We start from the raw sequence: 144,179 nt of genomic DNA on the forward strand, positions 1-144,179 counted from the left end.
GCCATTTTCCTCCCTCCATCAAATACATTATCTTGAAATCTGAGTAAAACAAAATTTCAAATTAAATGTAAAGAATTGCAAAGTAAATCTGTGATCAATTATGCAGGAACGATAATGGCAGTCATAATTTCCACAAACAAATTTAAACCTGATCACATTCTATCAAATGAATTTAACAACTCATACAGTTTTAATGTAGAAAATTATATTTACTACCTGGATTAAAAGTTATTTATTATTTATTTATTTGTTTTGTTTTAATCAAATGATTCCATTCTAAATTCTAACAGACTATGAAAAGAATGATGTGATATGTTGCACATTAAATTTGACCTCAGTTGTGAGATGTACGGCAGACACTGGAGGAATCCCCTCACTTCACTCTCTTCATCTGACCAGTCTCTCAGCTCTACTGGTTTCTTCTCTGTTTGGAGTTTCAGCACTTCTAGGAGGATGGAGCTCTTTCTCTCTGAGAGGTTTATGATCCAGACTGCAGGAGCTGACTGATAAATTGGCTGTAATTCTGGAAGGACACTCCTGCCTGTTTGAGTCTCATAGTCCTTCACATGTGAGCACAGATCCAGCAGAAAATCAGATCTCCCATATTCATCAACAGACAGCAGTGTTTCCACACTTGTCTCAAGGGTTTCAGATGTTTCTGTGAGAACAGCTTGCATGGACAGGTTCAGCAGAAATGACCTCTTTTGTTTCTCCCATTCTTCGGAGGATCTACTTTCTGGTTGAGTGAATCTAGACAGAGTCACAAAAAAGCAGCCTTTTACAATTTAGTATGCACAATGGACCTTGCGATTTCTACACATCTACTAAACTCTCACCTCAGTTGTGAGATGTAGGGCAGACACTGAAGGAATCCCCTGACTTCACTCTCTTCATCTGACCAGTCTCTCAGCTCTACTGGTTTTCTCAATCTTTGGAGTTTCAGCACTTCTAGGAGGGTGCAGCTTTTTCTCTCTGTGAGGTCTATGATCCAGACTAAACAGAAAAATTTGAAAACCCAGTAAAAATGTAATCAAATTAAGACAAGAGGATAAGGTTACGACAAAGTGTCGTTTTCATAAGCTTTAAATGTTTCTCACCTTCCACAGGTACAGATGCTTCTTTACTAGGCTTGCTGGTGATGTCCTCATAGACAGCAGAAACTCTGACTGCATAGCAGGTGCTGTGAGGTACATTTAAAGTACATTCACATTGAGGTCCTTGTGTTTGTACTGATGACCAGCCCTCCAGTCCTGCTTCTTTATACTCAACCATATAGTGAAGCACTGGACAATCTTCATCAGCTTCAGCCTTCAACCAGGTAATTTTAAGAGTGTCTCTGTTCAGCTTATTAGCAGAGGGTTTTCCAGGAATGGCTGCAGAAGATGTTTTAAAATAAATAATCCTGCTGAAATTGCTCATACATTGGTTGTCCCACACTGCATACCTGAGCTGGTATTCAGAGTCTGTTTTTAAACCTGATAAAACACATTTCTCAGCAAACAATGTGGTCTGTTTCCAAGAGTTGTTATTTCCACCATCAGCTACATCTCTGTACTCCACCAGATATCTCTCAGTGCTTTTGTTCAGCAAGCGATTTAGCATCAAATACACACTTGTTTGCTTTATTTGAACTATCTGAGGAAGATCTGGTTTCAATGCAAGCTTCACATTTCTGCTTACAATCATTCCAGTATAATACAACTGCACAGTGTATTCATCACAACCATCAGGTACAATTTACAGCAATGAACTTGGTTTGCTCTGTATCTTCATTTGCCTCTTTGACAGCAATAAACAGCTGCATATCTAAAAGCACTTTCTGACTGATACGAACAGGCGTGAATAGGAGTGAATCCCTTCGAATAATGTGATCAGATTTAAATTCTTGCTTCAGAGTAGAAAGAAACAAATCTTCTTCTTCTGGTGATGTCAGAGTTAAACACATCACTCTGTTTATGAATGGATGACTTAGGACTTGCTGTAACTCTGCCTGTGATTTCACAACAGGGATGTCTGCGGCTCTGCAGTCATTCAAAATCTTCAGCTCAGCTTCTTTATTCTCCAGCCATTGGTTTGTGTTCTCTGCACTGAATGGTGATTGGTCATGTACGTCTAGGAGATCTTGTAATCTGTTCTCTCCTTCCTCTTCTTTAACATTAATGGAGTCAGCAATCTCTGTGATTTCTTTCTGAAAATGTGCTTGGTATTTATGCAGAAGCTCTGAAAAAATGTCTAATTTATCTTTCAGACCAGGAAACCAAATAATCACACTTAGATTACCTGGACTTGACATGAAATCCTGACATTTCCTGATCTGTTTTTTCAGATGTTCCAGAACATTCTCAGCTCTCTGCATCAGGCTTTTACTGACTCCCCTGAGAAGAGCACACACAGAGGTCTTGTCCAGGTTCTTCAGAGGGTAGAGCCAGACCTTTATAGGAACTGCATTCTCACCTTTAGATCCAAGCAGCATTGGCAGAGAACCATAGATTTCTACTGCTTTATCAAAAGACACTGGACTCTTCAAATCACCAACATCAATGTAGAGACTACAGTTATAAAACAAACTCAAAGCTTTTTCCTTGTCATTGAGGCTTACATTAATTTGACTTGCACAAAATGAAGAGGTCACCTTCTTGATAACATTTTTCATTTCTGAAGTTTTCTCTGAACCAATTTGCACACGATCAAAAACAAAGAAAGCCTGAGCTCCATAGCACACAGCTATGATCACGTGTGTAGCCGAGGTAGAATTAATGACTGAGAGAGGAATGCCTTCCTGTAGAAATCTTTGGCTGATCATGTCCAGTCTGGTGGTTGTTTTGTAGTGCAGTGTAACTCTGTCCTGATGCGCAGACTGTACTGGGTGATTCAGAAAGGCTGCAGCTCCAATTACTTCAATCTGTCCATGCAAAGCTTTTGTTCTTAACACAGGAGACATTTCAAGGATTCTGAATCTCTCCTGTAGAGAGTCACTTTCTAGAACCTTCACCTCTGTTTGAGGCCGAGGTAGTGACACTCTCATAGAGGAAATGATGCCCTCATTCCACAGGAACGTATCTGAAAAACAATCACATTGTTTGATCAAAATCTTTTATTGCAAGACATTTTTTCACTATAAACTTATGAAATGGAAGGATTTTTGTCTCACTGTTTTTATTAGTCTTAAATAAGATTAGTGTTTTCAAAGCCCCAAAATCTTACCTTCACAATAAGAATCAGTGTTAGTGTCATATAACATTCCAAGGCTCAAGGGGTGACCTAGAGTAACCACTTCAATAGTATCATGGGGGAAATCTGAAAATAACACAAATGAAATAAAATCTTTTTAAAACACCAGTTTGTACAGCAAAATTGGTGCAGCTGACAGAAATATGCACAATATTCACCAACCATGACAATGGACTTCAAATCCTTTACACAAGCGTTTTGCCCGCGTGTCCTTTTCTCTCAAGTTCTGAAAAGGAAAAGAGATTTACACCAATCTCTTGAACAAAATTACAATTTTGTTTATATCTCACGTTCAAAGTGTTACTTTTAAACTCTATATTTACCATTTTCAGTGTAGTCACTGTTGCGGTCAACCCTTTGATCTCTTCTTGCAATTCTTCCTCTGCTCTGGATATTCTAAATGTCTCATTGTCATGGGAAAAACTGCCAGGCTAAACAACACAAAAATTACAGTTATCAGTAATTTAAGTGTCAAGTGATGCACTTGATATTTAGACCAAAGAATTAAATTGTGCATGTGGTAAGTGTGACAACTGAATATGATATTGATATAATTGATTTTGTGACATTTTACAAATGTTATATCTTGTAATATATTTAAACATAGATAAAAAAATAAGGTGTCCCATACTGCTTTCATTCAACATGTAATAATCAGAGCAAAACCATTTCTGAAGTCATTTCCAATCACCTCCACCAGGTTGTGTCTCTGCAGTGCTGGTATTGTGTAGTGTTGTCTGATGTGGGTCTCACAGTAAGACACAGTGCAAGTCAAACAGGATTTAACAGCTTTGAGTTTTCTCTCAGTGCAGATATCACAGGGAACATCTTCAGGTCCAGCATAGCAGTGAACAGGAAGAGCAGGACTAAACCCTGCCAGCTTCAGTTCCTCTATCAGTTTCGCCAAAGCAACATTTACATTTATCACAGGACGATTTCTGAACCTCTTTCTGCACTGAGGACAAGCGTAAGATCCAGCTTGAGTTGGTTTGTTCCAGTAGATCTCAATGCAGTGTTTGCAGTAACTGTGTCCACATGGGATGGACACTGGCTCCTTAAAAACCTCTGTGCACACTGAACACCTGTAGTGATCCTCTGTCAGCAGAGTGGCTGAAAATGTGCTATGGGACATGGTGTGGAAACTGCTCAGTTTAACAATTCACAACAACATCAAATTTTAATTTTGAAAAAGAATAAATGCACCACATAGTACCTGATATCTGGAGACAACACCTCCTCTCGGAGTGCACTGTGTATATTAAATGGCTCTTCAACATTCTTCTTTATAATACTGTACATTTGGGTTCACAAAAATAATAAAACCATTAATATAATCACTTATTATCTAACTTATCTCATTTAATTAAACTAGAGAGTTTATAGTTACTTTCAATCAATTAACTTATAAGATGTCTGATCCTTCACTGAACAAACAAATAACTGAAGTAAATATTACATTTTGAATTAAAATATGGCAACATTTCAATGCCAAAAACATGTTATTGAATTAAAATATTTAAAGAGAGGAATTCAGTCTAATTCAGTAATGATTAGACAGCCTGTTTTAACATTTCAATTCTTGTACCTTTCATTCTTCATGAAATTCTGTGTTCTTTCTTTGAACACTATTGGTCGATCCATTGACTGGTCACTTTGTAGAGATGTGCAAGAAGGTGCAGGAGATATTGTGTCATCTGGTCTCAACCTTTAATAGAAGGAAAAAAGTTTATATTAAAAGCTTATATCACATTATATTATATTAAAAGTTTATATTTAAAAAAACAACCTTTCAGAAAAAGTCTTGATATAAATGTAAACCTCTTTAAAAACTAATTTTACAAAAACTAGTTTTCCTACCTTAAATTCTGTGTTCTTTCTTTGAACTCTATTGGTCGATCCATTGACTGGTCACTTTTTAGAGATGTGCAAGAAGGTGCAGGAGATATTGTGTCATCTGGTCTCAACCTTTAATAGAAGGAAAAAAGTTTATATTAAAAGCTTATATCACATTATATTATATTTGTCATGTTCTCTGTTGTCTTTTGTTTTTGTGCTTTTATGTTGAAGTTTAGTTTAGTTCCTGTTTGGTTTTTGTAGTCCTTTGTAGTTTCTTTTTATGATTGGTTTCCCTCTGATTGTTTCTCCTTCCCTGATTGCTTCACCAGGTGTCCCTCACTCCCTTGTTTGTTCCTGTGTGTATTTAAGCCCTGCCTTTTGTTCACTCCTGGTTGATTGTTGAATGTTGTTTAGCCTGGTATGTTTCCCCTGCCCGTGTATTCAGTTTTATGTTTATTTCCCATTGAGGGTTTTCTTTTGTGTTTATTGGTTTGTCTGTTTAAATAAAGTTTAACTGCAATTGGATCCGCGATCTCCTCGCTCTGCCTCACGCTGCTCAATCGTAACAGAACAATCGACCACCAATGGATCCAGCGGTCCAGCAGGCTAACTACCGGCTGCTCAGCCTGAGGCAAGAAGGCCGACCTATAGAGGACCACATCCGCGACTTCATTGAACTGGCGAGTGTCGCTGACTTCCCTGAATCCTCCCTTGTGGCCTTCTTCAGGGGCAATCTGGACTGGTTCGCTGAAGGAGCGGCTGCCACAGCTGACGCATGGCTGGACTCTCCGCTGACTTCCTGGTGGCTTAACTCTACTGGTGTGCGACTCACCGCTCTCTGTGGGCGTTGCTGTGAAGGACCTACCACACCATCCACAGTGGAGTCTCTTCAGCCACCCCGGCGCCCCTATAACACCAGCCCCACCTGTCAGCTGAACCCACTCCCCATGCCAGTCAGCGCTCCCAGAACCCACACGGTCCACTTCGTCTGCCCGGAGGAGGGACAGAAGACGGGCTTCTGCCTCCCGGCCCTCTTCAGCCACGGTCAACGAGCCTGAGCCCTCTTCAGCCACGGTCAACGAGCCTGAGCCCTCTTCAGCCACGGTCAACGAGCCTGAGCCCTCTTCAGCCACGGTCAACGAGCCTGAGCCCTCTTCAGCCACGGGTCAAGCGAGCCTGAGCCCTCTTCAGCCACGGTCAACGAGCCAGCCTGTAGCCTCGACCGTCCCTGAGCCAGCGCCTGTAGCCTCGACCGTCCCTGAGCCAGCGCCTGTAGCCTCGACCGTCCCTGAGCCAGCGCCAGTAGCCATGACCGTCCAAGAGCCTCCGCCTCTCGAGCCTTCCAGGGCTCCGCCTCTCGAGCCTCCCAGGGCTCTGCCTCTCAAGTCTCTCGAGTCTTCCAGGGCTCCTCCTCCCGAGTCTTCCAGGGCTCCATCTCTCAAGTCTCTCGAGCCTCCTAGGGCTCCGCCTCTCAAGTCTCTCGTCTTACAGGGCTCCTCCTCCCGAGCCTCCTAGGGCTCCGCCTCTCCAGTCTCGAGTCTTCCAGGACTCCTCCTCCAGAGCCTCCCAGGCCTCCATCTCTCGAGTCTTACAGGGCTCCTCCTCTCGAGCCTTCCAGGGCCCCGCCTCTCAAGCCTCTCGAGCCTTCCAGGGCCCCGCCTCTCAAGCCTCTCGAGCCTTCCAGGGCCCCGCCTCTCAAGCCTCCTAGGGCTCCGCCTCTCAAGCCTCTGGAGCCTTCCAGGGCTCCGCCTCTCAAGTCTCGAGTCTTACAGGGCTCCTCCTCCCGAGCCTCCTAGGGCTCCGCCCCTCGAGCCTTCCAGGGCTCCGCCCCTCGAGCCTTCCAGGGCTCCGCCCCTCGAGCCTTCCAGGGATCCGCCCCTCGAGCCTCTCCAGCCTTCCAGGGCTCCGCCCCCCGAGCCTCCTACGGTTCTTCTCCCCGAGCCTCCTACGGTTCTTCTCCCCGAGCCTCCTACGGTTCTTCTCCCCGAGCCTCCTACGGTTCTTCTCCCCGAGCCTCCTTCGGCTCCGCCTCCCGAGCCTCCTACGGCTCTTCTCCCAGAGATTCCAGAGCCTCCTACGGCTCCACCTCCCGAGCCTCCTTCGGCTCTGCTCCCAGAGACTTCAGAGCCTTCTAGGGCTCCGCCTCTGAAACCACCTACGGCGCCATCTCCCTCGGCTCCGTCTCCTGAGCCTTCCACGGCTTCACCCCCCGAGCCTCCAAAGCTTTCCATGGTTCCGCCTCCCTCGGCTCTGCCTCCTGAGCCTCCCACGGCTCCGCCCCCTGAGCCTCCAGAACTTTCCATGGTTCCGCCTCCCTCGGCTCCGCCTCCTGAGCCTCCCGAGCCTTCCTCGGCTCTGCCTTCCTTTGCTCCGCTTCCCTCTGCTCTGCCTCCTGAGCCTCCCTCAGCTCCGCCTCCTGCGTCTTCTACGGCTCCGCCTCCAAGGTCCTCCTTGGCTCTGCCCACCACGGTTCCGGTTCCGCCTCCTGGTCCACCCAAGGCCTTACCACCTGAGTCTGCCACGGCTCAACCTGCCTCTGCTCCGCCCCCAGGGTCTCCTGCGGCCTTGCCTGCACCTCCTTCGGCGCCGCCACCCAAGTCTTCGACTGCTCCGCCTCAGAAGTCCTCCTTGGCTCCGCCAGCCTCCCCAGTGGCCACTCCTCCTCCCAGGCCCCCTGAACCGGCCATTGGCCCACGGCCATCTCCCAGGCTACTAAAACCGGCCTCTATCCTGTGGCCTCCTCCTAGGCCCCCTGAGCCGGCCCTTGCCTTATGGCCAGCCCCCGGGCCATCTAAACCTGCCCCTGCCCGGTCGATACCTCCCAGGCCCCCTGAACCGGTCCCTGCCCGGTCGACGCCTCCTAGACCTCCTAAACCTGTCCCTTTGTGCCCCCCGGGACTGCCTAATTGGTCCCGTGGACTGTCTCATTTCCCTGTGTGCCCCCGTGGACTGTCTCATTGCCCCTTGTGCCCCCGTGGACTGCCTAATTGCCCCCTGTGCCCCCATGGACTGCCTGTCTGCTCCCTGTGCCCCCTTGGACCGCCTTATTGCCCCCTGTACCTCCTTGGACTGCCCGCCTACCCTCTGTGCCCCCTTGGACTTCCTGCCTGCCCCCTGTGCCCCCTTGGACTGTCTGTCTGCCCCTGGTGCCCTCATTTTGTTTTTTGTGGGCTTTTTTGTCTTTTGTTTTTGTGCTTTGGGATCGTCTGGAATCCGATCCTTTTGAGGGGGGGGTTCTGTCATGTTCTCTGTTGTCTTTTGTTTTTGTGCTTTTATGTTGAAGTTTAGTTTAGTTCCTGTTTCCTGTTTGGTTTTTGTAGTCCTTTGTAGTTTCTTTTTATGATTGGTTTCCTCTGATTGTTTCTCCTTCCCTGATTGCTTCACCAGGTGTCCCTCATTCCCTTGTTTGTTCCTGTGTGTATTTAAGCCCTGCCTTTTGTTCACTCCTGGTCGATTGTTGAATGTTGTTTAGCCTGGTATGTTTCCCTGCCCGTGTTTTCAGTTTTATGTTTATTTCCCCATTGAGGGTTTTCTTTTGTGTTTATTGGTTTGTCTGTTTAAATAAAGTTTAACTGCAATTGGATCCGCATCTCCTCGTCTGCCTACGCTGCTCAATCGTAACAATATTAAAAGTTTATATTTAAAAAAAAAAACAACCTTTCAGAAAAAGTCTTGATATAAATGTAAACCTCTTTAAAAACTAATTTTACAAAAACTAGTTTTCCTACCTTAAATTCTGTGTTCTTTCTTTGAACTCTATTGGTCGATCCATTGACTGGTCACTTTTTAGAGATGTGCAGGAGGGTGTTGGAGATGTAACATTATAAGGTCTCAATCTTAGGAAAAAAAATGTGTGAAAAAGGTAAATATCTAGATTTTTACAAAAGAACAAAAAATATGCAAAATATTTAGGGCTATTAATAGATTAGTATAATTATGATTCATTTCAACTGAGTTTTTACAGAGACTGCAAATGACGGTCATATTTCGTGGTATGTGGTATTCATGTGGTATGTGAGTTCCACCTGTATTTTATTTGCAAAACAAATTAGGTTTTAGAATGACATTTCTCCATTTAGCCTTCTAAGTGTTCAGCTGCTAGATTGTTGTGTCTGAGATATGAATAATGGGACCTGTGCTGGTGCTATTGCAAGGTTTTTTTTAAGAATATTTAAAACCGTTTATTAAAAGAGGACAGAATGAGTATGTCAAACCAGGTAAATGTGCTAATCTAAATGTATTGTTTTAGAGTCATTAGACACAGTCAATAATTCATTTTATTCTTCGTTATACTCCGTTTTCTACCTTTACACTAAATCTTTAAACTGTGTTCTGAACTTAGATGAAATTGCAAAACATTACATTTAAGTTGTTAAAATGTTTGTTAATATTGTACCTTTTAATTTTCCTCGTACTCCGTGTTCTTTGTTTAAACTCTATTGGTCTGTCCATTGACTGGTCACTTTGAAAAGATGTGTGTGAAGTTACTGGAGATGTCGCTTGACCAGGTCTCAACCTTTATGGGGAAGAAAGAACTAATACTAATACACTGTTTGAGATAGAGACATGCAAAACATATGTTATAGGCATGACCTTCAAGCTTTGTTCCAAACCCTTGAGAGCAACCTGCTAAGATGGCATATAACCAAAATGGTACTTCATAAGTGATTGATTTGTAATACTCTACAAAGGCATTGAAAATACACTTGATTTCAATAGTTTGGCGTTAGCATATTTTGCAAAACATACGCACAAATATTAAGTGAAATATTCATTTTTAATAATAGACAACATTTTTACAATTTACTTGTGATATCTAGTTTTGATCAACACTTTTCAGTATTGAATCGAATATTTTATACAACTCCAATTCTGAAAATGTTGGAACAATATGGATAATAAAAACAAAAATGACTGGGCATGTAATCACAAAGATTTTTATCTTACCACTAGGAGTTTTTGCTTAAAACCTATTCACAAAACTGCTAAGAGCAAATTTTAGTAAGGAAATCTTAAGATAAGAGAAAGGCAGAGATGACCTTGCTGCTATGGATGACGTCACATTTTATGAGCACACTCATTTAAATCAGCCAAAGTGATTGGTAGACAGGGAAGCACTATTTGTCAGCAAATTCCTCATAGACATATAGCGGGATATATACACATATACATACATACATACATACATACATACACACTGGTTGTATGGTATGTCTTGATGGGAAAGGAGGAATGTCTTGATGGGAGGGCAAGAACTAGTGTTAATTTTGTCAGCATTTTTTTTATTTAGTCTTAGTACTGTGTCAAATGTCCTTGTTAGTTTTTATCATATTTAGTCAAACTCATCCTGTTTTTATTAGTAAAGTTTTAGTTGACTAAAAGTCTGGGCATTTTAGTCTTATCTTAGTCAAAGAAAACCGTCAGTATTTTAGTCTAGTTTTAGTCAATGAAAACTGTTGACATTTTAGTCATATTTTTGTAACGTTTAGACAAGTGAAACATCAAGAAATCCAAGTGTTGCACTATAAGTAAATCATTGCAATGATTTTAAGTTAACACAAACCAGTATCCAGAAAAAGAAAACTCTACACAATCTCCCGATGGCCAGTACCCCACTGATCGGCCCCAAAGGGCGTCGGCCCACCTAGAAAATGCCCGGTATGCCAGATTACCAGTCCATTCCTGCTTGAAAGGTACTGCTTACTGTGCTTGCTTAATCCTGATTTGCAGCGCACAGTACAGGAAAGGAAACAGCTGCTCATGCCATCCAATGAACAGGATATTTGGATTGTAATTCCGAAAAAAAAAAAAACAGACAAATATTTTGTCTTCTCTTTTTTCCCCCAACAGAAATAAAGAGAGATTTTATTTTTACGTCAGTAATATTTTATGTTGATATAGTCACAGTTAGTGTTTAATGACATTGGTGCTGTCTCGTTATCGTCTCATCTTAGTCATGGAAAAAAGGTCCTTGATGAAAATTTTTCATCATAGTTTTCGTTAACAAAATTAACCTGGATGAGTGCAAGAATGAGAGGCAATCGAGAGGATCCGGTGACCAGCTGTGGGGGGGGTGGCATGGAGACGTCCCTGAGCACTGCCACACCACCAGGAGATGTTCCATGATTAATGAGGCGAAACATCTATGATAGGTGGGTCCCAGCCGATGACCCCGTAGCTGGACAACTGAAGGAACTGGCGGAGGTGCTGCAGGCAGTAATTGCCAGCAGGTTTAGACATTTACCTGTGCATATGAATGGATGTTTTTTTGGTTGATGAATATTTCTTCATCAAGTATTGATGCAATGAAACAAGCCTGTGTCCCGTCTACTGTATTAAATACACTGTTTAGCCCTGGGTTGGCCATGAATGCTGCATTTTTTTCTCTGAAGCAAGTGTGCACCCACTGAAAAACATACACTATGTATTGGTGGACGATGTGCGGCCTGGAGAGGGCATATATCGTTTGTTAGGTGATTCTGCTGACAGAATTGTCATATAACGCAGCAGTCCCTCGTCTCTCATTGGAAAGAGATCCGCACTCTCAGCTCGTAGAGCTTGTTGTCCAGAGACTGAACATTTGCAAGTAGAATACTGGGTAGCGGGGGTCGATTTGCACGACATCTTACTCTGATGAGAATGCCGGCTCTTTTTCCCCTTTTCCTTCTGCGTTTCCGCAGCCAGGCAGCCCAGACAAAGGGCTCCGCTGGCGTGTTTGTAAACAGTGGGTCGGCATTGAGGAATTTGAAGTCCGGTTTTCGGTGTGTAATTGCCGAACCAATGTCCAAAAGTGTTTGTCTGTCGTATATTGCTCGCTCTCTTCCCAGATCCAGCTGATCCTTCTCGTAAGCCTGAAGCGCGCCTCGGCGCCTCTTCGTTTCACAAGGGGAGCGCTGAACCTATGTACATTCCACGCATAATAATAAAGCGGCTGAGAAATTACTCGAGGTGGTAACTCGGGCTGTGGCCAGACTACAGCTAGACTGGCCACGCGAACAAGAGACCCCCCCCCAAAAAAAATATAAAAAAGGAAGGGAATGCTATATTAGTCCCTTCCTTTCTTTGATGACCTCCAATGATGCCGCCGGTCGAAGAGACGCTTGCGGGCTATCTCTCGCCGGGCTCGGAGGGCTTATCAAGCAGCAGGTCAGGCTGCTCTGCACACAATGGCTGTATTACAGGCTTACCAGGCTGACCTGCTGGACGACCTGAGTGTGGGTGCTGCGCTCCACGAGCAAGTTTTTTCTGAGCTTCGTCGAGCCACAGATCTTTCTCTCCGCGCGACCAAGCAAACAGCCCGTGGTATTGGCTATGTCTGCCTTGGTCAGCGTGGAGAGGCACCTTTGGCTCAAACTTTCGGGCATCAAGGACAAGGATAAAGTTTTCCTCCTTGATGCCCCGGTTTCGCCTACTGGCCTATTTGGAGACGACATGAGCATGGTTATCTCCAGATTCCAAGAGGCGAAAAGCCACGAGGAGGCCTTCGGGCAGTTCCTCCCTCGCCGCACTCAGGGGGCGGTTCCGTCGGCCACCCAGACCCGCCTCGGTCCTGTTAGAAGGGAGGCTCAAAAGCAAAGCGTGGTGAGTCGTGCTCCCCCTTGCGGTGACTGGGGACAGTCTCGTCGTCCTCAACAGCCCCCAAAGCAAGATCTCAGGGCCCTAATTTCTAAAAGAAAGAAACCCTGATGGTCTTGTGCCTAGTCTTCTGGGGGTAGCTCCCATCGGGACAGGGCGCGTGCACCACTTCGCCCCTCCCGGTACCCCCACGAAACCTCTCCATTCCCATTTCGGGAGGAAAAAAGACTACGCCCTCCGTGTTTCAACGGCATAGTCTCCACTACCATAAACCGGGTCAGGCATGTCTACTGTGGAACGAACTGCAAAATCTCTTTGAGATCGTTTTTGTTGTGGCTCAAAGCCAGGGGGGTTTCTTCCAAGGGGCAAATCCCCTAGGCTAATAAGGGTTACGCGCCGCGGGCTTCGTTCCCTTTCTATGTGGTTCAGACCCCGGTTTCTTACCTTGGGTCCCACTCTAGGTGTGTCTCGTTGTCGCAGGCTAGACGCCTCCCTGATGGGCTGGGTAGTGGCCTTAAATGGTCGTTCAGCTTAAAGGGAATAGGAGGGTCATCAGCTCGGTTGTCACAGTAACTGTCTCGATTTGATGGCTGTATTTCTGGCCCTGAAATACTTCCTCCTGAGGCTGCCATGTCTTGGTGCGGGTAGGCAATACAGCGGTAGTCTCTTACATAAACCATCAGGGAGATCCATGTTCATGTCAGCTGAATTTCTGGCACGTCGGATTCTCCTTGGGGCCCAGGGCAGCTCCTGTCACTCAGGGCAGGATGCCCGTATATGCGAGCAAATTTACGGTCCAGACAGAAAATACAGATGGGGGAGTGGAAACTCCACCCTGAGGTAGTGGGTGAGATTCTTCCCGGGCAGAAGAGGACCTCTTTGCCTCTAAGAACAGCGTAATGTCTCCTCTACTTCTCCCCGAGTCACCCAGTCCCCCCCCTCTGGGGCTGAACACGGTGGCGCATACATGGCCCAGAATGTGCCTGTATGCGTTACCCTTTATTAAAAGTTAATATTGCAGAACCAGTTAACTGCCAGATCACTTCAGTTCTGGACTCTCTGCAGGAAGAACCGTCAGCAGGCTTATGCCCCGCCAATCTCAGGGTCTATGTGGCCGCCAGTTCGGCTTGCCACGCCTTGATGGACGGAGTGCCCTTCAGAGGCACCCTCTACTCGCTCGCTTCATTCGTGGAGCCATGCGACTGTGGCCTCCTGTTAGGACCATGACCTCTTCATAGGACTTGGCAATAGTCCTTGAGGGTCTGGTTGAGACCTCCTTTGAACCTCTAGACTCAGCGTCTGACAGACTTCTGACTCTCAAGATGGTTTTTCTTATGGCGATTATCTCCAGAGAGAATTGGGGACCTACAGGCTCTTTCTGTTTTGCCAGCCTGTTTAGAGTTTGCCCCAGGAATGACCAAAACAATTTTGCACCCTCATCCTGACTACCTGACTAAGGTTCCTTTCGCGACCCTACATCAGGTCACTCTCAAAGCCTTCTGCTCCCCACCGTTTGCAACGCCAGAGCAGCAAGGACTTCACAGACTGTGTCCAGTCAGTGCGGTAGACATAAGTCTAAATGGCACAATCCAGTGGCATAAGTCAGGGCAACTATTCGTTTGCCATGGGAGCCGCAACCAGGGGGCGGCCACCTCAAAGCAGACTGTTGCATTGGGTGAGGGATGTTATTGCCCTGGCCTACGAGGAGTGCGGTCAAGCTTCGCCAGTAGGTATCAGGGCTCACTCCACCAGAGGGGTCGCCTCTAAAGACTTGGCTAGAGGGGTCCCTCTGCAGCAAGTTTGTGATGCGGCAGGCTGGTCCTCTCCGCACACATTCATCAAATTTTATAGTTTGGATGTTCATGCTACTCCGGACTCTTATGTCCTTGAGTCGACATCTCAAGCTCATGTCTGAGACCGCTCGCGTTCTTGTGAGCACACTTCGCAACCGTAGGAGTCCGGACAGCCTCAGTTTGGTGGCGTGGGTATTCTCGTTCCCAAAGCGCTTTTCTCAGTGCAGAATCCTAGTGAATCTTTTTGTAAAGGGAACGTCTCGGGTTACGTAGTGTAACCCTTGTTCCCTGAAAAAAGCGGAACGAGATGCTGCGCTTCTTTGCCGCACTGGGATATCCCAGGATATTTCACATAATATGGTAATTTCATTTCTATATCTGCTTCTATCAGTCTTGGAATTTTCTTAGTCAGTAGATGACCACATAGATCAGCAATTTAATCAAGAACATGACTGATTGGTCTAGAGGTTACATTTTGCATCTAGTTTTTAGAAGTTCTGGTTTGGAATTCACCCAAAAATAACTTTTTATTTTAATAAAACAAGATTGCATCTGTACATCAGTGGATGGGTGTTACACTTTAAAAATAAAATGCAATAAAAGATGTGGGGAGACGAGCAGAACACAGACACAATTCATGAATACTCGTCTCCCTTAGCACAACCCAGCCATGGACCACCTTGTTTATATATAAGGTTATCGGTATACCACAGTATAAAAATATTCGATTATCCACAGCCTAAATTATAACAAAAATAATTAATTGCAAAACTGATTCAAAGGACTGAGCTCTTAAAATGCTTTCCAATGTACCTTTTATTGAGGTTAATCTGTGTTCTTTCTTTGAACTCTATTGGTCGGTCCATTGACTGGTCACTTCGTAGAGATGTGCAGGAGGGTGCTGGAGATGTTGCGTCACCTTGTCTCAACCTTCAAAAAAGAACCAGAAAAATTGTTGATGACAAATGCAGTACAAAATGGACTGTGTCACCCTGGAAACAAATATTGTCCTATCAAAGCAATGAAATATTGTAGCTGTGTGGCTATATGCATAATAAATATAATGAAAATAAGTCTGATCGACCTATTTTCTCTTTCAAAGTATAAGTACACACACACACGAACATCTGCTAGCTGCCTTGAAACATCACACAGGTCACATAAACTACAACATATAGAGACTGTATCACCTAGATATCATATAGAGGCTGTGTCTGTTCCCCGAACTACCAAACACAAACCTCTCACTAAAACCATTTAGACATTTTTTTATATAAAACAAAATTACAATTAGGCAATCAACTGTTTCTCAGAAAACAGGGTCTCATAATTTTCCTCACGTGCAACTTCAATCCTCCACTGCCATAGGTGATGAAGAGCTAATAAAACTTAACAAAACATCAAAATCCCCAACATGTATGTTAGATCCAATACCAACTAAGCTCTTAAGAGGTATTCCCTGTAATCTCAGAACCTCTTCTTAATATTAACTCCTTGCTATCCTTAGGACGTTTCCCAAGAAACTTTAAAATGGCAGTTATCAAACCACTTATCTTATCTTGATCCTGAAGAATTGGCTAATTATAGACCAATTTGAAATCTCCCGTTTATGTAAAAAATACTAGAAAAGGCTGTGTCTTCCCAGTTATGTTCATTTCTACAGAGAAATAGTATATATGAACAGTTTCAATCAGGAATTAGGCTACACCACAGTACAGAGACTTCACTTATCAGAGTTAGTAATGACTTGCTCTTATCATCTGATCGTGGCTGCATTTCTCTTCTAGTGCTTTTAGATCATAGTGCTGCCTTTGACACGATAGATCACGATATTCTCTTGAATAGGCCAGAGAATTGTGTTAGGATTTGTGGACTTGCATTAGCATGGTTTAGGTCATATATAGCAGACTGCTACCACTTTGTCTATGTAAACGAGGAATTGTCAAATCAAACAAAAGTATGGAGTGCCACAGGGATCGGTTTTAGGGCCTCTACTTTTCTCCTTATATATGCATCCCCTTGAAGATATTATCAGGAATCATGGAATAAGTTTCCACTGCTATGCCGACGATACACAATTTTATATTTCTTCGAAACCCGAAAAAATTTCACAATTCTCCAAATTAGCAGTAAATATCAATGACATCAAAGATTGGATGTCCAGAAATGTCCTTCTACTCAATTCCAACAAAACAGGGTTACTAGATATTGGACCAAAAACCTCTAAAAATAAGCAGCTAAAATATCATTTGACTCTTGATGGATGTACTGTTACAAAGAACTTGGGTGAAAATATTTGATACCAATATGTAATTTGAAAATCAAATTTCCAATGTTTGTAGAACAGCATACATCCACATAAGAAATATTGCTTACGACACATGCGCTCTGTTGCCAATGCCGAAAAATGAATGCATTCATGACCTCAATACTAGATTATTGCAATGCATTATTCAGTATATAAACTTCAATTGGTTCAAACTGCAGCAGCCAGAGAGCTAACGAGAACCGAGAAATATGATCATATTAGCCCCATTTTATCATCGTTACATTGGCTACCTGTTCAATTTTGTATTAATTTTAAAATTCTGTTAACTACGTACAAAGCTTTAAATGGTCTAGCTACGCAGTACTTAATGACATTCTACCACGCTATATTCCATCACGTTCATTGCGATCCCAAAACTCTGGCGTGTTACTAGATGCTAGAATATCAAAATCCACAAAAGGAGGACTAGACTAAAGACTCATCTATTTAGCCAGGCATAAACCAAATTTATACTTCACCACACAATTAGGCTGCTTTGGTTAGGTCAGCTGGAACCAGAAACATCCATCACGATCTATAACTCTATTATTAAAATTGAATGGCATCTACGCTAATATTATTCTATTTGTTTCTATCCTGAGGTCACCAGAACTAGCCGATCCAGCTCCATTCCCACATGGTATCGGACTCCACTGAATCTCTGAGTGATGACTGAGCATGTGCAAGCCATACGTCACTTCAGTCTATTATGATGGACCTCAAAGGATGAACTGATGCCAACTCCAACCACAAGACATGGGATACTTCATTTGCCATTGCCTGAACCTTAGACTTAGGATAGACCTCACTGAAATTACCGGCCGGTATAACTGCAAAGCGCCTCACTGATCTCAGTCTGCATCACCTTTGCCCAATGATGGACTCCCATAATTTAAAAAAATTAAATTTGACACACATTTCCCTAATCAGCATAAGAGCTAGGCATAAAAATGGTATGGAACTACCAGCTATCCACAGTTTTCCTGTCCAAACACTGGGTGGCGCCATGATGATTCTAATTGCCTGTTTTGTATTTCTGGTCTCGAGACATCAAGTAAAAACTGCCAAATCGAGCGACCCAGAGGAGAACAACAACCATTACCCTTAAAGTGTTACTTTAAGTAAAAATTAATTTCAGGCTAAACTTGACATAACTCATTGAACAATTAATTATATCAACATAACTAACCTCTGGCCATTGCATTATGTCATCTAGACATGAAAAAGTATTTTTTTCCCATTAATTCAGTGAATGTCATTAAGGTATTTTTAAAAGATGATTCTGAAAAGATGTTTTCTGGCTAATCAGTTAAACAGAGTAATTACATTTATTATACATAAAGATCAAGTGGGGTTTACCTGTGGTCATAGTTCTTCTGATAATAATAGATGTTTTATAAATATTATGTGGTCAGTAGCAAATGATCAGACCCCGATAGCTGCCATCTCACTTGAGGTCGAGAAGGTGTTTGATATGGTGGACTGGGACTATTTTTTTTTAAGAATTTGGAAATTTACAGATTTGAGGACAATCTTATTGGGTAGATGAAGTTACTTTATAAACAACCATTAGCGGCAGTGCAAACTAATGGATTAATTTCAGATTTGTTTTCTCTTGGTAGGGGAACCCGGAAAGGCTGTCCTCTCTTGCCTTTATTTTTCTGTCTTGCCCTGGAACCATTAGCAGCTGCAATAAGAAAAGATAATTTTCATGGTATTTGGTTGCTCCGGGGGGATTTTCCCTGTAATAAATGCACTGTAAGTCGCTTTGGATAAAAGCGTCTGCCAAATGCATAAATGTAAAAGGCGCTCTCTAATTTCAAGAATGGTTCACCAAATAGGGCAGGATGGCAGCATTTGAAAAGATGTCACATAAGCAGATTAGACGTGTATGGTTAAGAAATAATACTGTGACAGGGCGGAGGGCGGGGCCGGGTCGTGATCATACACACCCGGTCCCTTATCAGGCTAATCAAGTTCCCAGAGAATGTGGCAGGGCGTTCCATCCGCCAAGGGCTTTTGACCACAGGGATATCTGTTGAGGTTTAGGGTGGGGTTGGGAATTGGAAGAGGGATAAGGAATTAATGGGGATTAAAAGGATAATGGTTGATTCCAGATATATATATATATATATATATATATATATATATATATATATATATATATATATATATATATATATAGTGCTTTGTTCTGTGTTATGTATAAGAATCAATAAAAATAAAAAAAACTGTTAATCTGAGAATGTGTGGCACAATTATGAAGATCAAAATATGGCAATGAAATCCCTGTACTATTGTGAGACCTGCATCATTTATGAAAATTCTGCTTTGTAAACTTGTGTCTTCAGTGCCCAAAATGCTTAAGTGTTATTTGAAGAAATGGTGCCGTTACATAGTGGTAAACACTCAACTGTCCCGACTTTTTTAGAAGCATAGGTCTCTGCGGAACAATAACGGGCTTTTCCCAATCTGTGGGATGAGCGTTTTCAGCTCCCTGATATAGAAATCAGTGGGTATTTCTAAACCAGGATGGTCATTTCTGAACTATCCAATGAATGTAGGGAATATCAGTGTAGTAGACAAATTGTGTAAAGTGGTTGAAAAATGCCCATCCCGGTTTGAAAATGCCCAGTGTTTGGAAAACGCCCATTTATGTTCTGCAGAGTCACAAGTCTCCTTTTTTAAAGCATGTTGCAATCTTCTGATTTAAAAAAATAATAATAATTTAATTTAGAACTTAAAATCTCAAATATTATGTTGTTGTAGAGCTTTCAATATAGCACACGGTGAAATAATTTACATTTACATTTATGCATTTGGCAGACGCTTTTATCCAAAGTGACTTACGGTGCACTTATTACAGAGACAATCCCCCCGGAGCAACCTGGAGTTAAGTGCCTTGCTCAAGGGCACAATGGTGGTGGCCGTGGGGTTCGAACCAGCGACCTTCTGATTAACAGCCCTGTGCTTTTAGCCACTACGCCACCACCACTCAAATTTACAAATCACTTTAATTTATTTTAATGTTCCATACTGTCCCAACTTTTTCAGAATTGGATTTGTATATGGTTTATTTATAATCAGCATTTCTCTCAACTTGCAGCTTAGCTTTAAGAACAGCCTTTGCATTGGTGCCTATGATGCCTTAAAATGCTGTCTTGGAGGGCAGCTTTCTAGATTTTGGAACAGAGCCATTGTGTTTTTTCTTTATTTGAGAATATTTCTACCTAGTTTGTCAGTATATGCCACAACAGATTTTTTTAGATTCTAAATACTCATACCTTTCGTTCATCTGGATACCATGAGTTACATCTTTGAACTCTATTGGTCGATCCATTGACTGGTCACTTTGTAGAGATGTGCAGGTAGGTGCTGGAGATATTGCTTGTCTCAGCATAAATCTTTGAATGGAAGAAAGAACTGATATTAAAATACTGTGCAAGATTAAAGATATGCAAACCACACATCATAGGGACAATTAACTATTTGCAAGTTATGTGTTCCCTTTATTTAAATATCTAATGTTTGTGTATGTACTGTATATGACAGTCAAATTAGGCTTGCTCACTGGGGGTCTAAATACAAATATTATAATTTTTTTTTTTTTACAATCAAGGCACAATTTACAATCACGTAATTATTCAACTGCAAAATTATGACCAAAATAAGCTATTCTGATAAGCTGAAAAACATGTTTTCAGCTAACAACCCTGCATCAGTGTGGAGTGGCCTGAAACAACTTACTAACTACAGGACTCCTGCCTCCAACAAAGTAGTGGACCAACAACTGGCTGGTGACCTGAATGTGTTCTACTGTTGATTTGAAAGGCCCAATCTCACACCCCACACCCGCTCTGACCTTCACTGACCCCCCTCCTGCTACTCAACCTGCACTTAAGATCTGTGAAGAACAGGTATGCCGTGTTTTCCGAAAACAAAAGACAAGTTAAGCATAGGGACCAGATGGTGTTTCACCCGCTTGTCTAAAATCCTGTGCTAACCAGCTGGCCCCCATCTTCACACTGATCTTAAATAGATCACTGGAGCAGTGTGAAGTCCCATGCTGCTTCAAACACTCAAATCATCATTCCTGTCCCAAAGAAACCCAAAATCACAGGACTTAATGACTACAGACCAGTCACTCATACGTCTGTGGTCATGAAATAATTTGAGAGACTGGTGTTGGCCCACCTGAAGGACATCACTGGACCCTTTCTAGATCCCCTTCAATTTGCTTATCAAGCAAACAGGTCTATGGATGATGCAGTCAATATAGGATTGCATCATATCCTGCAACATCTGGATAGACCAGGGACATATGAAAGGATCCTTTTTGTGGACTTCAGTTCGGCTTTCAACACCATCATCCCAGCTATACTCAAGAACACATTACACCAACTCTCTGTTCCCATGCCTATTTGTCAGTGAATCACCAGCTTTATAACAGACAGGCAGCAGCTAGTGAGACAGGGGAAATTCACTTCCAGCACATGTACAATCAGCACTGGTGTCCCCCCAGGGTTGTGTGCTCTCCCCACTACTCTTCTCCCTCTACAACAATGACTGTACAGCCAAGGAAGTCAAGCTCCTGAAGTTTGCAGATGATACTACTGTCATCGGCCTCATCCAAAATGACGATGAGTCTGTACACAGAAAGGAGGTTGAATGGCTGGCTAACTGGTGTTGTCAAAACAACCTGGAGCTGAACATGCTCAAAACGGTGGAGATGATTGTGGAGTTTAGGAGGAGCACCCCAACATTGACCCCCGTCACCATTCTAACAGCACTGTGGCAGCAGGGGAGACATTCGGGTTCCTGGGCACTACCTTTACTACCTTTACGTGGCAGTGCTGCAAAACTCTTTTAAATACTAATTATTTTATGCACAATAAAAGATTATTTTAAATCACCTATTTTGATGAACAGTCATTTTAATATGTAAAATGCACATAATATGTAATTTCATCTCTTCATCTGCTTCTATCAGTCTTGGGATTTAGTCAGTAGATGACCACATAGATCAGCAATTTAATCAAGAACATGACTGATTGGTCTAGTGGTTACTTTTTGCAACTGGTTTTTAGAGGTTTAGGTTTGGAATTTACCCAAATATATCTTTTCATTTTAATAAAACAAGTTTGCCTCTTTGGGCGGTGGAAGGAACACTTTGAAGAACTCCTAAATCCCAATACGCCCTCTATGCTAGAGGCAGAGCAGGAGGCTGATGGGGGATCAGATTCAATTTCCCTTGGGGAGGTCACAGAGGTAGCCAAACAACTCTGCAGTTGCAAAGTCCCAGGGATTGATGAGATCCGAACAGAAATGCTGAAAGCTCTGGATGTGGAGGGGGTGTCATGGATGACACGCCTCTTCAACACTGCGTGGAAGTCCGGGATAGTGCCCAAGGAGTGGCAGAACGGGGTGGTGGTTCCACTCTTCAAAATGGGGGACCAGAGAGTGTATGCCAACTACAGGGGTACACTACTCAGTCTCCCTGGTAAAGCTTACTCCAAGGTGCTGGAGAGGAGGGTTTGGCTGATTTTCAAACCTCGGATTGAAGAGGAACAATGCGAGTTCCGTCCTGGTCATGGAAAGACGGACAAGATCTTTACACTCGCAAGGATCCTGGAGGGTGCCTGGGAGTATGCCCATCCAGTCTACGTGTGTTTTGTGGATCTGGAGTCCCCAGGAGATACTGAGGGAGGTGCTGCAGGAGTACAAGGTGAGAGGGTCCCTTCTTAGGGCGATCCAATCCCTGTACATCCAAAACGAGAGCTATGTCCGTGTTCTCGGCACAAAGTCGAGTTCGTTCCATGTGGGGATTGGTCTCCGCCAGGGCTGCGCTTTGTCACCAATCCTATTTGTAATATTCATGGACAGGATATCGAGGCGTAGTCGGGGTCGGGAAGGGGTGCGGATTGGTGGGCTGGAGATCTCATCGCTGCTTTTTGCAGATGATGTGGTTTTCATGTCATCATCAGTCGTAACCTTCAGCTCTCACTGGATCGCTTGGCAGTCGAGTGTGAAGCGGATGGGATGAAGTTTAGCACCTCTAAATCTGAGGCCATGGTTCTCAGCAGGAAACTGATCGAGTGCGTATTCTGGGTAGGGAAGGAGGTATTGCCCCAAGTGAAGGAGTTCAAGTACCTCGGGGTCTTGTTCACGAGTGAGGGGACAATGGAGTGGGAGGTTGGCCGGAGAATCAGTGGGGGCGGTATTGCACACGCTCTATTGCACCGTTGTCATGAAAAGAGAGTTGAGCCGGAAGGCAAAGCTCTCAATCTACCGGTCAATTTTCTTTCCTACCCTCACCTATGGTCACGAAGGCTGGGTTATGACCGAAAGAACTAGGTTGCGAGTACAAGTGGCCGAGATGGGTTTCCTCAGAAGGGTGGTGGGCTTCTCCCTTAGAGATAGGGTGAGGAGCTCAGTCATCCATGAGGAGCTCTGAGTAGAGCCGCTGCTCATTTGTGTCGAAAGGAGCCAGTTGAGGTGGTTTGGGCATCTGGTAAGGATGCCCCCGCGGCACCTCCCTAGGGAGGTGTTTCAGGCACGTCCAGCTGAGAGGAGGCCTCGGGGAAGACCCAGGACTAGGTGGAGAGATTACATCTCCACACTGGCCTTGGAATGCCCCGGGGTTCCCCAGTCAGAGCTGGTTAATGTGGCTCGGGATAGGAAAGTTTGGGGCCCCCTGCTGGAGCTGCTGCCCCCGCAAACCTACTTCGGACAAGCGGTTGAAGATGGATGGATGAATGGAAGTTTGCATCTTTATGTCAGTGGATGGGTGTTACACTTTAAAAATAAAATGCAATAAAAGATGCGGGGAGACAAGAGTAGCAGAACACAGACACATTTATTGACCGTTCTGTATTTGATAAAACAGCTAACTCCGAAGTTTAGACAGCGACAACCACAAACTCTCCGCCCCAGCAGTGGGAATATGCATGACAGCATAGGTGACTAAGCTAGCACAGCTCACGAACACCCATCTCCCATCGCAGAACCCAGCCATGGACAACCTTATACATAGCTTATACCTTATACATAACTTTTACATAGGAAGGAAACACACTGTGCCCTGGTACTCCCATTTAACAATCAGCTCACCTGGTTACACCCACACCTGAGAGCGATAAAGAGAGAGGGAGATAAAGACAAAATACACACTCTACTTCCACACAAACAATACGGCCGAGAAGGGCATCACAATGGGGAACATATTTAGATTTTCTATTTCCCGGAAAGGAGCGTGAGCTGCAAAGAAAACTGCGGACACTAAACAACACTGATAACAGCAACAACGAACATTTATCATAAAATTCAAAATAACACATTCCAGCGCTGGATCGCCAATCAAAACATACAAAGATCAGATGAAATAGAAACTCCAACTCAAGAACTGGAGATGTTTCATCAGGATTAAACACATAGCTGACAAAAGCTACTTCAGAATGAGCTGAGGACGTCTCAACTGAAGGCAATATATCGAATAATCATTCAGTGAAGACTTGAATAAAACTGAGAACATTTTCTCTTACCTCTTTTTTCTCCAAGTATTTGTCTATATTGTTGTTGAGGAATTAAGCTAATAAAAACGAAGCCCACAAGTACCCAAAAACTGCATATGTGCAGCAGCAGCAACTACATGATTGGTTTCTGCTGTAACCCCTTCACAATGTCAACATATTACATTTATATTGTATACATTTGTATACTTATAGTGGGGTGGCAGATGGGGTGGCATTTGCCACCGTTTGCCACCTCAGTAGATCCGCCCGAGTGCGCAATATCAACCAATGATGATCATTTAAAAATGCCAAACACTGACATATTAATCAGCCTTCACAAATTACCCAGCTACAAATATGCTAAATAATAAGCACCCAAACTATTAAGCTGAATATCCCACCAGATACTCATACCTTTTGTTAAGCTGGTTACCATCTTTAAACTCTATTGGTCGATCCATTGACTGGTCACTTCGTAGAGATGTGCAGGAGGGTGATGGAGATGTTGCTTGGCTCAGCCTAAACCTTTGAATGGAAGAAAAAACTGATATTAAAATATTATGCAAGATTAAAGACATGCAAACCACATATCATAAGTACAATCAACTACTAACTCTTTGCAAGTACTTTATTCCCTTTATTTAATTATCTAATGTTTGTTTATATATATTACAGTCATGGGTTTGTTTGATTTTTTGGCTAAATGTGGCCAAGTAAATCATAAAAAAAGTACCTCTTCCACATTCTCCATTGATAACGCTGTCTTGGATTTTGGAACTTACACAAGAGGATGCTTTTGGACAAGTGGCCAGTGTCCAGCCAATGCTGATCATTTCAAAATACAAGTGGCCAGTTTCCAGCCAATGCTGATCATTTCAAAATGCCAATCACTGGCATATTAATCAGCAGTCCCAAAATACACAGCCACAAATATGCAAAATAATAAGCACCCAAATTAGTAAACTGTAACCTGAACAACCCACCAGAGACTCTAAATACTCATACCTTTCATTTGTCTGGATACCATGAGTTCCAGCTTTAAACTCTATTGGTCGATCCATTGACTGGTCACTTTGAAGAGATGTGCAGGAAGGTGCTGGAGATGTTGCTTTCCCAGGACTCAACCTTTGATAAATAGAGGGGGAAAATACACATCTCATCAATTTGCATTTTACTGGCAATATATATTATTTATACAGCTGCATATGAAATAATGTTTTATGATATAAGTGGTGCATAACAGAGAACTGGGGGAGGGGTCATCACTTACTGATATTTAAAAAATAAATCAGTGTACACTGCCTAATTTATAATTAACACAATGTCTTAATTGCAAAACTGATTCGAAGGACTGAGCTCTTAAAATGTTTACCAATATACCTTTTATTGATCTGGTTAATCTGTGTTCTTTCTTTGAACTCTATTGGTCGATCCATTGACTGGTCACTTCGTAGAGATGTGCAGGAGGGTGCTGGAGATGTTGTTTCATTTTGTCTCAACCTTCAAAAAACAATCAGAAAAATGGTTGATGTCAAATCCTCTAAAAAGTGGACTGTGTCAGGCTAAATTTGAGACTTTGTTTCTATCATAACAACTCAATAATTAATGATTGCAACGCAACTAACTGCTGGCCATCACATCATGTCATTTAGACACTCAGCTGTGGTAATAAAAAGTATTTTCCCCCCTTTAATTCAGTGAATGTAATTTGAAGATATTTTTAAAAGATGATTTTGACCTCTTCATCGTTAGGAAGCATGTTTAATACAACCTTTTAAGTCAGGGCACAACTTGAATAATCGTTTAAGAGCTAATGATTAATTGTTGCAATAATTGCCAAATAGTTGAATAATCATTTCAATAATTGTTATATTAAAAGATTATCAAAATAATCATTAGTTGCAGCCCTACCACAGAAATGGCTCCAATTATTTAAGAAGTTTACACAGAGTCATTAAAGAAAGGTGAAATACTGCCAACCATTACACAAGCCCTGATCAGTCTCATTCTTAAAAAGATAAATCCCAAATGAATGTAAAAGTTATCGTCCAATTTTGCTAATCCAGTTAAATGTAAAAAATATTGTCTACAATTCTGGCTAATCAATTACACAGAGTAATTACATCTCTAATACACATAGATCAAGTGGGGTTTATTCGTGACCGTAGTTCTTCTGATAATATTAGATTGTAAAGGTATTAATGGAAAGGAGGAGGCAAGAACCGGCTTGACAATATAACTAATAGTTTAATGAAAAACGAAACAAAAAGACAAACACACAAAGGTGTCAGGCAGCTGCCCGTAAACGCACTCTCTCTGTCGCACCACCATCCGCAGTCGGCCTTTATCCCTCTTGGAGGCTTGATTAGCCTGATAAGGGACCGGGTGTGTAGAATCACGACCCGGCCCCACCCTCCGCCCTGTCACATAGATGTTTTAGAAATATAGCAAATGATCAGTCCCTGATAGCTGCCATCTCACTTGAGGCCGAGAAGGTGTTTGATATGGTGGAATGGGACTATTCTTTCAAGTAGGGATGCACCGAAATGAAAATTCTGGGCCGAAACCGAAAATCCAGGATGCACTTGGCCGAAAACCGAAACTTTTACCTATTTAAAAAAAAAAAAATGTTGTGTATAATTGTATTAATTTTATACTTTTCATTAATTTCATGAATTTAATGAATCTGAATTGAAAAACTACAAACCAATAAAATAAATCACACTTTTATTGAAAGTAACACCAAAATTGGACAAAAAATATATTAAAACTATATTAAATATTCTTCTTCTTTCAGTTCTGTAAAAATCTAATTTTACAGATTTTATTAACAATTATCCAAATAATGTAAAGTTTTAGAAAACTATTATATGAAAAACAACAGTCAAGTAATGAACTTAGCTAGCATCTTTCAAAAAGTTTAAATATGCAACAGTAATTTTAATTAAAACAAAAGGCAGAACACAGAATGGCAGAGGGCCTCTATTCCACTGATCTATATATATCTATAATATATAATTATATATATAGATCAGTGCTCTATTCTGTTTATGTAAACATATGTACACTTTAAGTGAAAATTATTGTGCAAAACAACAGTGCAAAACAGCAGTAATTGAACTAAATCCAACCTCACCTGTAAACGACAGATGTATCCTCAAGTGAAGAACAAGTGTAATGTAATTGCTATTCACATCATATTGGACCGCTTTCTATTTAAGTACAAGCGACAGGTTTCTCTTCAAGAACAAAAGTTGCTAAATTTCTGACAGTCTCTCCTGTCAGAAAGCTCATCAAGAACATGAGATGCTGCACTGAACAGTCTCTCACTCTCTGTGCTGGTGCTTGGGCAGATAAATACCTGCGTGCAATCCGCGCAAGCAAAGGAAAGCGGTCTTTGTTTATGCGCCCGTAGTCAAGGGGATTGTCGCTTCTGGCGTAGTTCCGCTAGATACGCCTCAAGTTGTGTTGTAGCTGCGCTAGTTGTGACACTTTCCTGTAGAATCTCTTGCTGTACTCTGTATATATATATATCTTGACATTTCTGCTGAATAAACACTGCAGATCGCAAATTTGATGTCCTTATCAGAAACTTTGAAGAATTTCCACACCGCTGACATGATCGGCCTTTGTTTGGTAGCGCTGTGATAAGGGCTAGATCGATCCAGAGTGAAATCTGAGCACTGAGGGGCGGGGCGAGGAGGTATTTTCGGCTCATATTTTTGGCCTTTTTTCTCTTTCGGCCAAAAACCGAAAGTGCCATTTTCGGCCGAAAATTTTCGGCGGACGAAATTTCGGTGCATCCCTACTTTTAAGGTTTTGGAAATTTACAGATTTTGGAACAATTTTATTGGGTGGATTAAGTTACTATATAAACAACCATTAGCAGCAGTGCAAACTAATGGATTAAATTCAGATTCGTTTTCTCTTGGTAGAGAAACCCGGAAAGGCTGTCCTCTCTTGCCTTTATTGTTCTGTCTTGCCCTGGAACCATTAGCAGCTGCAATAAGAAAAGATAATTTTCCTGGTATAGTAGGAGGTGTGGTGCATAAATTCTACTCTACCCAGATTATATATTATTATTTGTATCTGACCCTATAGGATCTATGCCTAGCCTCCATAGAATTATTCTTTCTTTTTCCAAATTTTCAGGATACAGGGTGAATTGGTCTGACAGCATATTGCCCTACCACAACTTTCCAACCTGGTGCATTTAAATGGCCCAAGTAAGGCATTAGGTATTTATGCATTTTATTTCCAGCAAATTAGATATTTATTTAGAGTTGATTTTGACCCATTAATGAAATACAAACACTTATACGAAATACTGACATTTGTGACAATATTTATGGAAATCTGACCAAACCCTCTAAAACATTAAGAATCTGGGAATCACTTTCGTTTCAGCTCTTACTTTTGAAGCCCACATTAGAACCATCACCAAAACTGCTTTTCCGTTACATTGCACGACTTCGCCCCATTCTCAGTTTGAAGGATGCAGAATCACTAGTTCATGCTTTCATATCATCACATCTCAACTACTGTAACTGCCTCTATACTGGCCTACCAGCTAAACCTATTGCCCAATTACAATACATCCAAATCTCTGCAGCTAGAGTTCTCACTACCACCAAGCATTCTGCACACATTACTCCTGTAACTGCCTCCCATCGGCAGTTGTTTAAATTATAGCTGTTTATCCTGCTATTTTTTTGGTACCTATAGTATTAGTAGTTTGGAGGCGGAACTATTCACCGCGGTGCTAGTGTTCTGCCCAGAACTAATTAAGAAAACACCTGTTGAGCGAAAAGCCAAAAAAGATGACAGAAAAGAAATTAGCGACAGCTATACAAAGTAATAAACATGCAAGCAGACAAGCCTAGAAGAAAGAAGATGAGGAGAAAAATAAAGGAAGATTTAGCCCCTCATAAGCCTACGAGATATGTTTTGACTGAAGTTTATGTTTATATGGTAAAGGTTGCAATGGTAAATTAGTTTAATATCACTGTGGTGATTTCTTATGGCATGTTTAAGTGTAATAATTTTACACACTGTGTGTATGGAATCTTTAGTGCATTAAATGTTTTGTAAGTGAACAATTTTTACATGCTATGTTTCTGTATGTTCTTTCTAAGTACAACACGTTTCTAATTGAATTATTGCTTTAAAAGGCAAGTTATAAGTAATACTGTTGTAAGACTATATATGCAGAAGAATTCCAGCAACATGATTTGGATCTAGGAAAAACCCATCCTTTCAGTTTGGAATGTTTCCATGTAATAAATTAGAGGCCCTCTGCTGGATCCCACACAGAGTAAACCAGGCTGTTCTGTGTAAGGTTACAAGGACCATCAAACTCTAAGACATTTCATCTTAATCTAACTTTACTAGATAATGCTGAAAATCACTTTGAATTGTGGTAACATTTGTACCTGACAAATTAATGTTTATAGACTGATGGACCTCTTTAAAATGTGTGTAGTGATGTGCAATCACCTATAATTGATAAATATAATCTTTAATTTTTTATGATTCATCTCATTCTACTAAGAATGGTAACTATAAGGCTTAACTTGATAAATCCATGCTGTATAACCCATGAATTAACCAGTATTATTTTGTAACCAGGGATTTTCATGTTTTGTTATCTACACATGTAACATCCATGATTTTTTTTTAATGTTTAATATGTAAGCGTATGCAGAGATGACAACGAATGTCCACCCGGGACTTTCTGGTGCCCTCCTAAGGTAAGAAGGCTACCCCCCTAAGGGGTTGGTGACATACGCAGACTGCGTAGTATGCGTATAGGGAGCCTCGGTACTGAAATATTTCCACGCAGCTGACATCGGCCTTTGCTTGGTAACACCATAATAATGGCTAAATCGAACGAGAGTAAAACCTGAGCACTGAGGGGTGGGGAGGCATATATTTTCGGCTCATATTTTCAACCTTTTTCTCTCTTTCGGCAAAAACAAAAAATGCCCTTTTCGGTGGCAGAAATTTCGGTGCATCCCTAGTAAAAATGCATCTTATTATTTCACACTTATATTCAGTGTGGCGTTTCCAGTATGTTCAAATTTTTGATTTTACCTAAATGTTTCCTCAAGTACATGGCTGAACCCCAAATTAAGCATTAACAAGTCCCCCTTTTGCTGGAAAGAATGGATGGAAAGTTGCTACACTTGATGAAAATGGAGCTTTGAGATCATGTGAAAATATAACAGCAATTTGTGATTTCGAGGTCAAAATTTTTCAAGTACTTACATTTGTGCCATTTATTTTGTATTATATTTGGAGGTAGTTCACAGCCCCCTAAGGCTGCAGACACTCTTTGTATAGTGCTCACAGCCTTTGGAAAGAGTCATTAAGAATCAGTTTATTATTCCTCGTTGATTCAGAGTCTTGGCCTTAACAGCCCTTAAGAGGTTATGGGAAAGAATAAAAAAAAAAGTGATGTAAGGGTACACCTTACTCAGTTTAAGATTTTAAGAACTTTAATGGGGGCTAAAAAGGGGATAATGGTTGATTCCATAAACACACACACACACACACACACACACACACACACACACACACACACACACACATATATATACACACTGTTCTTTGTTCTGTGTTATGTATAAAAATCAATAAAAAAATGGTTAATCTTAGAATGTGTGGCACAATTATGAAGCATAAATTAATGCAACGAAGGCCCTGTACTATTGCGCAGCTAAAGACCTGCATAATGGATGAAAATTCTGCTTGCTAAACCTTAAAAACTTGAGTCTTCAGTGCCCAAATGCTTAATAAGTGTTATTTGAAGAAATGGTGCGGTCACATAGTGGTAAACACACAACTGTCCCAACTTTTGTTTTTTAGAAGTATAGGTCTCTGCAGAAATATAATGGACTTTTCCTAATCTGTGGGCCGTTTTCAAACCGGGAAGCATGTTTTTCAGCTATCCAATGAAAGTAGGGAATCTCACTGTAGAAGAAAAATCATGTAAAACAGTTGAAAAATGCTCATCCCAGTTTGAAAACACCCAGTTCCCTTTACAAAAAGCTTCACTATGATGCTGCGCTTTGCTAAGCGCTTTTGGGAACAATCCTGCATTGTGACCAGCTGTGAATATGTGTGTAACGTCAATGAACATTGACCGGAATTTATAGCCTCCGCTGGTGAGATCATTAGATGCACCTGTGGCCAGGCTATAAATAGACGCGTCACCAGCGTGTCGTCAGATCCGTTTTCTTCAGAGCAAACTGTGCTGTGTGTCTCACAAGCCTGTCAGAAACTTTCTTTCCTCTGCTAGGATTTAGAATTTGTTAGGCAGTGCGCAGTGAACCTTTTCTCCTTTCCCTATTTCTATATATATATATATATAAAAAATAGAAAAGTTTGTTTGGGGGAAAAAATGCTGCTCTCGCGTTGGGGCAGGGTGAGTGCGCACATTGCGACCTACTTTCGGGCGAAATGCTTCGCGCTCGCCTCGCTTACTTCCGGAAGTCAGCGCCCACTCTTTCATCGGGGGCTCTCCCAAATATCTGGCTGAGGACCGAGAGACGGGTCCGTCCCTATTGCTCGCTCTCTCCCCAGATCCAGCTGATCCTTCTCGTAAGCTGAAGCGCACCTCGGCACCTCTTCGTTTCACGAGGGGGGCGCTGAACCTCTGTACATTTCACACATAATAAAGCGGCTGAGAAATTACTCGAGGTGGTTACTCGGGCTATGGCCAGACTACAGCTAGACTGGCCATGCGAACAAGAGACCCCCCCCCCCACCCCCCACCCCAAAACGCTCCAAACTATAAGACAGATTTCTGTCTGGTGGCCAAAATATTAATAATAATAAAAAAAAATAAAAAAAGGGAACGCTATATTAGTCCCTTCCTTTCTTTGATGACCTCCATGACGAGCTTTCTCACTCATGGAGGAACCCATATACTTCTGTGTACACGTACCCTCGACGTCTTTATACTCGACTATCGTGGGTGCTGAGACACGGGGGTATTTTGATTTTAGATCTTTGAAGATTTTAGATCTTTGAAGCTTGAACCGCTCGGTCAGGGTGTTCAAGTTGAAGATGCTAACTGTCAAGACGGTCGTGTCTCAGATCCAACATTACGATTGGCTGATCACGATCGAACTCATGGATTCATATTTCCATATTGGAATTCTGCCACAGCACAGGAAGTTCCTGAGGTTCGCTTTCGGAGACGAAGCCTTCTAGTATCGGTTCTTCCATTCGGCCTAGCCCTATCACCCTGTACATTCACGAAATGCATGGATGCAGCACTGGCTCCTTCGCGACTCTGGGGCATCCGCATTCTAAATTACATAGACGACTGGCTGATCTTAGCGCAGCTCCAAGAACTGGCAGTTCAGCGCAGGGATATTGTCTTAGCACATCTGGTTTCTCCGGGTCTGAGACTCAACGTCAAAGAGCGTTCTCTCTCCCACCCGGGGAATCACCTATCTGGGGGTTATATGGACTTCGATCACGATGCGGGCACAGTTGTCTCCTGCTCGTATCACGTCCAATCAGAACACCCTGAGCAAACTCAGGCTAGGTCAAGGTTGCACTGTTCACCAGTATCAACAAATACTAGGTCTCATGGCGTCTGCGTCCACGGTGATCTCTTTGGGCCTGTTCCATATGAGACTGTTTCAGCTGTGGCTAAAAGCCAGGGGATTTCATCCAAGGACCAGTCCCCTAGGGGGGACGTTCCCTTGCTATGTGGTTCAGACCACGGTTTCTTACCTTGGATCCCACTCTAGGTGCTGGCACATCGGATTCTCCTTGGGGCCCAGGGCAAGCACCTGTCACTCAGGGCAGTTTATATCCCTGGATGCCCGTATGTGGGAGCAGATTTACTGTCCAGACAGAAAATACCAACAGGTGAGTGGAAACTCCTAGGTAGTGAAACAAATCTGGGTGAGATTTTAAAGGGTAGAAGAGGACCTCTTCGCCTCTATGAACAGCGCAATGTCTCCTCTACTTCTACTTGAGTCACTCAGCCCCCCCTAGGTCTGGACATGATGGCCCATACAAGGCCCTGAATGTGTCAGTATGCGTTTTTCCCCGGTTTCTCTGCTCCCGGGAGTCTTGGCCAGAGTTCGCCAGCAAGGGTCTTGCCTCTTACTGATAGCGCCGCACTGGCCGAACAGGGTATGGTTCTCGGAGCTAATATCTCTCCTCGACGGCTCGCCTTGGGCGATTCCGGACAGGATGGACCTTCTGTCTCAGGCGCAGGGGAAGATATTTCATCCCCGGCCCGAATTGTGGAAACTTCATGTCTGGCCCCTGAAGGGTACCAACTGAGGGACACAGGGCTGTCACCTGAGGTTATCGAGACCATTCTTAGTGCTAGGGCTCCCTCTACCAAAAGAATCTACACCAATAAATGGGGTGTCTTCGAAAAGTGGTGCAGTTCACATGGTGCAGATCCAGTTAACTGCCAAATTGTTTCAGTTCTGGACTTTCTGCAAGAAAAACTGTCAGCAGGCATATGCCCTGCTACTCTCAAGGTTTATGTGGCCGCCATTTCGGCTTGCCACACCTTGATGGACGGGTGCCTTTGGGGAGGCACCTTCTACTTGCTCGCTTCATTCGTAGAGCCATGCGACTGAGGCCTCCTGTTAGGACCAGAACTCCTTCATGGGACTTAGCAATAGTCCTGGAGGGTGTGGTTTAGACCCCCTTTGAACCTCTAGAGTCAGCGTCTGACAGACTTCTGACTCTCAAGATGGTCTTTCTTATGGCGATTACCTCTCTTAAGAGGATTGGGGATCTACAGGCTCTGTCTGTTTTGCCGGCCTGTTTAGAATTTGCCCCAGGTATGGCCAAAGCTATTCTGCATCCTCATCCTGACTATCTTCCTAAGGTGCCTTTTTCGACACTACATCCTGTCACTCTGGAAGCCTTCTGCTCCCCGCCATTTTTAACACCGGAGCAGGAAAGACTACACAGACTCTGCCCAGTCCGTGCCCTTCAGACTTATGTCCACCGCACTAGCCAGTGGCGTAAGTCAGGGCAATTATTTGTCTGCTATGGGGGCCGCAACAGGGGGGCAGCCGCTACCAAGCAGACTATGTCACATTGGGTGAGGGATGCTATTGCCCTGGCCTATGAGGCGCGCAGTCAAGCTTCGCCAGTAGGTGTCAGGGCTCACTCTACGAGAGGGGTCGCCTCCTCTAAAGCCTTGGCTAAAGGGGTCCCTCTGCAGAAGGTTTGTGATGTGGCAGGCTGGTCCTCTCCACGCACATTCATTAGATTTTATAGTTTGTATGTTCATGCTACTCCGGGCTCTTACGTCCTTGAGTCGACATCTCAAGCTCATGCCTGAACAAGTTTGTGACGCGGCAGGCTGGTCCTCTCCGCTCACATTCATCAGTTTTTATGGCAGGCTCATGCCTTAACAAGTTCGTGATGCAGCAGGCTGGTCCTCTCCGCACACGTTCATCGAACTTTATGGGTTAGATGTTTTTGCTACTCCGGGCTCTTACGTCCTTGAGTCGACATCTCAAGCTCACGTCTGAACAACTTTGTGATGCGGCAGGCTGGTCCTCTCCACACACATTCGTCAAATTTTATGGTTTAGATGTTTATGCTACTTCGGGCTCTTACGTCCTTGAGTCGACATCTCAAGCTCATGTCTGAGACCTCTTGCGTTCTTGTGAGCACACTTCACAACCGTAGGGGTCCGGACAGCCCCAGTGCGGCGGCGTGGGTATTGCGTTCCCAAAAGCGCTTAGCAAAGCGCAGCATCATAGTGAAGCTTTTTGTAAAGGGAACATCTAGGGTTACATATGTAAACCTTGTTCCCTGAAAAAAGCGAAACGAGATGCTGCGCTTCTTTGCCGCACTGGGACGTCCCAGGACTGCTCTTCAGAAAACGATATCTGAGGACACGCTGGTGACGCGTCTATTTATAGCCTGGCCACAGGTGCATCCAATGATCTCACCAGCCACGGCTATAAATTCCGATCAATGTTCATTGACGTGTTACACACATATTCACAGCTGGTCACAATGCAGGATTGTTCCCAAAAGCGCTTAGCAAAGCGCAGCATCTCGTTCCGCTTTTTCCAGGGAACAAGGGTTACACATGTAACCCTAGACATTTTGTTCAGCAGAGTCACAAGTCTCCTTTTTTAAAGCATGTTGCAATCTTCTGATTTAAAATTAGTGTGTATTTTCAAAAAACTATTAAATTCACAATGTAAAACCTCAAATATGATGCTGTTGTAGAACTTTCAATATAGCAAAAGATAGAAGAATTTACAAATCACTCTTTTTGGTTTTTATTAGCATTTTCCAAACTGTCCCAACTTTTTCGGAATTGGGGTTGTGTATGTTTAATTTATAATCAGCATTTCTCTCAACTTATTCTCGACTTTCATTTTGCTGCCTAGCTTTTGGAACAGTCTTTGCATTGGTGCCTATGGTGCCTTAAAATGCTGTCTTGGTGGGCAGCTTTCTAGACTTTGGAACAGAGGCATTGTGTATTTTCTTTATTTGGAGTATATTTCTACCTAGCTTGTCAGCTGTATATGCCACTAGATACTCTAAATACTCATGCGTACCTTTCGTTCATCTGGATACCATGAGTTACAGCTTTGAACTCTATTGGTCGATCCATTGACTGGTCACTTCGTAGAGATGTGCAGGAGGGTGCTGGAGATGTTGCTTGATTCAGCCTAAATCTTTGAATGGAGGAAAGAACTGATTTTAAAATACTGCACAAGATAAAATACATGCAAACCACACATCATAAGCAGTGATGTGTGCACAATCAATTATTTATATATATATATATATATATATATATATATATATATATATATATATATATATACACACACACACACACACACACACATACACACACATTACAGGTGGCCAGGTAAATCATAAAAAAGACACATTCTCCATTGATAACGCTGTCTTGGATTTTGGAACTAACACAAGAGGATACTTTTGTACAAGTGGCCAGTTTCCAGCCAATGCTGATCATTTCAAAATGCCAAACAGTGGCAGATTAATCAGTGGTCACAAAATACACAGCCACAAATATGCCAAATAATAAGTACCCAATTTAGTAAACTGTAACCTGAACAACCCACCAGAGACTCTAAATACTCATACCTTTCATTTGTCTGGATAGCATGAGTTCCATCTTTAAATTCTATTGGTCGATCCATTGACCGGTCACTTTGAAGAGATGTGCAGGAGGATGCTGGAGATGTTGCTTTCCCAGGACTCAACCTCTGATGAATAGAGGAAAAAATAAATCTATTAAATTTGCACCTTACTGGCAATAGTTATGTGGGGGTTGGTTGATGGCAAATGTGTCTCCCTGGAAAAATTATATTGGCCTATCAAAGCAATGTCATATTGGAGTTGCTGTGTGGCTTTATGCATAATAAAGATAGTGTGGTCAAGAAAATAGTCTGAACAACATGTTTTCGCACAGCATATTTCCCTAATCTACATAAGAGCTAGGCATAATGATATTATGGAACTACCAGCTATCCACAGTTTTCCTGTCCAACCACTGGGCAGCATCATGATGATTCTAATTGCCTGTTTTGTATTTCTGGTCTTGAGATACCAAGTAAAAACTGCCAAATTGAGCGACCCAGAAAGGAGAACAACAACCATTTAAGTGTTACTTGGTGTAAAAATGAATTTCAGGCTAAAGCTTGAGCCTTTGTTGGCTATCATAATAATTCAGAATAATTAATGATATCAACGTAATTAACCTCTATCCATCAGATTATGTAATCTACACACTCAGGTGAGGCACTGTCTATAAAAGAAAAATGGCCTTCTGTACTCTGTGAAGTATTTGCATGGTTTTTTTTACAATTTTTACAAATGTAATACCTTAAAGGTGCACTCAGTAACTTTTGTCTTTGTGTCATCTTGGACTTACACTGACACCTACCAGCTTGGATGAAGCATCATTTAAAATCAATAGTTTTCAGTTTCAGATGCCATTGTAGAAATGTAGTATTCACAGTCAGCCATGATTACTTTAATCATTGAGTGAAAGTGTCAAATAACAGGACGGTTACTCAGATTAAGTGAGTAGTATTCAGCTGGTCATGTGATTCTAACATGGCAGCCTCCATGTGTGGACCCTCTCCATGTAGAATAAAATAGCTATTATAAGGTTACTGATATGACTGGAGTCTTCATTTTAATGTGAGTAGTCATGATTTACAACATATATTGCAACATTGCAATTCATGTCTTTTGGAGTTAAACTTTTTCAATGAGGAAAAATGACTGAGTGCACCTTTACTCATTACATTACCCGCTAAGAATATACACTGATGCGAGTGAAAACAATGGAGACCGGAAATTAAAAACAGTTGAATCGTGGAACACTTCTGTGTTCAGGAAAAAGTTGGAAAATAAAGTGAACCCTCTTACCTTTCACATTCCATCCTGCCCAGCTCCTCTTCAGAGTCTTGTTCATCCATATGTTCATTTAGCATGTTACCTGAATCTAAAACTCTTTGAAGGTATATACAAAATATAATAATAACACAAATAAATATTAAATATGTTATGGCAATAAAATAGGTGAGAATGGGTTAGGATGAATAAGTTGGTATGTTGTAAAGAGTGTCTATTACAATATAACTTCCTATGTGCGACTGAGCATAAAGAGCATACGGCTGAAGTGCATGTCTTTTTTCTCCTGAAAAGCCAAAGACAAATTTGCTCTGTGTCCTTAAATTTGAATTATTATCTTTACTTAACTAAAAGGAAAAATTGAATTCACCACTTACAATCATTAAAACAGGATAACAAACATAATGGATCTTGAATATTACCCATCTAATATTAAATATTAAACCCTCTAATTCCCTCAACCCTTGTGCGTCACTTCAAAAAAGATACTCAAAGGTCTTTAGAGGACAAAAATGTCTGCGTCAAAAATCTGCCATAATTATATTAATATTTATTTCCACTTTTCCTCTACCAAATATTCATAAATTTTTAGGATTTTAACTGTTTTATAATGCCACTGTTGTTTTTTTATGAGAAAAAAAAAAAAACACAATGTTAGAGGAATTGTTTCATTATTATTATTATCACAGTATGGGATATGTCAATGATAAGCAACAACATTGATTTTGATGCATTATAATTTTTTGTGCAGTGTCAGATAAAAAAAACAAAAAACACACTCAGTACCTAAGAGGACAAAATCGTCCACGTAAAAAAACCTGCCATAAAATTTTATATATTCATATTATTTTCCATTTTTTTAACCAACATCAGTCTTGATCATAACTACCAAATATTCATTCATTTTCAGGATTTTAACCCTTTAAATGCCAATTTGTTTACATAATTCCATTGTTGTTGTTTTTACACACACACACACACACACACACACACACTCTGACATCAATACCAACTCAACCACGCAATTTTAGGTGCACCATTTTTTCAATTTGCCTGCAGTGCTCTAAAATACAGCAAACAGAAAATAGGAAAAGAGCATGTATTTGCTCGATAGGCTAAACATGAGGAAAAATTACGCCATCTGGTGGAAATATAAAAACATTTAATTTTGAAGCCAAGGCTCTGTAAAGAAAACATAATATCATAAAATTCATGATTTTATGCTTTAATAAGGCACTGGGATCAAATATTGCAGTTTTAATGGTTTCAATAGGGACATTTTTGTCCTTAAGGTCCTGAGTGTAACAATTGTGAACACGTCACGGTGTATTATAGGAACTGAGGTTGAAATTACAAAATTGCCCAAAAAATACACACCTTTGTCAAAAATATATGCCGTTTGGCATTAACACAGCCAAAATGATCGAGAAAACAAAATGAAAGACAAAAATGTTCCGTAGGTCGCACAAGAGTTAAGTAAAAACTTTCGCCTCACCATATTCTCGCCCATCAGTAAAATAAATCCAAACAACTACTAAAACAACTGTGAACATGAAGAGCTATAACTTGATGACAAATATAAACTTTACGTACCGGTTTACGATCCATGTGGCCTCGTGACGGCGCGCCTCAATTTAGCTACTTCCTTCAACTGTCAAAGACGCTTTAAAATCCTGTTTCAATCGACAAAATACAAATATGTTTAACAGGTAAATACGTTTGTTGTGGAAAATAAGTGGTGAACTTGTCCTTTCGTAGAAATATTCATATTATATCCATAGATAGTGCATTTACTTTCGATTTCTTCGTTGTGTTCGTAGACAGAATGATTGTGAATAAACGCGCACTACCTGTGTAACTGCTGATCTCTCACAGTTTTATCTTCGGTGATTGATTGAATTCCAGGTAATTTAATGTGGCAAAAGGTCCAAACAATCTAAATCCGTCCTTTATTCTTTCCTTGTACTTCTTCCCCACAGCAAGCGATTAGGACGATATCTAAAGTGAAAGCAAGTCGGTGCAGTTGAAACCAGTGTTGCCAAATCTTGCAAGAGAACAAGCAGATGATCTCTGGAACAAGAAGAATAAAATAGCGACTTCTCTCACCAAAACAATTTAAAACAAGCAACCCCAATTTTGGGGTGTGAGGGATGGACTTGCTTTTATTTATAAATCATAGAAAGCAGCAAACATATTAGAAACAGTTGGCTACAATGTAGGGGAGAGCGAGGAACAAACTATTTAAAATTAATTTGAGATAGTGAAAAAAGTATATGCTGTATTCATGAAACAAGTGCCACATATTTGTACCAGACATGTGTAAAATTCATTTGAAACCCAAGTGCATTTACACAAATTTAAGAAAAACAAAAAGTGCACTGCTCTTTAAAGTCCTGAATTTATATACTATACTTGAATATTAGAACATTGAATATATTTGACTTAAACAAAATAAAGCACACACTCACTGCTCTTAGGCACTGAGACCGAACATTAAGAATAAAGTTTCAATGAAGTCTAATTAGGTGCATCATACTCAATGTCAATTTACATTATCGCACAAACAAAAGTGGGTAGTCTAAAAAAGCAGCGGACATGGCAACCCAACCATTAGGTGTCACGTGACACGGACGCGAAGACAAGCCAGGACATTCTTCTATGACGCAGAGCTTTAATGACTATGAACGAGGATGATACATCAGTATTTTACTCGCAAAAGTGATACGGCTACTACATTTTTTGGTGGCCTGTCCCCGACTGGAGCTGTCCCCGTAAATGCCCGAGTGTTCAAGACAGCGTTCTTAGTGACATATTAATATGCAAGAAAGCCCGAGAAGCAAAGCCTATGTGTGCTGTTTATTTTGACCAACAGAGGGAGCTATAGCAACCTCAATTCATTAATCTCCCTTTACTTACAGTGCATCCGGAAAGTATTCACAGCGCTTCACTTTGTTACAGCCTTATTCCAAAATGGATTAAATTCATTATTTTCCTCAAGATTCTATAATTAATACCCCATAATGACAACGTGAAAGAAGTTTGTTTGAAATCTTTGCAAATTTATTAAAAATAAAAAACGAAAACAATCACATGTACATAAGTATTCACAGCCTTTTTTTGTTTCTATTGAGCTCAGGTGCTTCCTGTTTCCATTGATCATCCTTGAGATGTTTCTACAACTTGATTGGAGTTCACCTGTGGTAAATTCAGTTGATTGGACATGATTTGGAAAGGCACACACCTGTCTATATAAGGTCCCACTGTTAACAGTGCATATCAGAGCACAAACCAAACCATGAAGTCCAAGGAATTGTCTTTAGACATCCAAGACAGGATTGTATCGAGGCACAGATCTGGGGCATTGAAGGTCCCAATGAGCTCAGTGGCCTCCATCATCCATAAATGGAAGAAGTTTGGAACCACCAGGACTCTTCCTAGAGCTGACCGCCCGGCCAAACTGAGAGATAGGGGGAGAAGGGCCTTAGTCAAGGAGGTGACCAAGAACCCGATGGTCACACTGACAGAGCTCCAGCATTTTTGTGTAGAGAGAGGAGAACCTTCCAGAAGAACAACCATCTCTGCAGCACTCCACCAATCAGGCCTGTATGGTAGAGTGGCCAGACGGAAGCCACTCCTCAGTAAAAGGCACATGACAGCCCACCTGGAGTTTGCCAAAAGGCACCGGAAGGACTCTCAGACCATGAGAAACAAAATTCTCTGGTCTGATGAAACAAAGATTGAACTCTTTGGCCTGAATGGCAAGCGTCATGTCTGGAGGAAACTAGGCACTGCTCATCACCTGGCCAATACCATCCATACAGTGAAGCATGGTGGTGGCAGCCTCATGCTGTGGGGATGTTTTTCAGCAGCAGGAACTGGGAGACTAGTCAGGATCGAGGAAAAGATGAATGCAGCAATGTACAGAGACATCCTTGATGACAACCTGCTCCAGAGCATTCTGGACCTCAGACTGTGGCGAAGGTTCATCTACCAACAGGACAACGACCCTAAGCACACTGCCAAGATAACAAAGGGATGGCTACGGGACAACTCTGTGAATGTCTTTGAGTGGCCCAGCCAGAGCCCAGACTTGAACCCGTTTGAACATCTCTGGAGAGATCTGAAAATCCGACACTCCCCATCCAACCTGATGGAGCTTGAGAGGTCCTGCAAAGAAGAATGGGAGAAACTGCCCAAAAATATGTGTGCCAAGCTTGTAGCATCATACACAAAAAGACTTGAGGCTGTAATTGGTGCCAAAGGTGCTTCAACAAAGTAGTGAGCAAAGGCTGTGAATACTTATATACATTTGATTTCTTTTTTTTTTTTTCATTTATTTCTTTTTTTATAAATTTGCAAAGATTTCAAACAAACTTCTTTCACATTGTCATTATGGGGTATTATTTGAATTTTGAGGAAAATAATGAATTCATTTTGGAATAAGGCTGTAACATAACAAAATTTGGAAAAAGTAAAGCGCTGTGAATACTTTCCAGATGCACTGTATTTCTTGGTCGGTCCAGTTTTGCCATTAAGAACTGGACCAGGCAATTGAAGAGAATTATCATCAATGTTATAAGCTTCTAAGTAAGGCACATACAAGCTATTTATGTTATAAATTTATATTGTTATGTATTTTATAATGGGTTCTGAATTTGGTACGGGAATGTATCGCACAGTGTAAAACATTCCTGAAAATGTGGCCTTCATAATGCAGGAATTCCCGCACAGACCGCACAAACTATAACATGCTGGTGAAAAGCAGTCAAATTAATCCCTGCAGATGAACAAATAAAATCAATAATTTGTATCTTTAATCAGTGTGTGTGTTGTCAGCACTGTCAGCCCACCACCCCCTCTACCTCCCTCTCGCACTAGTGATATTTACACCCTAAAGAAAGCACCTTCTCACATATTTACTAATTTGTTGTATTAACATATACCCAAAATAAATGTAAAGTAAAATATGATATTAATAACATAGAAAAAATTGTATAATTAAATATCTGCAAAGAAACGTAGAGTAAGTCAATACATTACAGCATAGATTTGCACCTTGCAGGGAAACAAATCAGTGAAAAGGAGCTCCATTATACATAAGACTTGATCAAAATAAAAGGTAGTAATTAAGAAAAATAGGTCTATATGAGATAAGCAAACAGATAGGTAAAATAGTATTATAATAACAATTGTTATTATCATTCTTATACAATATTGAATTTTAAATGCAAAATGTTTATTCCATGATTCCATGAAATGATGAAGACGCTCAAAGGGCAGGACCCCTGTGCTGTGGAGTCAGCTGCAATATTTCCTCATTGTTTATACATGTTTGTTTTGTTAACTTTTTTTGCCACAAAGTCATATAGCATAGAAACGAATGAACTCATTGAAGATGAAACAGAAGAGCACTAAAAATTATGAACTTAACCTCCATATTTGAATTTCATTGAGGCATACATGCTACAGTATTCTATAGAGCATGATATACCACACTGTAAAAAAATATATTTCCATGATTTGTTAGCTTTATAATTTGGCCAGATCAACTTATTTGTTCACATAACAAAATAATCTGTTTTTATTGAGTAAACTAATGGCACAAAAAAATAATTCCACTACTTGTTAGTTTACTAGACCTTTATATTCAATGTATTTATTTAATTTTATTATAACATTTTATTTTAAATGAACTCAAGATTTTAAGGCAACCAGTTACTTTTTTAAGTTAAACCAAAATAATTTCTTACAGTGCATAGTTCAGCACATTACCACATTCACCATGGTCAAAATACTTAAAATCCAATTAGTAGAACAAGTAACATGACATTTCAATGACCTATTGAACACTGAACCTGAAATATCCTCATTTTTCATTTCAGAAATCTGGTCACCTTAGTTTATATGTTCAATGTACAGTACACAGTAAAAGTCCAGGGTGAATGTAGAGAAGAGTGCTGTTTAAGCATTATATGACCAGTCTTAAGAAAATCTCATTTGAATCATTTCCTCAAGCCTGCAAAGCAGCTTTGAATGTGTAATATATATATATATATATATATATATATATATATATATATATATATATATATATATATATATTGTGAAAAGGACCATGTACAGCTCCTAATGGAGGAGAGGAGGCTGAAGACCAAACATGCACACTTAGAGGTTGAACTGCTTGACCACCAACTTGGGCTGTTGATGCCTTGTGAAGTATATTATCTTAATACTAAATGATGATAGAGCAATGAAAGCATCTCACAATGCATATTTGTGACAAGAGAGATATCATCTGAAGTTATTTCACATTAAATAATGACAAAGCTGAATATAACATTTATAATGGATTTGTGTAACTTTCGGCAAACTAACCTTTTGGAAAGTATTGAATCAGGGGCAGAGCCAGGAGTTTTTCAAAGGGGTTGCCAGGCAGGGGCAAGCGATCAGTCTGTGGTGGCACAGAAATGTTCGGGCAGCATTTTTATATCGTCGGACTGAGTGTGAGGGGGTGTTTACAATGGATACAATGACACCCGGGACGTAGAGGTTTGGTGACCTTGGTGTGCTCACATGTCAAAAGATGATTTCACCTCTAAAGAACTAAATTGTGCCAAAAAATGACCAAAAAAATGACTAAAAGAGCAATTGTGAGTGGGGTGGCCAATGGGGTGGGCAGGCTTCTGTCCATGGTGGCCACGGCCACCCCGGCTACCCCCTAGCTCCGCCACTGTATTGAATGTTTTGGTGATATAGTGGTGAGTATAGCTGCCATCCAAGCAGCTGACATTTGTTCGAATCTTGGAAATATACTATTTAAACTGGCAACAATCAGTGTGGTATTAACATACGCATACAGAGTCAGAGACATGATAATTTACCCAAGAGGGCATTTTAAATTTCGAAGGGGGCACAGATTTATCACTTTACTCTAAGATGTAATGATGCTGAAAATGAAGTTTTTTTTCCCACCCTAATACATCTGTTGCCTTCTGAAAGGCTGCAGGAGTCACGACTTTCATAGATATGCACATGCATAAGCCCATGCAACTGCAACATCACTAAACGTTTGATATAAAAAAAATCTATTAAAATGAAAAAGCTTTGACAGTTACAATTTCTCATATGCTCATTTTCTCACTTCCCTAATAAATGTTATAAAAATAAGCATGAGGCAAATGTTAATTAAAAAAATTTACAGTAACTAAAATGACTAATTAGAGAAACAAAACATTCCATCGAAAAAAATGGATTGAGGCTTGCAAACCACTAACCTAAAAACAGTATTTGAGCCTTTGAGCTCTGTCTGAATTATGACAAAAATTTTCTAATTTAGAACTGAGCAGTCAATTGGCCAGACAGTGTAACTCCCGTCCCCACTTTCCACCTGAAATGTTCAGTTACTCTCTACAAATAGTTTATGGATTCATTTTCTTTAAAGATCAATTTATCTGGACGCATACAGGTGCTGGTCATATAATTAGAATATCATCAAAAAGTTGATTTATTTCAGTAATTCCATTAAAAAAGTGAAACTTGGATAATGTATACATTCATTCCACACAGACTGATATATTTCAAGTGTTCATTCCTTTTAATTGATGATTATAACTGACAACTAATGAAAAACCCCAAAATCAGTATCTCAGAAAATTAGAACATTGTGAAAAGGTTCAATATTGAAGACACCGGTGCCACACTCTAATCAACTAATTAACTCAAAACACCTGCAAAGGCCTTTAAATGGTCTCTCAGTCTAGTTCTGTGGGCTACACAATCATGGGGAAGACTGCTGACTTGACAGCTGTCCAAAAGACGACCATTGACACCTTGCACAAGGAGGGCAAGACACAAAAGGTCATTGCTAAAGAGGCTGGCTGTTCACAGAGCTCTATGTCCAAGCACATTAATAGAGAGGCGAAGGGAAGGAAAAGATGAGGTAGAAAAAAGTGTACAAGCAATAGGGATAACCGCACCCTGGAGAGGATTGTGAAACAAAACCCATTCAGAAATGTGGGGGAGATTCACAAAGAGTGGACTGCAGCTGGAGTCGGTGCTTAAAGAACCACCACGCACAGACGTATGCAAGACATGAGTTTCAGCTGTCGCATTCCTTGTGTCAAGCCTCTCTTGAACAAGACACAGCGTCAGAAACGTCTCGCCTGGGCTAAAGACAAAAAGGACTGGAATCCGACCAACTTTATGGAGATGCAGATTTCATTTTCCAACAGGACTTGGCACCTGCACACAGTGCCAAAGCTACCATTACCTGGTTTAAGGACCATGGTATCCCTGTTAATTGGCCAGCAAACTCGCCTGACCTTAACCCTATAGAAAATCTATGGGGTATTGTGAAGAGGAAGATGCGATATGCCAGACCCAACAATGCAGAAGAGCTGAAGACCACTATCAGAGCAACCTGGGCTCTCATAACACCCGAGCAGTGCCACAGACTGATCGACTCCATGCCACGCCTCATTGCTGCAATAATTCAGGCAAAAGGAGCCCCAACTAAGTGTTGAGTGCTGTACAAGCTCATACTTTTCATGTTCATACTTTTCAGTAGGCCAACATTTCTAAAAATCCTTTTTTCGTATTGGTCTTAAGTAATATTCTAATTTTCGGAGATACTGAATTTGGGATTTTCATTAGTTGTCAGTTTTAATCATCACAATTAAATGAAATAAACATTTGAAATATATCAGTCTGTGTGTAATGAGTGAATATAATATCCAAGTTTCACTTTTTGAATGGAATTACTGAAATAAATCAACTTTTTGATGATATTCTAATTATATGACCAGCACCTGTATATGAATGGTCTTGATAGAGTACCGTCCAATCTTCCAACACAACTCTGCTAGATTGAATCCCGTTGGGTGTCACGACTCACTTGCGCTGCAGCCCCGCCCCTCTCGCAACTCCGCAGACTTCAGTGCACACAAACATCTGATAGTGCGACCCAGAGCATCTCATTCACAGTCCGCAATGTCATCTGAAGAGCTCGCACTGAAGCTGCAGCGTAGGCTGGACGCCGAACAGCATGACCCGAAACCCCGTTCACCGGTGATCCCGGTACAAACAGAAGCGAGCGAGGAGCCGCCGGTGAAACCTGCCACCATGAACGGCGACGCGACCTCTGAACTCACGGAGAAACTCAATCGCAGGTTGGATATTCAAGACGGCACGTCGAAGCCCAAACAGATGAAGGTTTTCAATCGGTATAGTGAGTTCAAAGAGTTCTCCCGCAAACAGATCAAAGATATGGAGAATATGTTCAAGAGGTGAGTTTATTAGACTAATATTCACTCAATCATTATAACATCCATTGGCATTATCAAATTGATTATCTATATAAAATATATTATTAAGCTCTGTGATAGAAGTTAATCGAGACATGATTTTTACAAGGAGGGTGTGTGTGTGTGTGTGTGTGTGTGTGTGTGTGTGTGTGTGTGTGTGTGAGTGAGTGAGTGTGTGTGAGTGAGTGTGTGAGTGTGTGAGTGTGTGTGTGTGTGAGTGAGTGAGTGAGTGTTTTAGGATCATTGTGTTCTTAGGTCACAATGCCTCGATCAGGAATGTTTTTTAATGTATCTCTTAAATAAAAAAACACTCAAATATATATATATATATATATATATATATATATATATATTAAATATGTACACATTTCTATTTCATATACAATTGAATTGTGTAATCTTTAACAAACTTAAATAAAATAAAAAGTATAATATCTAAGTTTCTTTTATTTAACTGTGTTTAAGATTACTCCAATTCAATTTGATGGAAATTTGTGATGAAATTGAAATGTGTTCATCTTAAAAATATTTTTAGATTGCACATTGCTTGTTCTTGATCATATTTTTGATTGATTATTTCAACATAATTTTATTCCTCTTGTGCCACATCAAGCTGAATATGTTTATTTTAAATAAAAGTGTGTTTTATTTACATGACTAAAATCAAGCATTTAGACAAGACCGTGTACAATAAGTAAAAAAAAAAAATAATAATAATTTTGAAATGGATTAAACGGATACTATTAATAAAATAAAAATAAATAGTGCTGTGTAAAATTAGAAGTTTACAAACAGAAAAAATGGATAGATTATGAAGGTCCAGTAACATTAATTAAACATGAGCTAAACAAGAAGGATGATCTCTCTGAACTTCCATTGTTCTGATTTCCCTTTCATTATTACAGTACAAGGGTCCACTCACAAACACTACGTCTCAAGTGGAGCCCCCTCTACGAGCAACAATGCCACCTTTGTGCATGAGTCACTTTGGTTACATTTGGTTTCAGATGGAGTAAAGTTAAAAGTAAATCCCCCTTTTCATGTTCATCCTGATAATTTTCATAATATGACTTTTCTTGTGGCTCTAAAACCATAATCCAGGATTCTCTGGTAGTGCTGCACAACCCATCTAACAATAACAATAGCAAACAACCCAATATTTCTTGCACTGTGAAAAATGAAACATCCTTGGGTGTGCAATCCACTTTTTTACTTAAAGTTTTAATCTTCAATAAATTAATATAAATATTTAAGCATATGTATATATTATCCTGATGACTCGCATGAGATGAGGACTCCAATCATATTTACATTTACATTTATGCATTTGGCAGACGCTTTTATCCAAAGCGACTTACAGTGCACTTATTACAGGGACAATCCCCCCGGATCAACCTGGAGTAAAGTGTCTTGCTCAAGGACACAATGGTGGTGGCTGTGGTGATCGAACCAGCAACCTTCTGATTAACAGTTATGTGCTTTAGCCCACTACGCCACCACCACTCGTATCAGTAACCTTTAAAAACTGTTTTATTCTATATGGAGAGGGTCCCCTCTGCCATGTTAGGATCATATGACTGGCCAAACACTACTCGGTTAATCTCAATACTGCTCTGTTATTGGACACTTACTCATGGAATAAATGAATCATGAATGACTGTAAATGGTGGTTTTCTACAATGGCATGTTTAACTGAAAACTGTATTGTGTTTGAATAATGCTGCATGCATACATGCCGCTAGGTGTCAGTTACGACATTAATGTGAACTTTTCAGTATTATATGCTTTCCCCTATTCAATGTTAAATATGCAGAGACAACTACAATTAAGCCATTCGTAGGTTAATTATCTTGAAAACTGTAAACACTCTGGCACTATAAAAATTGCTCCGTTTGTTTTGAAAACTGACGGTGTGAGTTTGGGGAGAGGCTGTCTGTTTGTTTGATCAATAGCAGACAGATAGGGCATATTCGAGAAAAAAAAACAATGTTTATTTTTGCAGTCTGATTCAGTGGCATTAGTGGTGCAAAATCACCCTTGAGCAAGGGGTCAGCTGTGTCAATGCTTTTGCCAAAACAATTTAAACATAGGGATGTAAAAAGTATTTTTTTTACATGCTCTCAAAATGTTTTTTTTTTTTGTTTTATCTAGAACACAGTTCTTGTATTTTTTTTCAGTGAGAAACATTGATGTTATGTCATTGTTATATGATTACATATTGTATTGTAGGATAAACACAGGTTTCTAGTTAATAAAACCATGGCTGTAATGAAGCTTGGATGTCCCATGAGACTAGACTACATCAGGACCGCACGTGTGTCTATTTAAGTGATACAAGTACATACTCTGGCCCAGTTCAGATCAGTTTAACCCAGTTTCATCAGAAATTAAAAAAATATGACATGTTTAAGAGGGAAATGGGTCAAAAGCAAGATACAGGCAGACTTAAACACATTTTATAACACATTTCAAACAACCACAAAACAACATAGATAGATAGATAGATAGGTAGGTATGGAGGAGAAATTTAGCATATAAAAAGCATATACTGTATATTGTAAATCCACATACACACTCTGTCCTAGTTCCCAATTTTCTTGGGCATGTGTGGTAAATGGATTCTACTAGCACTAAAATATGTCACTAGTTACTCCAGTGCTGGTATACACTGTTTTAGAAGCTTTGTGTGTGTGTGTGTGTGTGTGTGTGTGTGTGTGTGTGTGTGTGTGTGTGTGTGTGTGTGTGTGTGTGTATATAATGTGTATAACAGAATAGATCTGAAGTATATTTTCTCAATTCGCTCTATCCATTAATTCTCCATCCTTTCCTCTGTAGGGCTAAATTAAAGTGCAGGGAGAGGCATGATCTGGAATGTGCCTGGCATGCTGGGGGCAGGGGCAACATGCAATCTTCCTATTCTTCTTTTTAACCCAGACCTACTTCATGTCCTTCTTTAGCTGTTCTCTAGTCAGCTGAAAAGTAGCGGTGACTCTGTGGTTAGCTTCAGATCCAGGATCAGCCTGAGCCGTGTAACTGGACTGAGGAATTGGGAATGCCAAGCTCTATAACACAATGTCTGCCCCAAGCCCTGGCAGCTATAAATAACATAGCAGGAAACTAAATAGTACAAAGATGCATAAACACATGCTATGCACCCACATTTACGTCAAGGGCCAGCTTGTGTTTTCAATTTTAAAGGGAGAGTTCAGAAAGATGCAATGAATGTGAGTGGTGACTGAGACCAACATACTGCCTACAGTACATATTTGTGTATGTAGGAGTGTGTTGTCAGTTGCTGATGGCAGTTGTTCTTCAGGTCAGTAGATTCACAGTTGTCTTTTAATCAGAGACAAGTGTGAGCATGTATTGGTGGGGGTTCATAAAACAAAATTGAGTAATAAAAGAAAGCGAATAATATTTAGTTAATTGTCTATAAGCACTATTATGGATTTTAATGACGTAGGATTGGTTGAGTTGTTTCATCGGCGGGTGTGTTAATGACCTTTCAGAAACAATGTGGAACTGCTGGGGAGACGAGATTAGAACGACCGTTTAAAACAAAGATGTGAAACACCCCGATTAATAAAAAAAATTAAATGTGTGTGAGAGTAAACTTTTGTTGCTCAGAGGTTGCCCTCTTATAGCTTAGGAGACTTAATGTACTTCTCAGTCATGTTTTAAGTTTCAGCGTGTTCTCAGATGTTTCTCCTGAGAGTCTTTTGGTGGAATAAAATAAATTTGACAATTTTCATCAATGTAAGAGAAAATAACTTTGCTAATTCATGTTGATTGCATAGCTCAGATAATTTGGTCCTGGAAAAATTGTATGCAAAATGTTTGTGTTTATGTTGAAATCTCTTACGATAGATTTCAGACATTGCTTTTCCAGCATAATGTTGATTTCAGCAAAAATATCAGCTCACCACTTCTTAATTAAAAAAGCGTAAATCACAGTTACAGTTAGGCATACAATGGAAGCAAATGGGGCCAGACCATTAACTAAAATACGTTAATGCGTAAATAACGTTACACAGATTTAGTAAGGTTAGTAAGCAATTTTAAACACGTAAATCATGTCAGCACATAACGTTTTTACACCTTGTGGCTATACTTCTGAAACATGTGTATTTAATGTTTATGGACTGGCCCCATTCACTTCCATTGCAAGTGCCTTACTGTAATATATTCTTTTTTTTTTTAATGAAAGAAAGGCAGGTGTGTTGGCCAATCAATATTATGCCGAAATACTGTTGATTGAGCTTAAATTGTATTGAACCTGGAATATTAATTTGAAGAGATCTCTTTTGAGATTATTCTTAACTATGATGAGAGGAGAAAACGAAGGCAAAATGAGGTGATGTTCACCTGTACTTTTCGTCCATGAACATTTTCTTTCTAAAAGCGTCTCTCAAACCAAAATAGAAACACGTGCCCTCTCCTTCAATCTCAGTCTACTCGCACATTTTGGAGACAAACACTTCTCTCTTTCTTTCGCACACGCACTCAATCCTGCTGGTTGGTGTGGTAACAGCTGGGTGAGACTATAAATACTCCCTGTTAGATACCTGCTGTTCCATCTCCATCCAGCTGCTTTCTGTTGCCTTTACTCTGCAGTGGCTGTATATATATATATATATATATATATATCTTTATGTTAGCTGTCATTTTAGGCATCTGTTGTAGGTTGATTTTGTCCATATGATGTTAGTATGCAGTTCTCGGTGATAAATTGATTAGAAACAGTATATAAATCCTTATATAATGCAACAGCGATCGCCCACTTTTTCAGCAGCCTTGGTTCCAGAAGTATTTTTCCCATTAACAAAAACACATTTAAGGAATTAGTTCCCCCAAAATGAATATTTTTGCATCATTTACTCACCCTCATGTTGTCCCATATGTGTATGAATTTCTTTCTTCTGCAGAACACAAAGATTTTTAAAAGAGTATCTCTACTCTGTAGGTCCATACAATGCAAGTGAATGGTGACCAACACTTTGAAGCTCCAAAAAGCACGTAAATACAGCATAAACGTCATCCAGAGGACTCGTGGTTTAATTCATGTCTTATTGATCTAATTGGTTTTGGATTTGAACAGACTATAATGTAACTCCTGTTTCACTGTATATCTTGCCATTGCAGTCTTTAGGCACATTCATAATGTCAAGCTCGATTACACTTCTTAGTGCTTGACACATGCCCAGAGCACTAGATGGCACTTGGAAGTGTAATCGAAAGTCACACAAGCGTTAGACGACATAAGGGTGAGTAAATGGGGATAATTATCATTTTTGGTCAATGTTTTCTAAATATTTTTTTTTTCCTTCTCTCTGTCTGTGTGTGTGTGTGCGCCCGCGTGCATAGATTTGACTCTGGTAAAGATGGCTTTATTGATCTTATGGAACTCAAGCTGATGATGGAGAAGCTTGGAGCTCCACAGACTCATTTGGGACTGAAAAACATGATCAAGGAAGTGGATGAAGATTATGACGGCAAACTCAGCTTCAGAGAGGTCTGTGCGATTTGTATGCAAGATTTTAACAGTATAGTTACTTCTTTGATTGGTCTATAATTGTCTCTAACTTTTCAAAGATTACACTCCAATAAAGCCACTTTTGACTCCTCTACTAAAATAATCCTATCATGGCACATGTTTTAAAGCTATATTTAAGAGATAACATCTAATCTCTAAAATAAATGTTGATCTCCGATGCAACAATGTGGATTCACATTTATAAGCCAATCATATTTTTTCGGTGCTTATTGAGATGTTTTCAGCATGTATTGCATATATATTGCATGCATTTGTGATTAGACTTACAGATCCTTATATTTATCCATATGACTCAAAGTATTTTCAGCATGTCTATGTATGAATTAGGACGTTATTTAGTCCTTTTTATGAACTTTCTGCACTCTTCCCCCTATAGGGTTGCCATATGTCCTGTATTGGCCAGTTTTTTGCCCAAAATTAAAATGTTGCATACGGGACCTATTGTCCCATATTCTAGTGGCAAAACACTCAAAGGGGATGGTGAAACATCCGGTATTGAAACACTAAAAATGCTCAAGCATCCCTTATTCACATGGTGAAAAGCTGGCCACCCCAACACACTCTCTCTCTCTCTCTCTCTCTCTCTCTCTCTCTCACACATACACACACACACAAGCAGGTGATGTGCAGCTGTGCGTAAAGTACAGTGACTCTGCTATGTGTCACACACAGTTCTGTCTCTTTAGGAATTGGAAGAACATTCCTCATGGATAAGATAACACACACACACACACACACACACACACACTCAAACACAAAGACAGATTGCACCGAGAAAGAGAGGAAACCTGATATAAGGTCATTCTGTTCCTCCCTCAGTGCAATCAGTTCTGGCTGAACATCTAAAATTCAATCACTCTCCATTGGAAATCCCTGAAATCTCATTTTGGTAAAGAGATGAGATGTGAGATTTGTGTTGTCTTTCAGTTTGAGGTATAAAAAAAAACAGCTGACCTGTAGGTTTATGGGCTTGCTTAGCAACTTTTGAAACTGATATCAGTTACATTTGTATATATTTTTAGTTAACTGCCAGAGTCCCCAAAGTGATGAAAACCTGGATATATCAGGTATTTTTAAATTGTGCAAAAGTCATGATCATAATAAAAAGTTTGTCTAGAGCTTGTCTAGAATAAACTTGCCTGTACCATACAGAAATCTGGTGTACTACGCCACCACGAGGGCTTGGAGTACGTGTTGAAATCCAAATTTGGGAGACAAGGGGAGGGAATAAAAATCTTTAAAATAATCACAAATGAATGGAAAGATCATGGAAAAGTAGGTCTCGTTTTAACAGTATATTATGGCAGAAATAAAGATGTCCCATACAGGGATTTAGATGGGACAACAATCTCAACGATGAAATGCTCGATTGGATGGACGGTATATTGAAGTGGCAAAATGCCCCCCCCCCCTTTCCCGTCCTGTCCCATACTGAAGTCTTCAGATTGCTCAGGCGTCCTGTCCTCGTGTGGTGCAATATTGCCAACCCTATGGAAAGTCATACAAAGTCAAAATGTCAAAAACCTGAACTACTGATAACCTTTCAAGCTATTGAATTTTCACAATAGTCCAAATCTAACGATCTCTCTCTCCCCCTCAGTTCCTGCTGATCTTCCGGAGGGCCGCTGCAGGTGAGTTGCAGGAAGAGAGTGGGCTTATGGCTCTCGCTCGGCTTTCAGAGATTGACGTCTCGACTGAAGGAGTTCTTGGAGCGAGGGACTTCTTTGAGGCCAAGGTTTGTGTGTTTGTATATCTTTGTGTGTATGAGAGACCAGATGTATTTAATTGGTTACTCCTTGTTAATTGTTCAAGCTGTAGGGTGCAAACAGGTAGTGTGGGACACTTTTCTAAATCAATGATTTTAACGGCTTTAGTATGCAAGCATCATATCAAAGAATGTAAATAAATGAATATGGTAAATCTGTGTATGTGTATTTGTGTTTTCATGTTCAGGCCATGTGACAAATAGAGTTCAAATGTATTTTATTTGTTGTGTGTGTGTGTGTGTGGTAGGTTCAGGCTCTGTCCGTGCGCAGTAAGTTCGAGGCAGAGATACGAGAAGAGCAAGAGGAGAGGAAGAGGATGGAACTCGAAAGAAAACAACGGCGTGCTGCGTTTAAAGAGCTACAATCTACATTCTCATAAACACACACATAACACATCTTACCGTTTACTCAGTTTAGCACATCTATGTCTCTTTTTCACCCACAAATAAATACTAATTCTTTATCGGCACATTTTAAATGCACACAATCACACAAATACGTGCACTCTCAGCCTCTTGGATCTCACATCTAAATATAATCACAGCCACGGGGTAACACTGAACAAGTAGCATTAGCATTATTGGTAGCTTGCAGCTATCCTGAAATATGTATGTGGAACTAATGTTGTTGATGGGGACCTTCAGATTAGGGCCATGCGGAGAGGCTGTAGAAAACACTGAAGTGACCGAAGCGAGTAAGATTTCAGGAGGGTTGTCAAAGCTAATTTAAGTTTAAAGATAAAACAGCACACACTTTAAAAGACTAGATTGTGCTTCTATTTTACTCATTCAAGTAACTATATATTTTTAGAAACAAAACCAAAGGTTTGTTGTGAAGTTATTTAGTGTTGATCATAATTTTAGACACATGCGATGTTGAGGCACAAATATTGATTATGACTAACAGATGAGATGTTATGTACAAAGGAAACTATGGTAACCAAGTGTCAAGAAATATTTTTATTTTTTATATATTTTAATCATTTTGTTTCATTTTTCTTTTTTTAAAGTCCTACATATGTGACACCTAAGTTTTGGTTGATTGTATTTTATATTGGATGTTCATATAATGTACAAGTGACTCTTATATGGTATGTTTGCTAATATCACAAAGCCCATTAAATCACTATTTTTCAGAAAAATACACTTGAAGTGTTTTTTAAAGTAAAGTTTAAGCAACTCTAGAGTGTGTGTGTGTGTGTGTGTGTGTGTGTGTGTGTGTGTGTGTGTGTGTGTGTGTATTAAATTATGAAAAAACAAAAATCATAAACTTTAATGAAAAAAATTCTAGTAAACATCATATGTCTAAAGGTGGCAGCACTGGAATGTACCAACAGCATATGTACACACATTTTTTTTTGTTTTGTTGTTGTTGACGAGCTGCATTTAGCTTTATAAGATTATGAATCAAGAATTATTGGTAATGCACACCATATATATGTGTATATATATATATATATATATACACACTGTGTGTGTGTGTGTGTGTGTGTGTGTGTGTATATACAGTATATATATATAATGTGTGTGTATACGTATGTATGTATTTTTTTAATATGCTTAACACATTTTATATTATATTTTAATTTGTTTTGGACCAACTTTGGCAAAACAAGTATTGCCTATAAATGTTAAGATAAAAAACAAAACAAAAAAACAGCACCCAAAAATCTTCAAATACTTTAATCCAGTTCTAAAATAAAGGTATTTCAAAAGGCCACTCAATGCAGTTTGATGGAAATTAATATATTAATATAGTAAATTGCCTGTCTGCAGAGAATTATCTTCCAGATGTTTGTTTTAAATCATATACTGCATGTTTATACATATAATAATAAAGTGAAAACAATCAGCCTTTCCTGATTGACATTATGGACAGTACATTAATGTGCTACATGTGCTATATAGCTATATAATCATCTAAAATAAAAATCATACAGTGTTATGCCACCAATCAAACAGTGCTGATTCTCTATTTTTTCATAAATCAGATTGCACTGGTAATATTGAGATTTTTCTTTTCCCCCAAATAATCTAGTAAATGATCTAATATACATTATTTATTTACATAATTGTTCATCTGCCTGTTTGCCTCTGTTTAATCCAGTATGTGACTTCTCTTCCCAAAAGCCTTTTCAAGCTTGTCAAAGAATTGTTATTAGGCACTTATTTAAGGTGTTAAAACACTTTCAAGGGGTAGTTCACTTAAAACGTATGAAATTATGAATAATAATGAATGACCATTGACTTCAGTTGTCTGAAAAAGAGCAGCCTAGACATTCTGCAAAATATCTGCTTTTGTGTTCTATGTAAGAGAGAAAAAACTCTCAAAACATACAGATTTAAAATGACATGAGGTTTAAGTGATAACAGAATTTAAATATTTGGGTGAACTGTCCCTTTAATATTTTGTACATTTTGATAAAGAAATACTTCATGGACAAGGAGGCAACCAGTCTGTATAGAGCTATAATAACTCAAACGCACTCACTGATTCACAGATGCAGACATGTAATGTTAGCAAAGTTGGCAGAGGGCGCCAACAATGTCCTGTAGCCTTGAACTGAGAAGGGCCTTGCAGTGTCCGAATAAAAAGGGCTCAAACGTGATGACCTGTCTCAGGCGTTGTGGTGTCACTGTTCAGTAGATTTAGCGTGAAGATGGTTTGAAACTTGTGAAAATTGGAGTTTCTCGTGAAAATGTTGGATGAAAATCAACTTCTATCATCTCAAACGATTGTCATTAATTTGTGTTGCTACCGTATGTTACGGTATTTTGAGCAGTTGAAGAAGATGCAAGTGTAGACCATTATGTCCGTAGCAGCAAAGTGGTTGTGATGGACTGGATTTATATCTGACTAAGTTTCTGTGTCAGATTATAGCTATCTGAGGTTGTCTTTTGGGATATGAGGCTGGAGGTTGTTAGTGTGAAATGAAATGCCCATTTTATGAACTGAGAATATTTCTAGTCAAGATTTACTTAACCATCCATATACAACCAGTGCTACTCGACTTGATCACTGCCCTCCCCATTTATTTGGACCACCACATTGTCTTTCTCTATTGCGTCAATGGAGTGTGTGTTTGGGAGTGGGCAGGGCAGTGTTTCAAAATAGAGCATACTTTCGGTTTTGCTTCGCCCTTTTCTGTGCAGAGTAGTCGCCTTGGTAAAGCAGCTCCCATATTGGATCTCTTCTGGCAGATATGATGTCCTCTTATGGTAGGCGGAGCCTGTGCTCTCCTGAGAGGCGGAGAGGAACACCACTAACTCGAAGTGTGATTGGCTGGCTGGAGGAAAGGCGCTGTTTAAGGGACTTGATGGAGTTAGGGGGTGATAAAAGGTCAGAGGTGACAGGAAAATTGGGCAAGGACGTGACCCCAGGTCATCCACTGTGAAATCCATTGCGGTTTGGTGTATGTGATGGTCACGTTCTTCGTAGAGAACAGCACTCACACACACATCTACCAGTGGCCTCGGAAGCAGGTTACACACGCGGAACATCAAGCAGCGTTGACCTTTGACCTCGCACACTAAGGCCTGGGGACTGAACAGGATCCCACCACAGCGCTTTTGAGGTCGAGAGAACTTAGCTACAAATGCACCTGAGAGAGAGAGAGAGAGAGAGAGAGAGAGAGAGAGAGAGATGTGAATGGCAGGTTGCCACAAAAGTGATGATGCTAGCTTGAGCTGATGAGAAAGGATACATTTACAGCCTAGAAATCATTTTAGAGCTGCTGTTAACCCATCTATTGTAATTTTGTCAGTATGTTGGCAAACCCAGAGGGCTAATTTGCCATGTGTTTTTATATTGATGTATATTAATGTTCTAATTTCTAAATTCTAATCTAAATATTCATAGAATATAATTTTTTTTTTAAATAAAATATAATATAAAATATAAAAATCTAAATTACATTTAAATTAATTTTGGCAATTTTATTTAACGTTTTATAAAAAATTATAATTATGTGTGAGAACTTCATGCTTTGGTCACATTTTGTTCAACAACATACAAAACTGGGTTGTTCAAAACTGTCATTATAAAGAGCCATCGAAATTCCAGAAGCATCCCATGGCTCAACAATGCTAACTGTCTTCCAGGTTTTAAGACTACAACCTAAAAAGCTCTATTACTGCCCTCTATAGTCTCTACTGACTTTCAATGTGATCTGAAGAGCGCTATCAGTTAACATTCCCACATTGCCAAGTCATTATCTAACTCAATATTTTTGTCTTGTTTTCCAGGAAAACATATCTTAAAATCCTTAAAACAAGAACTTTTAATTTTTAAGTATTATGACAGAAGACATTAAGTATAGTTTTCAAAGAAATATTTTTTTAGAGAGGTTTATATATGCTTAAATTAAGAAAAAATGCTAATGTGGTAAAAATAATAACATAGTTTTCCATTTGAATTAAGTTTATTTTCTTACTCTATTGCCAATTGGTTTTCTTGTTACAAGCATACTATGTTACTCATATTTTTATTCTTATTTATTTTATTATTTATCTAAACATTTTGAGATTTAGTGATTTTTTAGGTTTTGATTTGTTTTTATTACGGCTGTCGATTTAACGTGTTAATTCAGTGCAATTAATTTTACAAAAAATAACGCGCTAAAAAATGTATGCAATTAATCGCATGCCCACAGACCATCATAAGGAAGATTCCGAGAAATGCAAGCTTGTAGTACCACCTGTTTACTCCAGAGGGCAGTAAGCGACGTTTAAGCTGTATGGGCAACGCACCGTTTATACAGTGAAGAAAACACTTCAGCAGCAGAACAACACAAACATGCGTTATGTTCTTGTGTTCAAAACACTTGAAGGAGCGCAAATAAGAACTAAGGGATATCAAGATGTGTTTAAAGATTGAGTATTAAACTATATTTAACTTGACACAGTGACCTAAACATTTTAGGTTTATGACGCAACATACCCGAGACGTCTGACGCAGGTGTAAATTGATGGTCCTTAAACAAGCCCTCATAATAAATCTCCAACTGATTGACAGATTCACTTGTGAAATGGATTGCTGTGAACTGTATGTCAATGATTGATTTATGATCAATAATATGGTAGTAAACAATACATTGTATTCTAAAGCCGCTTTTTGTATTGTCTTATTAATGATTAACTCTTCTGCTACAGGAATGTAATGCATTTTAAATCTGAATATTTATATAAATATATAATTTTAAAATATTTAAAGATAACTATGTATAATTATATATTGATATAAATATGTATAATCATTATATATTGAGTTATTGTTATATGAGGGGCTTTCTCATCAAATATTTGTATATGCGATTACCCGCGATTAATTAATTGGGACACCATGTAATTAATTTGATTAAAAATTGTAATCGATTGACAGCCCTAGCATTTATGTTTTGTTTTTTTGTTTTTTTTGGTGAAAATTTTATTTAGATTCTCAAGTAAATGTATCTTGATTTAAAGATTGATGAGACAGACAAAAACATTGAGTAAGAACGTAAGATACTGTATTTTTCAGTGCATTCATCTCTATGGCATTTGTAAGCACAAACAACCTTCACTGCAAAAATAATTTTCTTAATGAGTATTTTTGTCTTGTTTTTCCAGTAAAAATTATATAAATATTCTTAAAACAAGATGTGTTTACTTGACAAGTAAAATTGCATAAGATATTAAGATTTGTTTTGAGATATATCTAACAAAATATTGTGAGGTTTATGCTTAAAATAAGAAAAATCTATTTGACAATGGGGTAAGAAAATTAACATTAAAGAAAAAACTAATTACACTTTCATTGGCAGTTATTATTATTATTGTTTAAAGAAAATGATTAAATTCACAAAATTTTGTCATATTTATCTGATATACAGTATATATATTTGTATTTGGGATTTTGATTATTAAGTAAATATATCTTGTTTTAAGAATGTTTACATATTTTTGCTGGAAAACAGGACAAAATATTGAGTGAGAAAATAATTTTTTGCAGTGCATTGTCCTTGGGCCGATGAGAATGCTGATGGAGGCATGACACCTGTTGCAGACTGCATCTGTCAAACTTTGATGTTTTTATAGGCAGATCTTAATCTTTCCAATATGGCTGATACATTAACGTACTGTATGATTAACAGCTGTTGCTAATGCATTATCTATTGTTATTCCATAGATATAAACCTTAAAAACCTTAATTATCAAGTTCCCGTGAGTTTAAATAAAATTAGGACAATGGACCCTTTTTTACATTTTTCAATTCTATATATATATATTTTTTTATAAGTTTATATTACAACAGGAACTCTATAGGTCCCTCCACATTTACCCTGAAGGTCTCAGAACCAAAGTTCTGCACACAAAGGAGGGATTGTGATATGTTTCCAATAGCCCTAGTTCTGAGGTCCTCGTGATGAGTTTTATGTTCATCAAGTAAATAAAGAGTCTTTTTTGCATTCACTCTTACAAGCATGAGAACTAAAGACCCCCGTGACTTATGTACTGTACTGTATGCTGAGTCACTGTGCGATTATCTATGGTAACTAATTGAAAATCTTTGAGATGCATTTCTTTCCGATGATTATTGTTTTAAGAAGTTACAGTTTGGCTCGCTATGCTAATGTTTACATCTACAAACAGGGAAACATGTTGAAATGATCAACAGACAATAATTCTTCTGGTTTAAGCAATAATGGAGATGATTCTTACCACATGCACAGTGGACCCAAAAAGTATTTAGACACACTGATGCTTAAATACAAAATATAATATACAGACTATAACTTTAAGTCACTTCAAGCATCTTCAAGCATAGGATGCCAGACTTTCTCTCAGAACTAACTTCTCTTTTCTTCAGGTTTTCTTCAATTGCTTTTATCTAGATAGTGTCAAGATGAATTTTTAGTGGATGTATGAGGTCAGTTTCCCTGAAGTTCACACAGGTGTCATATCAAACACATCATATCAAACCGTACAAATTTATTTTAGTGAATTCTTTTGCCTCACTGTGATATAAAAGTGAAGAAAACTATGTGTACCAGTGATGAAGGCTTCCAGCATCAGGCCCAGCAGCATCTGCAGGGCAAGCAATGCAATGGCTAATGGACAGTCAGCGACGGGGTACATGGTGCCGTACCCGATGGTCAGCTGTGTCTCGAGGGCAAAAGAAAATGCGGCGGTGAAGCCATTGACATGTTTAACACACAGTATGTGGCCGGGTGGTGGGTTGTCATGGTCAGGCACATCCAGGTCCCCATTGAGACGGGCGAGCAGGTACCAGAGCACTGCAAACACCAGCCAGTGAAGCAGGAAGGAGCTGCAGAATGCCAGCACCACCCATCGCCACCGCAGTGCCAGCCAGGTCCCCCACATATCCCGCAGGGCACCCAAACACGTCTCTCTGTGCCCTGCATTGGTTCGCATCAGGCTTCGCCCATCCTTGCTGACCAGTCGCTGGCGAGAAGATTTGGCCATCAGGGGGCAAGAGGTGGCTTTTTCGTCACTGGTAGTGCTTGTCATGGTGATGGGAACTGGCGACAAATTGGCACCTGGAATGGTGAGCTCTTGATTAGTTAAAAAGATCAGCAGATTAACATTTCAAATGGATAGTTAACCCAAAATGTTTTAATTCTATTGTCTTTTCTTCCTAAGAACACATTCCAAGTGAATGGTGACTGATGCTAACATTTTGCCTAACATCTCCTTTTGTGTTTCACAGGACAAAGAAAGTCATATGTGTTTGAAACAACATGTGATGCCAAAATGTTCTTTATAGGGTAAACTATACCTTCAAGCACTCACAAACTACATATCTAAAAAGTTACATATTACATATGAAAATCGAATATCCTGTAAACCATGAAATGGTTTGGTGAGCACAGTTTTTCTTGTGTTGACATTTTGAAACAGGAAGCTGTGGGAGATATACAGTATGTTTTGCTTTAATAGCCAATAGGCTTTAGTTTACATCACTTTCGTCAACCATGATTTGCTTCTAACTGATCTTGCCTTCAAGTGCTTTCGGAATAATCCTACTCCCCATTCCTGAAGCCGTAGTCATGAGTATAACTATTAGGAAACATAAAGGATGCTTGGTTCATTCGTGCATATTTCTTGGGGTACTTTTATTTTGACACTCTTATACATGTTTGTCAGTCAGCTTGCTGACAATAATGGAATATTGGTCAAATACATGCTATTTGTATATAAGAAATGTACGAAATGCATCAAATGGTTACTGATATAGGTAAATGTCTATGACTGAAACGGCACAAGGTGGCTTAATTTGGAAATAAACTTTCATTCATACAGAAACTGTACTCTGCTACATTGAAAGTTTATTCAAAGGCTGTTGAAACTCAGAAAATTGGGTATCAAAATTATGGAGTTTCCTAGTCGTAGGGGGCATTCATGTGCAACTTCCAAATAGAAAATGTGTATTTATGATGATTCCAATAAGCATGTGAATACAGCATAATGCTAGTCAGCGGCAGGTGGTATTAGGAGGAGGGGCATTCTCTTTCTAAAAGCATTTGATTGGATTAAAAAAGAGAATGGGAATGGAAGAGATGTTGTGTTGTGTGTGTGTGGTTCTGCACTGATGTGGCTGCCAGTTGATTTAATTGGTGATGTTTCTCAGTGGGGTGTGTGTGTGGAAGGGACAGCAGGAATGTGTATTTAATCCTTTCTTCTTTCCCTGTTCTCTCTCTTTCTGTATCTGTCTTGCTCTCATTTTCTGCTATACTACTGCGAGTAATTAGTCTGACATTAAAAAGCAAAATATTCAAAAATATTTTTTGAATGTGTCACATTTCTTAACCGAAAAGAGAACACAACCCCCTTGTAGGAATTGTATGCAATTCAGTACTCTGCTAAAAACAACAACAACAGAAAACCGTTCAAACCAGTCTGAGATCATTTTCTGGTCATATAGTCTCTCATCCTGGTCTGGTATGCTAGTTTTAGAGGGGTTTTATGCGCTTGTGTACTGCACAGGCTGGAAGACCAGTTGGCAAACCAGCTAAACCAGCTTAATAACGGTTTTGCCGGGCTGGGAGATTTGCTAGACCATCATAAATAAGCTAAGGCCAGCAACACATTTTTCTTTTCTTTTTTTAATTTAGGAATTCAGGATGTAACAGTAAATGAAAGTGTCTGCGCGTGAGGGTGAATGGATGCCATTGCTTGAAGTTAAACAGTAAATAACATGAGAGTTTCACACATATTATTTTTTTTTTTTTCGATGAACAAATATTAATTTGCCCTCCAGGAACTCCCTGGAGTACGGGGAATGTTTCACTGCAGGGTGTTTCCTTAATAGATGGGGAAATTTGGGCTTAAATCTTTTTAAGGAAAACAAATGCTAATATATTTACTACTCAGGTTAAATTCAGGTATAAGAGCCTGACCTTGACCCCAGCCCATGATGTACACTTTTGATTGGAACATGCTGTCATCAGAGGTTTAGAGATAGACTTTACATTTGCATAAGATAATAAAAGAGAGAATATACATTGGCGGCCACAAATGTGGAATAATGTACAGATTTTGCGGTTTCGGAAGGAAATTTGTACTTTAATACAACAAAGTGGCATTCAACTAATCACAATGTACAGTCAGGACATTACTGATGTAAAAAAACAGCACCATCACTATTTGAAAAATGTCATTTTTGACATTTTTAATTACAACTAGCTTTAACAAGGACAGAAAGAGATGTGGAAGACCAGATGTACAACTAAACAAGAGGATAAGTACATCAGAGTCTCTAGTTTGAGAAATAGACACCTCACATGTCCTCCGCTGACAGCTTCATTGAATTCTACCCGCTCAACACCAGTTTCATGTACAACAGTAAAGAGAAGACTCAGGAGGACTTATGGGAACAACTGCAAAGAAAAAGACATTTTTGAAACAGAAAATCAAAAAGAAAAAGTTTGAGTGGGCAAAGAAACACAGACATTGGACAACAGATAACTGGAAAAGAGTGTTATGGATCTTAACCCCATTGAGCTTTTGTGGGATCAGCTAGACTGTAAGGTGTGTGAGAAGTGCCCGACAGGACAGCCATATCTATGTGGGGTGAAATGTCACCTGATTATCTGGACAAACTGACTAGAATGCCAAGGATCTGCAAAGCTGTCATTGTTGCACATGGAGGATTCTTTTCTCAAATTGTAATAGTAATTGTTCCTGTTATTAATGTCCTGACTATACATTGTGATCAGTTGAATGCCGCTTTGGTGAATAAAAGTAACAATTTCTTCCCATTAGAGCAAAATATTTACATTATTCCAAACTTTTGGCCGCATATGTGTCTTGAATAACATTAGTTTAAATTACTCCGTGGCATTTTTTGGTATGATATAAGCATAAATATATCAAAAATGTGTGAGGTTCATGCTTTTAACAAGAATAAAACACCATATATTCTCAAGTCAATAATTTAAGTCTTAATAATTTAGTTGTAAATGTAAAATGTAAATGTATTGAATATAATTTAAGTTATTTTTACTGTGTGTATATATATATATATATATATATATATATATATATATATATATATATATATATATATATATATATATATTTGTGTGCATCTAAAAAAATGTAATATCGTGGAAAAGTTTTTGCCCGTAATTTAATTCAAAAAGTGGAGATTCATATTTCATATATATACTAGATTCATTACATATAAAGTGAAATATTTCAAGCCTTTTTTTGTTGTAAACTTGAGGATTATGTCTTACAGCTCATGTAAATCAAAAATCCAGTATCTCAAAATATTAGAATAATGAATGTATAATACAGAAATGACGACCTTCTGAAAAGTTTGTTAATTTATGCACTCAATACTTGGTCAGGGCTCCTTTTGCACAAATTACTGCAAATAATTACTGCTCAGTGGCTCAAAGTCCTCTTTTCAGATGAAAGTATATTTTACATTTCATTTGGAAATGAAGGTCCCAGAGTCTGGCGGAAGAGTGGAGATGCACAGAATCCAAGTTTCCACAGTCAGTGATGATTTGGGTTGCCATGTCATCTGCTGGTGTTGGTCACTGTGTTTTCTCAAGTCGAGAGTCAATTCAACCGTCTACCAGGAGATTTTAGAGCACTCCATGCTTCCATCTGCTGACAATCTTTTTGCCTTCATACCATGCTGCATTGATGCAGTAATTTGTGCAAAAGGAGCCCTGACCAAGTATTGAGTGCATAAATGAACATACTTTTTTGAAGGTCGAAATCTAAACTTCATCCGGGAACACTTTACATGATAAAAGATGTTAAACAGTGAATTGTGATAGTGTTAAACGGCATATTTGTGCGTACTTGTACATCACAGCGCATGTTATTCATGTGACCTTGTCTGGCCACAGGCAAACGTCTCTCTTTATATGTTCTTTTGACTAAAAAAAAGGAAAAAAATAATTGTAGGTTAGGATCTCTCTCTCTCTCTCTCTCTCTCTCCCTCTTTCTTAAAGCATTCTCAGATCAACTGAATCAACTTTCTGATTCAGTTAGATTTTATGTGAAACTATGTCATTTTACATAATATCACAATGTGTATCAGTAAACATCTTAATGAACATATAACTTATTTACACAAATAATTCTGTGGCATAAGTCATGGTAAAAAACACATAAAAAGATTTACACATTTCAATTTCATAACAAAATTCCACTAAATTGAATTGTGTACTTTTTATGAAAATAAATTCATGTTTAGATTTGTATTATTATTATTTTGTTTGAGATTCCAGCAGTCTCTAAGTTTGCTCTGAATAGTGTCAAGGACGAGGGGCATCCGGTGAGTGGCAGTTCCGTGGATGGAAATGCCTTGTTGATGAGAGAGGTCAACAGGGAATGTCCAGACTGGTTCGAACTAACAGGGTCTATGGTAACTCAGATAACCGCTCTGTACAATTGTGGTGGGAGGAATATCATCTCAGAGTGCTGTTCCGGGATGCGGGTTGCCGCTGTTTTGGCGGTACGAGGGAGAGCTACACAATATTAGGCAGGTGTATATAACAACTTGCACATGTAGACTGGCGGCCAGTCTTCTCTTTCTAAAAAACATTGTATAGCCTTCATTCCTCAAAACAATGATTGACTGACAAGTTTCTAGAGAAAGCTGTTTCTTTTTTGCCATTTTTGATCATTTAGCATGATTACTCAAGAATAAGGTGTTGGAGTGATGGCTGCTGGAAATGGGGCCCGTCTAGATTTGATCAAAAATGACATTTTTTCAAATAGTGATGGTGCTGTTTTAACATCAGTAATGTCCTGACTATACATTGTGATCAGTTGAATGCCACTTTGGTGAATTAAAGTACCAATTTCCTTCCGAAACAGCAAAATCTGTAACTTTTTCCAAACTTTTGGCCACATTCTCTTAACTTATTTTATACTGTGTCTCGCTGTAATGTTCTGTGTCCACTTGCTTGCTTGTTTCTTCTATCACCAAAAAACGTTCCTTGTGTACGTAAGCACACTTGGCAATAAAGCTCATTCTGATTCTGATTACTATATTGAATTTGATAAAATTTTGTTAAATAATTGAAATTTTATTAAATCTTAAAATTATTTTGGAGCGGAATTTCTGTTTGCAGTGATGTACAAGTTAAACATTGACAAAAACTATTAGATATATACATAGATTTACCTTGCATTTCATGTTTTTAAGTTATTTCGTTTTTTAATTGTTCCTTTCAACAGACTTGTCTTTGATTGACATCTCTATAATTATTAAGCTACTTCAGTGACACCTCACCTTGTGAATGGTTACTGTAACACATGATAAACAATAGAAAAGCAATGACCAGCTGATTCCTGGATATAAGATTAACCTAGACCTTTGGGGGTAAATGTGTGTGTGTGTGTGTGTGTGTGTGTGAGAGAGAGAGAGAGAGAGAGAGAGAGAGAGAGAGAGAGAGAAAGCGTTTGAGATGGTTGGCTTTGCTGTCAATTACTGTAAGCAGCATACTGTATCTGCTGAACTGTAGCGCGTTGTGCATGGTTTGCTCATGTGAACTTTGTGATGAATAAGAATGGAAAAAATGTGTTTTGTTTCAGTGAGGTTAGTTACAAGTTTAACCAGTGATTTCGTCTGATTAAAATTGAGTGACTCTCCACAGCACACAGTTCAACGTGTCAGATTGCAAATGAGTCTGGTGTGCTTATGGGTAAATTATTATTTCATGTGTTTGTGTGTGTGTGTGTGTAATTGATTGTCAGGGAGAAAAAGCATGAAGGAAATAAGAAAAAGAGACAAAGATACAGATATTTAAAGGGATGGTTTTGCCAGAAAATGAAATTCTGTCTGGAGTTACTCATTATGTTGTTCCAAACCTTTGTAATTGTATTTTTGGAACACAAAAGCAGATTTAAGGCAGAATGTCAGACTCAGTCACCATTCACTTTCATTGCATCTTTTTTCCCATACCATCCAGAAGTGAATTTTGACTGAAGCTGTCATTCTGCTGAACATATCCATTAGTGTTCCATTGACACAAGAAAGTAAAATGGGTTTGGAACAACACGAGGGTGAGTAAATCTTGACATAATTTCTTTCAAGACATAATTTCTTTCAAGACATTAGAAATTGGAGATCTCAAATTGTGCATTTAAACACACAAACACTTTCCTGTGCTGATCTAAAGGGCATCTGTTTCAATAGGTTGTCTGCTGAGATTGTGATTATGGTCACCCAGAGAAAAAAATGATCTATTTTCCCTTTGAATGTGCAGATTTTATATTTCTAATTCAACATTCAAAAAGTTCACTTCCCTCTCAAACAGACAGATTTACTCACCAAGTGATGCTGCTTGAGGTTTATTGTGGATTCTTCAGTGCTTTGACGTGGCTTGAGACCTTCTGAAGATGTTGCAGAGGGTTCTAGAGTATAAGGAGCCTTGGATATCCAGCCTTCTGTATATGAGACACCAAAAGAGTCAGATGCACTGAAGAACTTTTGAGCCTTCTAACACACATTCAACTGCAGCTCATTGGTCACATTACTCAGCATGTGGCCAATTAGGAATGCTTGAAAGAGGAGGAGAACACCTAGAGTCACTTCTGTGTGTGTGTGTGTGTGTGTGTGTGTGTGTGTGTGTGTGTGTGTGTGTGAGAGAGAGAGAGAGAGAGAGTGAGCGAGAGAGTGTGTGTGTAAGAAAGAAAGAGAGAGAGAGAGAGAGCGAGAGAGAGAAAGAGAGTGTGTGTGTGTGTGTGTGTGTGTGTGCGTGCGTGCTGAAAAGAACAGCAGCTTGCCTTTTTGACCCATCTTCTCAAAGCCGGTTTGACAACTTTTCTATTGTTTCTCTTTCAGTTAAGGACGAAACACACTGATTTTGTCAAATTTAAGTGTCACTGTATGTTTTTGCATGAGTGCTTGAATGAATACTTACAGAATGTCTCTCATTTACAGGAAAAGGCCAACCATTTATGCAACAACTATGCAGATGATAATCTGATGCTCCTGTGGTGTGAAATTCCCAAAATGCCTTAAAAAAATCATAACAATGTATAATTGCTGACATAAAGCAAGAGTATAGAGCTATACAATAAATGTAGATAGCATAGCTCAGATAATTTGTTAATAACCAAATAAGATGACCAAATGATTTGGTCTTGAACAATTTTATGAGAAATGTCCATATTAAAACCTCTGACCTTTGATTCAATAAAAAAAAGAAAGAAAAAGATTTAACGATTTATGCATATTAGTTTCATCATAAAATTATATCAAATTTAACAGTGTAATCTTTAACAAAATTAGATGAATTAAACTTAGTAAAAATATTTAGTTTTTTTTAAATGTTGTTTTATTAAAGATTACACGATACAATTTGACGGAATTTTGTTTTGAAATTTAAATGCGTAAATCTTACATTTATAAATTTTCTTTGAGTGTTGAAATTGATGGAAATTGACATGTGAATGTGAAATTTAAATCTTACTACTTTGTTTTATTTTATTTTATTTTTTGTGCTGAATTTAATGGAATTTCATTATGAAATTGAAACGCATAAATCTTAAAAATAGTTTTTTAATATTTTTTAATGTTGCATACTTCGGTATATGAGGAGTTTACATGCTAACAAGATATAATTTAAGAATAATAAAAAAAAATCAGCTTATTAAAAAAAACGTGTTTCGCAAGACATTATCGTACGAAAAAAAAAATCGCGTTCTTTTCTTTTTAAATCAAACTGTAAATAGGCATGCGCACAAAGCTCGCGCACATTCGATAAACCGGCTAGAACGCCAGTAATGATGTTGGAACGCGAAACCAAGGTAATGAGCAAAAACTCCATCTGCCAACAAGTTTATCCTTAAAACATGTATGCCTTTCCCCAATGAAAATCCGTCTAAAGCGACAACACGACCTTACGCCTATAGTAGTAACCTGTGTTTACGAAATCTTTTGACGTCGAAACGTTCACAGGTATGCGCCCAACACTTGCGCGCGTGCGTTAGATAAAACGGCAAGAAGGCATGGAACGCCAACGCCAAATGGTGCTAATGTAAAGGATACGTGTTTTCGGGTCGTGCATGTAAACGCGCTCAAACACAGATCTCTTGTGAAACTTTAGAGGAGACAAGTGAAGGGCCTTTTTCTATGGAGAACCATCTGAAAACAAGAGACTCAATTTAATCTCATTACAGTTGCTCTCGTGAAAATGCTGCAAACTTGTAACTGGATCAGCTAGTTAACGAATTGGGAGCAGATCAAAAGCAAGCATTAAAATGAAAAGTCACTCATCGTTTTATGCGACATCACATTTGAATACAGAATGGTTGCGTCACACAGATGAGAGTCTCCGTTCATTGTAGTGAGAAGAATTCTAAAGTTGGATCTAGATAATTGATAACAATGAATGACTCGATTCTAGCTACAAAGCAAGCAATGCTCCTTTTAATCGCTTTTTTAAAGGCAAGATAATGACATGCTTCCCTAGATTCATTGTAGCCTATATCTACATTTAAAATATGTTTGTTTGTTTGTCAGTCTGTCTCAACTTCTGCCTAACATTTATGCATAATTAACAGGACTTTTTTTTTGCAGATTTTGGACCTTTTATCTTTCTTGATGGGTAGTTTATGTGAAATGCAGTTTAACATGCTAAACTTGATCTAACTTTTTACATTTATTATTGCATAATTATAAAACATGATGTTTTATGATCTTGTATTGATTATGAGACAGGGTGATACATTTGGGGGGGGGGGGGGGGCAAAAATGCTCCTGATATCCAAAAAATGTCCTCCTAATGTAACATATACTTCTAAATATTCTCTTAGTTACACTTATTGGGGCATAACAAATATGTTGATTTAATTCTTAGGATAAGAGGTACTCTTTACTCAATTCTTGAGAATTGTAATAAATATGTTACATTTAAGTTTATATGTAAACAGATGAGAGACAAAAAATATGCGCTTATAAAGGTAAAAAGTGCCCCTTAATGTACAAGTTATTTTCTGACACTGATGAAAGACTACGTTGAATATTTCTACTTTTAAAAATGCATTTTTCACACTGCAGAACTATTTAAGTGAACTGCGAAAAGATAAAATTGATTAAAAATGGTGAAAAACTTACAAGAAATGGTGACCAGTCACAGCAGCTGAAATATACACTTTCTCTTCTACCACATACATGCAAGAAACTTGACAAGGCATCACATACTTTACAGTAAAGTCGAGTGTATAGAACAGAGACTGCCCTAACACGTTTCTCACAATACAGTAGGCCTAACACTATCTACATGCCATCATTGAAAATAATAAGCAAAGTTGAACTCTGGTAAAATGTTGTCAAGCCTGACCTGACAGTAAAAACTTTAAAATATTTGTGCAACTGCATCATGCTGGAAAGAGTCAAGTAGGACTGAAAGCACACATATTTTGTAAATAATTTACTTTACATTGCCCTTACAGAATCTGTTACATTTTTATTATTTAAAAAATAAATAAAAGTGAATATAAAGCTTGGCTTTTATTTAACATCAAGCATAACGTATATTTTACATGCAGTATATTTCACAAAACAGTATAATAAATGCATGCGGTTTTTATGATCTAATATTAATGACCGAATATTTGTATTTTTTTTAATTAATTGATCAAACCAAAGGACTGAAATGAAAAATCAAAGTATTTTGCCCTTTAATATTTAAACCTTTTTGCCTAAAAATGTGAAAAAGTTCATGTCTATGCTATTTGTCAACTATCCCATTACACAAATGATCCTGTTTAAAGTTTACATACCCTTGGGTGGACCGGCTGTTGCGTTCTCCAGCATCAATGACTGTTTGCAGCCTTTTGTGGTAGTTGTGTATGAGTCCTTCAGTAGAGCTGGGCCTCAACATCATTGAGCCGCTGTGGGAGAGAACTCAAACGTGCAGCGCATGCAAGGCAACCAAAGAACTTAGAGGACATAGAGGTTTTTTGTCAACAAGTGATAATTGAGCTTCACCGCTTATTCATGTAGATCTTCCGGATTATTACCAGTGATCTAGTTGTATGTTTGTTTTTCTTCCAACTAAATATTTGGTAATCCATGGCTTAATGTTATTGTGTCATTACACAGTGCTTTTAATGGTCAGAAGTTTATATTTGAACATTACATTTCTGCAATTTTAACATATTGTAGAGAAGTATTGTACATCCCGGCTGGATTTTTTTCTTATCCTGGCACTATACTGTATATCTCTCATTGATTGTAAACTTTTAAATATACCTTCATGTTTAATTTAGAATTTTTAACAAAGTTTATATATTTTAAGATGTGTTTTAAATATAGTTTAAGTTATGTCAATCATTATTTTACATTCAGTATTTTATATTTTTCTGTAGAATCTCATCATTTTTAATGCAATGAAAATTGGCCATAAATTAAAATGATTATTCTTGTTTGATACATTGCATTCCAGCAGATGGCGCACTAGAAATGCAAAAATTCGCAGCAGTAAACACATTTTCTCACTTATACTTTCTCTCTCTTCACTGTCACTTATTGAGCCCACAGAACAAATGCTTCACAGAGGCTCTAAAGCACATAGAGAACATTTATGTAGACACAAACATGCACAAATACATTGAAACGAGTAAGACTGTCACTCTGGAAATAGAACTGAGGATATGAAAATGCCCAATTTATTGAGAATGTAACTTTGATAAAGTTTTCTATATGTGTCAACATTGTCACATATATCCTGTTTATTAAATAATTATAAAATTTAACTATGTCAAGATCGTTCTAAGGGTCCCCCATATTTTTATAAAATAAATTATAAATGTAGTTTTAATCAAATTTGATTTTTTTTTATTATTTAAATTTAGATAATTGTAATATTCTCAACCATTATATGTCAACTCCACTAATATTGTAAAGACTTTTTAGATAACCTCCATTTAGTTTATTATTAAAATATAAAAAATTAAATGCAATTAGAATACATGTGATCAATCCCATTACTTACTTAATCAGGGACAGTGATATATAAAAAAAATTTTTGGGTCAGTGATGTCTATTTTAAATTGAATTGGCTAAAATGTATTAATATGTTAGAAAATTAAGAAATATGAAGATCATTCTGAAGGTGCTCATTCCATATTTCTATAAAATACAGTATTTTAAATGGGTCATTCCATCTGAAGTGGTCCAATAATTGTAAAGTTTGTTGCTTGACCATTACTTATTTTTTTTTGGAGTGATTACCTCTATGTATTGGTATTGTAAAACCATCAGTTATTTATCTTCATTTTACTTGGTTTAACCAAGGTGGCTGTCCTTGTGTCATGGTGCACACCAAATTTTGGTTATACAGATGTTTACGGAAACCTCAATATATCCGCTCCGGATGGTCCTAGCTCCTTGGAACAAAAACTGATCTCTAGAGCATTTTACTAGGTGCATATACTGTACATATGTAAACATTTAGCACATTCTCTCTCTTTAGACTTAGAACTTCAGTACTAATGTAATGATCAAGATCACTGAAAGTTACACTTCTAGGGTCAATTTATTACAGAAGGGGTTCATTTCTCAGGCCTAAATGTTTTAGGGGTGACCAAGTGCAATTGTTTTTAATATTTCCCCTAACTTTTGGGTTTATTATCTCTGGTGGGGGACCAGATAGTAACCTGAAATGTTCCAGTGGTTAAATTTGTCTTAAGAAGTGACATGATGGGTGTGGGTGAGAAACAGATCCATATTTAAGTCCCTTTTGCTCTAAATCTCCACTTACACTTTCGGATGTGAAAGTGAAATGAAACCATGTTAAGGAGGGTACCATGTCGGATCTCACCTAGGGCACCATGTAAGCCAGAACCGCCACTGCCGTAAACATCTGTATAACCAAAATGTGTCATGTGCCATGACACAAAGATGGCCGCCATGTTTAAACCAAGTAAAATAAAAATGAAAAGCTGGTGGTTTTGCAATACCAATACATAGCGGTAATCAGGAAAATGAAAAATGGTCAAGCAACCTATATTTGACCACATGAGATGCTTAATGTGGTTACAATTAAGTATTTTAACAAATAATTTGTTTTTTTATTTTACATTTTTTTACATAATTATGCTTATATTCTCTTTGTCACAACCATTACATGTCAACTGCATAACTTATATTGTAAATACTTTTTAGATAACTTGTGGTCAGTCCCAATCAGGGACAGTGAAAAAAGAAATAAAATTTTTTGTTAATCCCATTACTCAACAAACAGGGACAGTTAGGGCATTTTAAAATGGAATCAACTAAAATGAACAAATGGCCATGACGGACATGGCTCAATAATTCAGGTTTGAGACATGACTACATGGTTAACTTATTTGCTTCACTTCTTTCCACAACAAATGCTTTGGGCGTTATACTTGAAATATTTGTTGTTGACATTGTGATATTTGGCAGGATTAAGAAACAGGGAAAGAGATCAGCACCTTTCTAGTGTTCAGTCAACACCCAAGAATTCTGTAACCAGAGATTCGAACATCAACCTTCTGTTTATGGTTGTGCAATTTGGACCAATGTGGCGACTTGTGATTGTGAAGGGTTATCATAATACAGGCATGGAGAGCAATTTTGGACAAAGATATTGTGCAGTGCGTGCCATTGCTTGTAAATGTACTTCGCTGCAGTGTTAACATTGTGGAGGTCTATTAGCAAAAGCATGACAATCTATGGATATTGTTTGAATAACGTTTGAATGGCATTTGCCTGGATCCTGAGGCATATAAGGCCAAAGAAAATGCACATTTAGTCCATTTACATGTCCACACACACACACACGCAGGCTGGTTTTGTTTTAGCTCAGTTCTACTGTTACTGTGAAACCAGGTCACAACACAGGAGGCACACTGTCTGACTAAGAGAAAAAGAGACGAAGGGAATGAGAAAGAGGGAATGGGAGAAAAGGGAGGAATGGAAAAGTGGCAGAAAAGAACTAGGGTTGGTCTGTGAGCTAAAGAGAAAATGTAACACTTTCCTTTTTTTCTTCAACTCACAGACTCGGATCGAAGAGGACGTAAACCAATAGAAAACCTTAAGTAGAAATTTGTCATTTTCTGAAGTAACTTTGAATGGTGCCCTTCCTGTGTTGAACTCTCTGCCACAATGCTCGGCTGTTGATGGTGGTTGCCTGGAAGTGGGTATGCGTTGCTGATGTGTTCTGAATGATTTTTAGTTTGTTGTTAAGCTGCTGATATAGGGTCCTCTGGGTGGTAGCTAGGTAGTTGCTTACTGGTTTACGTTTTGAGTCGAGTCTCTATGATATTCTGGTTCCTGCTTAGGTTCCTTGTTTAATGTCTACAGGCTTTTTTTTTTATGTCCAGGCTAAGTCAAAACATGCAGAAAAGTACTAATACACCTCTCTTTGACAAGATCAAGCTGCATAATTGTAGGTATCATGCATGTCCATATCGCATGGTGCAGGATGGGTTATGGCCTGGATTTTAATATTTACCATTATTTCACAATTTATTAATGTTCTGGACTGGTTGTTTTAGCAGTTCTGTGCAACTCTCATATTTTTAGATTCCCATGGCAAGAAATGTAAGATTTTAGATGCCAATGATTTGCCAATGAAAATTAATTCCATTTGCAGCATTTGCACTAAAGGCCAATTGTGCATGTATGTTTGATGATCACATTAAGATACTGTAAAATAGCAATTTATTAAAATCACATCACAGATTCAGATGTTTCTGTTTACTACCCGGAAAGTGTTCTGACAGGTATACATTTGAAAAAAAGTTTAAAAGCTGGTGCACGTTTCCTAAGGTTTGCTTGAGAAGTGGTTTGACTTGCATTATGATTAAGAGGCTCTGACTCTGAGATCGTTTGAATTGGCTTAGTCTGCTGCTTCCACAGGAGCTCAAACTCTAAAAGTGGATACATAAAATAGGAATCCAGACATTATTCCCAATAGAGTATCACAACAGGAACACTGCCTCCATGGTTACCACTGACACTTTTCTTGACGATCATGACTCACCTGATGGAGAGAAAGGATGTGAGATAAAAAATGGTAGGGTAATTATTCCTCTCTTGGGGTCTGTAGGTTTATTATTAGTCTAAAATTACAAGAATTCAAGAAAGACATAGAAAAAACAGATTTTCCTTCAACAGTTTACTGAAATTATAGTTAGAACACACAAGCACACACATACATTCTCTGACTTCATTGCAGTTAAAATGTGATTTTACAGATACTCGCATGCCCAATCTGAGAGTGTTAAAGTTGTTTTTTGGATTGCTCAACTTTGCTCTGCTTGACTGGATCTGACTATTCATTCTGTCATCTTCCACACAGTGGTACACTGGACAGTTTCTTTCTGTTTATGTGTTTACCTCGAGAGGAAATGTTTGAATCGCCATTACAAATTTCCTCACTATTGTGTAATTACTTTTTGAAAACAGGTCAGTTCCAGTCTTGGATGCTGATTGGTCAATACTATATGCTATGCTAAAATACATGATATAGTAACCGTTATGATGCGAAACACCCAACATATTCTCATGACAAGTCGTAATAATTTAAGAAAAGTACGACTTTTATTCCCGTAGACCAACTGACCAACAAACAGAATTTCAAAATGATACATTATATGCATCTTAGCTAGCCTCCAATCCAACACTTTATTTTAAGAAAGGAAACGTCAATAAACCAATTTGGTTCGTCGTTCCATATGCATTTATGCAATACAAATGAATTATATATGTCAGTAACCTCTAATATGCATCCCTCACCTTGTTCCAAAACCGAAGTTTTCTTCTGTGGTACACAAATGTTATTTTCGAATTAATATCACAATTAGGTTTAGGTTTGGACTATGGGTTAAATTTCTTTATGGGAGTAAAAGTTACTAGTACGTTTGTTATGAGCCAACTTGTGGGATTTCGTAAAGTTCACACTGTGTATTCTTCATTTCACTCCTTATGTGATTAAACACTCCTTTGCTTATTAAAGCCGTTTTTAGAATAACTGTCAGATTTACTTGCTTGAGGTTGATAAGAGACTGATCATGCAAGTATGTGTGAGCATGTTTGTGAGAGGGAGAGACAAATATAAGTGAGTGAGGGGGAGAGAAAGTGAGATGTAAAGAGTAGAAAAAGGAGAGTTTAAGTTCGTTTAGGAATGTGTAGACTAAGAAACAGCAAGCTGGACATTCCTGAGCTGCAGTTCATCAAACAGGACGGAGAGCATCTGGTACTGATGGAAAGCAGATTCATACTTCAATGCATAGGGCTTATGGGTAATAAAGTACCTTTTGCCCCTCTTTTCTCTCATTTAAGGGTTTGTTAATTCTTCATGCCTCTTGCCATCTCTTGCTATAATTCATCTATTTTTATGAATTCAATGGGATCTTTTTTTGTTTTTGTCATTTGTAGGTAGCCATGCATGCGTTAGTGCGAGAGATTGATAGATTGAGGGAGTGAGAGTGAGTGTCTTGTATAAATCCAGATCTGTTTTCTGAGAGTTCTCTCTTTCTTGTATTAAACTTTAAAGGGTTTGTTGCATTATTCACCACTTCAGCCACAGGACACGTATACACGTTCTAATATCATAGCACTAAGAACCTGCTTCCCTTCTGCTTTTTTTATGTGTGTACACTCTTTGGTTCACTGAATGTTATAGGTGATGTTTGACTTTTATGTCTGCTGTAGGAGAGTGTGTGGTGATTTAACAGGACTTCTGGGAGTATTTGGCTGAGCTTGGTCAGCCTACTGGATATCATTATGTACTTCTGGCAAGTCTTTTTAATATTGAATCATATTTGAAAGTGAGTGGCATCCACAAGGATATCCACGTGTTTATAGCATGCACTCACACTGGCATTTCAAGTTTTTTTGTTTATATTCTGCGGTCACTGAAACTTTAAATTCCAGGGCCATGTGTGATATCATCAAAAATGTATTAAGCTTAAGTAAATAAGAGGGAGAAAACGAGAAAGGGAGGGACAGAGTAGAACATCTCTCACTCCTGTTTGAGCTTCATTGTTGGTTCAGCAAACACAAAGGTCCAGCTGTATTATTACCATGCCATTGTGTTAAAGCACATATAAGGACACAGTCTTGCTGGTAACACAATGTATGTAGCCTACATACTGTATTTATAAAAAGGACAAACTGTGTTTTTCAGTATGAACTAATACTTCCAGTTTTATGCTCAAGTATTGTGTGAAATCTTGTTTTTTATAATTACTTTTATTTCACATATTTACTTTAACAGATTTGTTTTATATTGACTTATTTCACATTTTCTCTAACCATATTTGTGGTTTTGTGTGTGACTGGGTATGAATGAACTGGGGAATAGCGAAGAATAGTTTTTGTAGACATGACCTTCTGTCTCTCCCCCTTTCACTGTTTTAATGTGGTAGAATAATTGAATTATTGAACGCCCCCCTCTCTCATTCTGAGCTATTTTTAGAATGGTGCTCCAGGCGCAAAATTATACCTGACTACAAGTTATATGTTTATACTTTAACATTTAATGCATCATGATTCTAAAGTGGCATTATTGAAAATGAAAAATGAGACTGTGGTGACATTTTTCAAAACTCTGTTACATGTTTCCTTACATATTCCGAGATAAATATTCTCACAAACAGATGAGGTTTGTAAGGTTAATGCTCTATTTTGTTTTAAATCAGCAAAACCTATACCTACCCTAAGCTTTGCACTTAAAGCTAACCGATAGTGTCATAAAAAAACGAACACAACTGCTGAAAGAACCACATCATTTTGTGATGCTTTTATAAAGTGCAGCTACTGTGTCAGTGAAGCTACTGTGCAATTGTATTGCTCTTGAGCAAGATTATAAATGTAGTAACATAATGCAAATGTTAAAATGTATCGCCATGCCAAGTCATGCTCTATACAGTAGTAAAAGTGATTATAGCATTATGTGAGGAACGGGGTGAACAGTTAGTTTACTAACTGATAATCTGCCCCTTTGTGTCAAAGAAATTAAGTCACTTTTTAGTTTTAGCTTTTAGTGTTGTTTTCACCAGGAAACTGCTCCGATACCTACAACGAGCCATGCAAAAATCATTTAGCAAAATGTAAATATAATAACGTTGCTCTATCAGACAAGGTTGCATAATTGCTGCCTTACTATTTATTTTAAACTGGTATGATTTAAAAATATTCATGATTTTTACTGTTTGTTTTTAATCATTTATTTAATTTGTTTTAAACAGCTTCAATATGGCATTGACTACACTTTTTTATTTTTTATTTGCCACTGCCTCACAAACATTTTGATGAAATATACTCGAGTGCACACTGCAAAAATGTGCAATAAGTGAGTCAGAGGTTTCTGGGCCAGCTGGTCAAATGAGGGGAAAAATCTAGGCAAACCAGAAAAGGATTCTTTGGTTTGACTAATAAATCGACAGATCAAGTCTAGCACAAAACTAATGAGGCAGTTTAATGGAAAACAGTCTTGCTTTTGAAGTTACAAAGGTTGTTGTAAATACTTTTCTTCTAAAAGTACTGAAGTTTGAGGTTTTAAGAGTAAGATGAATTCTAGAGATCAGAAAGTGCTGCAGTACAGTATGCTGATAGTGAACCGTTAGAGTATCTGCCTGTCTTTGCCAGTGTTTTTGTACAGATGAACAGCGCTGAGGAATTCTGTGTTGGCGTCATAGGGTTTGCTTGTTGCCATGCTTCCCATTGTAGTTGTTGCTGTGGCAGCAGAGCTTTCCCAGATGATTTGACAGCCATATCTGAGCATGAACAATTGATTGGTGGAAAAGTGTCAGTCTGCAAGCTTTTAGTGATGTCATCATTATTGATTTGTCAGTGGGCTGAACAAAATAGGAAGAGTTTTTTTATGCTATGACTTCGTGGAGTGATGTTTTAATGCAATGCAGTGCTGTATATGAACGCATATAGATTGCCTATACTTGACAAGAGCTATTATATTTATTTGACATTTGTGGTGCACATTTAATCAACCAGCATTATTTTATTATTAATAATAATAATATTATTATTATTTTAGCTTGACCAAGCTAACATAATGTCATTCTACAGACATGATTAAGGGAGTTTCCAAAATCCCTAAAACAAGACCAAAATTGTCAATTGTAACTCGTCCTGGAGCTGTCAAGCTACGTCACTCAAACTTGACACAGACCTTCAGACTCGCTTTCTTGGGTTGCTATGACTTTTCTAACTGATCGAACTTACGGTGTTTGCACAATGGATGATTTGCAAAACTCTGAAAATGACATAGGCTTACATTTACAATGTTTAAATGGGCCACGGCTATGCACACTCCAAATGTAAAAAAAATGCAAATGAAAACAAATGCACACAAGGCCTTTTATCTACTTTTTAGGAGCTGTAAGGAATTTTAGCTGTTCTGGGACATCGACAAGACTGAGCTATTAAATTAGACACACCACCTTTTTCCAAAACCCATCCCTCCACAAATACTGTTGAGACTGACAACTGTTAAGAATCTAAATATGGCGGTTAACTTGAATGAACCGCTTCAACTAATAGCTACACTGAGAATGTGCAAAATTATTGACAGGCAGAAAGCACATCAAAGTCTTCTTGGCTAATCAAAGAATGTGATCGCGGTCACCTTTCCTTAATAATATTGCTTACAGAAACTTAATGCTGCTCTCTCTCTCTTTCTTGCTTTTGCATTTGCTATTCAACTTCTTATAACTTTCAGACAAGGCTTTGTGAAGCCAACAAAGTTGGTCTAGTTTTGTATTACTGGTATTATTTATTTTACATTAGCATTATTTTTTCTGAGGCCATATTTCACAGGGTTGTGTAAAAGATTTCCATTTTCAAATTTGTATTTTGCTGAACTTAACCCGAAAACATGAAAAAAAGTGATTTTTGAGGGTCCCATCTTCTCTTAAGACTTTGCTGACAAAGCGGTAAGTATTATTGGGTGTATGGGCACAAGTGAGCTCCATATTCTGGGTGAAATGTCCACGGAGGGGTGCCAAAAGCCAGTTGTAAAGCAAGTTGTTTTCAGCAGTGCCGGCTGTAATACATTAAAGAAGAAGACGTATTTTATAAATGGATCCCCCAACACAAACTCCAAACCAAAACCTAACTATCAGTGAAGTACAAATGTAATGTTGGTGGGGAAAAATGCAACCTCCGATTCGCATTAGTCACTAATAATGTGAACACTATTACTTCCGGTTTCAACTTAGGATCCGAACACGGGTCTCCCACGCTGCTGACACAACACACTTTCATGCGCAGAAAGCACATCTCAGTCGATGTAAAAATGACTGATTGTCAATGAGTTGGCATAAAGTGACCAATCCTAGGGCACCTGAACTCTCAGAAACAACATGCCGACTTCCCGTGTGATCATGTTTCTATTTGTATGCAAATATGCTTGTATGCTTCTAAATCTTTTATATATTTATATAATTGCTCTTATGTCAATTTCTATCTTCTGTGTAGCTTCTAAAAGGGAACACAATGTAAAAATGTTAATGTCCTGTGGACCAGTTTCACTGTGAACATAACAATAAAGAACTTGACTTAACTTGAAAGGTCCTGTAGGCCACTTTAAATAAAAGTTTTTGCTTTTAATAAAAGAAATTAACTGTAAATATAAACTTATTTTCTTTTAAGCTTTGCTTAGTCCTTTGCACTCATCCACCTCTTTTCCTCTCCTGTCCTTACCTCTTGCTCCCTTGGAATTTGTTGTGTCTTTATTAGGACACAAAGATATCTTTGTGCTTTGGGCAGTCACAAAGTGTTCAGAGTTTCGGCATCAAGTTCCCTCATCAGGGAAGAACAACAAGGGCACATAGATGGGATTATACCTCACTCTCTCTTCCAATGCCATTGGGGCAATCAGATAGAGAGGGAGGTAAGACAGGTGCACTCAGTTTGTAATGAACTCAGTATTATAGGATCACAGTAAGACTGGCATGGATTATGTCCGTTATCATTAGAATTATCATCGCTGTTGTGAATGTGTCTCAAATAAGGACTCCGAAGGAGCTTCGGGACTTTTCCTCAAACTTCAGGACACCACTTTCTCCATTCTTCAGAGTAAGAACTTGTTTAAACTTGCCTTTTTGTGTCATATTTGTAAAGGCTGCAGAGGACAGAGACATTTCACCACTCTAAGCTCTGTCTCTCTTTCTCTGCCTGTCTATCTCTCTCTCTCTCCCACAGAACCAATCCGTCGTTAGCGGGAGGAGTCCCACGAGCGGACCTGGGGGATAAGCAGCAGCATTTCCTGAGTTCGACGGAGCCAAAGAACAGTCAGAAGGTCAGAGGTCCGGTGGGGGGATTATCGGGGGTCTTGACCCAGGTTTACACAAAGGACATGCTCCCGCCTCAGAAGGGCATGGGCTGGGAGCGGAGATCATTCCACTGGCGGAACATATCACCATGGACCACGTAAGTGAACAGTTTAATATTTTCAAGAAATGTATGCTTTATTATACTTTCTTTTTTTTTTTTTCTGCAGAAAGACTCATAATTACCATCTCCATTGTGAAAAATTGTACTTTTAAGTGACACGATACCCACCGTGTCGGCTGAGGTAGTGACAGCAAGGCGGCAAATCTATTCCCGCTTAAAAAAATAACGGTCAGCTCTATCCATCTCGCTCGCGCTTGAGAAATAATTTCAGTACAAGCAGAAGTGTTATACATGCGCTGCACCTGAAGTTCCTCACCACTCTGCTCACTTTTTCATTGAACCGTGTCAAGTTTCATCCCGTTTGCTTATTCAGCCAGTCCTATTTTCCTAAACACCTCTAATACAGGGTGATGGAAATAATGGAAGTAATGGAAAGTTGTGATTTCAAAGCTGAGAAAAGTCCTGGAAATTAAAACCTCTTGTGAAAACATGCTAAATATATTTTTCAAGTTACTCTGTTCAAAAAAATATTTTATCAGCTAGAAATTGCTCTTTGTGAGTCCGATCTTTATAAAAAATTGTTACTGCTTAAAAATAAGACTTGGAAAGCCATGGAAATGCCTCAGTAGTGTTCTTCTTTACTTGGCCACACTTACAATTTATTTATAAGTAGCCTACTGAATTTGACTAATGAACTGATTATTTAATGTGTAGTTATATTGTCACTGGTTGTAATTAATTTGTTCCTTGTAGTAGGCCTAATTATAGTCGATGTAAAGTGGAAACACAGATGTAAAGTGTTACACTTTATTTATTTATGATGTGCTATTACTCCATTGTGTAAATTCAAAATCTAAAGCAATGTTTAACTATTAGGCATATTCATGCAAATACTCTTGACCAGGCTCGCATGTTAGTATAGAAGTTACTGAAGTTCCTTCTGAATGCACAACTTATATTTCTATTCTTTTTATTCACCTTCTAACATACTTAAACAATTAAATATTATTTTGGAAAACTGGCATGCATGTGTGTTATTTTGTGCACATTTAAGATAAATGCGACAAGGGAATGGGGTTAACTCCCTGTTCCAGATGTTGGTGCAGCCTAAGGGAATGTGAGATGTTTTGTTGAAGAGTTTGAATTCTTTCCTTGTGTGTTTGCATGTGTTTCTGTGTCCTCGCAGTCTTCTCCAAATTATTACTATTTTCAAATAGAGAAGAAAGATAATGAGTGTAGCCTTTTGGTTTGTTTATAAATGCATATTTCTCTGAAGACAATGGGGTGTGTGTTTGATGTTTACGATTACTTGCCAAAACAAGTACAGTAACATATTCGGAGCATTTTGTGCATAAACAGAAATTGTGTCTGATATTTAAAAATACTAAGCATTTTATGAGTCTTTCCTTTGCTTACAAAAAGTAATTCAACACCTGTTGTTTCATGAGTTCATATTCTTTTATAGAGATAACAAGTTTGGCTTTCTGTGCTTATTACAGGCTTATTACTTGCTTCAAACATGTCATAAATGTTTAAAGACAGAGTGAAGTTAACAACTTTTAATGTCTTTTGAGTTTAAATGAAATGAAAAACATTTAATGCAGGCCAATCTGGTTCTTAAAAAGCATACTTTCTGTACAAAAACAAGAAATATATGTTTAGTTCTGTCCTGGTCTGTATTCACTATGAAAGCTACTTGTGGTTACTTGAATAGGCATCACATTTCAACTTCAAACTCACGGCGAAATCGTAAGGATTCATATGACTGTTCGGGCATTCATACTACGTCCTACTTTTCAAAAGCCAATTTTTTGGGTGGCTGTGGCTCAGGTGGTAGAGCGGGTCGGCCACTAATCGCATTGTTGGTGGTTCAATTCCCAGCCCCCGTGACTCCACATGCCGAAGTGTCCTTTGGCAAGACACTGAACACCAAGTTGCTCCCATTGGCAGGCTAGCACCTTGCATGGCAGCTGTGCCATCATTGGTGTGTGTGAATGGGTGGATGAGATGCAGTGTAAAGCGCTTTGAAAACTGTTTTAAGGTGCAGACCATTTACCATTTCTAAATGTGGCTAATTCGAATAATATCGGATGACTGCATTCGTATTAATTCGTATGACTTTTACTACAGCCAGTGACATCGCTGGACATCGTTTCCATCCAATACGTGACAGTTACTTGCTTCTGTCACACACAACAGCTTCCTATCATGTATACACCCTATACTGATCAGTTAGGTTTAGATAAGGGATTTGGGTATGGGCATAATACTAATAAGCATGTCCTTAATGCCTCATGTGCGAAACTCGTGCTTCTGCATTAGACATCCGGGCATTTGCATGTGATGAAATTGTACAAATTTATACTAATGAACTAGTATGAAATCATACGAAATAGTCAACTCGTAAAATATGTACATATTTTCATGAGACTGGGTTGCATTTGAACTGCCAAATTGAATTTAAGCCCACACTTGAAACTTATAGTAAATCTCTTGCGCTTTTCATTGGGGATACAGAAACAAATCAAACTCAGAAGATGAGGTAATAATTTACCATAAACTATGTGCAGTCAGCAAATTATACTTTAGCATGTGTTGACTAGCTGTAAAAGTATATTATGTTAACACACTAAGAAATGCATGCTGTTGTCTGACTGTGGTTTCCAGGAGACAGTCATATATATATATATATATATATATATATATATATATATATATATATATATATATATATATATATATATGCCTTTTGTGAAATTGTTTGGATCTTGAACTATTGAGTTGGAATTTAGAACTCCTCTAGGACTGCTGTTTCAGCACCAGTGTGGTTTTCTTGGTTTGTGGCAAAAAGACTGAGCGAAAGTGCAGTCAATGGCACAAGCAGGCTCTTAATTTAACCCAGTAAATGGATGTCTGTAATTCAATTATTCTGATGTGTTCTGAATAGGGTTGGGCGATGTCCCCTAAATTGGCAGTTGACGATGTTGACGGTAAAACATCGCGATGCACAATGATATCGTCGGTGGGGTGGGGCGGGGCGGGGGGTTATATAATTTCATATAATTTAAAAAAATTATATGAAAAATTATAATTTCGTTATTTTACTAACCCAACTAATGACTCGTCGGCGCTTTGTCAGTAGGTTGCACGACACGTGAAGCATTTTTTTTTTTTAGCTTTCACTTAAGAAGAGTTGTGCACTTTTTATTTTAATATATCTCTTTACATAAATACTATTTTCCACTTAAAAACTATAATTTCGTTATTTTACTATCCCAACTGACTCATCCGCGCTTTCCAATAGGTTGCACGTAAGGGGGAAAAATATTTCTTCCACTTAAGAAGAGTTGTGCACTTTTAAGCACTTTTTATTTTAATATATCTCTTTATATAGATATTTTTTTTCTACTGAAAAACTATAATTTCGTTATTTTACTAGCCCAACTAATTAGTACTCATCCGGGCTTTTTAATATATTGCACGTAAGAAAAAAAAGTAGCTTCCTTCCACGTAGAGTTGATACAATGGCGTTGGTGTTGGTTGCTAAAAAGGGTACTACTTCGCCTATATGGATTTAGACCTGATGAGAGTGGACAGCCAAGGGACCCGTCCGGAGTTTTGTGCAAGATCTGCTCATGTGTGATCCGCGCAAAAGATGGGCAGACGACCAATCTGCATTTTTCGCCATCCGTTGCGGAGCTATTCGATTTTGCATATTATTTTTTAAACGTTTATTTGTGTAGTTCATACTTTACAATATTTCAATAACATAATTTATTGTGTAGCCTGTGCTGAAGTTAATTGTGCTGCTAATTATAAGTGAAATGTTAATGCCGAGTTTCGGTCTGAGTGTTGTTCCCGTTTTCCTGTTCTTTATTTGTTGTTCTTCTATGTTTTAATAAATGTGTGTTATTCATATTCACCTTGTTTCTTTCATTTGATTTGACATTATGGATTTATGGCCAAGGAAATTTTTCTTTAAAAGTATTAACCAGACAAAAGTTATTTGACGTTCGCTGGTCTGGGTTTATCTTAAACTGCCGCTTCAGTGTATACAAGAGATATGTGACAATGAGCAAGATTTTCTGAGACACTGTAACTACTAATAATTAATTAATAAAGGCTATTTTCTTGTAGCCTACAACATAAAATATTTTAATCTAAATGTACAGTGTAAGACATGTAAAAAAAAGACAAGAAGCTAACACTGGCAAGATCAATATTTGTGTAGCCTGCCTGACACGGTATTTTCACAGACTAACACGTCACGTCTCTGGCATATACTACAGTATTTAAAATAGCATATATGCATTAGTTATATTCTCAATTTAATTAACAGAGCAATCCCTGCAAAGTTTTTAGGTTAACTATAGAAGAGACTAGGATTAGTGAGTCACACTAGCAAGACTCGCAAAAGGGGGCGTGGCATCACGATGGTGGCTCTACATCGTGATGTTGGTCAGCCATCACGATGGACGATGATATCGTCCATCGGCACAACCCTAGTTCTGAATGTAACATGACTCAAACCAAGCAATCTTTGGTGTGTCCAAATAAAAACACTGGTACTAGATAGGGAAGAAAAGAGACAAAGGAAGAAAACAGACTGAGGACGAAACAATTACACAGCGTAACCCTCTACAGACTACACAAACAAGGAAGATACTGTAATGTAATACTCACAAACTCCCTTAATTGCAAGATGAGACCCTAGCAAATGCAAACTGAGCCACAAAGTCTTTTGTGCAAAGTCTTTTATAGCAACTTAAACTGCTATCATTATTTTGTGTATATGTTCAATAGGGTCCAAAAGTGAAAATGCTTCCCACGAGTGTAAAACTTTGTATTGATGAAGAAACAATTTGAGTGGAAGGTTTAATTGAAAAATTCTGTTGTATTTTAGAGTTTCTTAGTATTTACAGGATGTCCCTCTTTTGCTTTAATGAGAGCATGCACTCAAGCTGGCATGGACTCCTCAAATTTGTGCAAAAATTATGAATCCATCACTGCATGATTTGATAATATTCCAAAGAGCATTTTGTGTGCTTTAATGGAAGCAAGAAATCTGACTTTTGGATTTTAAATATTCATTGTTACAAATTTATTTACATTGACTGGAGACCTAAAATAGTGCAGAATCTTAAATATATTTCCAGCTTCAAATAAAGTCAGATATTTTCAAATTATTCTCATCGAACCCACTTATATATATAATATTTTGCATTGTTTTGAAAATGAAAACCCTCTTATCATCCTAATAATCTTATTGCCTTTGAATTTGAGGGGGAGAGTAAGTCATTGTTCAATCATCTGAATTGTAATCCAACCTCCCAGATACCCCCCCACACCCAACCACACACTGGATATTGCTCTGGGAAGAGGTCTGATGTTCCTGGGTTTGAAAATAGCATGAACACAACTTTGAATGATCAGATACACCTGTCAACCTGTAACAGCCTGCATTAGATATTTATATTCTCTGGTCTGTCACACGTTTGTTTAGATTTGGTTGTTCTAACAACTTAGAATTGTGGTAGTGTGTTCCATGTTTTTGCAGGCTTAATGTTTTCCTATTCTATTTCACTCTGTCTTGTTGTCAATTTTTAAATAGTCAAATAGCTTTCTGGGGCTGGGTGATATTTAAAAAATATTTTTACGATAATTTGCGATATACGATACATCGTCAACCCCCGTCGAAGGTCGATGAATTAATTTGCTTTATTGATTTTGCTTTAAAAATTGTATAAGTAAATAAGTAAACAAAAGACTAAATTCAAAATGCACTTTTAACTAAACAAAAAAAGCAATAAAATAACAAAGTGATCAAAATCTTATATAACCACCTCCCCAAATCCAATGGCTTCATTTGCCATCACACAAGCATCCATCAATGTCAACAGATGGAAAATTACTAATAGCCTACAAATTAAGGACTTAAGACAATTTATAAATGTAAAGACAATACTAATCAAAATAAATTCCCAAAATAATGCTGCCAAATGTGTGTTCTTATCATTTGTGTTTGTATAGCGTTTGGAGTTAATGCTGCCTAATGAAAATAAAATAAAACTAAATTTTAGGTTCAAGGTGAAAGTGTCTTGCATTACTTTGATTTAATCACTTTCATCTTTTATGTAATACAAAGATAAATATTACTGAACCTGCAGAGTTTGCGTTCACAATGCATGCCAAATGCGTGGAAATCTCAGCACCTACAGAGATGATTGAAGATTATTTGCAGCATTCTTATAGGTGACATTATTCTTGCAAATGAAGGGGAGAAAAAGAGTGAAACTCTTTACATGCGCTTGTGCTCGTGCTGCACGCCTCTGAAAAAACTGCGAATCAGACACTAGCACTGATGTCTTTTCTTTTGTCTGTTCTTAAAAATATAATAAAGTGTGTTTCTTCAAGCTCATGTCTTTGTGTCTAACAGCATTTCTTGTCATGTGTCACCATGAGATGGGTCACCCCCCTGTTGCGGGTAGATTAGCAAAATTACCCGCCCATGAAATACATTTGGATGAAGAGCTTGGAAGCTAGTTTCAACCTCGTTGCATTTGGCGGGTGGTGGGTGCCAATTTCACACCCTGGCCACTGTTTCATATATTTGGCGACTTCCCAGATCCATGGTTTTGCCATTTTCCGATATTGTCAATCATTATCTGTTTGCAGTTGACATCGGGATCTTTGTAAGACATCGTCGATATCCGATTACATTGTCATATCGCCCAGCCCTATTGGGATATTCCATGTAAAGATTTTCATAAAAATGGCAATAAACACAAATATACATAGGCCTGTACAGCATTCCTTTGGAAAAAAAAAAAAATGGGTTGTTGTTTTCTTGGCGGAACGTCAATGTTTGCAAATGTGCAGTGAACTCTGGAAATAATTGGCATAATAAATTGGCAGTGAACCTGTTCAAAACAGACAATGACATTTTATTAACTCGCCATTTAGCAGGGGCTCGTTAACCTAATACACTATAGGCTGAGACTCTCATCTGTCAGTAATCCTTCAGTTAAATGCCACACTGAAAGGCCCAATTGTGAAAAGGTTCTCAATGCATTAACAGTTCATGGGATGCCCCTACTCAAATTCAATCCTTTTGATTTGTGCATTACCAACCACAGTGGCTACCCAACTCGACTCACTATTTTAAAATGTTCTCCCACGCTGTTCAAACATTGACTATATTGTCTGTTAACAAAAACAGTCTTTGTAAACATGCATACAATTGAATGTGTTCTGTCTCTTCTTTGTTGTATTGCATGTTGATGAACTAGTTCCAGTGTGCACATACAAATGCGACTGTATACATTACCTAACATGCATTACTCAATTTCTCATATTTACAAATGCTTAATCTTTTTTGTTGTTTTTATACTGACAAGCTGACAAGCCTGTGTGTTAAACAGGTGTTTGAGAGTTGCGTGTTGCAGTCGCCTACGTTTTATGTGGTTCACACTAATGGTCCTGACTGTCGTCTGTGTGGCACTGCAGATACTCGGTGTGGTCCGGCAGGCCAGGTGAGCAGGATTTATGAACCATGTAACAAATAAAATGCCCTTTCAAACCAGATTCAACAGCTTGCACTTGATGTACTGCAAACTTTTGAAAATAAGGCTATTTCCTTTAAATACTATACAGTGCCCCAAAAATAATTTAGTATTTTGTCATTTTGGGCTGCAAGCAAGGTGATATTAGTGGATGTACGAAGTCAGTACCCTGGCAAAGTACCACAAGTTTAGTTCATGTTAGACATGTTCCACAAACATTTGAGAGCCAGATATTTTCCAAATACATTTTTGTCTTCATTTTGAACCGTATATTTATTTGAGATTTATATATTTAATGAAATGTAAATTGATATGATATTGTCATCTAATGCATTTTTTTAGTGTTTTATGTGTCAAAATACTTTTTAGGGCCACTGTATATCAGCTATACAGTAAAATATTGATATTGTGATGGTTTCAGAAAGGCCAAGATCTAAAATGCATTCTCTTTTTCAGAAGCTCCAAGGCTTTGAATCTTGTGAGCGAGCAGTTGGACCGAATGCCTGCAGAGATCCAGAGGCCCATGAAGCAGACAGAATGGGATAACCTTTGGTATGCTTCAGTAGCCGTTGATAAGGACCCAATAGGCCAACATGCCTTCGTACAAAGAAACGTCATAGAGGGAAAAGGTCAAGTCTTAAAGTCTGCAAGAAAAAAGTTGGACACATCTTCACCCAGGCGTCTTGCTAGCACTCTCAATAACAAAGAAATATCAAACGCAAATCCCCCAACCACCAAAGCAGCTCCACCAATAGAGGTAGCAAATAAACTTGACCAAAAAGTGGTAAATCTATTTCCAAATGTCCACCAGCCAAACAGGCCAGCTAACCCTGAGAGTTCCCTAAAACATTCTGGACCAACAGAAATGTACAAAGTACCACCCTCTGATGATGTTCTTTACTATGATGATAAATATACAGTATATTCACAGCCTGACAGTAGTGTCATGTGTCAACCCAAGAACCACATTGTCTTTCTCAAGACGCACAAGACTGCCAGCAGCACCATATTGAACATCCTCTATCGATATGGGGACAGCCGCAACCTGACCTTTGCCTTGCCACTGAATATGCACAGCCAGTTATTCTACCCAGCGTTTTTTGCTACACACTTTGTGGAGGGCATCAGGACTTCCAGTGTAAAAGAATATCACATCCTGTGCAATCATATGAGATTCAATTCACGAGAGGTCAGTCCATGAGCATTTTACTCAAAATATTCAAAGATGTATTAAAGTATGTGTATGCTTGTGTTGTGTTACAGGGCATACAAATTAAAGGGTTTAATTTCAGTGTTTCTAAAGACCTTGATGGTCAAATCACTGCTACACTCTGACTACATTTACATGGACACCAGAAAGTGGCTTATTGCAAGAAAGTGGCATTCCTTTGGGGCCTGGGTAGCTCAGCGAGTACTGACACAGACTACCACCCCTGGAGTCGCAAGTTCGAATATAGGGTGTGCTGAGTGACTCCAGCCAGGTCTCCTAAGCAACCAAATTTGCCCAGTTGCTAGGGAGGTTAGTCATATGGGGTAACCTCCTCGCGTTAGCGATTAGGGGTTCTCTGTCTCAATGGGGTGCGTGGTAATTTGAGCGTGGATTGCGGAGAGTAGCATAAGCCTCCCGTGCAGTGAGTCTCCGTGGAGTCATGCACAGCGAGCCATGTGATAAGATGCGTTGATTGAATGTCTCAGAAGCAGAGGCAACTGAGACTTGTCCTCCACCACCCAGATTGAGGTGAGTAACATCGCCACCACGAGGACCTACTAAGTAGTGAGAAGTGGGCATTCCAAATATCACATAAAGGTATTATAAACGTCCAGTGGTTTAATCAATGTCTTCATAAGTGATCCAATCTGTTTTGGGTGAGAGCAGACCAAAATATAAGGCCTTTTTCACTATAAATCTTGGCAGCAGTCTCCTTGACGATCGTGATTTCAAGCTCGACTACATTTCCTATAGCGCCATCTAGGGTTCTGGGCATGCTCCAAGCACTAGGAAGTGTAATTGAGCTTGAAATCGTGATCGTGCCTATAGACTGCAATGGTGAGATGTACAGTGAAAAAGAAGTTACATTTTGGTCTGTTCTCACCCAAAACTATTTGATCTGGTCACCATTCGCTTGCATTGTGAGGACCTGCAGTGCTGAAATATTTTTCTACAAATCTCCATTTGTGCTCTGCATGTGTAGAAAAAAAGTAAAACATTTAGAATGGCAGTAGGGCGAGCTAATTAAAAGAGAATTACAATTTTTGGGTGAACTGTCCATTTTAGGTGTTTTAATGGATGTGACAAGCTAGTAAGACATAATGCTGCGGCACAACTAAACAGTAGAAATACTACAATCCACATGAACCAAATCTTGACAGTGCTGCTGGGGAGGAGAAGGGTTTCAGAGAAAAATACTCGTAGCATGCTGCAGTGATACCGGCTTGCCTTCAAACAACTGAGGAAATGTAAATGTTAGTCAAAGAGAGAGTATGCAAGATGATTACATGTCAACAGACATATGTGCTTGTGCACTAAAGTTTCATGACTACATTTAGGGTCTTTGTACTTAAGGCTCACTTTGGTGTGAATGTAAACGCTGTTAACACTTAGCAAGTACATAATTAATTTGAAACGGCTGACTATTTTAACTATCATGAGGTAGAATAAGCACACAGTTTTAGAATGAAATGGGTGGGTGTAGATCTAAATCATTAAGAAAACAATACCATGATCTGATCACTGATTGCATGGAGATGCAAATTGAGGCAAATTAAGCTTTCATCATTTTTGACATTCTATGGTTGAACTTTAGTCAATTGGGATCGGTTTAATACTGAGACAAAGGACAAGAGATCAAAATCAAAACTAAATGTAATTTTTGTTTTAAATGTAAGTTATATTGAAAGAAAGTTTTATTCATAAGGTCACATAACTGTTGCCTCCAATGCTTTCTATTTTTTTCTGACTCCTTTTCTCAGGTGAGAAAGTTAATGCCCAAGAACACATTCTACTTCTCCATTCTTCGGAATCCGGTGGCAATGATGGAATCTATCTTTGTTTACTACAAAGCGATCCCAGCATTCCGCGTAGTCAAAAACCTTGAGGAGTTCCTAATCCAGGGTGGGCGGAGCTACAATGCCACTGTGCTTAATAACCACTATGCACGGAACATTTTGACGTTTGACTTTGGTCTGGACAGCACAGCGCCTGAGAACGAAGAAGACTTGGACAGGCGTAGCGCCGAGATCATTGCTGCCGTGGAACGCGACTTTCAGCTGATCCTCATTTCAGAGTATTTCGATGAATCGGTGGTGCTTCTAAAACACACCCTCTGCTGGACACTGGATGACGTTTTGTCTTTCCGCCTCAACAGTCGCAGCGAGCGCTCTCGGCGGCCACTGAGCCCAGAAACAGAAGAGCAGATAAAAGTGTGGAATTCGCTAGACTGGCGACTGTACCAACACTTTAATGCTACTTTCTGGAAACGCATAGATGCCATACTTGGTCGGACTGAGCTTCAACGGGAAGTAGAACTTCTGAAGGCTGGGAGGAGGAAGCTTGAGGAAACGTGTCTTATAGGAGGTGGGGCTGTAGATCCTGCACATATCCATGATTCATCATTAAAACCATTTCAGTATGGTGCAGCAGTTATTCAAGGTTATAACCTCCGTTTGGGGCTAAACAATGAGACTCGTCAGCTTTGTCAGAGACTGATTACACCTGAACTTCAGTACACATCTTTTCTGTACACTAAACAGTTCCCTCAGCTAGCGGCTGCCCGCGCAGCTGTTGCAAAAAAGATTGTGGCTGCTAGAAACTCTGTTAGCACAAACAGAGCTGTTAAGCACAATATACCAATAGCTATGACAAACAATACCTCACATAATGCAAATATAGCCATTCGGAAAACTAGAGCTAGCACTTACAGTAACAGCTAATTGTAGTGTTTATAATGAGAGACACAATGTAACGGATCATTTTGATGTACACATTATAACAAAACAGTGTAAAAATAAAGAAGTGGAAATTTGCATAAACCACACACAAGCATACAGTACAAACCAAAAGAATCTGCTGGATTGAGAACTTTGAATAGAAATAACAAGCGGCGCAAAAAAGCAGTCTGAAATGAACATGTTATAAACAATACATTAGTTCCATTCAGCGCAGTTCATATTTATTGGTACAATACTTTTGAACTCCGTACAGCTGCATTGTTAAGAGTTATCTCCAAAGCTGAAAGTAACAGTTGGGAGGTAGAACCGGAGATATTGAAGACCGCTTGAGAGGGAAAACAATTATTCTGGAAAATAAATAATGCATAGGTTAGGTCATAGTTTTGGCTCTTTTAAATAAAGAAGTCTGATCATCTTGTGTGCACATGGTGTGAGACATAAAAATTGAGTGTGATTCTTTGTCTTACAAGACTTATTTCCCTTGCACTTTATATTCTGATGTGAACTGAACTGCATTTCTTCCCCCTCTAAACCAGAAGAGGTTTGTTGTGTCTGTTCAGCTTGTTTTGGAAGATGCAAACCTGTCTGTACCACACCCGCTAAATATGGTTTCGATTTAGTCAGAAGGTTGTATAATAAAGACAAAGTATTGTTGGCTGGGTGATTGACCTTCACAAATGTATAGATGTTACAATTTTGAGAATATCCTTCAGACAATTTGTAAATCTATATTAGATATTTATTTTGTTCTGTTGGACCGTGTGACTGTCAAACAGAATTGCTGTTAAATATATGAAATTGCAGAAAGGGGGAAATATACAACACTTTGGCAAGTTCATATAAGTCAGAGTTGAATGTAAAATGCATTTATGGAGCTCTCAATTTACTGTGCCATTTGAGACATTTCTTCTTAATCAGAAATATCTTAAAAACCCTAATTAATGTAAACATGCTGTGTCTTATGATGGGTTTAATAAAATGTCTTGTATCATTGTTAAGACCCAAAACCAGCCTAGACATCTGATGCATCTTTGAGGCCAGCTTAAAGGGATAGTTCACCCAAAATTAAAATTCCCTCATTTCCTTACCCTCATGCTGTCCCAGATGTGTAAGACTTACTTTCTTCTGCAGAATACAAACTAAGACTTTAGAAGTATATCTCTGCTCTGTAGGTCCTCACAGTGCAACTGAATGGGTACAAAAATGTTGAAGCTCGTAAAGCACGTAAGGATGCATAAAAGCAGTCGATAAGACTCCAATGGTTAAATCCATATCTTCAGAAGCTATATGATAGGTGTGGTGAGAAACACCAATGCTTAAGACCTTTATTACTATAAATTCTCCAAACTGCTCAGTAGGTGGCGATATGCATGAAGAATGCAAATCGGCAAAAACAACAGAAGAAGAATGTGAATGAGGTTTATAGTTCAAAAAGAAGTTAAATATTGATCTCTGTTTCTAACACACACTTATCAAATTGCTTCTTAATCTGTGGATTAAAACATGAGTCACATGGATTACTTTAAAGCTGCCTTTTATGTGCTTTTTTGACCTTAGATTTTGGTTCCCCTGTCTCTTGCATTATATGGACCTACAGAGCTATAAAATTCTTCTAAAAGTCTTTTTGTTCAGCAGACGAACAAAAGTCATACATGAACAAAAGTCATACACATCTTGGATGACATGAGGGTAGGTAAATAATTAGATTATTCTTTTGGGTGAACTATTCCTCCAAAGAAGAAAGCAGACTGACACTAAGGGTTAATACTTGTTATACTCATCTTACTATGAAAGATCCAGACATGGGCCATCACTCTTCCAGAAAGATCATCTTAACCAAAGTCTGAGCTTTACAATTCAAAACTGGCTGTGATGTGCAATTATTGTAATTTTCTGAAAGCTATATCACAAACACCAAACCAAAAACAAGTAGTTAAGCAATATTCTGTGCTCTCAGGATAAGCCTGAGGGCAAATGTGAAATCAAAAATTTTTTATTTGATCAGAAATTCAGCAAGCAGCCCAAGCAATATGTAGGGCCTATATATTTTTCATGAACACAATTTAGGCAGAATTTAAGCCTTATTTACCATTTACTTTCATTGGATCTTTTTCCTACAATAAAAGTGAATTGTGACTGAGGCTTAAATTCTGCCTTCCATATTATCATCTACTTTTATTTGTACTGATCTATCATTTAGGGGAATTACAACACCAAATGAGAAAGACTATACTGTATAAAAAAAAATAATTGAAATAAAATTGTCTTCACAGTCCAGACTGCCTAGTTAAAGCCTGCTTCATGCCCAAAGTTCACAGATTTTGTAGTGGAATGAGTTATGCCACAGATAAGTATTCAAACCCACAATATTGTGTAATGATTTGCCAAGGGAGAGCAGTATGTGTTTTTTCCAATCGTAGCTTGTTAACATGTTAATCATGAGTTATTTTAGGATTTTAGGATGAAGATTTGACCAGATCACCTGTAACCAAACAGATTACACCCAGAGTGCGAATTACCCCACCATAATTGGGGGGTACTGCTCCTTCACTTCTTCTATGACCATCATGGTCCACTACCATATCAATCCCCACCGTGATCGCCAAGTGCAACATGTGTTGTGCAACACACATACAAGGTCTAAACATGCGACAAACTGATAATCAGTAGGCTACAGAATATCTCATTGTTATTATATATCCAAAAGAGAACTGTTTTGATCAACTCCCAAAAGTTAGAAGTTAAGTGCACTGAAATACCATTCTAATTACTAGTAAAAGTAATACCTTTACAAGAAGCCTATTGCCTATTTCATGAAATATTGATTTGGTTTAGTTTTAGATTTCATAAGACCTGGAGGTAAGACTCAACCCTCTCATATACTGTGTAAACAGAAACCAATTTTCCATTATAGTCTATGGTAGTCAGTGTCAAATCAACACAATTACTTGAAGATATGTGAAACCTGAGCCATCTTTAATGTGATTAAGGAGCATACTATGAAAAACCATACTACCACAGAAGAACTACATAGCGGTAACACACAAGAATCCGATAACCTGTTAATGTCAGAACAAGATGGGTATCATCAACACTACAGTATCCTACAAATGAGTCACATATACACACATGCACAAACACAGATACACTACTTCCAGACATTGTATTTACATTATATAGCACTATATTTCTAGACCTGTCCAAATCTGACATAAGTATGTTATGTATGAGTATGTGTAAAAGGTGTATATTGTATTGTATATGTATTATGCTTGAAGTGCACTGAAAACTGAAATAGTAAATGGCTATGTAGTCCAACAAACACTGTTGTAATATATGCAGCAAATCAGGCTTGTTTTAAAATACTGACCACAGAGGTCGGGGTTTTGCTTCTTTTGCCTTCCTCCCTGGCACCCAAAATTGCGATAATCAAACACGGTTTTAATGATAATTAAATTTGAAACGATAATACTAACCGTCAGTACATTTTATAGTGGTTTATAGTGAAACCGGTAATCGTCCCATCCCTACAGGTAAGTAGCCGGTAATTCAATGTATGAAGACGTGACATGAGCTATGAAAGAACAAAACACGTTAATAAATGAAGGTTGTAAAATCAACAAGCTAGACGTCAGCTAGCAACTTACAATTATCCATGCATGTCAGCAGCAAACCGTTCTCTATCTCCATTACTTCTAGCCACCACGGTGGTTAAAAATGGTACGGTCCACAATAGGGGTGTCTGAAATCGCTTTACATTAAAATGTTCCTACAGTGAAAATAGGAGTTGACTTGTATTGTAACCATAAATATATTTTTTCACAATATCAGAAAAATTATCTGACCCCCCCAAAACTGATATTTCTGTCCCTTTGGGGGGTACTGGGTCTTCATTGGGGGGTATAGTACCCCCCAGTACCCCCTGTAATTCGAACTATGATTACACCCCTCTTAAAGCCAGGACAAGATGCTGTCCAGATGTCACTGCAGAACATACTGTAAAAGAATGACAAAATAATGAAAATATGTTACACAAAAATATTAGAGGGCTATTGATTGCAGGCAATTGTCCTTAACAGTGACTAAAAAAATTATAGAATTCAAACAAGCTATTTTAATGTATATTAAAAGTGGTCCCAGATTGCAACAGTTTTGTCTTGAGTTCTGCTATATGCCTATGTTCATTTTTGCTCAGTTAAATAAAATATGTAGGCCCAATTAAAAAAATATATATTTTTATATTAATATTTGAATAAATATACAATATTTTATAATTGTATTATATTGTAATTATACCGTAGAATTAACATGTTTTAAGGTAAAACAAAATATTTGTGCTTTTATCTTAGTTATAATACACACAAAACTTAATTAGGAAATATTCTAATATTATTTATGTGTCTGTTTCCTTTGCCCAAATTTTATGTTATTATGTTATTGCTTAATGCCACCTTGAACTAAAATTTAATTGACTCTTTAAATAAATAAATAAATAAATACATTAGACATTACAAACTGCACTGCGTCTGTTGCATTTTATCTACGAATCAATATTAAATGTGCGCTTATGTGAGTCTTTGGTGATTGCCGCCACCTTGTGGAGACATTCGACATCGCAAACGTTTTGTTTTGACCTGAAGCTGCAGGTAGACCTTTATGATACTGAAAATACAACAATATTGGCTGAACAGGACTCCAGATCCATTGGAGATTAATCAGTTAAAGTAATGTTGGGTGAGTAATTTATACGGCTGCTTAAAATAAAGTGAATGTTCACTAAATATGATGAAAGTAATTACTTAACTTGATGTGGGGAGGCCAGACATTCATCATTGGTCAGAGCATGGCTGACGCAACCATGTTGTTTTAGCAACAACTTTAGCGATGAATGCTCGTGTTATTTAAGGTTAGTCTGCAAATACTTAGTCTGATTAGTAATTGTCAATGAACACTTTTAATTAGCAGCCTTCATTATCACATAAACTAAACCATAGCGAAAGCAGGTTAAATTTAGCCGTTTTGGCTATATCTGGCACTTTACGTGATATGTTCAATTAATGTGTATTACCCATGACGAATAAATAAGTAAATAGTTTGCTAAACTAAAAAGATCTAAACCTTTTTTCTTACCATAAATTACCATGGTAGCTACAGTTTCCACTAAATATAATACTATTTAAATAATCAATACGTCTCCAGTATCCATTTCTTCAGAAGCAATATAATAGTTGTGGGTGAGAAACAGATCAACATTTAAATCCTTTTTTTTTTTTTTTTAAGACAAATCTCCACTTTCACTTTCTCCTCTTTTTTTTTTTTTTTTATATTCACCAATTCACATTCTTCATCCATATAACGACCTGTTGGGCAGGGAGGAGAATTTATTGTACAAAATGTTTTAAGTATTTATCTGTTTCTTTCCCACACCTATCATATCGCTTGAGAAGATATGGATTAAACCACTGGAGGCGTATGGACCAACGGAGCTGAGATATTCTTCTAAAAATCTTAATTTGTGTTCTGCAGAAGAAAGTAAGTCATGCACATCTGGGATGGCAAATGGAGTAAATGATGAGAGAATTTTCATATTTGGGTGAACTATCACTTTAACACCATATATATGAAGGATAATAATAGCTGATCCTTCAGCCTAGTTTTGACGCGTTCGGTCAATGTACATTCGCAGTGCCTTTACAAGCCTTCACACAGCTTCTGTGCCTCGTCTGATGCAAATGGAGGACGGGAAAAATCCTGTAAGGTGATATTCTGAGCACTGAAAGGAATGGCCAAAACCTTGGTCACATAACCTTCCCTAGGCTTGAGAACAGCTTTTGACAAGCCCGGTCCTAACTCCAAGGCCTGAAGGTCCACAAAGGCGTTTCACCGAAGTCAAAGCGAGAAGCAGCGTAGTCTTTAGAGAGAGTGCGCGATTAAGCTTACTGTATCTTGCACCTCACAAGAAATGTATGACCCAGGAGAGTTTGCTCACTGACAAATCACCTAGGGGGGTTGTGTCAAGTTGCAATAGCTGCAATATATAGTTTGAGCTTGGATGGAGGAAGTGAATGACTGGCTGCACAGGGCGATGCACTGGGTCCTCTCTTCGAGGGAAACACCCATCCTCTAAAAAAGATGCCATTTTAAGGCATACAACCGCCTAGTAAAGGGGGCTCTGGCCTGTAATATGGTGTCAAGCACTGGCTGCGACAGCCTATCTGTGTCAGACGAGCCCTGTTTAGGGGCCAGACATAACATTTCCACAGCTCTGGACATGGTTGTTGAGGAGAAAATCTCCATTCGTCGTCTATCATACCCTAATGTGAAATCAGATCTGCTCTGCAGTTCAGGTGACAGGGGACATGTGTTGCACATATCGACAGGAGATGATTCTTGCACCAGAGGAAAAGCTGATGTGCCAAGTTCGTCACTGGGCGTTTCCAAACTTCTCCTTGGAGGTTTATGTACACCATGACTGCAGTGCTGTCTGACCGAATGAGTAGGTGAAAATGCTGCACGACTGACTGGAAAGCTTGCAAGGACTTCTAGGTGATTTATGTTCCATGCTTCTGGTGCACCTGTTAGGATGCCGAAGGCTGGATGTCCATGGCAAAGGGCTCCCCAGCCCTTGTTGGATGTGTCCGTTGTGACCTCTTTGCACCTAGTCACTTGACTGAGAGCAACACCTTTCTGATAAAACACAGGCATTCGTTATGACGAGGTACTCTTTGAGTTGACCCAACATTGAAGAGGTCTTATATGTAGCAAGCCCATGGGATTGACGGCTGCCGCACTATTTCAATGTATCAACATGTTGAAATTAAACTTGACAGATGAAAGACAAGTTTTATGTTCGGAATGGCAACAAGTCAACACAGCGGAAAGATTTCAACATGTCTGGGAGTACAGTGGGAATAGCACATCCACTATAAACTATACCCATTTATACACACACCAATGTAAAATATGGACTGTTCCTCATGTTCTCAAATATGCACTTGTACATTGAATTGGGGGAATCCTAGAATTTGACATTAAAGAAAAACCCTACTACTGCAGCACAATTCCACTGCAGGCTGCTATAGAAAGTTTTTGAAACAAACACAGCAACAACTCCGTAATGGGGGTTTTAAGAGCTAGAAGGGGAAGATAATTTATTGAAGTGTTACTTGGGAAAAATCCACAAGTACATTTAAACAGCAAACTGGCACAGAGCAGAGTACACATGGAGATTAACTAGGGAAGGAAATAAGGAGGGTAATGAGGAAGGCAGGTGAAGCACACAAATTAATAACAAGGGGGCAGGGCCAGGGCCAGGAAGTGCGACATGACAGAAGAGCATACGGCAAATTAACAAAATCATAAGCCATGTGCTCAAATAAAAAGCACAGCTCAAAAGACAGACAGAGGAGCGCATGGCAAAAGAACAAAACCTGAAGCCATGTGCTCAAAACGACAAGACATGGAGAATGTGCATCTTGATCCAGACACCAAAACCGAAACTGAACAAGACAGAAGAGTCAGGGTCCAGACACCACGCTCCGAACTTGAAACGCAACATAATCAGAAGAGCGCACGGCAAGGAAATCAAACCCAAAGCCGTGTGCTCGCATTAGGGTTGGGAACCGAGAACCGATTCTTGTTCAGAACCGGTTTCATTCTTTAAAAAATACCGGAATCGTGTGATCTTCATGAATTTTGGTTCTGTTAATAGTTCTACAGCGTGCAATTTTCCACCAATGTGGCTGGAACACCGTCCTCAAAAACTCTGCCAGTGTTTCCAACAGTGCATTTCCAACAACTGCTACTGACACTACAGCGTAAAAACACACAGTTCTACCAGTGTATTTTATTCCCAGTCGAACGAGACTCGAGCCGGCTCTTTTTGCAGCACAAATCTTATGTGCTTCCGGTACAGTTCAATTCCTGAAATAATTATTCAAAAGAGCCGGTTCTTTTGAATCAACAGCGCAAAACATATGGTGTTTCAGGTATAGTCCGATCCTGAAAGAACCATTCTAATGAGCCGGTTCTTTTGAATCTACATTGCGATACATACAGCGCTTCCAGTATACAAGCAATCTTATACTGATGTGCAAGTTATGAATGTCCAACTCGAAATTAAATAAGAACTGTTGAAGTCTCCTGGGCCTGGGTAGCTCAGTGAGTATTGACACTGACTACCACCCCTGGAGTCATGAGTTTGAACCCAGGGCATGCTGTGTGTCTCCAGCCAGGTCTCCTAAGCAACCAAATTGGCCCAGTTGCTAGGGAGGGTATAGTTACATGGGGTGACCTCCTCATGGTCGTGATTAGTGGTTCTCGCTCACAATGGGGCGCGTGGTGAGTTGTGCGTGGATCGCGGAGAGTAGCATGAGCCTCCACATGCTGTGAGCCTCCGCGTTGTCATGCACAGTGAGCTATGTCATAAGATGCGCGGATTGACTGTCTCAGAAGTGGAGGCAACTGAGACTTGTCCTCCGCCACCCGGACTGAGGTAACCGCGTTACCACGAGCACCTACTAGTAGTGGGAATTGGGCATACCGAATTGGGGAGAAAAGTGGATAAAAAATTATAATAATAATTAAAAAAAAAAATAGAACTGCTGACATCTCACAAGCCTGAAGTACAACATTAGGCTACAAAACACAGTCTAAACTGTCTCTGGAAATGTTTCTGTTTATTTAATGATGACCTGTGTCTCTATTAAATCAAGCAGTGCAGTTACCGACTGGTAGTTCCTATGACAATGTATAATTAAAGATACAGAAGTTTTGTTGTAATAAGTGGAATTTTATAAAATAATAAATGAATTAATGAAATATGCCATCACATTTTGTGTTGGTTTAGATTTCTTTATTTAAGATAGAGTAAGGATCTATTATTGGATTGTATTTATGTCTCTAAAAAGTGTGCATGCACACCTTTTACAATAACTGCATTACATTTATTTCTAAATTTGTTATATCTGCTCTGTACAAATCTGAAATGATCTCATTATTTGGTAACAGTAACTGTAACCGTTAAGGAACCAGAATCGTTAAGAGGAATCAGAATCAGATCCGGAACCATAAAATTCCTTACGATTCCCAACCCTTGCTCACACAGAGACACAAAGACAGACAGAGCACATGGCCAGGAAATTAACACTGAGCTGTGTGCTAAACACAAAACAGACATGGATGTCAGGACCCTGTCACCAACAAATAAACATGACTGACCTAAGTGACAGGATCCTGACATAAAGAGTACGCCACTTATTCAGTAATAAACCACTTTATTGAATAACATTTTTTGTCCACGCAAACATAGCTATTATAAAAGAATCAGCAAAATGCCATTTAAAATAGCTTTAGATGGAATATATGTCACACCACAGGACATTCCCACCAACTTCCCAAAAGTACCCAAATAATAACAGCCATGTTCAAGTAATGTATAATGTAGATGGTGTGTATAATCCAACTAAAGCAGGAAAATCCATAAAAAAATGTGATGAGCAAATAACACAAAAGGAAGAAACTGTAAATACTCTGCTCACAGCTCAGAACTGTATACGACAACACACAAGACTTACTGTGAACAAAGAGAGGATTCAACTGGGCTTTAATTAGCAGAAAATGCAGAACAGATGTTCTGTGACTAGAGAAATGAAACTACGTAACATTCAATTTTGGATGATTGATGGATGGATGGACGGACAGACAGATGTGAACTGTGACAAACAGCACCTTGGGGGTGATAGCTTCTCTCCACAGCAGTTCATATTCTCAACACTATGTGGAGCTGTGGATTAAGCCCAGCTCATTGCTGTAAACAAGACTTTTAAAATGGAGAACAACTATTCTTTCTCGGTGTGAATATGCAGTTGTACTGCCTTGAATCTATAACTACATACTTGCATTTCTTCTTAATCTTTTAGATTTAACATGATTAAGTGCATATACATTTGTCTAAGCAGACTGAATGTATCCATATTTCTGAAGAATTTGTCAGCATACCTACATTGTTTTGCCTCAGTAGTCACATAAATATACAGCTCTTGAAAAATATAAGAAATTATCAGTTTATCTGGATTTACTATTTATAGGTATGAGTTTGAGTAAAATTAACATTTTAGTTTTATTTTATAAAGTACTGAAAACATGTCTCCCAAATCCATTTAGAGCATTTATTTGCAGAAAATGACAAATGGTGAAAGTAACACCAGTTGTCATTATTTGAGATCTGAATGTTTTCAGATCTCAAATAATGAAAATAAAACAAGTTAATTAATTTTTAAACAACACAATATTAAAGTTTTAACTTAGGAAGAGTTCAGAAATAATTTTTTGGTGGAATAGCCCTGATTTTCAATCACAACTTTCAGTAGTTAGCAATTTTATGTATGTTTGTATACATGTGTGGCTTGCTGTCCTGTGTGAAGGGCTTGAGGCTAGACCTGAGCTCGAAGCCCCACCAGATGGATAGCTTGTTTTGAGATGGGCAGGAGTGCCAAAGAAGATAGAAACAATCTGGACTACTAGCTGAGGCAGCCTTGCGCTAGGGTCCGTGTCGGGGTATAGGAGACTGGGAGGTGTAGGATAGGAAGATTGGAGAGTGAATGCAAGCTGAAACACTGAAGGGACAGTGTTTCCTCTGTTGTGCAGAGGAGGGGTTGTTACGTCCTAACGCGGGTGGCATAAAGTCACCCAACAGCAATGTGAAAGACTGATAGAGAGCATGCCAAGATGCATGAAAGCTGTGATTGAAAATCTGGGTTCCCTATCTGTCACTCTCTCGACGTTGTTTAGATGTAGTGACACTAGGGGTCACTCTTGAGAGCCCAGAAACACCTCTGATCTTTGATAAAAGCCAATGAGAATTTGCATGCCCCTCCCCCAGACCTACAGGTATAAAAGGAGGGGATGCATACCGCTCATTAGATTTTCTCTTCGGAGCCGAACAGTCTGGTGCACCCAGGCACTTCAGCAGATCTAAAAGAGTATATTCCGAGCATTTTCCCTCGTAAAAGAGAATATATTCCTAAAAGAGCGGCACACATCGGAACATCTTTTTCATGATGCATCTTTTTAAAGATGCCTTTCCGGTTGTGTGTTATTCCTGGTTGCGGTCGATACCTCTTGCCTTCTGACGGCCATGATTGCTCTTTCGTGCCTGGGCGCTGCCCATGCCGAGATATCTTTCTTGGATGCGTCATGACCATGGAAACGTTGCGGTCGCGGCTCGCTTTCGTAAGAAAGCAAGCCACCCCAGTGGCTCCCTCCTTCGGTCCATCTACCTACAGGTATTAGGCCAGCACAGTGAGCACTGGGGGTGATTCGGGGACCCCAATGAGACCAACTCTGCAGGTGGACCTCCCATTCCCCGGCACGCTCGTTTGCTCTGGTTAGGCATTCGGATGAGTGCACCGGATCGTCCCATGGCGAGTTCGACCTCTTATTCTGTGCCTGTGATGGTGATGAGCTCTCGAGCGCAGCATCGGAGAGTGGGCCTCTCCTGTCAGACACGGAAACCTCTGCTGGGTTTCCCCCCTCGGGTGTGGTCGTCCAGTCACAGGCAGACGCTGAGATGATGGACATGCTTTCCCTCGCCCTCACCACCCCGGCCCACACCTGCAGCCCCGCCCGAGCATCGAGCCCCCCCACTGGAAGCAGATGCCACCCTTCTCACGGCCAGCCACTAGGAAGAGGACCTCAAAGCGCCCCTGAGATGGGTGACACAGGAACGTGAGAAGCCACTGCCCTGGAGCTAGTAAGCAGGCCACTACGTCCCCCGGTGGAGGGCTGGGAGGAGAATATTATGTTGCCCCACCTGCCGGTACTTGCAACGAAATCATTCCCCTGGTCCGCCTCTCCCAGAGTCTGGACGTGTTGCTCGCAGTTTCCAACCCGTCGCAATGAAGTTTAGTGAATTCTCTCTTCTTCTGGGGAGAAAAGGGAAAAAAAGAGGGAAGAGAGGCACAACTAGGACAAGCCTGTCCCCATTCTTTTGAGTACTCGACTCGTCCCTAAAGGGCTGTTTGACACTCACACTGCGTCAGGGGAGGTTACGGGCCGGCCCGGTGCACTGGCTAAGCGGCACACAGCAGTCTGCCCATCACGCACTGCCGATCCTCGTAACCCAGTTCAGCCAAATGTGCCATTTTTGTAGGGGAACCCTAGTGTCACTACATCGACACAACGTCGAGACAGATGGGAACGTCCTGGTTACTTTAGTAACCTCCGTTCCCTGATGGAGGGAACGAGCTGTTGTGTCCCTCGGCTCCTCAGCACAAAACCTAATGAGCGGTATACACGACCTCTCCTTTTATACCCGTATGTCCGGGGGAGTGGCATGCAAATGCAACTCGCCAATTCTCATTGGCCTTTTATCAAAGATCAGAGGTGTTTTCGGGCTCTCAAGAGTGACCACAAGTGTCACTACATCGACACAACGTCTCGTTCCCACTGCATCTTTTTTGTTATTTTGACCAGTTGTCATTTTCTGCAAATAAATGCTCTAAATGACAATATTTTTATTTGGAATTTGGGAGAAATTTTGTCAGTACTTTATAGATTAAAACAAAAATGTTAATTTTACTCAAACACATACCTACAAATAGTAAATCCAGAGAAACTGATAATTTCTCTAATGGTCTCTTAATTTTTTCCAGTGCTGTATTTCTGTATGTGTATCTCTGTATTCCTGGAGCTACATGCTGATTGTGTATGTCTTTGAAAGTGAGAGCTGGGACTCTTTTTGTATAGATCATATGAATAACGTCATGCTGAGTGTTTTGGGATTACCACTTCAAAAGGATTATTAATTTATCAAAGGCAAGATGGTACTGCAGCACTTGCTCAAAGGAAAGAGAATTATAATCTTCAAACGGACACACATTCACACATAAAGCAACATATCTCAACATCTCATTAACATGGTGCAATGTCACAACACACTCAGACAGACACAGAATCATACACACACACCCACACACAGACAACCTGCTGACATATTTAATAAAAAATAAGGAAACTGAAAACACACTTCTAAAGTTTGTCTTACAGTCAGGCCTACTGTCAGTTTTTTTTATCTGTAGAAATTATAGATGTGTACATACAATGAAATATTGATATATCACAATACTTTTCCTCATGATATTATTACAATACTTTTGATTCATGTGTCTATTTATATTTAGCCATATTTGTATTCATATCAAGTCCAGCATTTCAATAAAGAGGCAGGTTGTCCAAATAAGTGCAAACTCTGAAAATGGCGTTCCTCAGTGCAGTCAGGGATGCTTTTATGAGTAATGATCTTCATTTAATCAATCATGTTAATTCTTAAAATCCCATGATTGCTTTTTTATTATATGTGCAACTCTCTGCAATGCATGTAAATCACTTGCATTGTCACATTTGTGGTTAAAAATATCTTTGATTAGCTGGTAATTTGTCAGATTTCACTCACCAGTGTTTGAGAAGTGTAGGGGCGAAGAAGTTGCTGAGAGTAAAGTTTAGTTTGACTGCAAGCGTCCAGCATCAAGGTTTCCATGTAATGTGTGTTTCCAAAGACGAGAGCCACACAATTAATTTGTCATTGAATAATGTAAATAATAAATTTATTTGGCTATGTAATGCCAATGGTAAAATGTATGGTCTTAAAAGTAATTTGTTATAGAAAAAGTGTTTTTATATCATAAGAAAGCTTTGTGTGAGGAATGAGGGTGAAAAGTAAATGTTTATAAACTGATAATCTGCCAATTTACTCAGGATTTGTGTGAAAGGGAATAAAAGTATTTTTTGTTTTAGTGCCTCTAGTGTTCTGTGATACATACAGCATGCCATGTAAAATTCATTTAGCAAAAATTGAGGTATAGTAATCCGTTTGGCATTTTGATATTTTAATACAATGTTTGAACAGTTTTAGACTACAGTAATGTTCTGAATTATTCCAACTCATACCTGAGTTTCTAAAATAAGTATTTGTATGTAATCGGTCGGATGATACGCCAGGTTTGGAATATATTAAAATGTCATAAAATCTTGATACCACAGACTCCATTGTTGTGATGCACACTTTGAAAATACACCAGAAATACTATTTTTGATGCATTAATCCTGACCTTGCATTGTTGATAGGGATACACCGATACAAAATGTGTGCGTTGATACTGATTTTCGGTTATTTAGACCAACATGTACCAATACAGATAGTTTGTATTTCTACTTTTTTGTACTACCTTGTTTTAAATCACTGATAATTAATTACACAACTTTAAAATAAATGTTTCGCTGATACATTGATGCATTTCTAATTTTAAATATTTGGGATTGCATTTCAAATCGTAGTACATTAAAAACAGTATGCCAAAGGATCCTGGATGGTATACTATATTTGTTGAATTTTAAAGTGTGCATCCATGCATGCTTTTTGTCCTTTCTGCTTTGACAGAAAATTGGATAATTCTTGTTTTACTTTTCCAGTTGTAGAAAGGTAATGCTATTGGCTACATGCAAATGCAAGTACTGTATGTGATAATGGGGTCTGTGGCATCAAGACAATTTTAGGATGTTGTGTTTCAAAACTGCCCTTTTATTACTGCATACTAAAAAAATATGTATGCAGTGTATTGCCAGAGAAGTATATACTTATAGTGTGTAGTAGAAGTAGGCAATTGGGATGCAGCCAGGAAGTGTGCTCTAGTTTTAGTGCAGATGGATAAAAAAGGATGCGATTTGTGGCAGGTGGAAACCTCATTTTTTATTCATCAGTATAAAGTATACAACCTAACAAATGCAACTAATGTTGACTTACTGAAACACCGAGACACCTGGCTAGAAGAACAGTCTGTGTACATTGATGTTTCACACATGAACAAGAGAGAGCTGGTTCCTGCAAAATACAGTCAGATGCCATACACACACAGATCTCAGGGGTTGATGCTGCATTCGGGCATTACAAAATGCTCACACCGAGTCTGTTCCACACATTCACACTGCCATCTGGACCCATCTGGAAGATTTGGCCACCAGACGTACATGCACACAGTATCTCCCAAACACAAACAGCCTACACGTTCCTGCATACACACACTTACCAACAAAATGGTGTGCAGTCACTGATCTGAAAACTGCTGTATAGGGTTGACAAACACATGTGAATGTGTTGCATGTGATGTACATACAGACACACACACAAGCTGGAAAGCTGCCCGGATCACTCCGAGGACAAACAGAACATCAGTTTAGTCTTCCAATACATTCCCAAACGTGGCTATTCGCCAGCAGACACACACACACACACATATAGACAGTGAATGGGGGTTGTTAATGAGGGAGAAAGTGGTCAAGGAGCTTTTATTGATTACAGGTGTGATTCCCTGACAAAGCAGCTGAACATAGAGTGAGAAACTAAACAATGATGCAGCATTGTGTGTCTGTCTGTCATTTTGTCTATCTGTCTGTCTGTCTGTTGTCTTTTGTCTTTCTATATGTACTAAACTATTGCAAAGTTGTCCACAATAGTGAGCTAATCTTTGATGTATTAGATTGAGACACTTTAGAACAAATGCCCTTTTTAATTTGTGTTTGTGTGTGTGTGTCTAAAAGCCTATGTGTATATGCAAAAATGTGTGTGTGGTGCATTTATCAGTTGAAGCTGAAGGACATGTACAAAAGAGACAATCAACCTCTCTCTGTCTTTCCATGACACACACACACACACACACACACACACACACTGTTTTTATGTGGTGTTGGTGTGTGTCATCTCAGTCCTGACTGATGAGGTCATATACCTGTCAACAGATGAGAGAGAAAGCTAGATCACACACACAACACACACTCAGCTGTCACACAGCAAGACACAAGAGTGTGTGAATGAGTGATGAAGACAACACTTTGCCTCAGTTTATCTTCTTTACTTTTTTATTTATCTTCTGTAGTTTTAATTGGAGCAAGGTTAATGTAATTAAAAATAATGAGAATTATCTCATTCAGATAATGGCACAGCAGACTTGTGACTGGATGTACAGAAAATTCTGGACCCTTTTTGCATTTCCAAGTTTAAAACATTGAAATAAACTATTGAGGTAAACTTATATAGCGGTGAATGGGAGGCCACAGAAAATATTATTTTGCATTCCCATTTGCTCCACCAGCAAAAAGAAAAAAACTCTGGCAAATTTACAGATGAGTTCTTCCTCAAAAGTGCTTGTATCAATCCAGTACCTGGAAAACATGAATTAATTTCTCTGAGCATACCATCGTAGGGTGAGGCTCACTAAATGTGCATTTTTTTTAGTATGAAAAAGACAGTATACAACAAACGTTCCTTGCAAGAAATCCATACCTTATCCAGTTCTAGACATTGATAATTATCCTACAATCAGGCACAAGTATTCAGCACAAGGCATTAAGAACAAATTTTGTATTTTTGTATTTTATGCTTTACAAAATGCACTAGATGCGAGACATTTTTTCCATTGCTTTTTTTCATTGCTCTCTGCTCTGAAAGCCTTCCACAGTAATTTAGTGCTCTATGGGGTCTGAACCTACAGAGAATGTCAGTTTAATGCAATGCAATTTGCAATTGGAATAAAATGTTCTGACTCACTAATCATTGATTATTTGCTAAAATCTTTCTCTCAGTTAAGGGACTCTTTGCTGTTTAGTTGCAGTAAATTGCATTTCTTAAATCTCGAAAATATCTTTACTAATCATCAAGGATTCAACTTTTTCCGAAGGTTTTAAAACTTGTTCTTAGTTCTGATTGTTTTATCACAACAATTTTTTGCCTTGCTTTCTAATACAAAATACTTAAACATCAAAGATAATTTTAACTTAAACATCAAAGAGGGGAATATTAAATTCTGTCATTATTTCACCTTCATGTCATTCCAAACCTGGGTACCCAACTTTCTTAAGTGGAACACAAATGGAGATTTGAGGCAGAATGTGAAAGTAAATGGTGACTGAGGTTAACATTCTGTCTAAAATCTCCTTTTGTGTTCCATTGAACAAGAAAGTGGGGTTTGGAACAATGTGAGAGTGAGGAATTGATGACAGAATCAAAGTAAAATATGTTTTCAATTACATTTATTTTTCTTACATTTTTGGCAAATAGTTGTTACTTATTTTAAGCATTATTCTAACAAATTGATTATGGATTAGCCTACACTTAAAATAGAAAAATAAACTTAAAATTCAAGATACCTCATTGTTTGATCTTATACAGTTTAAGTACATTTATCTTGTTTTAAGGATGTACCAAAATAAGGGGGCCTGGGTAGCTCAGCGAGTAAAGATGCTGACTACCACCCCAGGAGTCACAAGTGCAAATCCCAGGGCTTGATGAGTGACTCCAGCCAGGTCTCCTAAGCAACCAAATTGGGGAGGGTAGAGTCACATGGGTTAACCACCTCGTGTTCGCTATAATTTGGTTCACGCCCTCGGTGGGGTGCCGAATTGTGCATGCATGCTGCGGAGAATGGCGTGGGCCTCCACACACGCTATGTCTCCATGGTAATGCGCTCAACAAGCATATTGGTGGTCTCAAACATGGAAGACAACTGAGATCCGTCCTCCGCCACCCGGATAGAGGCAAGTAACTACACCACCACGAGGACCTAGAGCACATTGGGCATTCCAAACTGGGGAGAAAAATACAAAATACTGAACATTATCTTTGCAGTCAATGTTGAATCACCCGTTCCTTTTGATGGTTTACTGAATACAGATTAACCACATTTCCATCTTTGAGCATGTGCGTGACTCCAGGAATGACTGCTGTGCCACATCTAGAGGCACAAACAGTGAAATCGAGGATATGCTGTGAGTGACACACGTGCTTGTTTTGCACTTTTACATGCGTGTGAGGCACATGTGTATACCAGATGCAAATGACCGACAGGATGCTGCATGAGGCAGTTTGCTGCGTGGGTGTCAACGTGACAGAATATCCAACTCATTTTGGCACACATAGCTAACACGCTCACACAGTTGCCCTGCAGACAAATCATTCTCTTGTGCAAACGGACGGCTGGATCACTCAGCATCCTCCCCTCCCTTTCTTCACACAGCAAATTACCTTAGAGAGCCCCTCCATCTTTGGGTCTGTTCCCAGGAGCTACTGTACCTCCTGCTGCTTTCTGTTGCAGCATCCTAGAAGACATGGATCCTCACAAGTGACTGATTTGGAACACTTTGAAACTTAAAAAAAAAATAAAATTATAAATAAATCTGGGTTACAGTGAGGCACTTAAATTGGGGCCAAGCCGTAAATGTTATAATACTTAACATGATTTTAGCATGATAAAATCACTTACTAAACTTTACTGTGTAAAGTTATATCCAATTGTACAACTTTGCAACCATGACAACTGAGCTCCACAAACCCTGTTATTTAAAAAAAAAAAAAATGTAAACAACTTTCAAATAATACACGTTTTAGCATTTTTTATGTAAAGTGCATTTTTTAAATTCTAAATTTAGAATTTAATATTTCTACCTTTTGAACTTTGTAAAAAAAAAAAAATGGCCCCATTCTCTTGCCTCACTGCAAACTCGAAATGCATTTTTGTGGTTAGAAACATTATGCCACATGCTGTTGGTTCAGCTCAACTTGTATTGAACCCAGAATATTCCTTAACATCCTTAAAATGTTTATATAATTTAAATTGTGGTAATATCTAAGTTACAAAGTTGAAATGATTTTCTCAACCCTGTTGACAGCCCTAGTTCCATCATTCCTCTCTTCATAATTTGTCACACAACATTCGTGTGGCTGCACAACCTCAGTTGCATTTGAGTTCAATTTGAACAAGCTTGTGTAAAGGGCTGGAATCCACAGGGACCTGGCGATACGATTAAATACCGATATCTGGGTCACGAGTCTTTTAAGTTTAGTGTATTGCAGTTCATAACTATTGCAAACTTTCACCCACTTGTGTCTTATTCATCTTTATTGGACTTCAGTGCTTTGCACAACAAGGCCTGGTTCCAGAGCGAAATCTCTGAGGGTGCTTTTTAATGGGGGTGTTCTAGTAGTTAAAGTGAAGATGGAATAAAGTATGCAACGATGTTCAATTGAGGGTGTTTAATGTCCGTTTGAGGGTGCTTAGTAAGCACCCTTGTTGAACCGGGCCTGCAACAAGTGCTAAACTTCCTGCTTTACTTCATTGTAGAAACATAGACGTAGCATATAGAGAGTAGCATGTAAGCTACTAATCATGTGAGCTAATAGTGTACAGTTTTTGTCATTGCACAAAACCCCTGCAGCCTGGCTGTATGGAAGATCTGTACAAACATCCTTACAAACTAAACATGTTTTAGACTTATATTCTAAGCTTGTTCTTTGTTTGCTTGTAGTCAGCCTTTCTTCACCAAAAATAATAATGTGAAAAATTTAAATAAAAACAGCAGTTCTTGGTGTTCGAGTATCGAAACGGTATCTTGTTGAAAAATGTCACATTTTCCCCACCTCTAGTGTGTAAGTGTGCTAGTAGGAAAGTGATTTGGTTTGTACCCTGTTAGCTTTTGAAACATTCCTGTTGACTGCGGCCGAGTGGCAGAGATACAGAAACAGGGTTTCTCTGTCTCTCTATCTCTGTATTATTTAGTCTCAGTCTGTAGTGAGAGTGCAGATCTCAGCGGTCTCTTTTTACTTTCCCAGAGACTGTTACTGTTCCTCTGCAGCTCGGAGCTGAACTTCCATCAAAGCGTGGCAGGCCTCAGCATGCTCTGTGCGAGAGAGGGAAAAACTTCTAGACTGCTAAATAGAAAGTCGAGCTGGAACCCAACATTTAATATGTATCTATACCAGGGGAGATTCTATGATTTCAGTCTTCAAATCTGTCGTTTTTGCACCACTATAGGGTCAAATAACAGTAATACAAAAATAATAAGTGTTTTCAAACAGGTTTCCTGAAAACTCCCCCATCTGCAATTAAAGAGTTCAACAGGTAGTCCTGCCCAAAACTAAAGCCATTGGTTGAGCTAATGTTGCTGTTTTTTTTCAATGCCACTTTGTTTTCTGTCTATGAAATAATTAATTCTTACTATTTTTAGACAGACAGAAATTCTGATCACAAAATCCAAAATATTTTTGATAATTTCTTCTGTGTTTTACATTTATTTTTCAGTGCCAGTCTATTCTGAAGCCTTCTTAAATATGGCACAAAATTTAGCCTGGTCTCAAAGAATCATGTTACTATACCTACATTTTGCTAAATTATCTTAATGTGGCTCATAGTATGTATTGTTGCAGTTTCCTGCTTAAATGAACACTACAATACAGCAACAACTTTAATTTCCTATCAAACAAATCACAAGTTATCAGCATTGATTTGTGATATGTAGACTGGAGTTTGCTGCTCTGTGTTGTCCGAGAGTAGACGAAACGGATGCTCCATATTGTCATATTTTTCTTATGATTCTCCTCACATGCAATTGCTGCTATTTTAGATTTAAATTAGAACAGTAATGACCTTATATTCCCTCTGGCGGAAGGAGGAATAGACCCACGGTGAGAAAGAGAATGCCTGATCGCTGTCTCACATTTGCAGTGATAACGGTTCAGCAGGTTTAATAAAGAATTTAGCTTTGTTAATTCAGTGACTGTGTCATGAAAACTGATAAGCAAATTTGTGTATGTGTGTCTGTGTGCATGCAAAATGTGGCCTTTTCTATGGCCTCCCAACACACACACACATTATCAAACAATTTAGCAAAATATACCTCATCTTTGCCATCTCTGATATCTCAAAATGAACTCATTATAATTATGTCGTCATCATATTCTCCTACGCATAGACATGTAATAAATGTGTGTGGGGGAGGGGGGTGGGCGTGTTGATGGGCCTGATAGATGTAATGTAAAAAGACTGAGAGAGAGGGTTAAATGTGTTTCCATTAAGTATGAATTGGAGGAAGCGCTTATCTTTTTATCTACGCTTTATTTTCTATCTCTCTTCCTGCAGCTGTGCGTTGCATTTCACACCCAGGTGTTTGAAAAAGCATTTGCAATCTTCTGTTTGAAAGTGGCCCTTGTAGCATCCACACATAGATTGCACATTCATGAGCACACATACTCAGTCTGACGAGTCACACAGTCTTGCCATTTGGGTTTCTTAATAGGTGCATCATGGATATTTTTATTTTCCAGACTGATCCTGTAAGTTTTGCGACAGTAGTCCGAAAGTTGTGATGCTTAAATCGGTCTGTTCTAAACAAAATTCGAAGCTCTGTCTGCCACACTTTTTTTTTATCTTCTCAAGTATATTTATCTTGTTAAAGAATGTGTAGATATTTTACTAGAAAACAAGATAAAATTCTGCAAGAAAAAGTCAAAACTGTGCCCAGATCTGTGGCCAACCACAGCTGCTATGCTAGCAGCTTTATAGATGCTCACACTGCTAGCTGCTGCTAGAAAGCATTAGCTCTAACGCTACCTGGTATTGGTTGCTTTTAAATGCTAGCCAGCGCTGTTTGACAGCTATAATGTGCTGTGAGGTAAATTATTCACTTTGCTTGGCTAAGTGCTGGGTGGCATATGTTTCTGTCAAAGAGTTTGGCCTAGCCGTTTTCCCTCCCTTCAAGGCTTAATTGTTGAATCTACACAAGCTGTGATTTCAAACTGGGGCTTTGTACAGTTAGCGGGCCAAAGAGACTTAAGCTCAATTAGCTTTGTAGGTGTTTTTTAGAGGCTCAGTCTGATAAGGAACTCCATAGATAGTGTAAAACCACAAATGAGTTCTCTTTAGTGCCTCAATTGTTTCACCTTGACATCAATGAGATTATATTAAGAGCTAATGGAGGCTTTTGCTTAAAGGGACAGTTCTCCCAAAAATGAAAGTTCTCTCAACATTTACTCACCTTCATGCTATTCCAGATGTGTATGACTTACTTTCTTCAGCAGAACCCAAATGAAGATTTATGGTAGAATATCTCAGCTCTGTAGGTCTATACAATGCATGTGAATGGTGATCAGACCTTTGTTGCTCCAAAAATCCCATAAAGGAAACAGAAGTAATCCATATGACTCCAGTTGTTAAACCCATATCTTCAAAAGCGATATAATAGGTGTGGGTGAGAAACAGTATAATATTAAATTCTTTTTTTACTCAAAATCGCCACATTAACTTTGACTTTTATATGTGAAAGTGAAACTAATCAGCCACCACTTGTGACTTTCCGATGTAAAAGTGAAAGTGGAGATTTAGAGTTAAAAAAAGGATTTACATTTTGTTCTGTTTCTCACCCACATCTATTATTTTGCTTCTGGAGATATGGATTTGAAATCTGGAGTCATATGGATTTTTATGTTTCCTTTTTTTTGAAGCTACAAAGGTCTGATCAACATTTCACTTGCATTGTATGGACCTACAGAGCTGAGACATTCTTCTAAAAATCTTTGTTTGTCTTCTGCTGAATACAGAAAGTCATACACATCTGGGGTGGCTTGAGGGTGTGTAAATAATGAGGATATTTTCAATTTTGGGTGAACTATCCCTTTAAATCTCCTGCTTCGGGTTTTTCTTCTGAGCAAAAGACCCCTAATAATATCATACAGATACTAACCAACAGAAATACATACAAGATCCGGTTTTATCAGTTCTGCTACAAATGTCCCAATCCTTTTGAGTTGACGGCAAAGTTTGGTTGAAACACTTCACACTGTGGTGACCTAAGGGATCAAATCTGTGCGTATGTTCCTCAAAGACATCCTGTGGTGAGCAGCAGCTGTCATTAGTGCATTGAGAACTTTGGCAAATATCCTTAAATGGAGAGAGCTGCTCTGCTCTAATGTTGGAGATGAGGTAGCTGGTCATCAGCAATACTACCAGAAGTACATTTATCTTCATAACCGCGGGCTCTTCCATCAGTCTCTCTCGGCTTTCGCCTTGACAGATATCCATTAATGCTAACTACTGAGAATGAGAGTGGAGAGATAGTGAATAAAAAGTGGTTGGAGAATCAGCGTGGTTGCGCTTTTATGTGCGTATGCCAGATGAGGGGGAAATTTGATAATAGATAGGGTTTAGCATGACTTATCCAAAGAGATATGTACGTGAATGCGAATCATAAATTCAGTTTTATAATTTTCTGAAGAAAATGTAGTGGCTGTGCAAAACTCGCCTCCATGATGCTGGGTGGTTGACAGGATGTTGCATACATTTGGGAAACCCTGCACTATGGTATTCTAGTCTTTAGCTGTGGCGACGTCATGTCGCATGCTTGGTCATAGTTTATATCTTTGTGGGAGTTTGGTGCGAACCTCTGCAGATGGCTTGTGCATCACAGCATTTCAGAAGTGGTTAATCTTGACGTGCTTCAGGAGCTAATCTGAGTGTAGTCCGTGGTGTAGGTCAGTGAGACATTGGAGTTCATTTGATGTGCTCACTTAAGGTGATAAAACCAGAAAATGAGACAAAAAAGGTGACAGTCATGGCATTTCTTAATTTTCAATTATCTTAATTTTGCTTGGTAAAATATGATTGCAATTTGAAGTGCACAATAATCGCTTGGAGCAAATATTCACGGTTATATCAAAGAATTACAGTTAGATCAAATAATTCCGACCAGATGATTAATTGATTATTTGATTTAGGAGTATTAGCAATAGGTGTGATTGGTTGATTTAGCAAACACCACAAATTAAGATTATAATATGTCAATGATGTATTTCTCAAACAGATGGTATTTAGCAAGGTGAGACTCATTTGAAAGGAATGGATTGGTCTGTTTGAGAGAAAGCTGAGAAAATGAACCGATTTCATATTGAGCAGAGAAGAGACGAAACACAAACTTCTTTTCTCTGCAAGCATGACATTCTGGACGACAGAGAAGGAGAGCTTTAGATAGAGAGTGTTTGAACAGTGAGTCTGTGGATTGCTGATATAGATTCTATGTTTGATTGACGGGTGTGTCGCTGGATTGACCCGATGCCACATCTCACAGTCACTCAAAAAATGCGGTGCCATGTCCCAAATCTGCTGTGTGTGTGTGTTAATGTGCTTATGTGTGTGCAAGAGACAAAGAGGGAAAATTATCATGACTGCTCTCTCACAATGGCAAACAATAATTTTCCAAGCTCTGACAGACAATAACATTTGCTTTAAAGAAATGCTGTTGTGTTCTGATTTGAGCAGAAGTGTGACAATATCTTTACCACCACATTGTCTCTCTCTAAACCACTGATAGTGAAATAATGTGATCATTCAGACAAACTCCCCAAATCATTCTAGCTTTCATATCAGTGTTTGTCTGTCACTGCAATACTGAGTTTGCTAAACATAATTTTTTGCATAGGCAAGCATTACTATTACTATTCATCATACTTAGGGTTAGGGACTTTTTATAACCTCTGACCGCAACCTTTAAATTTTGCCACATAAATTCATCCCTCATCGTTTGTAGTACAGCCATTAATGATACCTCAAATAATGTGGCTTGTTCAGGAGGTGTTTTAATATTTGTTTTCTAGGTGATCAGACCAAGACTACCACCAAAACACCCTAGCTAGCATTGTGGTGGTGAGATTTGAATGAGCACAAACCAACGATGTTTTCTTCAGAAAAGAATAATACATCAAGTTAAACATAGGGGCTGTGAAATACTTGAACTGATTTCATTACATTTCATTTCATTATTCTTTTTCATAAACCCTTCATTGTTTTAACTAAGATTTAGTTCATGTACCAAGACCACTCTGGTTTTAGCTTCCATGATGAAGAGTTTTATGTTGGCAGAAAGACTGAATCAAATGAAACACATCTAAAACTGTGGTTATGGGCTTAACTTCAAGATGCTTTGGTTCCTCTGTAGATAAAGGTCTGTTGTTGGCATCCTGACATGTATTGAGAGATCTGTTCTGCATACCATTCAGATGTGACAACCCTATTCACTGTGAAGGGATGTTTTTTTTAATGGAGATCTTTGAAGGTAACATTATATACTTTAACGGCATCTTTCAATGCAAAAGGAGCTGCCATCGCACAATGCCTAGCTTTGATTGAATGCTGAGACTCTGAAATGTCCATCAGTAGACTCTGTGAAAATGTTTGTTTTGAAGGATCCTATGAAACAATTATTTTTAATGGCTTCTGTTTGGAATACCACTGTAATATGGCTTCCGTTGTTCTTTCTTCAAAAGCTGATATTAAGAGTTGAAACAATGAAATTTAGAATTTCAGCCGCCGCCAGCCAATAATTTCGTAAGCCAAATTGAGCCGCCATCTGATAAAGTTTGGCTGAGCCGGCTAGAATTATTTGCATCAAATAATAATTCTATCACATAGTGACATACACACACGAAATATATTAAACAATACACGAGATCTATTTTCCCACTGGATTCATAACAGCACAGTCTTGTGCTCGTTGCTACGATACACAGACTCACAGTGAACTGACGACCAATTAAAATTGCTCGTTTTCCGTACAGAAGAAGCGATGCATTTTTTTCTCGCACTGAGGTGAAATGGCGGAAAGAAGCAAGCAAGGTCATTTTGATCTCACTTCTCACATACTTTCCTAATTCCTACTTACTTTTTTTTTTAAACTTAGGCCTACCCAGACTTTTGTTAAATCTTCAGGGCACGGTTGCACAAACACCTGAATCAAAGATTGATGTTATGAACCAAATATTCTGAAACAGAGAGATTTATAGCACTGAACGTGATATTACTGCAGTAACAAACCACCGTTTCCACATTGCTAATTCACGATGCATGCTTCAGTGTACATTGAAGTGAAATGTGCAAAACTTTGTCCAAAAATAAGCTACTGATAACAGTGTGTGTTTATATTAAGGCGAGACACGGCAGGCAAAAACATCGGTTTTTTTTACTGGTCAATTTTGAGATTTTTGGATATTTGTCTTCAATAACATGTCTTCTTTCAGACTTGTGGTGAAAAAAAGTCCGAAATACACATTTAGGTCTTTATTTTACTACACTTCGTCTGTTTGCATCTGTAGATTTCTCATAAATTCAACAAAAGTTTGCGTTCTTAATCAACATACTTCTCCGCGATCTCTGCCGTCACCCTCTCATCACAGTATTACATTTTGTAGAAATATAGTGTAAGCCATGCATTGCTTGGAAATATTGAGATCTAGTAAATCAGTATAACATAGACATCTGTAGACATGAAGTGGCAGCTTCAGCCATTTGCAGCTATGAAAAGTTTGGCGGCTGCAGCAGCCATTTAGGTTTTGGCTGAGCCGCTAGCCAGCCAATAACTTCATCAGCGAGCCATTATTCTCAAAACAAATGGCTTCAGGCTCTAATCATGTCACATGGTCCATTTTATCAAACCACAATTTCAAAATTTCAACCAACTGTTCCTTTGGTTCCTCTGCCATTTTTCAACGCCTTCATGACCTCATTTTCATGGATAGATGGATGGATGGATGGATGGATGGATGGATGGATCGTTGGATGAAGGGATGAATGGATGGTAGATGGATAGATGGATGGATGGATGGATGGCTAGACAGTTAGAAATGGATGGATGGATGAATAGACATTTATTAATGATGGATGAAAGAATGGATGGATAGTCAGTTAGAAATGCATGAATGGATGGATTGGTAAACAGAAGGATGGACAGATAGAAGGATGGATTGATGAATTGATGGATGGACAGTTAGAAATGTTTGGATGGACTGATGGACGAATTGATGGACTGATTGACATATGGATGGATGGCAGTAGATTGATGGATTCATGGAGGAATGGATGAAAGGATGTCAATAGGGTTCCTGTTGCTCAAATGATACAGCATGGTTCTAGCAACAGCAAGGCCATGCATTTGATTCTCAGGGAATATAATAATAATAAACATGTATGCTAAATGTGGATTGCTTTGGATAAAAGCATCTCCCAAATGCATTAAATGTAAAAGGATGAATGAATGGATGGATGGCCAGATGAATGAATGTGTGATAGGCAGGTATACTCAAAATTGACATTTACAGTTACTGTGAACAAGCAGTCTAAATGCAGCAAATGTGCTCTTGCCTACTTTATATTTTCTTCAAAGTAGCTGTCCATCACTAGCTCACTGGAGCACCACAAGTTTTCTTTCTGACAAATCTGTGGTCTTCCTCTTGGCTTTCTAGATATCAGCACAGCCTTTATCTCGGTTCCACCAAGACAAGCATGCTTTGTTGAAACATAGCCCACTTAATCTTCTGGCTATCATTAGATAGGCTACTACCTTTAAGAACAACCTGTTGTATTGTCTTCTCAAAGGAGCCATTAACAGTACGATTGATGATCCTTTGACTTGACTCCATATGAACCACGACTAAGCATTAGCTTTAAGGAAATGTAGTCTTTCTTCAAGAGCAGACAGTAAATAGTTTAAGATTTAGCTTGAGTGGCCAAATCGGCAATTAAAAAAGTCGAGAAATAAGTAATGGACTAGCATGCTAGGGTTAACATTAGCAGAATGCTAACACGAGCAGTCGCGCCTGTGACTGATAGTCCCATTAAAACAGAGCGCATCTATTAAACTTTGCCACATAAATTGATCCCTCATTGTTTGTAGTACAGACATTAATGATACCTCAAATCATGTGGCTTGTTCAGGAGGTGTGTAATATTTCTTTTCTAGGTGATCAGACTTACAATTTCACCAAGTCTACCTTCCAGAACACGCTAGCATTGTGGTGGTGAGTTTTGCATGAGCACAAACAATGGTTTTCTTCAGAAAAAATTTATATATCAAGTTAAACATAGGGGCTGTGAAATACTTGAATTGATTTCATAATAATTTAACTAAGATTTAGTTAATGTACCAAGACCACTCTGGTTTTAGTTTCCATGATGGAGAATTTTATGTTGACAGATAGACTGAACCAAATGAAACACATCTAAAACTGTGGTTACAGGCTTAACGTCAAGATGCTTTGGTTCCACTGTAGATAAAGGTCTGTTGTTGGCCTCCTGACATGAATTGGGAGATTTGTTCAGCATACCATTCAGATGTGACCACCCTATTCCCTGTGAAGGCATATTTTTTCAAATGGAGATCTTTGAAGGTAACATTATATACTTTAACATAATTTTTCCAAGAAAAAGGAGCTGCCATCGCACAATGGCTTGCCTTGATTGAATGCTGAGACTCTGAAATGTCCATCAGTAGACTCTATGAAAATGTTTGTTTTGAAGGATCCTGTGAAGCAATTATTTTTAATGGCTTCTGTTTGGAATAACACTGTAACATGGCTTCCATTGTTCTTTCTTCAAAATCTGATATTAAGAGTTGAAACATTATCATGACGCATGGTCCATTTTATCAAACCACAATTTCAAAATTTCAACCAACTGTTCCTTTGGTTCCTCTTCCATGTTTCAACTCCTTCATGACCTCATTTTCATACTGTATGTAGATGAATGTATAGTTGGATGGACAGATGGATGGATAGGTGGATGGATTGATAGATGGATAGATGGATTAATGGATAGCTAAATGGAAGGATGGATAGATAAAAGGATAGCTTGATGATGGACAGATTGACAGATGGATGGATGGATGGACAGTTAGAAATGCATGGGTGCATGGATGGATGGATGATTGATTGACTAACTGTTGGAATGATGGACATATGGATGGATGGACAGAGGGATAGGCAGATGGATGGATGCAATAGATAGATGGATTGATGGATGTAAGAATGTCAATAGGGTTCCTGTTGCTCAACTGATAGAGCATGACGCTAGCAACGGCAAGGTCATGCATTTTATTCACAGGGAATTCATATACTTGTATGCTAAATGTGGATTGCTTTGGATATAAGTGATTAAATGTAAAACGATTAATAAATGGATGGATGGCCAGTTGAATGAATGTGTGATAGGCAGGTAGACTCAAAAATTGACATTTAGAGTTACTGTTAACAAGCAGCAAAGGTGCTCTTGCCTACTTTATATTTCCTTCAAAGTAGCTGTCCATCACCAGCTCACTGGAGCACCACAAGTTTTCTTTCTGACAAATCTGTGGTCTTCCTCGTGGCTTCTAGATATCAGCACAGCCTTTATCTCGGTTCCACCAAGACAAGCATGCTTTGTTGAAACATAGCCCACTTAATTTTCTGGCTGTCATTAGTTAGGCTACTACCATTACCGTTAGAACGAGCTGTTGTATTGTCTTCTCAAAGGAGCCATTACCAGTGCGATTGATGTTCCTTTGACTTGACTCCATATGAACCACGACTAAGCATTAGCTTTAAGGAAATGCAGTCTTTCTTCAAGAGCAGACAGTAAATAGTTTAAGTTTTAGCTTGAGTGGCCAAATCACCCATTAAAAAAGTTGGGAAATGAGTAATGGACTAGCATGCTAGGTTTAACATTAGCAGAATGCTAACATGAGCAGTCGCGCCTGTGACAGATCGTCCCATTAAAATAGAGCACAAGAGAGTAATGGGCCTGATGCCTCAAGCTAGCACCGGGTTTAGCTCCACAGGCTAAACTGGCTATTAGGGCTTCCCCAGGGAAACTGTGTGTGTGTGTGTGTGTGTGTGTGTGTGTGTGTGTGTGTGTGTGTGTGTGTGTGTGTGTGTGTGTGTGTGTGTGTGTGTGTGTGTTTAAAGAAAAGGGTCTCTTTGCTCAAGTATATGTGTACATGTGTGCCTATGGGCACCAGACCGCCTCCATGAGTAATGAAAGTATCCTTCTTAGTTTCGGCTTCCTTGCTGACCACATAGCTGTGTAATGACACCCAGTTGTTTGGTTAAATCTGCTCCTCAAATGATGTTTTTTTGAAAGATAAAAGTTTAAAAGGATAGCTCACACAAAAATGTTAATTCTATCTCATTTACGGTATAAACCCATATGAATTAATTAATGAATGAATGAATGAACATTACATTTATATAGTGCTTTTCTGGCACTACACTCAAAGCGCTTTACACAGTGAAAAGGAGACTCTCCTCAACCACCACCATTATGCAGCATCCACCTGGATGATTCGACGGCAGCCATAGTGCGCCAGTACGCTCACCACACACCAGGTATTGGAGGAGAGAGTAGAGTTATTGAGCCAATTCATGGATGGGGATTATTAGGAGGCCATGATTGAGAAGGGCCAATGGGGGGTATTTGGCCAGGACAACAGGGTTACACCTCTTTACGAGAAGTGCCCTGGGATTTTTAATATCTACAGAGAGTCAGGACTGCGGTTTAACGTCTCATCTGAAGGATGGTGCCTTTTTACAGTACAGTGTCCCCGTCACTATACTGGGGCAATAGGACCCACTTAGATTGCAGGGTGAGCACCACTGCTGGCCTCCCTAATACCTCTTCTATATGACATTATGTCTTGCGTGAAACACAAAATGTAAATTTTTTAAGAATATTGTCATACAGAAAACTTTTATGATATTTTCAAGGTGCTTTTTTTCAATTTAGAGCTTGATAGCTCCAGTCCCTTTTCACTTTTTCATTATATTGAAACGTGTTGCCAGGATAATCTTCAAAAATGCACCTTTCGTGTTCTGTGGAAGAAATAAAGAAGACATGAGTGTAAGTAAATGATCATAGATTTGTCATTTTTAGGTGAAGTATTACGTGAATGCAAGTCATAGCAGTGTGACTTTCCTCTCTAATCATCTGTCACTTCCCGTGCCATAGACAGGGCTGGAGGTGAGCTTTCACCTTACTGCTTTTGGTAATTTACCAGCTTAGAAAGACAAGCATTTTGGAAGATTTTGGTAGGAAGGGTAGGGGGTAATTTGACAGAAGGGTTTAATTTCTTGATTGAAATCTTTAATAAATGGGAAATTGCATCATCTGGTTATTGATAGAGAAGCTACAAAAATTAAACCTTTCCCACAGAGTGCAAAAATAACACACACACAGGCGTTTTCTCTCTCATACAATACAGACCCCCTGCTGACTGCCAACACCTGGATAGCCACTCCCTGTAGTGAGCTAACAAGTTCACGGTACGTCATGAAGGCTTGAAAGGTGTTGGCTTGACAAATTGGCTGGAAATAAAATAAAATATGCCGTGTTTGCACCTTTACATTCCTTCTCTTTCCTTCTCCGTTATATACAGAAGTGTGGTTTCCTGAAATCCTGTAAAATTGTGTCCAATGTCCCTGCTTTAAAAAAAACTGCTTAAACAAGACAGTGTACTAGTTTTCGATGGTTTAAGCTGGTTTACAAAGCCTGGCCAAGCTTGTCTTCTGCCCAAAATCCCTCTTAAACCATCAAAACAGACTAGCATAACCAGCGCTGACCAGCTAACCTTTCAGAATGCACGGCTAATTTTGAGTGTCTGTTAATAGAGAAGCCCCCAAAATGGTGTAGTTATGACATCCACCAGAAGGGCCCATTATTATATCGTATTATAGACGTCTGTGGTCCACACAACCAGCAAAAGAGGCCAAAAGAGAGGGACAGATCATTCTTACTATAAATTTGACCAATATAAAACCAATCCAACACAAGGTTTTGAAAGACCTTTCATAAATGAGTCGGTGAAGAAATGAAATGATAAATCTCATGCCACAGGAAGGTCACACTGCTGGCCTTAATGTTAAATCCCAATATAAGCTGAAAGACAGACATGATATGCAGTTTTTTGTAGTATTTTACTGTGTGGATCTGAGAGCAAAGTACCAATGGGGTCTTAGATGTTTCATCCTTAGAAAAAGAGATAAAACAGACACAAATGAATTGTCTGTTGTTTGATGTGCATCTCAGCAAATCAGAGCAAATTTGGAAACAATTGGCACAGTATGTATCTCATTGCTGTCTTGGAGAATCAATTGAAATATATGAAGAGGTCTCTGTTGTGTTTTTTCTTTCCTACGGTGGTATTTCAAAGTAAGTTGTAATGCAATTTCTACCTAATTATCATCTGTGTTATAAAAGAAATGTTTGGGGAAGTGTCTGAATGATTTATTGTTTTCTATATTAGCGTCCAGAAATTGATCGTTTATGCTAATATTATCAAGCTAATGCTTTGGTCATTTGGTGAAATACAGAGAGATGCCGTACTAGCTCTCAAGTGAAATTGTTCCCAAAGAAAAAAATTAAGTGTACTCTATATAAGCCTCATTCATTAAGAGAGTACAGGAAATGTCATTTGCATAGTAATGACTGTCAAAATGTGCTAAAGATCGTTTAATCAAGGTCTAGGATTTTCTGCCAGCTTTTGTGAGAAGACCATTTGAAACCAGATGTCCTGGTTCACCCAGGTCTCAATACCCTGACAATTCACAAAAAAGTATAAAAATGTCCCAGTTTCAGCAGTTAGGCTCACAAAATTAAATTAAAGGGATAATTCACCCAAAAATAAACACTTATGCCATCCCAGATCCGTATGACTTTCTTATGCAGAACAAACAAAGATGTTTAGAAGAATATTTCAGCTCTCTAGGTCCATACAATGCAAGTTAATGGCTGCCAAAAGTTTGAAGCTCCAAAAATCACAAAAACAGCATAAAAGAAATCCATACGACTCCAATGGATATATCCATGTCTTCAGAAGTGATATAATAGGTGTGGCTGAGAAACAGATCAGTATTTAAGTCTTTTAAAATATAAATGATCCTCCCTGTCAATAAATCTCCACTTTAACTTTGTGTTTTTGGTGATTCACAGTCTTCATGCATATCTCCCCCCCACTGGACAAGGAGAATCATTTCTAGGTAAAAAGGACTTAAAAATTGATCTCTATGATAGGTGTTTCTCTGCCACACCTATCATATTACTTCTGAAGATATGGATTAAAACACTGTAGTTGTATGGATTACTTCATTGATGACTTTATGTGCTTTTTGGTGCATCAACATTTTGGTCACCATTGTATGGACCTACAGACCTGAAATATTGCAGAAAAAAGAAAGTCATACACATCTGGGATGGCATGAGGGTGAGCAGATGAGAGAATCTTCTGAAAACAGGTGGAACTTCAAACTTGAATTGCACTAATGGTGGGAATTTTCCATATTACAGTCCATGATCACGATTAATTGCATAATTTTTTTTTTTTAACACTTTTTTTTCACACTGAATTATTTGTTATTTATTTTCCCCTGATATATCTTTAGCCATCTTGTTGTATATTTTAACATCTAAATATATTAAAAAGAGTAAATGTAGATTTTCTTTTTCATCATGCTCTAAAATGCAAATTTAACTCAGCTCACTTAACTTTTTTTTTAAATATTTTATTTGTATTTTGAAATTTGAAGTTATCAGGAAGTATATTTTCACTTTTGAAAAATCTATTTTATCTAACTGTTCTGTGTAAAACATATAGGCCTACTTACGTTATGTTTAAAACATATTTTGACCAGATTGTTTTCCAGGTTGTATGCCTGTGTGTCCTGTGTTGTGTGTGCGTGTGGCCACAGGTTCTCGTGTCCATAATCAGTCTTTGTGCGCACAAAACTGTGAGGTATTGATTGGACATGGTGAGGCGTTTTCAATTAGCGTGCACAGAAAGAGGCTAATCAAATTTAGCCATGCGCTAATCACCCTGAATTGAGAAAGACATCGAGAGTGAAGGAAAGAGAGCACAAATGAAAATGATGAAGACTCACACACCTGATTATGCTTTTCGCTTTTTACATACCTCTGCCTCTTTCTCTCTCAATTTCATTAATTTAAATGAGCATGACAAACATGTTTCCTGAGAGAAATGACAGCGGAATGTTGATATTGGAATGGGAAGCAAATTTCCTTTGATAAAAAATGTATAAGTACAAACTCTGCATTCAATATTAACAGCATAATAAGGACTGGGACTGTCGAGCACCAAATGGATCACAATTAAATATTAAATATATTTTTCAGAAGTCTAATGAAGTTTTCTCACCTTAATATTCAGACTATATGAATATGTTGGAGATGATGAAGGAGGCTCATTACTATGTGTTTGGAAATGATTTTGTGGACTGATTAAGGTTTTATGCATATGAAAAGTTTGGTTCCTTTGATCCACATGTTAACAGCATCTACAATAATGTCTTTGAACAAAGACTGCTTTAGTAGACTGTTCTTTCAAGGAGCTTTTTTCTGTATACCCATGCAAAAGAAAAGTTTACCCCAAAAAAGGGTGTCATGTTAGAAGTTTTAATTTGAAGGTTTTGTAATTCTTAAAATTAGGGCTGACTAATGCATTACTTCAGTCCGATTAATAAAAAAAAAAATAATGTGTATGTGACAGGGCGGAGGGCGGGGCCAGGTCGTGATGCTACACACCCGGCCCCTAATCAGGCTAATTAAGCCTCAGAGGCCGACTGGAGACTGCAGTGGTAAAGAGAGAGATTTACGGGCTGCTGCCCGTGTATGTGTTTTTTTTTCCCCACTCTCTCTCTCCCACTGCCGCTCTGTGTTGGCCTTTCTCTCTTTTTTAAAATGTTTTTGTTAAACATTTTTGGCACGATCGCCATTACGGCAGATTTTCCCTCCGCTTGTCCCCTCCCTCATCCAGGTAGACGGGAATGACCTGCCGGCAGATGGGGCAGAAAGCACACCCCTCCCCAAGGTGACTGGGCAGAGGGCGGGGCCGGGTGTGTAGCATCACGACCTGCCCTGTCACATTCCTCCCTCATTCTCTCAGGCCAGGGAGCTAATCAGGCTAATTAAGCATCGGAGAGGTATAAAGGCTGACAGTAGACTGCAGTGGGACAGGGAGTCTAAGCGGCCTAAACATTTTTAAACATTGTAAATAAGCATTATCATGTAATTAAAATGTAAAAAATTATTTTGAAAAATTTGCGATTGACAGCCCTAGTTAAAAAAATGTCTCCTATATCAGCATAATATGCAGAGATAGCTGCGTAAGCCATTCAGAATTTTGATCCCACAAAAAGTGTTTAGCTTTCACAGCTAAAATTTGTCTATTGAGCACCATGGACAGCTCCACAGCACGTCCTGCCATGACATAAAAAAATTATTAAAAAAATAAGAAACGCAACACATCCTAGAGGTCTGCAACCCCACCCGTGCCCAATGGGACCTGAGAACCCGATGGGTTTCGGGCCGGGTTCGGGTCAGTTTTTCAGGTAGGACTTCAGTCCAGGCTTTTGTAATTACTGTAAAAATAAACTGGCTTACCGAACTTGTTTCACACATGCGCTCTCACTCACAGACAAGGACAAACAGATGACTTAGGGGCCGTTCAAAACTAATGTGTTTTTATGTGCATCTGTTCTGTTTTCCCATTGTTTAAACACATGCTGGGTGAGTGTATTTGACATTTGTACAGTGCCTCACTTTTTCTTCAGCATCTCATGCAGGACCGGCATATTTTATACACCATGTCAAGTTAAAAAGAACATTACATTTTCAGAAACGAATGGTGGGACACTTGCACTCTGTTTCATTCTTTGCGCTCCATCAAGATTGTTTTCAGTGCAGTTGTCACAAAGATTCAACATTCTAAACAAGTTCAGGCTACATAGAGGGGACTGTTGCATTGTTTCATATTATTCCAGATTGTTTTGCACCAGGTAAGGGTTCAATGCATAAATGGTAAAGGCCGAAACATACTTCATGCAAGTATGCATGTGGTACTTGCATGTGGTTCCGTTGTACATATATTATGTGCGCTCTTGCATTGCTCTATTGGTTACAAATCTCAGACCACAAGAGGGCAATAGATTTGTCAGGTGTAACCATGAAACTGGTGCTGCGTCCAAAACCATTATTGTCTAGCTCCATGTCCGAAACCGGGAAAATACTGCCTTCGGAGGCAGGATGAAGGTGCTTTTCAAACTGTTGGGAGAACAGTTTCTTAAGAGTTCCATTCATTCAAACAGCTGTCAGTTTAGCCAATAACTGATTAGGCAGCAAGTCAGCAGTCTACAATTTCGTATGCAGCCCAGATGGGGTAGATGAGTTGATAGTTGAGGAGTGGGGAGAGAATTGGAGAAAAAACAAGTTCGTTTGAGTGGACTAGGTACAAAAGTCATGTTTGCGTAGCAAGGTGCGTCTGCATTCACGTACTTGCGTAGAGTATGTTTGTGCCTCCAGTCAATACTTTTCCTCCTTCTGCTCTAGTGTACTAAGGGGCTGCTGTGCCTTGTTAAAATTGTGTATGTTTACTGTTTCAATACTGTTATGAATGTTGCCTATATGCTTACATAAAATATAGCCTATTGCAACAGTACTTGCTAGGAGAAGAAATTAGATGGTAAGCAATTTCGTGTTCGGGTCGGGTTTGGGCTTAAAATCTGACGGTATCATTCGGGCTGGGTAGGGTTGGGCCACACGGTCTTGGGTACGTGTTGGGTTCGGGTTTCATTCATCGAGGCCCATGCAGACATCTAACTCATCTCTATTGATTTGAGAAGGGGAAGCACAGAATGTGGAATAATAACAAACAAATCCCTTGGTTTTCCCCATAAAGGGATGATTTACACACCCATCATCTGGATGTTGCTTCAAAACCTGTATGACTTTCTTTCTAATGTAGAAAACGTTAGGCAAAATGGTAGCCTTAGTAACCATTCTTTTTCATTGCATCTTCTTTTTCCCCCATTTAAGTGAACGGTGACTGAGGATAACATTCTGCAAACAAATTACAGAATTTTCATATTTGAGTGAATGGTCCCTTTAAGAGATACACTAGTCTTTTTTAATGGCCTTCCCATCCACTTGCCATCACTTGACACAGTGTGTGGCATGCATATGTGTCGGATTATCATTTATCATGTAATAAAGATGTAAGCACACTTTCGGCTCAGAGGAACCTTGTGATAAATGCAGGGAGCATCAATCCTTGTTTAGTACACAGACAGTTAAAGCATTCTGCCTTCTGCTCTATTGCTTGATGAATGGCTTCTTTTATGCAATGAGTGTCTGTGATGAAAAGACTCGCAGTGAGAACTTTTGCATAAGTGGTTTGTTGTGTTTCCATTCTTTAGCGTGGTATGTCTCGGGCGGGGTTTGCTGTCATTTTAGTGCTTTGCATCTCTCTTTCACACACAATGATACACATGTAAGGGTGTGATTAATGCCCCTTTGGCATTACAGGGCTATTGAAGGACCTCCGCCCCTATAAATCAATCATCAATTCATGCCTTTCTCTTTCTCTCTCTCTGTCTTTTGTGTTCTGCTTTTTAACTCTCTGATCACACAGTCCCTGGCTGAACTCTGAAAATGAGAACAGATTTACAGCCCTCCTTGGAATCTACTATTAGAGAGAGAGAGAGAGAGAGAGAGAGAGAGAGAGAGAGAGAGAGGGAGGATAGAATTGAAGAGGAAAACTAGGTAGAGGAATCAATTTAGTGCACAACAGGATGTTGGTATGCAGAGCAAAAGGAAGTTGAAGAGGGGGCAATAGAGGGGAAGATTTGAATGAAGTGGAAAAGGTTTTCTGCAACTTGATCAGGAATGTTCATATCCCCTAACATCAAAACTATTCGTATTTAGTTACTGACAAGCATCGTATCCCATTAGGCATTTTTGGATCAATTCAAATGTGTTTCCCTTTTTCTGTTATTCTACTGATATTGGTTCTGGTCCCATGAATGGTGAGTGTGATCCTGAGGTTGTATTTCCCCTCTAAAATCAAAGTTATACCTCACTGATGATTAAGTTTAGACTTAAGGTTTGTGTTAGGGGGCAGAGTTAATAAAATGTATACTCCTGTATTACATTATTTACAACTCTAAAATACAACTGGGCCATTCCCCATCAACTCAACCAAAGGTTTCGGGCTCAAAAATTTGGAATGAATAATCAATTATTTTGTCAAGGGGAGTCAAAATGACAATTTTTGCCTATGATTTTGAAGTAAAATAAATCATCTTAAAGTTGCAGTATAATTATTTTTCTCTCAAAAACAAGATTTAGAAATGATTGTTTTTAATGTAAATAAATAAAAGGTTCAACCTTGTTTGCACTTTAGACCGTTTTTTTTGTTGGACGAGAAATCTAGCTTCATACCATGTAGTCCACATTTGGTTTTTGATTGTTGAAAATTGGAAAATATAACAAATTACTGTGTGGATGGAGCTACATTGAGAGCCCCACATTTCTGGGATTTTACCATATACAGTAGGACCTTAATGGAGATACAAAAAGTACTAGAATCTTAAAGGATATTAGAGATAAAAGATATCTTTAAAAATTCTGACGTAATAAGCACTCCAACTTTGCTTTTTACAGTTTCTGGACTCCAGTTTCTAATATACCATTGGCATATAATGCAACAATGGGTGCTGAAGTTAAATCATCTTAGAAAATCATGTATCATTTAGTCATGTAATCATTTACATTTGATGTAAAAATAAAATAATGATGCTTTTACCTTTCTAATATATATTTATTTATTTTTTGTTCTAAAATCATAGGTAAAAAGTGTCCTTTTGACCCCCCTTCTACATTATAATGGATGACTCTGTAAATATTTATACATGGCATTTAATATTTTGGCTTTCATAATCATTTATATGAATATAACTTCAGAAAAAGTATTAACAAAATCTAACGTTTCTGACTTTAATGTTTTTGAAATTTGGCTGATTTGACATGAAATACTCCAACTCGGTTAATAGTTATTTGTGTCTAACCTCCTAAGCCTCTGTGGTTAAGATTACTTCACTATGATGTTTTATTTTGCATAACTCCTGACACAAATTAGAATAAAATAAATCAAGATAATTCGTACCACTCTTCTGTTTCCAGTTTTCTCTGTCTTACTGTTTCCTCTCTTCTCTAGTAGACTTTAAAAGTAGCTTGATTAATTATGTTTGCATTTATAAGACTTATAAGCAACCTGTGCCTCTCTCACACACAAATGCACATGGGATATTAAGGCCTGTCTCCAAGCGGCATGTCAGGTGTGTGTTATCTTAATGGTTCATTAGCTGCCTTGCAGTGTTTTGCCTGCTGGATTTTCAATTTGAATTGATTCATTATTTAACATCAACAATGATTAAACCCAATGATACTAACACCCCAAAGGCTACACAAGTTAATTTAAAGGTCAAGGTGTGTATAAGTGTGTGACCCACTTAATATAAAGGCTTTGATTTTGTTCCCTATCCTGTCACTCACTCGATATTGTGTCGATGTAGTGATACTAGGTGTCACTTTTGGGAGCCCCAACCACCACAGATCTTTGAGAAAAGACCAATGAGAATTGGCGAGTGGAATTTTCATGCCACTCCCCCCGGACATACGGGCATAATAGGAGCTGGCTCGCAAACACTCATTCACATTTTTTTTTTTCGGAGCCAAGCGGTTGTGTTCAGTGATCTGAATTCCTCTGCTGGTCCATTCACCTCTAAGAAGCCTTTTGCTGTTGGATATATGACACATTTCTGCAGCTTTCTGTCCTTCTGCAGTGGTCGCTGCTGATTATGCCCCTGGGCGCTTCGACAGCCTAAGAAAGTATATATTCCTGCAAAAGAGTATATTTTCTCTAATTGAGCAAACACATTGATGTGTACGTCTTTTTAATGTCTCAGTTCTACCTCTACACAGACCCTTCCTACGGTTTGCTTTTGACGGCCATGCACAAGGTCCTCCCTTTCGGCCTGTCCCTGTATCCTCGCGTCTTCAGAAAAGTCAAAGAGGCATACTCAGCTACCTCGATGACAGGGACCTGGTGCTCATGCACCTCAGCCATCTAGGTCTTCAGGTCAGCTGGGAAAAGAGCAAGTTCTCCCTGGTTCAGAGCATCTCTTTTCTCAGCTTGGAGGCTCTGTCTCAATGATAGCGTGCCTCACAAATGCGCACATTCGGTGCTGAACTGCCTGAAGTCATTCAGGCACAGGACAGCGGTTCCGCTGAAATACTCTCAAAGGCTCCTGGGGCATATGGCATCCTCGTCGGTGGTCACGCCAGTCAGGTTGATGCTTGGGCTGCAGCACTGGATTCAAACTCGAGTCCCGAGGTGAGCATGGCGCTGCGGCACACAACGCGCGACCATCAAGCCGGTCTGCCACCACTTTTTCAGCCCTTAGACAGACCTTATATTTCTGCAGGCAGGAGTCCCCCAACAGCAAGTGTCCAGGTGCGTCGTGGTTATGACAGACACCTTCAAGTTGTGTTGGGGCGCCATGTGCAACGGGCAAGCAGCCACTGGCTCCTGGACAGGACCGCGGCTGTGTTGGCAAATCAACTGCCTCGAGTTGCTGGAAGAACTGCTCGCCCTGTGGAGGCTATTGCTGTGGATTGCACGTGTTGGTCTGGATGGAAAACATGGAGATGGTAGCGTATATAAATCGCCAAGGCGGCTTATGTTCTTGTCGCATGTCGCAACTCGCCCGCCACCTCCTCCTCTGGAGTCACAGACTCTGTGCAAGGTCAGGGAAGACGAGGAACAAGTCACCCTCGTGGTGCTATACTGGCCCACCCAGACTTAGTTCTCGGCACTCAAGCTCATCGCAAAAGCACCTCCCTGGCAAATTCCCCTGAGGGAGGACCTCCTCTTAAAGGTATATGTAGCCGCTATATCGGCACATCATGATGCAGTAGACAGTAAGTATTTAGGGAAGCTTGACTTGATCATCAGGTTCCTGAGAGGCGCCAGGAGGTTGAACCCTCCTAGGCCACACCTCTTTCCATCATGGGACCTCTCCACGGTCCTCCTGGTCCTTCGGAGAGCCCCGTTTGAGCCCCTAGATTCAGTCGAGTTGAAGGCCGTCTCGTTGAATACCACCCTCCTTACCGCTCTCACTTTCATCAAGAGGGTTGAGGAACTGCAGGCATTCTCTGTCAGCGATACTTGCCTGGAGTTCGGTCCGGAAGTCTCTCACGTAATCCTGAGACCCCGACCGGGCTATGTGCCCAAGGTTCCCACAACCCCTTCAGGGATCAGGTGGTGAGCCTGCAAGCGCTGCCCTAGGAGGAGACAGACCCAGCCTGGTCATTGCTGTGTCCCGTGCGTGCTTTGCACATCTATTTATACTGCACACAGAGCTTTAGGTGCTCTTGAGCAGCTCTTTGTCTGCTTTGATTGCACCATTCGTCCAATCAAAGTGTACAGTATCTTAAGTACTGTGTAAAGTATCTAGCTAGATATGTCCATAAAAGGTCTTTACTTTTTTAAAGGACCAAAGTGGACCATTATATTCGTGATATCAACACCCCCACCCCAAAATGGTTTGGTCTGCCCCAGTGTTCAAGATATGGTTATGGCCTCAGTTCTGGTCAATGTTCATTTTTATTTAATCGTTTTCCATACAATGAATGTAAATGATGACGTAAAATGGAAAAGGCTGTCAGACCCTAAAATTCTGCCTTATGTCCTCTTTCTTTTGTTTTCCATGAAGATAGAAAGTCATATGGGTTTGGAACGACATTGAGGTGAGTGAACTTCTTATGAACATACAGCAAACAATCTACAAGTGGGTTTAATATGAAATGTTTCAGAGTATATCGCACTGGAGTCTCTAATAGTATGTCAAGTAAATAAGAAAGTATTGGTACAATATTAAAGGGGAGAATTAGAAAGGAGTAACTCATCAACACAAAGTAGCCAGAAATAATTGCTTTTTTATAGAAGTGAGAGATATTGTCAGAGAAAGAAACTCTCACCTATAAAACAGAGAACTATCACTATGTAGTTCACAAAGGGCATGATAAATAATGTTAGTTCACCCAGCATTGCACCAACTACGAAAACTATTAAATGTACAAGCCAACCAGTTACAGAAATACACACAAGACATTTCATTGAGTGATGAAAACGTTGCCTAACGGGATGGGCAATCAGAGTGTATATTTCTCTACAGATATGCATGTCATGAAATACAAACTAGACAAATAAGCCCACATCCCTGCGACAAGCAGTCCAAAGACATCTTCTGAGTTGTAAAACACCCATGCAAATAGCAAGCTAACATTCTGAATGAGATCTGAAATTTTTACATTTATGACAAAAACTGCAGCCGTGTGGGTGGATTTGATGAGAAAATAAAAAGTGTAAAAAGCGAAACACATCACAGGAATTTCAATGATACAGATGAGCATGTCATTTCTGCAGTCAATATATTTTGAAAGTCATCAATGATGTCTTCGTGTACGTCAGTAGCAGTACGATGTGAAACAGCACTGCAATTGCAAAGAGTGCTGTCAAATGCCATTAATGAAGGCCTGGAATTCTTCATTGTTATTTATATCTTGAAATGTAGAAATAATGGAGCAGTCAATCAAGAGGAGTGTTGCTGTGTTGAATTGCCAGACCTAGGATTTGAGATTTATAAAACATTTATTAAAATTCACTGATAAAGTTATATTACAGACATTTTATATTAAAACAACCAATATGATAAAGTATTTGCACATACTGTACTTCATAAAACAGGGGTTTCCTGTCATTCACTCCTTTGTTTCGACCCCTGAATATGATGATACCATGCTTTTCAAAATATTAGGATCATGATATCATCTATATATATATATATAAAATGAAATATAAAAACTAATAATAAAGAAAAGCAGCCAATAAGTGCCCAACATAGATGGGAACTCCTTCAATACTGTTTAAAAAGCATCCCATGGTGAAACCGCAAGAAGTTGGTTGAGAAAATGTCAAGAGTTCATGTCTGCAAACAGAGTACATGTCTAGGCAAAGTGTGGCCACTTTGAAGATGATAAAATATAACATTTTTTTTTTTTTTTTTTTGTCACAACATAATTTCCTTTGTTTTGATGACTTTATTATTATTATTATCCTAAATCTGTGAAAATAATAATAATGAAGAATGAGTAAGTGATCCCAAACTTTTGAATGGCTGTGTGTGTGTGTGTGTGTGTCACGTTCGCGCGCATGTTCTCGTCCGGTAGGCTGCGCTATGCTTGCGCCCGCAGGAGTCGCTCTATATATATCAGGACATTAATAATGTGTAACATTAATATTACATTTTGAACTTCTAAAACTACTTCAAAGAGGTCTCATCATAAAATCCTCCACCTGCAGCAATGACATCTTTGCAGATCTTTGGCATTCTAGCTGTCAGTTTGTCCAGATACTCAGGTGACATTTCACCCCACACTTCCTGTAGCACTTGCCATAGATGTGACTGTCTTGTCGGGCAATTCTCACGCACCTTACAGTCTAGCTGATCCCACAAAATCTCAATGGGGTTAAGATCCAAAACACTCTTTCCCAATTATCTGTTGTCCAATGTCTGTGTTTCTTTGCCCACTCTAACCTAACTCAAAGCAATTTCAAGCATGCCAGTCTATTGCATACTGTGGCAACTCAAAAACAAACACAAAGACAATGTTAAGCTTCATTTAACTAACCAAATAGCTTTAAACTGTATTTTATATAATGGCAAGTGATTTTCTAGTACCGAATTAGTAATTTAGCATGATTACTCAAGAATAAGGTGTTGGAGTGATGGCTGCTGGAAATGGGGCCTGTCTAGATTTGATCAAAAATGACATTTTTCAAATAGTGATGGTGCTGTTTTAACATCAGTAATGTCCTGACTATATATTGTGATCAGTTGAATGCCACTTGGTGAATTAAAGCACTGATTTCCTTCTGAACATCAAAATATGTACATTATTCCAAACTTTTGGCAGTGTATTTATTTAGATTTTTTAATTTATATTATTATTTATAGTTAAATACTAAAACTGTCAACAAAATGAGATAATCATGATTAATCTTTAACTAGTTTTCTAACTAGAAAGCACAGTGAATGTTTTTTGTTTTCTTTTTTTCGCAAACTCCCAAGCACCCCCCTTGGGGGTCCCTGGACTACAGTTTGAAATCACCCTGCCGTAAAAGACTTGATTTGGGTTAAACTGGAGCTCACACATCCCATACGTTCAAAAATTCGCGGTGAGATCAGTCTGGAATTACATTTCTTATTTCCAAATATATTTTCCTCATAAGAATCATTAATGGATCTGTTAAATTATTTATGTTATCAGTAAATTTCTTTTAATATATAACTGATCTGTCGACACATACTGTGACATGAGGGAAGATTCCTCACATCATAAATACTGTATGCTAAGTCACACAACCCAATAAACAGCAGTAAATGTTTTAACAGCAAGTAGAGCTGAGATCAATTCTGTCCATTTGTAATTACTAATTTGCTGCCACAGTTGCCACTCCCTTATTCATTAACACACTGATGGATAGTGATGTTTCATTCATTCAGTCTTTTAAGTGAACAGATCCTTCTTGTTTAATTCTGTTAACGCTCATATTCCTTGTTCACTGAAGTCTTTCTCTTTCTAAGCCAATAAGTTCTAGAGACTCCTTTGGTGGCCTTTCTTGCCTATATAGACTGACTCTAGTGCAGCCAATAGCATTCGAGTGTGGACTAAGAAGCAGCACTGGTTTGTCCCACTAATCGAATACACCCATTCACTGAACTTGCTGGTCATTCGAGTCTGGACAGATCAAGTCATCTTGTTCTTGAAGAAATGGATTGTTCTGATACACTTGTTCACAAATTAAATGAATGAATCAGTAGTGTCGTTCATGAACGTCTACCTGCTGTCCAACTTAACAAGATGGGGTATGTTCATTCAGTTTGGTATTTCAGTCAATCGCCTTCAACAAGGAGATAATCCAAGTTTATATTTATTCACAAAACATAATCACCATATTTTTAATGTACAAGTCCAGCATTGCACAAAATATAGAAAAATAAAACCTTATTTCTTGCCATTTGTGGTGGAAACTGTTCCACTGTATTTTTAAATTGTGTTCGTACATTTGTAAACGTGCCAATTCCATTTGTGTTGCTCTGTCCTGCTGATGAATACGCCCGTCACTGAAGCAGTAAATACATAGGATAAAATAACCTATATATATATAAAAAAATAAAAAAAATACAATTGCACTGCAGTAATGCTAACTAGGCTATGTCTCTGTTTTCAATCATTGGTTTTAAACATAAATCATCTAACCCTAATCTTAACTCTAACCATGTTTTTTAAATCATGATTTTATGGACATCAACGCTTGTTGAGGCAAAGTTATTGATGGTGAGGATTAAGGAGTAGGCCTATCAAGTGAACTGAATTACAGTGTATGAAACACTACGACATACACACTCTTTCGGATGCACCTACCGCAGATCTGTTTTTTTGTGTGTACATATTTTATTGGTGGCCAAGAGCCAATGAGGCCCACCGATTCCGATTCCCTCCTAAAATTGGGAGTTAAATAAAAATGTTTGCACCTTGGTGTAAATGGCTTCTGCCACACTGTGCAGCTAGTTGCACCCCAATAGTCTGGTGAAACCACAGGAATATACAACAAACTAGACAATAGGTGTTGCTGCAGTGGTGTGGGACGTAAAGACAGCGTGAATGTGTAGTGTTGTCCTATAGACCCCTGTTCAATTCCGGCTTTTGTGCCATTCTTTTTCCCATATGATTTCCTGTTTCTTTCCTTTCTTTTTTAAATTTTCTCCCCTTTTCTCCCTAATTTGGAAATCCCAATGCATGCTAGGTCCTTGTTCGAATCTCAGTTGCCTCCTGAGACTCTCAATCTGCGCATCTTATCACATGGCTTGTTGAGCGTGTTACCAAGGAGACGTAGTGCGTATGGAGGTCCACACTATTCTCCGTGGCATCCACGCAGAACTCACCACACAACCTGCAGCGAGAATCACACATTATAGCGACCACGAGGACGTTACCCCATGTGACTCTACCCTCCCTAGCAACCGGTCCAATTTGGTTGCTTAGGAGACCTGGCTGGAGTCACTCAGCATGCCCTGGATTTGAACTCGCGACTCCAGGGGTGGTGACTCCAGGGGTGGTAGTCAGCGTCAATACTCGCTGAGCTAACCAGGCCCCTCCTGTTTCCATTCTTAATATTTCCTTTAAATCTGCAAATAGCAGCTATTTAAAATCTATTTGTTTTGAAAAGGAAATGGTAACTTGCAGGTAGCAGATGTCCTGGCCTGAATCAATGAGGACATTAAGACATAACAGCATAATTTTCTGTAAAGCTGCTTTGAAACGTGCTATAGAAATGAAAGTGAATTTACTTGAATGAAGACAGAATTGTATCAATAAAGTTTTGTTTACATTAGTAGTGTTTAGGTGCTTTTGTTTGTGTGGGTTTTCATAAGTATGATTTCTGCTATTATACAGTAATTATAAAGAGGATTTTAAAAAGAATAAATAAGACATGCTTTAACTTGTTTGTTTCACTTAATGAATAACAAATACTGTAAAAACTGACTGTTACTGTTTTTTTGTCTTTTTTGGAAGATCCCCCATATAGTATCAAGTTTCATGAGGTGTAGTTTCATTCTGTGATGAGGAGGAGGGCGTGGCCGGGCTGTAACGATGGACAGTGCTAAATCAGCCCAATCAACGGGAGAGGGATAAAGAGGAGCCCGGGACACCAGTTCTTGAGAGAGAGAGACACACACGCGGCCTCTGTGTGTTTTGTTATGTTTAAGTTAATTTGTATCATTAAAAGTTTTGTTGACTGCTCAGCCCGTACTCGCCTCCTCCTTGCCCTTCCTTTACTCATTACATTGGTGCCTAAACCCAGGAGGGAGGAGGGATGCACCGTTGTGGAGTCCTCGCCACTGCCGTCTGCCAGGGGACGGAGGAGTCACTGCCAGGAGTCAGAGGAATCGCTGTCGTCCTCCAGGAAGTGGAGAAGCCGTTACCATCCGCCAGGGGTCGGAGGACTCGCTGCCATCTGCCAGGGGAGGAGCGGATGTCATCCATTAGAGGACGGATGAGTGACTGAGGACCAGGCGACAGCATGTCCGGGGACTGGCGAATGAGTTTTTCGCTACTCTCTCTCTCTCTCTCTCTCTCTCTCTCTCTCTCTCTATCTGTCCCCCTTGCTGTTTCCATCTCCCCTCTCCCTCCCCTTGACTCTCCCAGGGCTCCAGAGAGGTGGAGAAGACCTGCCGGTAGAAGGACGGCCAGAAGGGCAAGATCTCCCCTCCAGGAAGGGAGGGGAGTGGAGTATGTCTTGTCGGAGGTTTCCCTGGCCTGAATCAGGCGGTGGAGGAGTATGACGAGGAGGAGGGCATGGCCCGGCTGTAACGATGGACGCCCGGCACTGAATCAGACCAATCAGCAGGAGAGGGATAAAGCGGAGCCGGGGAAGCCAGTTCAAGAGAGAGAGAGAGAGAGAGGTGCTCACAGCCTCTTACGTTTAAGTTAATTTATGTAATTAATAGTTTCATCCACCTTGTCCATCCTTTACCCGTTACACATGCATCTCAGGAGCAAATATGCTGACCTATTTTCAGAAAGACTTAAGTTTCAGAAAAGTTTCATCGTTTTATGAGACATGCACATGTGTGTGGGCATACACACAGACATATATTCACTATACACACACAACACACACACACACACACACTCAATAATCTTTTTTACCTTTTCACCCACAGACTCTCTAAAGCAGTGTAGTGAAGTACTTTCTTCATACATGCTCTGTCTTGCTCTCTCTCTCTCTCGCTCTCTCTCTCTCTTGAGTTATATAAATATTGTAAAACACATTTCAGTGATGAAAAATGTATGAACTTAAAGATAACAATCAAGCAGGCCACTTTTAAACTTTTTGAAGACTGTTGGAATGTGAATGTGCATCTGGTAGCAGAGAGGAAATGTCCAAATTTGGTAAGGACACACGAGACAAACTACTGGATAGTCTCCACAGGTTGGCATGTTGGGCTTTGCTTCGAGGTGCCCAGTAGCAGTGTGTTGTGTCACAGTCAATGGGTTGCTGTCCATATCTGGTATATCCTGCCAGCCATCACACACTTACACAAACACAATGAAACAAATGGGACATTTGTTAACGTACAGTATAGATCGCTAGATCAAAACTGGCCTAGACTAATGATTTTAGTCTTGTCGCAAATGTTTTTTATTTTGAACTGCTTATAGATGTTGAGTGGATCTGAACCATTAGTTATTAATTAAATCTTGGTTATTGTTACCAAATCCCGGTTTTAATAAGAACAGATTGTTGGCTGTCTAAATTCCAGAAATATGTTCTGTTGGTTGTTTAAAATCTAGAGTATGTAAGCCTCATTGAAAAGATTATGCTTTGGTAAGTCGTAATTATGAGTTATTAAGTCATATTTTTTTAGATGAAAAGTTTTAGTTATAATTAATGGATATATATATATATAATTATTTAAAATCCTTTTTTTTCCTCCCCCTTTTTCTCCCCAATTTGGAATGCGCTCTAAGTCCTCGTGGTGGTGTAGCGACTCTCCTTCATCCGGGTGGTGGAGGAATAATCTCAATTGTCTCCGCGTCTGAGACGTCAATCCATGTTTTTTATCACGTGGCTTGTTGAGCACGTGTGGAGGCCCATGCTATTCCCCCTCAGCATCCATGCACAGCTCACCACGTGCCCCATTGAGAGAGAGAACCACACATTATAGTGACCACAAGGAGGTTACCCCATGTGTCTCTACCCTCCTTAGCAACCGGGCTAATTTGGTTGCTTAGGAGACCTGGCTGGAGTCACTCAGCATGCGACTCCATGGGTGGTAGATATATAATCCTTTTTACATTTTTCATCTATAAATGAAAATGACTAGGCCTAAATTAATAATACTACATCATAAGTCATAATTATATTATATTATATATTTATGACATAAAAGGTCCTAATTATGATATCAGCAGTCAAAATTATGACATTCTAAATAACGATTATGACTTAAAAAATTTAATAATGAGATAATAAATCATAATAATGAGATTAAAAGCCAAAACTATGAGATAAAAGTCACAATTCTGAGATAGTAAGTTATAATTATTAGATAAAAAGTCGATTATGAAGTACTAATCTAATAATTAATTAACTTTTTATCTGCTAATTATTAGTTTTCACTTGATAATTATGACTTAGAAACTCATAACTGACTCTTTTACTTAATATATCATAAAACCATCTTTATTATCTCAAAATTATGACTGTACCTATTATGACATACCAAAGCACAATTTACTGTATTTCCCATGTGGCAGTATTGGGCTTACATAAATATCGATGACTGATTCGTGAATGAATCACTCTTTTGAGTCATTTATTTTCATTTAATTGCTTAAACGGTTAGCAAAACAGTCTGCATCATTTTGCAATTCACTCAGAATCATTCGGATAGCTCTCGCATGGACTGAATTGTTTGGAGATGTTTTTAACACATTGTGAAACAGTAACAGGATACAGTACTTTAGAACGCAGAGAACAAACAGAGCGGTGGGTGTTGGAGATATTTACCTAAAATTAATTGAACAAAGCCTACAAATACAACCAACTGTTTACCAGCGATGAAAAAGGTCAACATCTGCATGTGCAGCTTGTGAATAAAATTTTCAAACCAAAGAGTATCAAAACACTAACGCATATGTGAATGCATCAAGTACCAAAAAGTACCATTCCATTGCCATGGTTTATGGACGTGTAAAAATATATGTAAAAATACCATGGTACTGCCATAGCAGGTGACTTTTGTACTGGTTAACATGTTATGAATGCTATAAACACCCCAGGATAAAGTCGGCAAAGAAGTAGAAAGACTTAAGCAAAAGTTCAATCTCATCACTGTCATGGAGAAGAGAACAAGACATGAATGAGATCTCAATTGTGATTTTGCTTTCCAATGGGCTTGACTTCTCAGACATGAATATTTCTTTATATCTCTCTCACACACACAGACAGACAAACTTTCCATCACACACAGACACCCACGCTGCAATGATCCTGTTTATTTTGGTGTGAGTGCTTTATCTCTCTCTCTCTCTCTCCCTCTTGCGGCTCAAATAGAGGGATAAATCTCTCAGATAAATTAAATATACCACTCTTTTTCCTGCAGAGGTACATGACCATTAAACAGGCCTGATTTACCTCTTCAACTTTGTGTGTGTGAGGCCTGGGGAAGCTACTTTAGATCTTGTGCTGTTTATCTTGTTTTTCGCTTTGATTTTTATTGCTTCCTCTGTGTTGCCTACGGCAACAAGCTGTAGTTTAAAGCCATCAGCAGCCCTCATCTGACCGGCTGTAAAGCACTGACCTTTTGTTAAAGTCATCGTTGATCCTTTGGTGACTCACTGCAGGTCATGATGTAGTTGTTCAAATCATCACTGATCTCTGACTTTTTGGATAGCACAGAGCCTCAGGGTATAACTGAATGGCATGCTAGCATATTATGCATACTATTTTTGAAGCATGTACTATGCAGAGTATGCAGAGTATGCAGATTTTGTATATGCATGGAATACACGGATGGCTTGAGCATTTGTCACAATGTGCAGTGTGCAATAACACATTACAGAGTGATGAATGAACTGGAAGCAAAAGTGATTTATTTATTTCCAAAAGTTTTAATTGGATGCCACTTCCTTAATTAAACATGGAACATGTATATGTTATATATATATATATATATATATATATATATATATATATATATATATATATATATATACACATTTCTCCATCAAATTGTCTTAACTGTAATTTGTCAGGGCAAATTGATTATTATTATTTAAAAACAAATTGGAGTTCCCATTATTTTCAATGCAATTACATTTACATTCATGCATTTGGCAGACGCTTTTAGCCAAAGC

At 39.0% G+C, this 144,179-nt stretch overlaps 4 protein-coding genes across 9 annotated transcripts; 2 read left to right on the forward strand and 2 right to left on the reverse strand.

Annotated features, from left to right (window-relative positions):
- Positions 1 to 1,700: 1,700 nt before the first annotated feature.
- Positions 1,701 to 39,632, reverse strand: LOC127631710 (uncharacterized). The gene is made up of 18 exons (XM_052109962.1): positions 39,261 to 39,632; positions 37,683 to 37,766; positions 36,390 to 36,511; positions 35,828 to 35,947; positions 25,635 to 25,754; positions 25,260 to 25,379; positions 24,669 to 24,779; positions 20,028 to 20,147; positions 15,249 to 15,365; positions 9,464 to 9,583; positions 8,796 to 8,903; positions 5,089 to 5,196; positions 4,817 to 4,936; positions 3,923 to 4,373; positions 3,555 to 3,662; positions 3,394 to 3,457; positions 3,205 to 3,297; positions 1,701 to 3,060 (listed from the first exon to the last, which is right to left on the reverse strand). Exons 3-18 carry the CDS (start codon positions 36,443 to 36,445, stop codon positions 1,727 to 1,729), a joined length of 3,270 nt encoding a protein of 1,089 aa, XP_051965922.1. The 5' UTR covers positions 36,446 to 36,511; positions 37,683 to 37,766; positions 39,261 to 39,632; the 3' UTR covers positions 1,701 to 1,726.
- A 6,971-nt stretch (positions 39,633 to 46,603) lies between these two features.
- Positions 46,604 to 55,426, forward strand: efhd1 (EF-hand domain family, member D1). The gene is made up of 4 exons (XM_052110339.1): positions 46,604 to 46,951; positions 52,334 to 52,481; positions 54,124 to 54,258; positions 54,537 to 55,426. The coding sequence occupies exons 1-4, from the start codon at positions 46,656 to 46,658 to the stop codon at positions 54,666 to 54,668; spliced, it is 711 nt and encodes a 236-aa protein (XP_051966299.1). The 5' UTR covers positions 46,604 to 46,655; the 3' UTR covers positions 54,669 to 55,426.
- Positions 55,427 to 55,974: 548 nt separating this feature from the next.
- On the reverse strand, positions 55,975 to 71,586 carry kcnj13 (potassium inwardly rectifying channel subfamily J member 13). Of its 4 annotated transcripts, none has more exons than XM_052110257.1 (5): positions 71,548 to 71,586; positions 68,682 to 68,777; positions 68,090 to 68,205; positions 61,317 to 61,826; positions 55,975 to 57,890 (listed from the first exon to the last, which is right to left on the reverse strand). In XM_052110257.1, the coding sequence occupies exons 4-5, from the start codon at positions 61,795 to 61,797 to the stop codon at positions 57,292 to 57,294; spliced, it is 1,080 nt and encodes a 359-aa protein (XP_051966217.1). In that variant the 5' UTR covers positions 61,798 to 61,826; positions 68,090 to 68,205; positions 68,682 to 68,777; positions 71,548 to 71,586; the 3' UTR covers positions 55,975 to 57,291. The 4 variants fall into 4 exon arrangements, with proteins under 4 accessions (XP_051966217.1, XP_051966218.1, XP_051966219.1 ...); XM_052110258.1 differs by lacking the exon at positions 71,548 to 71,586 and adding an exon at positions 70,880 to 70,942; XM_052110259.1 differs by lacking the exon at positions 71,548 to 71,586 and having other exon boundaries at positions 68,682 to 68,810.
- A 3,241-nt stretch (positions 71,587 to 74,827) lies between these two features.
- On the forward strand, positions 74,828 to 97,560 carry gal3st2 (galactose-3-O-sulfotransferase 2). Of its 3 annotated transcripts, none has more exons than XM_052109476.1 (6): positions 74,828 to 74,934; positions 81,775 to 81,838; positions 81,965 to 82,192; positions 89,578 to 89,688; positions 90,175 to 90,907; positions 92,689 to 97,560. In XM_052109476.1, exons 3-6 carry the CDS (start codon positions 82,119 to 82,121, stop codon positions 93,646 to 93,648), a joined length of 1,878 nt encoding a protein of 625 aa, XP_051965436.1. In that variant the 5' UTR covers positions 74,828 to 74,934; positions 81,775 to 81,838; positions 81,965 to 82,118; the 3' UTR covers positions 93,649 to 97,560. The 3 variants fall into 3 exon arrangements, with proteins under 3 accessions (XP_051965436.1, XP_051965435.1, XP_051965434.1); XM_052109475.1 differs by having other exon boundaries at positions 74,867 to 74,930; positions 92,689 to 97,558; XM_052109474.1 differs by lacking the exon at positions 74,828 to 74,934 and adding an exon at positions 81,612 to 81,653 and having other exon boundaries at positions 92,689 to 97,559.
- The last annotated feature ends 46,619 nt before the right edge of the window (positions 97,561 to 144,179 follow it).

This window comes from Xyrauchen texanus, chromosome 38, assembly GCF_025860055.1.
Source record: "Xyrauchen texanus isolate HMW12.3.18 chromosome 38, RBS_HiC_50CHRs, whole genome shotgun sequence".
Lineage (NCBI taxonomy): Eukaryota > Metazoa > Chordata > Actinopteri > Cypriniformes > Catostomidae > Xyrauchen > Xyrauchen texanus.

Coding starts and splice junctions, on each gene's coding strand:
- LOC127631710 (XM_052109962.1), bottom strand. CDS start 36,445: ATGGATCGACCAATAGAATTTAAAGATGGAACTCATGCTATCCAGACA. Junction 24,780..25,259: donor GGTATCCAGACAAATGAAAG/GTATGAGTATTT, acceptor TTCCATTCAAAG/GTTTAGGCTGAGCCAAGCAA. Junction 4,374..4,816: donor AATTTCATGAAGAATGAAAG/GTACAAGAATTG, acceptor TAAACTGAGCAG/TTTCCACACCATGTCCCATA.
- kcnj13 (XM_052110257.1), bottom strand. CDS start 61,797: ATGACAAGCACTACCAGTGACGAAAAAGCCACCTCTTGCCCCCTGATG. Junction 57,891..61,316: donor GCTGGAAGCCTTCATCACTG/GTACACATAGTT, acceptor TCTCTCTCTCAG/GTGCATTTGTAGCTAAGTTC.
- efhd1 (XM_052110339.1), top strand. CDS start 46,656: ATGTCATCTGAAGAGCTCGCACTGAAGCTGCAGCGTAGGCTGGACGCC. Junction 46,952..52,333: donor ATGGAGAATATGTTCAAGAG/GTGAGTTTATTA, acceptor CCGCGTGCATAG/ATTTGACTCTGGTAAAGATG. Junction 54,259..54,536: donor GGGACTTCTTTGAGGCCAAG/GTTTGTGTGTTT, acceptor TGTGTGTGGTAG/GTTCAGGCTCTGTCCGTGCG.
- gal3st2 (XM_052109474.1), top strand. CDS start 81,623: ATGCCATTGGGGCAATCAGATAGAGAGGGAG. Junction 81,654..81,774: donor GCAATCAGATAGAGAGGGAG/GTAAGACAGGTG, acceptor GTCTCAAATAAG/GACTCCGAAGGAGCTTCGGG. Junction 82,193..89,577: donor AACATATCACCATGGACCAC/GTAAGTGAACAG, acceptor TGTGTTAAACAG/GTGTTTGAGAGTTGCGTGTT.